The 144,179-nt window shown below is 39.8% G+C and overlaps 4 protein-coding genes across 8 annotated transcripts; 1 reads left to right on the top strand and 3 right to left on the bottom strand.

Annotated features, from left to right (window-relative positions):
* Window positions 1–13,219: 13,219 nt before the first annotated feature.
* Window positions 13,220–28,038, bottom strand: LOC145439463 (uncharacterized). 2 transcript variants are annotated; one of them, XM_080316949.1, is made up of 8 exons: window positions 27,621–28,038; window positions 27,063–27,194; window positions 24,953–25,078; window positions 23,872–23,993; window positions 23,171–23,330; window positions 19,792–19,872; window positions 19,098–19,280; window positions 13,220–15,906 (listed from the first exon to the last, which is right to left on the bottom strand). In XM_080316949.1, the coding sequence occupies exons 2-8, from the start codon at window positions 27,184–27,186 to the stop codon at window positions 15,173–15,175; spliced, it is 1,530 nt and encodes a 509-aa protein (XP_080173075.1). In that variant the 5' UTR covers window positions 27,187–27,194; window positions 27,621–28,038; the 3' UTR covers window positions 13,220–15,172. The 2 variants fall into 2 exon arrangements, with proteins under 2 accessions (XP_080173075.1, XP_080173076.1); XM_080316950.1 differs by having other exon boundaries at window positions 23,177–23,330; window positions 27,621–28,034.
* Window positions 28,039–42,311: 14,273 nt separating this feature from the next.
* LOC145439462 (uncharacterized) lies at window positions 42,312–45,392 on the bottom strand. Its single transcript, XM_080316948.1, has 5 exons — window positions 45,300–45,392; window positions 44,557–44,643; window positions 44,052–44,275; window positions 43,691–43,741; window positions 42,312–42,534 (listed from the first exon to the last, which is right to left on the bottom strand). The coding sequence occupies exons 1-5, from the start codon at window positions 45,389–45,391 to the stop codon at window positions 42,398–42,400; spliced, it is 591 nt and encodes a 196-aa protein (XP_080173074.1). The 5' UTR covers window position 45,392; the 3' UTR covers window positions 42,312–42,397.
* Window positions 45,393–61,736: 16,344 nt separating this feature from the next.
* LOC145439457 (uncharacterized) lies at window positions 61,737–73,770 on the top strand. Its single transcript, XM_080316940.1, has 4 exons — window positions 61,737–62,499; window positions 63,650–63,752; window positions 65,553–65,726; window positions 69,051–73,770. The coding sequence occupies exons 1-4, from the start codon at window positions 62,386–62,388 to the stop codon at window positions 69,200–69,202; spliced, it is 543 nt and encodes a 180-aa protein (XP_080173066.1). The 5' UTR covers window positions 61,737–62,385; the 3' UTR covers window positions 69,203–73,770.
* A 6,934-nt stretch (window positions 73,771–80,704) lies between these two features.
* Window positions 80,705–126,855, bottom strand: LOC145439460 (kelch-like protein 7). 4 transcript variants are annotated; one of them, XM_080316944.1, is made up of 12 exons: window positions 126,493–126,852; window positions 123,703–123,823; window positions 122,842–122,995; window positions 118,404–118,621; window positions 117,264–117,407; window positions 113,676–113,772; window positions 110,029–110,105; window positions 109,777–109,951; window positions 109,465–109,596; window positions 106,677–106,838; window positions 104,339–104,492; window positions 80,705–80,870 (listed from the first exon to the last, which is right to left on the bottom strand). In XM_080316944.1, exons 1-12 carry the CDS (start codon window positions 126,555–126,557, stop codon window positions 80,771–80,773), a joined length of 1,599 nt encoding a protein of 532 aa, XP_080173070.1. In that variant the 5' UTR covers window positions 126,558–126,852; the 3' UTR covers window positions 80,705–80,770. The 4 variants fall into 4 exon arrangements, 3 of the variants coding, with proteins under 3 accessions (XP_080173070.1, XP_080173069.1, XP_080173072.1); XM_080316943.1 differs by lacking the exon at window positions 80,705–80,870 and adding an exon at window positions 101,058–101,821 and having other exon boundaries at window positions 126,493–126,846; XM_080316946.1 differs by lacking the exons at window positions 80,705–80,870; window positions 106,677–106,838 and adding an exon at window positions 101,058–101,821 and having other exon boundaries at window positions 126,493–126,850.
* Between the last annotated feature and the right edge of the window lie 17,324 nt (window positions 126,856–144,179).

Genomic DNA, 144,179 nt, shown 5'->3' with positions numbered 1-144,179 from the left:
CCGGAAAATGCAACGAACTTCTCGAGAACAACGGGAGTGCGATAGTTGTGATTTTTCTACTGCTGTAATTTTAGTGCTTGATTAATCAATTACGCTGAATGCAAAATAATGAAGCTATGTACCTCCAAGAAGCTCTCCGCATACAAAAGTGATACGTTTCTTCATTTTTTTTCGTGTACTAAATTTCGGCTGACTGGTGCGAATGAAATTATTTTTCAAAAAAAAAAGTGCGAATGGAGCTCAAAAATGTTGGAAAGCACTGATATAAAGTGACCTATCTGCCCTATAGGTGGGTATCGATTTACACTTCCATATTAATATTACAAGCTTAGAGAAATCGCACAATCCACATTGGTCTGGTGATATAACCGAATTCGTGGTCTACAACTCGATTCGTGTTATGTAATTCCATGATAACTTAATACTATGAATCGCTATACGAATAAACCGATTAGGTTTTCTGAATGATCTGATCATCCACTCGAGCTCGCGTCCTAAACGTTACAAATCTTACTGAGCGTATGAAAAAAATAATAATAAAATATCTGAGAAGCGATGAATGATCAATAAGTAATATTATAACAACCTGGTTACATCAGTAATAATCTAATCCGACAACCGCTAAATTCCCCCCCCCCCCAAGTAACTCGAAGTTTTGCCGTATATTTACCACTTGTCACGAACGCCAGCTGTCCAGGTCTTAATCCGACTGCTACATCACCGAAAAATAAAATAAAATCTTCTCAAGTCACCGAAAGGTTTGCAATATATTTACCACTACCCCGTCGCAGTCAGCTGTATGAGTTTTAATCCGATGACTATTCACACCCTGGGTAACATTGAACACACACCGCATACCCTAGTAAAAATACATTTTCGTTTTGAAATCGGACAACCACACGCATCAATTTGGTATTTGTGGTTGGCGACACTTTGAAATTGGTTACAACGTATAGTGACGAAAATAAAAACGGACAACCGATTTCAGAGTATACCGGCATTGGTTGCGTTGCGTCACGTCTATATCATTGGTTAACCAGATGAAATAACAATACACTCTCTTGTATATCGAAATGTATGCTTTGGAAATCGACGAATATTGCGTGTCCTGGTGTGTGTGTGTGTCTGTGCCTGTGTCCCGGTTCGTGCTTTAGCTTCCCACATAGTCAATATGTCGAAATTAACAACCTCCGACTTTGGCAACTGCTTGGTACACGGATAATGGTTGAATTTATGCCTCCGTCGTGCTAACAACCCTGGTTACTTGTGAAATTCCTCGCACATGTTTACTATATTGTGTCGTTATTGGGTCATCGACTGGGTAGGGCTCAGTAATAGGCGGATAAGGTGCGAGGTCCTTGACTGAGACGGTCGATTCCACTCCAGATGGATGCCGGATCAAGGCATATTTGGAGTTAGCTTCGAGTAAATCGACTTAGATTCCGAGCGGATCACTTTTGCTTCTCCTTGCGAAGTTCCTCAGCAACACGGAGCCTCCTTGGAGTATCCAATCTGGAACCGATTCCCCCATCATACTTTTCCTACTGAAATTGAAAAATCTGTCGTGCGGACACGAATTAGTAGTAATACCCAGAAGCGAACGGATAGAGTGAAGGGCATCAGGCAACACAGTTTCCCATGAACTTTCGGGCAATTTCCGTGTGGTTTAGAGCATTTTTACTGATTTCCAGAGCGCTTGATTCAAACGCTTACATTGAGAGTTTCCAGTGGGATGGTACGGAGTAGTTTTGCTCGTTGCTATGCCTTTACAGGTAAGAAACGTCGTTACTTCCTTCGATAAGAACGAGTTTGAACGATCGCTGTGAACATATTTGGGCAGACCGAACAAGGAAAACAAATCAGTGAGACAATTAACAACCGTAGCTGAAGTCATATCTCGGCATGGATAGGCAAATGGAAATCTGCTGTATTCGTCAATAATTACGAGCAGATACCTTCGAGGTCCTTCAACAGGGCCTTGAAATCAATACTTATTCTCCCCCGCGGTCTTGTCGATTTGATGAGACGGTGATGGACATTGGATTTATAAAATCGCGATTTGATTTCTGAGCATATTCTGCAGTTAGCGCAGATCTTTCTGACTTCGTCTACAGAGAAAGGCAAGTTTTTTGCTCTAATAAAATGGTTTAACCGTCGTACTCCGGGATGAGCAAGAGCTTCGTGCACCTGATGGAGAGACAAGCGAGAATTTGGCAACGAGCAGCAGACACGAGAAAATGTATCCGGAACAACATTCTCAGTGCCCGAGCGATGAATGATTTCATACTTGAAGGCGCTCAATTCGAGTTTCCAGACCGACAACTTAGCATTTCTGATTTTACTAGCGTGAGTTTTGCTTAATATGAACGGCAACGCTTTTTGATCGGTAACGTCGCGCTTGTTTGCCCACATCAGTATACGCGTAAATGGAGGTGTGTGACATTGCATGCAATGTGTTGGTATACAAACATCGATCCACAGACATTATCATAGCCGGTAGTTTTGATGTAGATCGAATGTCATCACACCCGATAACAAACGTTGTCGCCGGTAGCCGTTGGTATACTATTACGAGTGTGAAAAGGATTTACACGTCCTGTGCAGAGTATCGCGATAGTGAACATATTTTTCGCGTGATGAAACAAGATCGCTGTTTAAATTTTAATGCATTTCGATTACCGAGTTGCTGTACAATAGGGATGACTCTACATTAGACCGTACTGTGTACTTCGATTAAAACCACAAGACCACATGTAAATCTATTCGCACAGCTCGATGATGTTGATATAGTGTTACTTGAATTAATATTACCTATTTACACAACATAAAATAACAATTCATGTCGTAGTAAGTAAGTTTCTAGAACTCGTGCTTGATGAAAACGAATGGCGACAAGTAGGTTTTTGTGTTTGAGTGAAAAATAATTATTTAGAGTAGTGACATTTTGCGGTCAACGAATACAAATCGATCATGATATTACAATATACGTCTTCGTCAACATAACGACTTGGTGTAGAAATACTTTCACGTTTTTTGAATAACTGGATTCTCGAGACTTGTTACTTGTACGACGTACCATTGGTGACTATAACGGCCATTTTGTATGATAGGATGTTTTAGTTGTATTGTTGTGAGGACAACCATGTGATGACTCAGCACTTTTCGTTAGCAAAGTAGATTGATTTGTGTGTAAGATGTAAGCACCGTAACTAGAAAACATATGTACTCTGTTGTTGGAGTAGCTGATTTATTGCTATGACATGGACATATCCTGAAGCCTTGCTTTGTTGTCTTACGAAAGATGAGGCGACCTCGGTGTCGTAAATTGTGTTAACTAAATCGGATGGATACCACAATTGTGCTGGACTTACACATGGTATTCGCATACTGTACACATACAAACTTTTGTGTAAACAACTCTGGTGTTTCTGTTAATACTAGTTCTGTGTTGAACTACTTGATTATTAAGATACGTGACCAACCATTCAGACAATAAAGTTCTTGAGGTATCGAAACATTTTGAAAGCGTAGTCGACCATTCTCTAGTATCGAGTGACGTCGAATATTTTTGTGACGTAAATATTTTTCATATGCCTTTGGTAAGAAATGAGTTATGCAGGATAATCATACACAACCTACAAAAGTAAAACTTGTTGCGTTTGATTGTATACTTTATATCGATGTCTTTGTGATGTTGAAAGACGGCTGTGTTTACATTTGAATATAGTAAGCGAAGTAACTCAAGTAATAAATTTTACTCGTTTGAAAATACCGAACAATGGATAACAGTATCAATATGAGCGGTAATTATTTTTCGTGATATACAACCAATCTTCCAAGCATAACTTTACCAAAAATCGTCGTGTCATAGTCGGCTGTTACGAATTCGAAACAAATGTACTTCGATTATCACGTCAAAGGGGATTGAGATCAACGCAGTATTTCGGAGGTGAATGTGTATCGTTTGGTATGTTCAGCAATCACTAAATGACAAAAAATATCGAACTGTGCATACAACTCGGTTAGGTAAACGATACAGTTACAAATCGGATGTAAGCTTGATTTTCAGATGACAGCATGATGATGTTAAGCTCAATCTCTCCATTGTGTTTATTGCAAAGTATTTGACACAGACAAAATATTGAACGAAGGCCCACCACTTGGGTTCATTACAAGGTGAGTGAAAATTGTTTTCTGTTGGCCAGGTATGATTTGCATTTAGAAAAAACGATCTACGCCGATTAAGTGACGCTGTTTAATATCCGATGAGTGAGGGAAATTTCCTTGTGGTTTGATTTAGCGGGTTAATTACCAGCGATTCAATCACATACAAGTAAGATCTTTTACGGGATGAGTATTGTGACAACATATACTTTGACGAATGACCATGTGGGGAAATTTCCGATTTCTTTGGTCGTGAGCGTTCTACAAATATTTCTGGCGTACATTTAGGAAGCAACCTACAATATTCTTTTGTTATGGTAATGACTTTCGCAAGTTTGGTTTTATGATTACAATTACTTATTCAAATGATAATTTATGATCACTAACAACAATATAAACACATTTTGTAGATTTCAGTGTAGCGCCTATTGCGATTTTGTTAATGCTATGAGTTTTGTGTATTACTCAAGTCTAGTAGAATAGGATGTATCCAGTAAAGATACTCCAAATTGTTTTTGTGTTGATGAAAGTCTTGAAGTGTAAATCTGTAGACTTCACAACGCCTTAGAGAGTGTGAACGGAATTATGTATTGATCGCACGCTTCAAACGGTACTCGATACCCAAAGTGATATTTTCACACTCTGTAAGTTGTGTATGTTTCAATGCGCTGTCACAAATCCCGACAATAAATCGTATCAATTGCTGGATTCAATAGTAACGACGTGTCATTGTAATATACTGACTCTACACTTAGTCGTTTCAATTATCCGTTGTGAATCGGGATAATAAAGCATTTTGTATCGGATGTATGAATACTGGAATAATTACATCTTTAGCGCTGTTTATCGCAAACGATAGATTTTAATAATTGTACTGATTGTTGAATGTAATAATACCGATATTGTCGTTTCATCTTTAGTCTTGGTTACTGGAAATATTTTCTGATATCCGCGATACGCAGAGTGATTTTTACCAAGGTGGAGTAATTTTCCTATCAAGAACATTTCAGACACACATAGTTTTACAGCTTAATATGTTAATAACATTGGTACTGAAAAGTTTGTTGCTGTCATAACATTTACCACAACGCCGGGTCTAATTAACGCAAATAATTTAATAATCAAGTCATGATCAACTATTACATATGTCAAATCAATGTGTCAATCCTTATGTTCACAGCATGATAACTTTCAATGTAACACCGGCGTTTGATCGTAAGAAATGAATTCTTAACTACATTGGTCAGGCATTCAAATATCATATACTCAAAACATATGTTAATCCCAAGTCACCGACACCGAGAAGTAATTACTTTTGTCTTACAAAATATACCACATAGTAATTACTTTATCTTGCGGAATAGTAACGACTTTTACAGTTGAATAAAATACGATTCGGCGGTATATGACTACAACCGAACTTGCTATGAATTTTGGGTTGTGGTGATTACTCGCGTAGTCTTGTCTACTTTTCATAAGGATACTTTTTGTTTTGGTTGGGTAAGTTACAAACGGATTGACTTGACAAGGCTTTTTGTATTTTACTCTTTTGAGTATGGGAAGATGTTGAAATGTTGAGTTGTCATAGTGATAGTATTTCTGAAACTCTATTTTACAAACGGAAACGGAGTCGTGAATAGAGTTGTCAGTTTCAAGGATTGTTTCAAAGTATAACCTTGAAATGTGACTGGGTGAAAGTTGGTAGTCATGTTTGTCAAACCTATTTCAATTCACGCAATGTCAAAGTCCAAATATTTCATTCTGGATTATCTGGATTTAGCTTTAGTACATCCCACGAATGGATTCCGACGCCGCGCTATAACATTTTTGATGATAAGAACTCGAGGATTTTCATGATAGAGTTGACGAGTGATAAGATGCGTGTTTTTGTTAAGAGTTTGATTTCATGTTGACAAAGACAATAACTGTATAATGCACATACTTGTGATTCTTGATTTTTATACAACTAGTTGGTATTGATTCTATAGGCGAGAAACAGCGGCGCGGAATGTGTGAATAATTCGATGGGGCTGAAAGTCGGTGTCGGTGATATTCAGGTTACGTACGATTCAAAAGATCACGAAAAGATTTCTCAAAATAATTAGAATTGTACCGAATTAACACATTCAGATACGAATCAACTTGGTTTGTGTAGTAAGTTTCATTTCAAGTTGACAAATTGACACATTACTTGTATATTCACATGATTCTTATCATACAACTAAAGTCAACCACGTTCCGAAGTGTCCAAACATATAGCAAGCACCAGAAAGTGTCAAATTGTTGGTTTTCGAATCACCGTCTGCGACGGCTCTGTGACAAACTAATTACCGAAATATTACCTTGTGAGCGATCGGTATGTCTTTAACACCAAGTCACTAAAATGGTTATGTCCGAGACATTATCTTGTTAGCGATCGCGGGATTTGCAATCTATTTTACACTTTTTGAAGTGTTAATTTACGAGCGTGGTTATTTGCTGGTTGCTTTTTGTGTCATTGCTGAATACTGAATACTCCTGAATGTGATAGTGCTGACTGGATTAGTGTAATAATCGATACGATAGTGCGCGCTGCGTAATCCTCACATCAGGTCGCGTTTCCGAAAACGGGTGTATTTAGTGGGTCGCAAATATCAAAACGCGGTTGCGAACATCTGTTTTTCAAAATCGCACAATGCACTGCGGTTTAGTGAATTTCCTGTTTAGTGATACTCGTGACTATTTACTTGATACATATTCAACACCGTGTGAGAGATGTCTATATCCGAAAGTACGATTCACGACCGCACCCATAAGAAACAATGTCACATCACCAGAGATCCGTAAGAATCCATGACAGACACATTATCGTCGTTAGCATGTCACCGCACGTGTACCTAAAAACATTAGCATGCCACCTCCCGGTTTTCACGTTAGCATGCCGCCGCCGCCTATACCCGAAAGTACGAATCATCGCCGCATCCATAAGACGCAATAGCCGCATGCCGCCCCGCCATAAGACATAAGAGCCGCTTGCGACCCCCGCCATAAGAAATAAGAACCGTCGCCATAAGAAATAAGTGCCGTCGCCATAAGAAATAAGTGCCGCTCGTCACCCCGGGTTTCGTGTTAGCATCAATAGCCGCTCGCCACCCCCGCCATAAGACGCAATAGCCGCATGCGACCGCACCCATAAGAACACATGGCGAGTCACCACAGATCCCGTAAGAATACATGACAGGCGAATCACCGCCACCGCCTATACCTGAAATTACGACTTGACACCGGTTGAGCGATTCATATACCGAAAAGGGTTACCGGTCGAGAGATGGCTATACTAGCACCGGTTGAGCGATCCCTATACCGAAAAGGGTCACCGGTCGAGAGATGGCTATACTAGCACCGGTTGAGTGATGCATATACCGAAAAGGGTCACCGGTTCAAGACGAGTTTTCACGGCACCGGTCGAGTGATCCCTATACTCATAAGGCACCGGTCGGGTGGAAGGGGGGTCTGAAAGGGTCACCGGTTCAGGACGAGTTTTCACGGCACGTCATCACCGCAGCCTATACCCGAAAGGGTACCATCATCACCGCATCCATAAGAACACATGGCCCCTCACCGCCGAGAGGGGGGGTCTAAAGGGTCACCGGTTCAAGACGAGTTTCCTGGCACCTCACCGCCGCACCCATAAGAGCCCCTGCCAGGTCACGAGCGATCTACTATACTACTGTTATACTCTGAAGAAAACTTGCGCAAAGCTATGGACGCCGTGCAAGGCGGCGCGGCGTTGAAGACAACGGCAATATAATACGGGATACCTTCTAGAACGCTCCGTTGACATACGAATAAATAAGTATCCAACCCGGGTTCTTTTTCACTGGGGAGGTTTAAACCAGACATAAAATCTTCAATATGAAATTGAAATACTATCGAAGATCAAGGACATGGAAAAGGCCCTATTTGGCTTAACTACGAAGGACGTACGCCGTCTGGCTTATGACTTTACCACAAAGATGGGAATGAAACATCGGTTCAATGACGACGGTAAAATGGCTGGCAAATACTGGCTACGTGGTTTCTTATCACGTCATCAAGAATTATCAATTCGAAAGCCGGAAGCTACCAGTATAGCACGGGCAGTGGGATTTAATAAGCCTCAAGTGGAAAAGTTTTACACGGCTTATCGGGGCGTTTTAAACTCACACTGTTACGTGCCAACTCGTATTTGGTATTTGGAATATGGACGAAACCGGAATTACCAATGTCCAAAATCCTGACATCATCATTGCGACAAAAGGTGCACGGGAAGTTGGGAAAATGACGAGCGGGGAAAGAGGGAAAACTGTCACGATAATTTGCGCAACGAATACGGCGGGAGCATACATACCACCTATGATTATATTTCCAAGAAAACGAATGGCGGACGGGCTAATGAGAAATGCAACCATTGGATCAATTGGCCACTGCACTGCAAACGGCTGGACCGATGAAGGAAGTTTCTTAGTTTGGCTAAAACATTTCGTTTCAATTGCAAAACCCACAATTGATGAAAAACATTTGATCATCTTGGATGGTCACCATAGCCATAAAACCCTTGCTGCAATCGACTATGCCCGTTCGAACGGAATCGAACTTTTGACGTTATCACCTCACTGCAACCACAAAATGCAACGACTCGATGAAACGTTTTTTAAATCTTTAAAATCTGGTTATAAGTCATTGGTGGACAATGGGATGGTAACAAATCCAGGAAAGAGGGTCCAATTTTTCGATATGGCCGAGATTTTTGCTGTTGCTTACAACAGATGTGCTACGGTAGAGAAATACGTCAATGGCTTCAGGGTCTGTGGACTTCGAAGACTTCATCGCGTCCGAAATGACCGATGAGCCAGACCCACATGCCGGAAATGCTGACAACTGCCAAGATAATTCCTCCACTACCGACCCAAGTATAGTTGAAGTGGGATGAACCACCAATAACACGGATTGTGAGGTAGTTAAATCAACTCCCATGGCTTCAACTTCAAAAAATTCAGAGGCAAGGGAAGCTATAGACGAGTTATGTACGCTGGTTAAATCAGCCACAAAACGAAAAAGATCCAGGAAAGCAGAAAACTCAGAAGTGCTTACGTAATCACCTTATAAAAACGCTCTGCAAAAAAAATCACCGAAGCCGGTTATAAAGAGATCAAAAAAGAAGAAGGTGCCTAAGGATAAATGTCCACCCAAAAACAAAAGAGATGACGAAGAATGGCCTTGCTTGTTTGCGTTGAGCCGTTCCGTAATAGTAGGCTCGGAGAAAAATGGATTCAGTGTCTGATTTGCCATTTATGGGCACATCAAGAATGTACGCTTGGAGATCGCCATTTCATTTGTCAAAATTGTGATTCTGAGGACGACGGCGACCTTTCTGACTGACTTCAGCACAATATTTGCCTTGGCACGTCTGATTTTAGATTTTCGTTCATTAGCTTGTTTTTTGTTCATTGCATGTTTGGGTTGCAACATTTGTACAGGATCCGATTTATAGTGGGCTAGTAAGCATGTATAATTGTATACGAATGAAAAAGAAATCCTTTAACAGAGTATCAGTGGGTAAATTGTAAGACCTAGTAGGGAAAAACGCCTTCGTGTGTATGTTGACGAACATGGATGAATCATGATTTTACTGCTGATAAACGATACATAAGCTTTCCATACTTTCATATTGGATAATGTACGACATCTCGCGTTGATACTATGAAATTTAGACCAACTCGAATAGCACGGAGGATTTTATGAAGTTTCTCCCTTAGGGTAGAGTGGGGCAACCACTCTACCCTATGTCGAACGTGTCGCTGATGTAGCAACGTCCACGTGGTATCGACTGTACCACGCCCATGGCTGAAATCGGTGAGATAAAATATGGCGCTTTTAAGGCCAAAAGAAAATCATGTTCACGAAACAGTCTCGTGTGCAATGGACCCTGTAAAACGGAAGACAGAAGCAAAAGTAACACGGTTAAACTCCAGAGCGGGTAGAGCGAACACACCACTAACGCAGGGATGATGTATACAGATTCTATCACAACTAAAAATCCTGAGCCTGCACTGATGCAGTCAAATGCAAGTCAAAAAACAATCCATTGCCAAGATCGAACATCAGTACACTGGCGAAGTGATAGTTTATATATCAGAAACGGAAAATGAACACGTTACCTTGCTTGTTGAAGAGTTTTGCGTTTCGCAAGATGGCAATACGTTAGAGTATGTGCTGTTGATATATCCGAACGATCGTTTATCAAAGACACCATATAGTAAAATGCGGAATATGTCTCTGTGAAGTATAACTCAAAAAGTAGCTGTCCAATATTAGGTTGTAAGTAGGGCTGGGCACAATGATTCGAGTACTCGAATCTGAATCGAGTATTAATTTTAATGATTCGAGTCGAGTAGTAAAAGTCGATTTTTTCGAGTACTGAAATTATACGTTCCTCGCCACTGAAAGGTCATTCGTCAACGAGAATTATAATTCCGATACTAATTTCCACTGTGGATGCCTTGAAACCTTGATTTGACGTATCGCAGCATACGAAACATATAGTACAAGCTACTAACGTTACAGAAAATAACACATTTCCAAAATTATGATCATCCCCCAACATTGTTACAAAGCGCAAAGAAGTCCATATGGTTGAAAAATACCGGAGTATCTGTAATGGGACGGAATATAGGCATCGTATTCTTTGTGGTAGCATAAAAAGTGCTCAGTTGATCTTTGACATATGACATTCTGTTATGACGTCATAATGACTGATACTCGAATACTCGACTCGAAGCATATTACGAGATTCAGAATCGAATCACTCAGGTACTCGATTTTGCCCAGCCCTAGTTGTAAGCTGTCTGGTACTTAACTGAGAGACTGTCCTCGTTCACTGTCGTGGTAGTTCTTCGTTCGGTTATATTGTTCATACGCAGTTTATTCAAACATTTGCAATTATGTTTACATGAATATCGTCTCGAGTCAGCTAAACATGCGCTTATAAAAACGCGAGATCATTGCAATAAGAAGTCATATTCGTATCCGAATATGGGCGTGAAATAGGCTTACAAAATGTTTTGTGTTACAATATAGGCTACTCCCGCACTTGCATATATTGGGGGTCGCCTCTGTAGGCCTATAGCAATGGGCCAATTTGGCAAGGACAGGAGTAGGCCCTATTTGGCGTTTTAGACATAGCAATATCTATCTACAGTTTCGGTGACCATGCCTCAGTCATTTTGTGCAAATGTTTCATCGCCGACGATCTCGCATCGAGCGCACAAGCGAAGTCGCATGTTGGACGACACGTTATCTCCAAATTACGAGTATAGTTGGACTCAATTCTGGAAATTATAAAAGGAGTGGTTCCAATACTAAATGCAAGAAAGGTGACGATAAATCATGCTAACTAAGAACAATTTCCAGCTAAATAAATCTGCTACGGAATATTGTACTTCATGGTCATATACTAGGCTTACCATATTTTGGAAATGTAAAAAGAGGACACTTTTTCAGAAATTTCAGACTTGCAAAACCGGAGAAGAATTCTCAAAAACCGGTGGATTTTTTCCACTTGGTGATCGGTTGACTAAAAAAAAAATACCCGCCGGAGCGTCACTTCTGTGCTAATTTGCGGCATATCACTCGCAATTTGCTCTAAATCTTACCCAAATTTTCAAAAAAGAGGACAAAAGGGCGTCCTCCGAGGACACTTTCAAAAAAGTCAAAAAAGAGGACAAATCCTCTTAAAAGAGGACGTATGGTAAGCCTATCATATACGAAGATCTGCGATGAATGTGTCGCAGGCCTCTGGTTACGCCATTAGGGCAAGTTTTTGTTGCATTTACTTTTGACGAAAGTTGCATTAAAAGACCACAATTTGCTCCACTTACTAAAAAAATAAGAAAAAAAAGGTCAACTTACCGGTTCCACTCCCGAAATGCAGTTTTCCATCCGCATTCTCTAATGATTGACTGAAAAAAGGTCAACTTCCCAGCCCATCCGCATTTTCTAATGATTGACTGAAAAAAGGTCAACTTCCCAGTTCCACTCCCGAAATGCATTTTCCATCCGCATTCTCTATTGATTAACTAAAATAAGGTCAACTTTACGGCTCAGCTTCCGAAATACCTGTAAGAGCGTTACTTCAGTGCTGATTTACGGTATTTCAGTCGAACTTGGCCGTGTATTTCACCAAAATCAAAAACACTTTCATGAAAAATCGAAAAAGTTGCATGAAATGGACAAAAGTTGCACTATCAGATTCCTTCAAGCAGCTTAAAACAACATTCTACATATCTTACGAGTATTTAGGAAGCTGTAAAAAAAAGTTGCAAAAACTTCCCCTAGCCATCATCGAATTTGGCGGTCAAGGTCAGGCTAAGCAAGTTTTGGTTGGACTTGCAATGCTACCTGGTGTGTTATATCTAATTTGGAGAACTACCTCTCAGGCCACACAAAACCTTCTTGGCCTGCGGGGCACGGTTTGACCGCCCCTGATCTGTATCGTTACTAATTAACTCCGACTCCGGTCATTACTTTTTCCACGAATCCAACTCCTGCCACTACAGTTTTCACGACTCCGACTCCATCAAGCGAAAATTACCCAAACTCCGACTCCACAGTCCTGGTCTTGCAAAAAGGATGGAGCGAAAGTGACCCCAGCACTATCCATGTAAGCAGAGATGAAACAATGGCATTAGGTTGAGGGGATGCCAGAAAGAGCTACTTCGTAGATTCGAAATGCTCGAATTTGCATTGTACATTGTGTGTCTTGAGCTGGTATAAAAATAATATAATCACCGATTATGCCACACTGAGAATTTTGATTCCTTGATTTTTACCACATTTTGTCACAGCACCCTCTGATCAGGTTGAGAACTTTTGGACTACGTCATGGGACAATGATTAAATGAAAACAAACTATAAAGTATTCAATTGACCAGGGAAAAAGTAATATGCACCTGGAAGTAGTAAAACTTGAAACTTTCTGCGCATTACCTCACCTGACACACAGCTGCGTTCCTCGAACTTTCATCTCAACAGTGTATGCAGTAGGTATCAACATTAGTATTGAAATTTGTACAAAAAAAAACACAATGGAGTCTCAAATCTTCAATGGAACGCACATAACGTATATGTTTAGAAAATTAACCAATTAGAGAAGCATTTGTGCGAAGTTCTGGTCAAATTGATACGCAAGCTAGTCAAAGAAATTTCATTGGACAATCTTACCGCATGATTATCTGGACGTGAGCAGCAGAATGATTATATGAGTAATGTAACAGGATGTTAGTGATGTACTGTTTTTTAATAAAATAGAAATTATTCACAGAAAAGAGCAAGAATTGTAGGCAAATTATTTGACCTAATTTTCTAGCAAACTGCATATATCACGGGGCTGAAAGCATAAACATAAAATAATCTGAACCTACAGAAAGTGCTTGAAGAGATAAAACAACCCACGGCTGCAAGCGACATCACATGACGTTTCTCAATATTAATGGACAATATACATACGAGCAAACAAGTATATGGTGTTCATTAGAATGCACTACTGTCACGACAGGATATCCTAATCCATGACCCATTGAATCTTGACAAAAAGAGAAATTGAAGACTCTTGGGATTAGTGAAGACTATTTAGTTTTAATTTTCTAACTTGCGAGAAGAATTTGTGTATATAAATTGTATTTGTGTGTATAATATACCCTAAAATAAACGGACCTATACAGATCAATCCAGCAGTAGCTGTAAACACTATCGAGAAGGTGTGTCAAATTCCATCTTCATCACTTAACAAATCAAAATAAACAGCCATCGTAAAAGCGCAGATAAACTCATCAAACAGTGAGTGGTAACCCATCTTTTAAGTTCAAAAATATGACCGCTTACTCTTTCAATGGCACCATATTTGACACTTCCGATTTAAATTGGATTCTGGCGCCTTTTATAGCAATTTCATCATTTCAAAACACCAAGACTAGGATGAAATGGAAAGCTAGGAAAGTGCCGAGACGAGTTGGATTTGTCTTTCAACCGAACACCCAGCAGCATACACCAGGGATGCAATACTTCTGACATGAAACACATTTGGCAACATTGGCATCTTATACTGCAAGAACTTGAGGTTATAAAATTGCAACCATTGGAAAGCATCATACAAAACATGATTACACTGTAAAATGCTAAGGACACCAAAAACACTACAGGTTCAGTGTCGTCAGGCTTCTCAGTTATGTAGCGAATATTACGGTGACTTACACAACGTTTAAAGTTTAAAGCTTTGGAAGTAACTGTAATGAGTCTTGTACAGTACCAGGCGCGTGGCCAGCCAAGAGAAAAGGAGTGAGAGGTGAAACAAACAAAAAAAAAGGGGGGGGGGAGAGGAGAGCTATTTTGAAAACAGGATATGTCCAAATGGCAATGCCACAAGGATCAGATAATCTAGCTTGTGCTAACGTCTCTATACCCATAAACATACACCGTTAAGGCATTTTAAAATATTGATTTGGATCGATTTTTATTAATTCAGTACGAATACGTGAATAATGACAGATTGATTTAGATAGTCATCTAACTCAAAAAGCAGGGGTAGTGAATCTAAATCACTAACAAATCTGTGTGTACTATTGGTGACTCATTGTGGGGGCATGAGCTAGCACGTCGAATGGTTAGGGTCGTTAAAACATCGTACAACAACTGCGTGAAGAAATAATATGAACAATATGCGGGTACATTCAAACATAGGGATTGGCAGATTACTCTCTCCAGGAGAACAACAAGGGATTTTAAAAGGGGAGCAGGGAAAGGGGGTAGAGGGTTCTCCGATTCGACCCCCCTGTCTACGCCACTGGTAAGTACGTCACTCAACTTGGGTTTCAAGGCTGTCATGATAGGAAGAAAGTTACTCCAACGAAACGATAATTTTCATTGAGACAATTCGTAAGGTCAGATAACGCCACGAACTAAAGTGGTGGCAAAAGCACGAGACAAAATTAAATCATACGCTAGCATTATTATCTTGGGCTGTCATGCTGGTATAAACTAAATTGATGTTATTGAGCGAAATGGAGGTATCTTGAACGTTCAAGTCCAACGATATCGATACTGACGGTGATCGGTTCAAGTCATTATTCATCAGCATAGAACTGCGCTCGGAGACTGGACCACTGTCATCATTGACGCTTTGTTGGAGCATAATAGCCTTAATGAATTCGCTACATTCCTTTAAAATATCTTCGCGCCGCGTATAATTTTGGCCCAAAATGTGTTTCAAAGCGATTTCCAGCTGTTCCGGCACAGAATAATGAGTGCAATACAACATTTTGTCTTTGTGCTGAATGGTGTCACCTGTGTGTAGAAGAATAATCTTTTTTCTCAAATCGGCAAAGCTGGATTGCGTGGCTTTCAATTCTGATATTTGTAATGCCACGTTGACTGCTGAACTTTTATTTGCGTTAGTATTCTTTCCGACGATGTCTGCGAGTTGGCTTGTCTTTGAAACAACAATTAGTGTGGCTACGTCCGCGTCTGCCATATTAGTTCCAGTCCACGACGTGACCCCGACCTTAGAAATCTCAGTTTGCTTTTGTATGTTGGCGATGATGTCGATTTTGCCAGCGCATAATTTCTGTATCGTTTCCAACAAGCGACCGTGGAGCTTGACTGAATCGGCGTCTTCATCACACAAATATAAGACGCGTTTGACGGGAACCGACGTCATGTGTTGCTTCTCTGAAAAGTGATAACGAGGGTGAAACTGGCGGAAAATGCAAGCCCTATTTGCGACACAAAGATAACTAGATAACTCATCACTATATAGTGATCTATATAGATAACTCCAGTTGTCTATAAGTCAATCTCACTTTTATAGTTTTGATTTTATAGTTTTGACTCGAGTCAAGTTGAGTAATTTTCAATTCACCATCGAGTCAAGTCATCTAGTAAAGAGTCGAGTCTGAGTCATAGTGGTTTGATCGAGTGCAAGTCCTTATGTTTGCTGTTCAGTTTTCAGTTCATTCTAGTTCAACCGACTTTTTCAACTCTGCTCAGGTGATATAGAATGGCTCGCATTCATATCATAGTAATTTTCCTCAGTCCTAACAGTTTCTGGCACTTTTTCGTTTTTTCGAGTATCAGGACTGATAGACCAAATACCAATGATGTGGTTGGTGACTTTACTATTCTTCGAAGTTACAATGAATGTCATGGCCCTCTTAGTCTCAAGTAATCTGACTTGGTTCGAGTCATGCATAATGACTCGAGTACAAAAATTGACTCGAGTCGAGTCATCTTACGCATTTAAAGAAGTGACTCATGCTATGTCGAGTCGAAAAACGAAAAATCACGACTTGAGCCGGACTAGAGTCATTACAACCCTGCTAATTATTAGACAAATTTTTGCAATGATTCTAAACTTTTTTGTCTATGCGGACCCCTTTTGGACCGTCACTGAGCCCCTTCAACACATAGGTTCAAATTTAGCCCGTGCGACCGCCAACAGCTTTGTGCAAATATGAAGTGCAGGCTTGAACTGCAGCTGACGACCCACCCTTTGGGGTGATCACAACATATATGGCCGAAATTCCAAAACATTTTTCATGAAAATATCACACCCCGCCTAGTCATTTCTATCTAACATCTCATGTAGAAGTTATTCTAGAATAGTGATAAAATGGATGTTGTGGTGAAGTTTCAATCAATTAGGAAGAAACTTCAGGATATATATTTCAAACGATTGTTCACTAATTTGCTGAGAGACTGACAACTTCAAATCCAAAATGTTTTGCAAACATTTCCAAGATACCCCCTGATTTTGTCCACAAACCCAAACAAAAAGTCTCAGCGTTATGTTTTTACCAATAGGACATTGGCAATATTGTCGCTGACAAACCAACATTCTTACGCCCATTTTTTGAAATTTTGACTTTGACCATATAATTTGGCAATAAACCGGTTTCGTTTTCACTTTACCTTGAAATTCAAGTTTATACGTCCCCTTCACTAAAAATTCATGCTACAAGGTTGAAACGAAATAGTGACAGAAGAAAAGAATTCAAAAATACGAAAAGTGGTTAAAAGTGGTTTTCCAGCGACGATATGGCTAAACGAGTTTGTACGGTAGCATATTTCATCTCTGGTGATTTTATTGCGTTATTTTGAGCAGTCATGGAGCGAGACTGCCTCGTTTCTTGCCCTAATTTGAAACATCACAAATTAAGACTTGGGTGATCAATAATTTTGAAAATTTTGAGGTTTCGCTGATCCCCGGTTGAGAACCACTGAATCAGAGAGTGAAATGCTGGTAATCTACTTCTAATCTGGTTTGTGAAATGTTTGTGTTTGTATGGTCTAATTTTACTTTGAATCTGATGTACCTAGTTTACCTGAAAATGCTACAGGAGAACTGTAAAGTACGAAACCAGCCAAGGTTGGTGTACAGACATTTGCCATTCTCGTGCTTGTGAGAATAAGTTCTAATTTGATATGAACTGAACTTGGTTTTTGTTGTTCTATACGCAATTTAAGTCTTATTTCAAGTTTTTGAGAATTCGGCAAATTGTAATCTAACCTGGAAAAGCTTTATCTAGCTTTATCTTCAAGTTTTTGAGAATTCAGTAAATTCCAATCTAACCTGGAAAAGCTTTATCTAGCTTTCCGGCTCGGCAGAGAGGTGGTAGGCAACTAAGTACTTCTACTTTTTGGAATATTCAAGTAGAATGTGCAAACTTGTCCAACTTACTCAAGTTGCTACGTTTTTTGACTTCTTCCGATTCTGCTGAAGGGCATTTGGGCAAAACTATACTTACTGTAATTTTCCATGTATAATGCACAAAACTTGACCGATTTTTTGCCCTGGAATAGGGGTGTGTATTATACATGAGCATAACAACACTTGAAAAAAAACTTGAAATCACTTCTTTTTTCATGTTTATTTCCGATCCCGCATCACTTTCAGCCATCGTGCCCAGTAATTCGTACTATCAGTATAACACGCTGCCAATTAACGAGCAGCACAGCACGTGGTCTCCTGCTGAGTTAGTTTGCCGTTTGTACGCGAGCGAAATTAGGTCGCTGAGCACGAGCATTGCTGCACGCGTGCGCGGTAATCCTCGCCAATTCATCACGTCGGCTTTATCAATCGCATAAACAACAGGCCATGTGCCGCATCTCCGACAGACCTGTTGGCCTGAGCAATCGCATCTGTGATAGGCTTTGTGCGCAAGATGTCGCGTCTCTGGCCTGAACTATCGCATCGCCAGGCTCGCAGGCTTTGGATGCTATCTACTATCGTTTAGAGACAATGCCGTTAATTGCATAATGATTAGCGATCGTTATGTCATGATTGCTGAACAGTGTCATCGCAAATCAGACCGACATCGTATAGTAAAACACAACTATTCATGTACTGTGAATACCAGGTGCGTACTATACATGGGTGACACAGGCTTTTTCCCAGGATTTACACGGCATTTTAAGGGTGCGTATTGTACATGGGGGCGCACTATATTGGGAAAATTACGGTAATTACGGTTGGGATTTCACGAGAGAAATTGTCACAAGAACCGAGTGAAATTGTCCCTGTTTCAGGGTAGCTCAACTAAATATATCAGAGAACACACCGGTAGGCCTACCTATTTGCAGAGTTTTTAGTCATGTCGCGTCGTGAGGATACATCGTACATTTTTTAATGTAGCCAACTCCAAATGATGGATGAGTTGACGACTAAAAGTAAGCTCGACCAAATCAAACCAAACTTCGGTATTTTTCACGCCTGCGTTTCCAATTTCTACTAGAATTAGCTTTCTATATATCTACAACATATCTTAGAAATAACTACTTCTACTTGTAATTGGGCGGAAAATTAGGACCCTTATTCTAATTGCGGTGGCATTGCTAGCTACTCTGACGAATAAAGGACAGACCTGAGTAGGTAAGCTTCCGGTGAAGACAGCAGGCAATCCCGGTGATGCCGCAAGCGAAGCAGATCAAACACGCAAGACCCCCGTATGTGAAGATCAGGATGATACTAGGCTCTGTCGAGGACTGTTTCGCATTGGCCTGGGGCCCTGATTCTGTCGAAATCTGCATGGTCGTAACCGGACTCACTGAGAAGTGCAAAAAATAATAGTTAATCGACGGTTTCACCCAGATATTTTTTAAATGACCAGACGACGTTCGTGGGCTTATCCCTACTCGCAATAACAACTCTACTGGTTCTGCCGTTAGATGGCTTTCACACAACTATTTCGACGTTTTTTCCAATTAAACCTCTCTACTCTTTACTTCTTGTTTGGTAGCAGTTTTATCAGGCCTTATTTGTCACAGTATATGGCTCCCATTCGAAGCGCCATCTAATGCATATGACGAGATTATACTTGAGGTTTTGGCATGTTCAGAAAATCACAACTTCTATTTGGCTGTTGAATATAAACTCATACCGTAGTATTAGCCTACTTATAATTAAGTTCAATCCACATATACTTCGAACACGTTCGCAAATGACCAAAGTAAACCAATAAACAAGACACAAAAGTCTGTTAATCTTACCTTCACTACTCATTTCTGTAACAATTCCAGTCGAACTATACTAGAACACGTTACTGAATTATTACTTACTCCAGTACTTTTCCAATTCTTCAAGATCATACCAGGTCAAGTTGAAAAAGTCTTGATCAAATTCGGTACCATCAGATCTGTCTGCAATTAGACAATGCAAAATTGTCTTAATGTAAATTCACGTTATATCAGTTAATTCGATTTTATAATTTTTACATTTTTCAGCATTAAGTAACATGGCCATGAATAAAGTGCTGAGTTTCAAAAGAAAACCAGCCTATCTTGCAAGTACATACGCCTCCGATTATTTTCATACCAAAGTTTTTTATGAGGATAAAGTATTTTAACAATCTATAAGTGTTTGAAAGAAATAGCCAAAAGGTCTGGGCTACTAGTAGGTTCAAATATGGTTAATAAAGAAAAGAGGATGATTGTTGTTCTTGCACTGATACGTGATAGTTAGACCAATTACATTATCATCTAATCAATATCAGGTTGATGATATTCAAAATGCAGTTGATCAATGATCTGGTGACTTGAACCAAACACGACACTTGATCAATCTGTTAAAACTCAGTAGTGAAACTCTACTTTCAGTCATGAATATGTGCCTAAATTATCGCGTGTGATACATTCATGCCATGCTTTGCATCATACATCTGATATCAGGGCTTTGATACAGGGTTTCCGTTACCATTCAAAATTTGTCGCATTCAATAAGAATATGGATTCGCAAGAACATTGGAACATTCAAATTGCATAACGTGCGATTGTGACGGGTTAAATATCACAAGCACGACGTCTTTTGGGCAAGGTTGACATTGTTATGTTTCCGCCTAATATGTTTTATTACATCTATCAATGATAATGCAATTGTGCTCAGGACTGGAATGACTGGTCAGATGGCGTATGGCTCATTGGCCCGAAGAAGGAATATTCATGTTAATTGACTGAAACTGCAGTTTCAATAACATTATCGGGAAATTGCCTGAAGTTTGAATTCCAAACATTCATAATATTCATGTGCATTTAGTTAGATATTATCGATAATATTCTGCAAAATTATATTCAAAATAAGATGCTGGTAAGGGGATAGTTGTGGAACGGATTGAGTTGATTGTTTCCGTGACATATAACTGTTTATAGGAAATGTTGCTATACAAGGTTTTTGAAAGTTCACAATTCCTTTAAGGATTATAAATTATTCCCCCCCAGAAAATTCGTTGCTTGAATTGAAATTTGGTAGTAGGCTATCCAGCATTCAGGCTAATCATTACTTCCACCATTACAAATTTGATATCTGCTTCAAACACAAGATGCAACTACACTACACATGATGTCTTATTCACAAGATCAACGTGAACCTGGCCACTAGGGTTGTCCAAAATTTGGAAAATATTAGAAATACCCCGTGATTGTGTCTCATTCCATAGATTATTGATAAAAAATAACAATGAGCCCAAAAGAAGCTCACGGGAACGCCGTTAAGATTTCGGCCAAAGCGTTTTAAAGTAGCTGCCCAAGAATGGGCGTGCCACCGACCATAGAACGGCGAGAAGACTAGTAATCAAATAACCACGGCTCCTGATTGGCTAATTGGCTATGCTTCAATGATCACCACAGCAACAACTTGCTGATTATGTGCTCAAGGAGTCTGCTACCGGTGGGGATTCTGAAATCGCGTTGTTGGTAGGTTGGCAGATGATGATTTAAGATTAATTCAGGACATGTTAAAGTACGAAGTACATGATGAACAATCAACACACACACATTCACAAAAACTTCTACAGCATGACTGCTTTATTGGAAGGAAACGGCTGTAGCCTACATGCCGTGTTTTCACCGAGGGAAAGCAAAGGCGCTTATGCAAGCGGTAAACGAATTCCCCGTTTGGAAAGGATCCATCATCAGTGAACACAAATATAAAGCTTATCAATGACACGATACCGTAATTTGTGTGATCTTATTAGGCTCAAGCTGTAATATATACGTGATGTTTCGAATGATATTGGAATCGGCTGAATCAGCGGGTTATGCTTGGCACTCATCAGATGCTTACAGTAAATTGAATTCACTTGTAAGTGTTGCTAAAGTCCCTAATGATAACGCACACTCGCATAGGCTATGCCCAATGTGGTATGTCAAAGTCCCTATTGATCCCGCAGAAAATAGGTGTAAAGATAATCACAGACTATACTGCATAGTATCCAGCATAGTTTGGACATGATATCCAGCATTGTGCTTACTTTACACCTCTTTTCTGCAGCATCATTAAGGACTTTGACAACACTTACATGTGAATTCAATTTGCTGTAAGTATAACTGCCAAGCACAACCGGCTGATTCAGTCAATCCCTAGAGCATTCAAAATATCAACTATATACTACAACTTGAGTCCAATAAGCTCACACAAAGTATAGTGTCATGGTCAAGCTTTATATTTGTATTCACTGATGATGGATCCCTTCTGAAACGGGGAATTCGTTCACTACTTGCATAAGCGTCTTTGCTTTCCCTCGATGAAAACACGGCATGTAGGCTACAGCCGTTTCCTTCACAGCAAAGCAGTCATGCTGTAGAAGTTTATGTGAAGCAGCTGTTGATTGTTCATCATGTATTTCGTACCTTAACATGTCCTGAATTAATCTTAAATCATCATCTGCCAACCTACCAACAACGCGATTTCAGAATCCCCACCGGTAGCAGACTCCTTGAGCACATAATCAGCAAGTTGTTGCTGTGGTGATCATTGAAGCATAGCCAATTAGCCAATCAGGAGCCGTGGTTATTTGATTACTAGTCTTCTCGCCGTTCTATGGTCGGTGGCACGCCCATTCTTGGGCAGCTACTTTAAAACGCTTTGGCCGAAATCTTAACGGCTTTCCCGTGAGCTTCTTTTGGGCTCATTGTTATTTTTTATCAATAATCTATGGAATGAGACACAATCACGGGGTATTTTTAAGATTTTCCAAATTTTGGACAACCCTACTGGCCACCGTAAAAATTATTTCATTGAAATCCAAATTTTTCTACTGCAATAGCTCCGCTTCCACTGGTTGGAATTGAACCAAATTTGGCGTGCAGCCTTTAATTAGGTAACCTAACAATTTTATCAAGTAGCCAGTACAATTTGAGAAAGAATCTCTTTTTGAACACCAACCATAAAAATGATCAGTTTATGTGAGTTTACTTAATCGGGCTATCTCTGTGGGAACGTAATTCGAAATCCGGTTGGACTATGTATGGCTTGGCATATTCTGCCTTTATAATTTAAACTAAATTATATGTAGTGAGGCTTTCGAGCTGGAGCTAATTTCTACGCGAGAATTATGGTATTGAGCTTTTGATACTATTTTCCACTATGAAAAGCTGTCATTCTCAATTGATCATATCGCAGTATACAAAACATGAAGTGCAAAGCTAAGTTATGGATTACAACACTCACCAGAGTGTTCTGGTACTACCATCTCGGTCTCGGCCGAATATATATTGTCGCCACTGGAATACAAAGGTAACGAATGAAGCTGCACCAACACGTGATCCTGAGGCTGCAGTCCGGCATCCAGAGTCAGACAGCATTCTTTAAATTCGAAGAGAATCTGTTTCAAGAGAGAACTACCCATCAGACAAACGGTTTTAAACCTGCGGGTAATCTAATCACCCCTCCAGTAATTTGACCTTTTAAGGGGTCAGTAAGATTACTGATCTCTGGTTACTTTCCAGTAAAATACAGTATTTTTCACCTTACTCATCGGAGCATATACTATGTTTAGAATTTTGAAAGCGCATAGGTTTCGTTTCACTTTGTTCTTTTGAATACAATAGCATTCATATCCCAATCAGTTTCTATATCCAATCAATTATTGCCATAATTGGAGCTGATTGTAGAAGGTGTTGGTATTTCAGTGTTAACTTCTTGGATTATGTGATTTTCATACATAGGGTTATTCGAAGCCCAGTGTATCATGAACTTCTCAGTGGTGATGACACTTGAAAGGATAAAACCAACATACCAGGTCTTCAGGGACAGATTAGGTGACAGAAACAGGCAGCAGTGCTTACAAACATGATTTTAGCCACAGTGTGAACGTTATCATAGGTTCAAATGTGTGTAGTAAACAAATCATTTGTGGTACGAACCGTGTGCTGTCGCAGCTGCCTTTCCACTCTTGTAAAGTTTACGGCGCAATTGAAGAAGAATATCGACTGATACAGCAATGTCATTTCAACGTAAAAGCCGTCTACGTCGTTCATGTATTGTGCTGAAAATTACGACACATTTGATATTATTTAGATAGCCTACCAGTTTTCTAAAGTAAGCGTTCCGGTGGAGTGTTGGATATGAATGATACTACAAACAACAGTCCCTATGGTATGCCATTCAAGGCATTATCACTGGCTATGCAATATGCAAAAGACAGCAACATCAACAAAACCAACGAGATAATGCAGTTCATATTTTTCTTTCAATTAGGTTCAGCAATAATAATAGACCTATATTTTGCCAACTGACAATCAACTAACACCAATGCCCATGATAAACAAGTTTGGTGTGATCATGAAAAATCAGTTCTATATTTTTCAAGAAATAGGCTATCATTGAACCAGTATCCTCATGAAACTTGTGCAGTATAGTAATAACAGTTCCTTGTTAAGAAAAAAACCTGCTGTGAAATATGTGTTAGGACATTTACAAGTGTCAGTTTCGTGATCAAGTTGGTTACACAATACAAAATCATTGAACCAAGCTATTCTGCACTGTATAATTTATAGCCCAGTGGCTTTCTTCAAGACATATAGAAACAAAGTACATGTCTAATGGGGATGTATGCACTGTCTAGTCAAGCCATGGGAGTATGGAAGCTGTAAAGTTAAGCTTAAGTTTATGATCTGCTTCAGGGTTACTCCTAATCTGGCTGGTTCCTGGATTGTAATTCCTGCAATATGCAATGCAATAGGCTAATGAAATTTTTAAGCGCTTGTCTGCAAGTAAGGTAAATCCCAAAACTTTTCTGATTATATAAAGCAAAATATTTCACTTATGCTTTTCGCAATAAAACGTCAATATCAGAATTATTGACACAAAAACATTTTCACAGCACCATTCTTCCAGGGTTCCAGCCCATACAGAAAAATAGAGAAGGAACAAGGCTATCGCCCAGTCAGTCCGTATAAATTAAAGAAATAATATGGAACTAAAATAATTCAACCAAAAACTTACTGGAGAGCTCCCATGTGACGACGGGAAGAGTATTTCCGTTGTAGTTGTAGAAATCCAGCCATACACTTCTTGGCCCTGGTGCAGTGCTTTTCGAACCAACAGACCACGGGGTATCACTCCGTTCCACTAAATTATGAAGCATATTGTCATGAAAAATAACAAATCGAAAAGATTTAGGGTCCAAAATTTGAATACGATACGTCAACAAGCAATAAATATTCATCGTGATAATATCATTTTTTCAAAACCTTGGGTGCCTTTACTCGAACACACAGATAAGATGGGAAGAATTCAGTCATGTGGTAGCCTACCAATTTGCACTTTTTTGAAAACGCAATTGTAGCTTTTTCCATACTTGTGCATGTGCTACTCAGCAACTAGCTTTGCAATCAACTTCTTTAACAGTTTTACAAGACCAATAAATCATGATTTTAACACAAAATACAAATATTATATAATAATGATATGAAAATAAACTCGTGAGTCAGATGTGTCTCCAGCCACTGATACCTACCGGCTCACGAAACCTGGGTTTTGTGCGAGCCCTCCAACTCTGGTTAAGAACCACAAGACTAGGTATTCTTAGTGATTTTGTCAGCTATTACATTTTATTAATTGACCAAAATTCATGCAACACACCATGTTAGTGATTGTGACGTAAGCATATAACCCCCAGCATTATAAGTGAAAAAGATTCTGCATCTACAAAAACCTCTCGTGAATCCATTACACAAACAAAACCTCATGGCCTTGTAGGTGATCACACATTATTAAAAGTAGGGTACCGCATGGCCAATCTCAAAACATGGAGTCACTATGAAGATGGTGGGAATGGGAAATTTGATCAGGTTAACCCGATTCGTCTACACGCATCAGTGAGTGTAGTACTGCCTTGAAAGGAGGCAACATCAACCCACTTACCCTCTAACAAGAAGTGCACAGAGAAAAAAGACTTTTGTGTTCACACTTCACTGATGAGTGATGACTAAAATTGCATAAGCAAACTAGAAAATTAAAAAATCATCCATTCTCATATGAGCATAGTATTCAAATAAACAAATGAAAATGAGCAGATCAAGAATCAACAAATACAAATTGCTAATTGCAAACTAATACTCAATCAATTTTTAAGACATTGAAAATCCAGATGGTATCCATAGTAGGCCTGTCCTAAATATTCCTACTCACATAGCCTACATCAAAAGAGCAGAAAGACCAAAATGTGACCAGAAAAACCATAGAACTTGCCCAACATCTCATAACTTGAAAAACCCAATAAAATGCAAATTTTGCACCAACAAGGCATATTTACGGCAAGGGGAAAAATAAATTACTGTACGGTTACGGTAGGCCTGAATCAATTTAAAATCAAGCTTCGAGTGGAGTTGAATATTCAAGGACAATGAATATGATTTCATAGCAGATGCTGATGCTGTGGGTAGGTCCCTACTTCAAATAAATATCATTTCAATAAATAGGCCTATTGTAGCACTGTGCTACATGTTCCAGAAGCTATAATTCAGCCAATCATGGTTGCAAGGTTCCAGAGGTGAAAAGAAATTATTGAAAATAATTATATTTCTTGTTGGTAAAATAGCTCTCAGTGCCAAAAGTGTACAAGTTCATTATTCCAAACAAATCCGCTTTTACTACTCGACTTGAAAGATGACAATTTATATCAGAATAGTTGTGCCCAACCTTACCAAGGACTAGGGCTTGGCAAAATCGAGTACCTGAGTGATTCGATTCTGAATCACGCATCATCACTTTGAATTGAGTATTCGAGTCTCACTCATTATGATGTAATAACAGTATGTAAGATGTCCAGTTCAAATATGTACGTTCTATGCCACCACAAATTATATATTGTCTGTTATCAATCACATTAAAGATTATCTGGTATATTTTCGACCATACCGATTACATTGCACTTTTTGACATGTTGTGGGTTGATCATGACAATTTTGGCATCAATCCGGATAAGACATTCATGTTTGGGATATTGTCAATGTCCAGGAAAAATATTTCCAAAATTTTACGACAATAGCAGCCAAGGGCCTTCCACTTATTCCATACAAATAAATTCAGCACACAGCAAACATTCACTTACATCTCTGACAGTAACATGAAGAATTGCTTTTATTTGCTTCAATACCGCACACAATTTTCTCTTCTTGCAATGATTTAGCTTCAAGTATGAGGAAGGTGATGAGCCCAATATGCAGTGGCAACATTATTGCCTCTAAGAGTAAAACACATATCATGATGTAATATATATTTCTTAATTCCAAGGCGATATATGTGTCAGTATGTCACTAGCAAATTATATGGCGTAGCCTACTTGGATTTGAAGTCTTATACCATAATGCATGATTTAAAATGAGAAATCCATACCAGGATTAATGTGGCGTGAGAGGTGAGAGCTAGGCAAGCATGCAAACGACTGCACCTTTGCAGAATATCATCATGAATGCCTCTCACTCTCATGCGAGCCCAAAGTGGAGTTGGAGGCAACGTCACGCAGAACTTTCAGTTTAATTACTTAATTATTCTATGCAGAAAAGCTCTCATCACGAAGGATTAACTTCAAAAAAATTAACCGAGATTCCATAGAGGATGTGAGCATAAACAAAGGCCGAACACATTACTACATGACTTCATATCTTACCTTAGTCAACCAAGTTACAACACAGCAGCCATACCGTTATTCCATTCCACACCACAGCAATGCCAAACACATTTGCTTATTATAAGATTTGACTGCAATGTTTCAGACTCGCGTAACAAATATCTCGCTGCAAGCAACATAAATCAACCCATATGAAAAGTTAAGTCTACTAATAAAACGATCTAGGCCAATAAATACTTTTATATAGAGTTTTCAGGCTCTATTAGAGGCGCCCTATTAGATGGCACATTGGTACAGAACGTTTCAACATGAAAGTCTCAGCAAACAATAGCCTATATTGATTGATGATGTTATTAAGTTATTACAAAATGCTTTCTGACTGCCACTGTCTGGAACTGAATAATATATAACAGCCGCATAATTACCATATTGTTGATACTCGCTGCTGAAGATAGCAAATGTAAAGCTGTACGTACAGGCATTTCCCAGCACGGGAAATAAAATAACATGAAAATGGCAAAATTTCAATTGTTGGAAGCAGAGAGAGAGAGAGAGAGAGAGATTTAAATGCTTCGTCAACCGGAACAATAACAACAAAAAAATTGACTTGTCATTGTCATCAATCAGGTTTATTAATATTTTCATCGTTTCGAAACATCACAAGACTGCAATACAATGAAAAGATAGGAAGGCGTCGAAACAACTTGAAAGTAGCCTTCAAGATCAGACACCCAACTTTAGGCTTACCATATTTTGAAAATGCAAAAAGAGGACACTTTTTCAGAAATTTGCAAGATACAAAACCGGAGTAGAATTCTCAAAAACCGGTGAATTTTTCCCACTTTGCGGACGGTTGACTAAAAAAAAGGTCATCACTTCCGCTCAGATCTCAAAATACCGTTTTTTACTCTACATTGCCAGGTGGATGACTAAAAAAAAAAAAAAAGGTCATCATTTCTGCTCAGAGCTCAAAATACCGTTTTTCTCTCCGCATTGCCAAATGGATGACTAATGAAAAAAAAAAAAAAAAAGGTCATCTTTTCGCTCAGAGCTAAATTCATCGTTTTTCACTCCGAAATATCCGCCGGACCGTCACTTTTGTGCTAATTTGCGGCATATCAGACCGAAATTTTCAAAAAAGAGGACAAAATCTCAAAAAAGAGGACAAAAGGCCGTCCTCCGAGGACACTTTCAAAAAAGTAAAAAAAGAGGAAAAATCCTCTTAAAAGAGGACGTATGGTAAGCCTACCCAACTTAGCCTAGGGCTTAGGCGAAGTAAATAAGAGGCATGCAAATTGCACACTGAATGAAAAGTAATGCAGAGAATATAAGAGGTGGCATGTGGCGGAGGGTGAGGTTGATGTTATGCAATGGTTCTATCATTATTATTTTCGTCATTTAGCGGCCAAAACTACACCAGATTGAACTGGATTCAACACAAATCCTTTCTAGATATACCAAATAGTATGGTGAAAAGACTTCATGCCATTCCAATACCTTCCTATTCTTTAATATCACCACTATCTGTTGTCGTTTTTAAATGATAAAATACTAATAATATCAACTAGCAGTCTTGGGATCAAGTCACTGCCTTCGAGTCACGAGTCATCTCGATTCATTGCATATTTTGACTCGAGTCAAGTCCAAGTCCCTCGATTTTCGGAGGTGACTCAAGTCAAGTCGAGTCAAGTCAAGTCAATTCACGAGTCAAGTCACAATTCAAGTCAAATTGAATTTTCGAAGTAAGAGTGATGATTGAAAAGTCATAACATTTTACCAGCTGTGTGAAAGACATATTCGTTATTTTATTCAAGATAAATGGCTAATTAATATATTAATCAGCCATTTATCTTGAATCAAATAACGAATATAGGGGGAGATGTGGTACCGATGGATCAAAAATTGCAAAATGGTCCCTGGCCGTCAAATCTTCAGGCGAGAAAAGCAGATATTTCGCTGTCTCAACACTTCGATACAAGTAGAGTTGGGACTTCGGGATCAAATTCCAAATCCCGGGATCGGGATTTCCCGGGATTTTCGCTCCTCAATCCCTGGATTTCCCGGGATTAGCAAAGTATCAAAATGGACATACAAGCCACAAAAACAACATATATTCCTCATAATATTGACGCAAAAACATGCTCCCGTGAATACGAATGAAACCCAGCGATCGAAAGCCACCCGGACAATGAGCTTTTAAATTCATGTACCGCCTGTTTCGTGTAGGAGTTGATTTGTCCAACGTGATCGAAAAACGTCCATCATTCCGTCACATTACCATAAGCTCTTCTTCCACACACTTGCGGATTTTTTGCTGTGCTCGATCACGAAGTCCCGAACCCGTTTGTGACATCTTGGCAAGTCATAGCCGTCAGCCTTGAAGGCCCGACAAATTCGCTCACTTTAGAAAAATTTGTTTAAATCCTAGCCCGTCCCCAGCAGTTAGCTGACTAGGAAGTTCACCGGGCCGAGGATTATGCGATTTATGAAAGGAATCGATCTTTCTTGTCTTCATTTTTTACTGATCTTTCTTTGACGTGCCCGATTTAGTCATGGGTGATTAAATTACTATCATGTGTACGGACCCCAAATGCGTTACCAGTCCCTCCGCGTTATACCAGTGGTTCCCAACCTTTTTCGACTAATCGTCCCCTTATCAAGCTCGACACAAAATTTCACCCCCCATCCCCTATCGCCCCATATTTACGGATCTGAAGAAGAGGACATATAAACGGGAAATTTATTCACCTCAACTTTGATCGCCAAAGAATTGAGTAGATAAAAAGGTAGTTTTTCCGAGTAGGTGCTCGAAAAACCGGTTTCCGCCGTTAAGTGACCATTTTAGTCGTATGCAGAATAAGCCATCTTCACGTGCATTTTCTGGCCGTGATGATTATATATATCTCACTGAACGTCGTAACATTTTCGCCCTCTAATTGCCCCCTTGTTTCTCAAAATCGCCCACTGTGGGGAGATATCGCCCACGTTGGGAACAGCTTTGCTAGACCCTGAAGCTTTCAAAACGTCTTGACACAAGTTGCATTTGGCTTTTTCTGTAGATTTGCGAGACAAAACGTTTTGCCGCACATCTGATTTTTTCTTCGCACTGACATCTTCGAAATTTGCTATTATCCCGACCGGTATTTCACCTCCGCAGCACCGTCTACGATCCGTAGACTACGACGGAAGTGATTGTGCTGTTCATTGATATGTCATAGTTGGTTTTTCATATAATTGGGAATTGTTTTAGACCAGGGGTCACCAACCTGGTGCCCGCGGGCACCAGGTAGCCCGCGAGGACCAGATGAGTGGCCCGCGAGCCTGTTCTAAAAATAGATCGAATAGCAGCATTTGCCATCGTCATATTATCACCAGTGAGCTTTTAAGTATATAAATTGAGTGATTTAGCTATTGTTGTTTAAATCACACTATAACATGTGACATAGAAATGACAATACATATATATAAACACTTAAAATGATGATATCAAATATCCCCAATTACAATTAGTATCATACCAACATGTGGTAGAATAACAAGATATCTAAGACGTAGAATAGGCGATATGACGGCATGCCATCCACGGTCTTCTTGAAAGGGTGGGGGGTTCCGTTATAGTAGCTCGACGTCCCGGACAATGCCAAAGTAGTAAATTACTATCCGGTAGCAAATGGCGGTGACGTACTAGCAGATGCACTATGCCCAATGTGTATTGCATCTTTTGACACAGCTTGTCTCTCTTACACTCAACTTAATTTATAGTACCATATTTCTAACTTTCTGTAATCGATGCTGCTGTCAGGTATAATGAAATCTGTCATGCCTGGATGCTGAACAGTTAGAGATTGAAATTGTACCACTGCAAAATCACCTCCACCTCAAAGCCCACAAGGCTGCAGCAAACTTTTGGTGCCTGTTGACACGGAAAGGTACAGTGGTGAACGCGCAGCAGCTATGAAGGTTGCAAGCGTGTTTGGTTCAACTTATCGTTATCTTTGCGGAAACGACATTCATCAAATAACAAACACAGAACACGCCTCACTAATGCACATCTGGAACACTCACTCAGAGTTGCAGTGTAAGTTACATACCAGAGTACAGCGCACTAGTTGATAGCATGCAATGCCAGGCCTCCCACTGACTGGTTTAGAAACAGATAACACGATGTCCAGTATAACGTATGACGAGATTTATTTCAAAATCTGAGCTTACACTTGTTATATAATTTATATAAACACGGTGCGAAGTAATTCGTGGTTTCTTAAAAAGTCTTACTGGCTAGCTGGTTAAAATGAGATGTTTTGATTTAAAAGAATCTCTTAGAAGTCTTACCGCTATTCGATACCTGCCCAATGCTACGAATATCAAAGCGGAAATTGTGTCTGGCACGGGTAAACGGCGGGAGTAAATAGTAGCCCGTCCCTTCAATCAGTACCCAAAAGTAGCCCTTGGTTGCAAAAAGGTTGGTGACCCCTGTTTTAGACAATCAGCCGAGTTTGTAACACTGCTTTATTTTCCAAAATAAGAGATATTGCGCTACGTAAGCCTTGGTAGATGTTGCTTGCGAATCCCTGGATTTCATTGCGATTAATCCCGGGATCGGGATTGCTTCAAATCCCGGGATCCCGGGATCGGGATTTCCCGGGGTCCCAACGCTAGATACAAGCTCTACCTATCGCAGACATTTACATGAATATCCGCCCAATAGCAACCTAACTAAGAGATCTATCGACTACTCGGGACCTATCATCTGGAATGCATTACCACCACACATCCGTGAATTGCCTTATAATAGCTTCAAAAAAGCCCTACTTGATCACCTCTTGTCGTTACACTAACACTGTTGCCCTACCTCGCCCAGACATTGCTTCATTGATCATTTGCTACCATCGTTTAATTTTTCTTATATTTTATTTTTTTAACTACTGTAACCTTTTTTACAGCCAGACTGCTTAGAGTCAAGTGAACCTGTTTGATGCTGGTGTGATCAGACTAGATGACCTTCACGGTCTTATCGATCATTCCTATCTAATACCGAATACTGTGCAAGCATATTTTCTGTACCACCATCACTGCCGTGTGTTATGTATTTTGGTTGGATGAAAATAAAGACTCTCTCTCTCTTTCAAAAAATATTTATAAACGTTTAAAATTTGCTGCTCGAACGTGTCATCGGTCCCCACCCCGTGGGTCCAAAGGCACACGACCATGGGACCTATGAGACATACGCTCAAAAACTCAAATTTGTTAACTTGTTTTGTTGTGTACTATAAGCTAAGCTACAGCAAGCCAATGAAGAATGTTTCGTCGCGACCTTCAAGAATAAAATATATTATCAACTCCAATGTTGCCATAAAATCATGTTTTGATTTACCCATAAACTTACAAAATTAATGACACATACATTACGGTTACCGTATTTCTGTGATCCAAATTCCGGACACTCTTTAGCGCCCACTAGTGGATTTCAAAATGAGTTATCAGCTTATTGTCTGTCAATATGACGTCACACTAGCAAAGCTTTGCTTATAGACCAGAGATGGCCACGAACCAGGTTCAGCAGTATGTACTGTGTGTTGTTTAACCGGGACCGAAACCACATTTTTTCAGTCTCTTTCCGCCAGAATTAACAATGATTTTAGGCCCACGATAGGGTAATCGATGCAACTTCTGTGGGGCTTGCTATATGCATTTGGTCGTTAAATTTTTTGAATGACTTCTGTCAATAATAACATCCAATGCTCTTCAATTTTTATGGTCGTGACTTCATCTCCAATTTGAAAATGTTCCGTGGCCCAGATCAAAATTTGACGAGCTGATTACTAAAAGAAGTCATCACCCTTAATTGCCAAGATTTACTCACGAGCTATTGTTGGAGTTGATTACGTTCACGATCAACATCTTCGCGAACCCCAGAATAAAGGCAAGCGACCCCCACGTTTGGAACCACTATCTCAGAATAAAGAATTTAAAAGGCCTCAACCATCTCTAGGAATATATCGGACTCCTATAATTGCAATTACAATTAGGCTTATTTCAGTAAATCAAGGTTATTCATATTTTATCGCACTTTTTGCGAGGGTGGTGATAGTCCCATATTAAAAACAATAAATGTGGTAGTAAATCGCGCACAGCGCGAAGAAGAATATCATGTAGCATATATATTCCCAAAAATAATGTTATTAGGCTATATAGATTTACGAAAAAACTATTAGCCTAGGTCAAGCCTTCAAAATTCCGGACCTTTAGGGATATTTTAGATATTCCTCCCGGATGCAAGTTTGAACAGTGAAAATCTGGACATGTCCAGGAAATTCCGGACGTATGGCAACCCTAAAATACAGATTACCCGCATATCGACATTTTGCCTTTCAAATACCTCGTAATAGCGATAAAACACCGCAGGTAACTATGATTTACAGCCTATATATATGTAGGCGAGTTTCTGTTGCTAAGTGATTAGTTGGTCCATTTATTTTGCTTGATGTGGCTATGGTACCATAGGTCCCCACCCCATAAATATTGTAATTGACTTGAAAATAGTCCATTCGAGGATGGTATTGATTCAAAAAATATGGGCCATTATATACCCTGATACAAGCCCTGTACTTCACATCAAAAATTATGGCGGGTTTGTTAGTCTGAAAGGTGATATAGAAAATGCAAATGTCGATCCAAATTTACTTTACACCCTCTAAAACGTAAATCATTCGTCTCAGACCCCATAACTCACGCAGGTCAATTTTATTTTTGCATGTGAGGAAAGATTCTGTCTGCATGTAATTCTAGTCAAATTCACGGAGTGTAGGAATGGGATTATCATGGATAATTTTCAAGTATTTTCGGTCCCAGTGATCCATCGGTACCACATCTCCCCTGCATGCAAAATTGCATTGTACCGCACACGCATACGTAGAACTACTAATACAATACGTGAGTAACTGTATAGTTACATGCTACAGTCTTTTATTATAAATGTTATTATCAGCCAAAATAGAGACTCGAATACGATAAGCCTCGAGAAGTTCAAACAAATTGATATGGTACAATACACTACCCAGCTATGTATCCATGAGAATATAAATACATGACCTATATTCATTCTATTTAAATCATACAAGATGGTTGGTAATGGTGAGCACTGCGTAATGTAAGCACTGAGCCGTCTAAGAAACAGAGATACGTTGCTATTAATCTACTTTCTACTACGGCAACTTAAGCTGTGATCATTTCGTGTGCGGCCAATATATTGGTGATGGAGGACCAGTGAAACGTATATTAAATGAATGACTGGTTGCTCTTAGAAATGTCACCGGCGTATCGCTAACGATCCGAATATACACGTGATACATGGATTTGGTCGACACCGTTTACTTATTGATGACTTGAAGTTGACTCGTAAATTTTGCTCCGAGTCTCGAGTCAATCCGCATTTCTGAATCGCCGAGTCAAGTCAAGTCATACGTAAAAGTTGACTCGAATCTGACTCGAGTCATCCCAACACTGCCAACTAGATCTCATCCTCTCTGATGATTGACAATTAAACGATGTACCAGTTGTATTGTTGCAGTTATTTTGTTGAATAAAATGGAAGTCGCAAAGCGTATAGTCTATAAAGCAGAGGTTCTCGAATATTTATTTGCCCGACCCGAAAATAAATAGTATGGTAAGCACATAAACATTGGATTATAACATTCTAAGCCACGTATTTATGCATGCTCATTATTACACAATTACATAATTCTTAGGAAGAAGGTCGGCCCGCTATTGAGAAACCCAATTATGAGACTGCTTTAAGACAAAAAGCAAAATACTATGGTGTGAGCAAAATTGGTACAAATAGCATCACCATATTTAAGAGTTGTAAAACACAAAAATTGGCTTGTGAGCCTTCGTTAATTTTGATCATCGAGTTTGTCCTTGAAAATCTTGATGTAGCAAAGTTATAGTTGTGCTACCAACATAATATGTATCGGATCGTCAGATACGTATAATAAGAGTCCATGTAGTGAGCAACCGGCGATTTCTGTATCTGCGTATAGAGTCTCAATATTAATGGTCTCTAACACGTGTTACATACACTAATATACGAGGCTATGGCTCAGTGGTCTCGAGTCATCACAAGAAGTAGTTTCTTATGCGAGACGTCACGGAATATCATGGACGAGTGATCTCGGGATATCCGCAGCATGTCCGCATTCAAGTCGAAATACAAGCGATTTCTTCTAAATGAATGTCAACGGATGTCACTGATAAAATATATTAGGATCTTGGTAGCTTTCACAGCTTATTTAGCGTCCACTTGCAACGTAATAATTTTATTTATCACACGAGCTTTCGGAGCTCCGCTCCTTCGTCAGGTGTTAAAGTGAAAATAACGCAAAACGATTCTGAATTCAAACATATACGCATATTGTGACATCACATAGAACATAACTTTCAGGTCCGAAAGTGTGTACCTTATGACGTCATAGACATTAAAATCGGAATTGTTTTTTGAAACGACTACGGCAAGTTGTGGCACTGAAAACGAGGTTTGATAGCGTACAGTGATTAAATGCAATGAGTAGCTATGTCCATTTTCAACATCTTGAGAAAACAAAGTCATGGTCATGTTGATCACGTTGTGCCATACATAAACTCTAAATAGGGCAAAGATATGACCACAAGATAAGGAAAATCCAAAGAATTCATTCTACATTCTTTGGGGAAATCTTAATCTTATGCGACCAACCGATGCGACTATGACGTCACAAAGGTTTCACATGATTCCATGATAAGTTATCAAATTATAATATAGCCTATTTGACAATTAAAGCTTTCGCTTTAATCTAATTTCGCAATATCTCATGTTTGTTGGCATATTCGCAATGGACGAATATCCAACAGGGTATTACCATATCTTGGGAATCTGAAAATTTTTTCAGACTTACAATACTGGAGTAAAATCCGGAAAAATGGTTTGTGGTTGGTAGACAAAAAAGGTCATCTTTTCCGGGTCAACTCCCGTAATACCGACCTTCTATGAGCTTTCCATTGGTTGACTAAAAAATGTCATTTTTCGGGCTCGAGTCCCGAAAACCCAGGAGATCCGATACTTGACCTCTGATTTCATGCATCTCCACCAAAATTTTCCAAAAAAGGGACAATTTCTCAACAAGGAGGCCATTTAGGCATCCTCCGAGGACACTTTCAAAAAAGTAAAAAAGAGGACATTAATTCTTATGACGTATAGGTAATCCTATCTAAAAAACGATTGAGTCTCTCAGCTGTTTCACGAAACACTCGGAGCGGAACGCGGCTTGTTCAGACTCCAGCCACTAGCGTCTATACGTGACAGGCGTCTGTGTATAGTATGGGATTTTTCAGATACGGATATAATCGGTTTGATAGAATCATGTTGGTACATCTGCAGACGAATTGGAAGCTGCGAGAAGACGGTACAGTGGTAGCTCGAGTCAGGATCGTAACTGCCGCACCCCAAACCCCCCTATTAGGGGTGGGGTGATCTCGAAGGGAGCTCAAAATTATTTTGTATTTAGCATAAATTATAGATTTCTTTGAAAATTTATGCCTATTTTGAAAAAGCATTCGCGCCACGCTCAATTTTCCGTTGTGAAATATAGGTTATTGGGTACCACCAAAAAAATACGCATGATTCATAGAAATGGTCATTTCGGCGTCTTATAAAGAGATAAATTAACAAAAGCAAATAACCCAAATTTGATTAACCTGACCGCGAAATTTTGGATTTTGATGACTAAAATATCAGTTCCCACGCATTGGCGAAGCCAGAGGCCAGCCACATTTTTCGTAGATCGTTGTATATGACCAACAACCATGAAGTATAGGCCGATAGTATTTCGCTTATTAGCCGAAATCTTCGATATTTATGAGTCCAAGCGTCGGATAATCTTGTCCTTGCCAAATGAGCTCAGCGGTAAAAAGAGGCGACCAGTAATACATGCCAGAAACATTGTTAACGACCGAATTCATTCATTAACTATAAATAAATGCCGCGCTGAACGCGGCTAGGTACTGGTTGCACACTGGGTCTTCATATCATAATTGTTGCTGATTTTGATGCACATTATTATTGTTTTCACAGTTATACCTAATCCGGTTAACTCCTATCGGAAGACTAAAAAAGGTCATCAACATTCATGTGGCCCGCGCAATGGTTTGTAAATCTCATGATGACCCTTTGGCCGAAAAGGTTAGCCACCCATACCTTATGCTGACCGAAAACAGAAAACTTCGATATTACATATGCCTATGTTTAATTGTCCATAGGCTTCTGAATGGCTGGCGCCGATTGTTCCTGTCCTGTCAATCTGAACCCGCAAGACAAATGCCTACCCGCAAGAAAAATTTAATTGCCATTGAAGATATACCAATTTGAAATCGTGTGCGTCTTTTAGTTAAGTATGTTTGGGCGATTTCAATATCTTTTGACATAACAGACAGGAGGTCACGAAACAACATCATTTATTGAAGTTTTTATACCGCCCGAATATGTATAATTATTAGTTACGGGTTCTAACGTTTCCGAGACACCACCTCCAGCTCTACCGGGAAATCTGATTGCGTTAGCAGGGAGGATAAAAATTGATAGCAACATATATGGAACACATTGACCGATTCCATCATGAACTGTTGAAATTTTTCTCACTTCGCGCGTTTAGGCGAAGTAATGCGCTACACTAAACAGTATACAATAAATGTCGGTAATAAGTTGAGGAAACACGACTAACCTAATAGGGGGGTCAGGGGGACGAAGCAATTTCTTCTCTTGTATTAGCGATAAATAGATGTGGCGGTGGGGTGAGGTGAGGGGGTGTCAATCTCTGGAACCGCTTCCAGAATGTGAATCTGTTTTAAATAGCAATAGCAACCTAACTAAGAGATCTATCGACTACTCGGGACCTATCATCTGGAATGCATTACCATCACATATCCGTGAATTGCCTTATAATAGATTCAAAAAAGCCCTACTTGATCACCTCTTGTCGTTACACTAACACTGTTGCCCTACCTCGCCCAGACATTGCTTCATTGATCATTTGCTACGATTGTTTCATTTTTTTTTCTATTTTCCTTTCCTAACTAAACATTTCTTACAGCCAGACTGTTCTGAGTCAAGTGTACCTGTTTGATGCTGGTGTGATCAGACTAGATGACCTTCATGGTCTTATCGATCATTCCTATCTAATACCGAATACTGTGCACGCATATTTTCTGTACCACCATCACTGCCGTTTGTTATGTATTTTGGTTCGATGAAAAAATAAAGACTCTCTCTCTCTAAGACCACACTATATTTGGGGCAACGTGCAACGCATTCTGTATGCTATCAATAATAATGATTCACGTTATTGGGTTAGTATTGATTTATTTTCATGCAAGAAATCTATACGCTATTAGTGACACTGAAGATTTTTTGTTAAAGAGGAGTATACTTTTTATACTTTCTTCTAACTGCGGGAGGCTGTAAATGTACGTATAAATGCAGCGTACTCTTCAGACTGCAATTTTACTACCTTACAGTCAAAAATCCAAAATGAAACAGCGATGAAAAATTGCCCTTGGAGCCAGCTTTCATATGATACACTTTTTATAGGGTGTTTAACAATTCACAATCTAAATTGTGTAACGCTTGGCAGATTTCAGACCATCGACCAAATTTCGCCTCAATTTAACCTTTCACCATACACCGCATGGCATTTAATACCACATCGGAAGATATCCCATTAGACCAGCTACTCAGAAAACTGAGTGCCAAATCTCAACTGTAATCCAACATCTGTTTACAACAGAGGCCTCAAACTCAAATGTTCTCTCGGGTCAATTTCCTAGTTTTTTTTTTATGACGCCGCGGGTCGCAGCGTCAATAATATGGATATTTAATGTTTATTTTCAAAGTAGGCCTTATTTGACGGGACCTTGCAGACAGGCATTCCACAAACATCGTGGAAATATAATTTACCATTGTACTATTCACGCTTGACACGGAAAAAAATCACATTTTCAAATGGTTGAACAAAATTGTTTTTGTGCCGGGTATAATTTGTTAGAAAAAATGAGTTATAGACATCATGCGAGACTATGCATGATGACATCGTAAAACTGTCGGGTTATAATATTGCAGCTATTGGACCTTTGATGTGATACGATTTTATGAAGAATATTTTAAAATTTACTAAAAATTGATCTGTTATCAGAGCATTTGAGCGATGTAGCCTAATCCTGGTTTTGATATAGTCGTGATCAGTAGACTATTGTTACTGTCACTGCCAAAGTCAAACTAAATCAGCGTCAGATTTTGCCTTCGATTATTATTGGAACATATCAATAACAACTAACATGTAATAATTATTAAGCCACAGCACAAGCATTGCTTCTTAACCCTTTTAGCGATCTCACCCCTTGTGCTTTCAATCAGATTTATCGTAGCCCCTATCCATTTTCAACACAATTTCTGATGGTACCTATATTAAAATGAAGCCCATTCACATAGAATCACGAGTAGCGCGAAGACTATTTCCAGTTGAATAAATTGGCCAAGAAGATATTTCACAGCATATATGCCTAATTCCACAAGGCATCTCGTACCCCCTGATGTGGTATGTGGTGTTTCGTACCTCGCTGGGGTCTACGGAACCTGTTTTTAAGAACCCCGGGAACAGAAACGTCCAATCGCCGAATAATTCATTGGTGTTACATAGCTGTGGAGCGTGCTACTAGCTTACTAGGCACCGATAATAACACGGATAAAGAGAACAAACAACACCCAGCATGTAATCAACTATACGTCACGTGAGTCACAGAATACCAATGGGTGCCATACTGACCTGATTAGATAGCTATATAGTATATACCCTAGCTTAGGCAAAGCAAGCTACGAGCTTATTGATATTACAATTCCCCATGACAGTTTCATAGATTGTTGCGTCCATAGGATTACCAAGTACAAAATTCCGTCGTGGGCCGCACAAAATGTTCTCGCGGGCCACGTGTTTGAGACCTCTGGTTTACACCTTTTCGAATATTACATTGATAAAACTTGTATGCTGCAGACATGTAATCAGCAGAAAATCGCCACTATTCCAAATAATATAATTTTCGACCCCGTAATGCAATTTTCTTCAAATGAAGTTTATTGTGTTCAAAATTAACTCATCTATGCATGTAACAAATTTCAGAAGATTTGGGAATGTGGTGGTGGTTCCAACTTTTGTTGTCCAGGTTTGGAATGGCCCACATCTGACTCGATCTGACTTGAAATTCTTATTGGACAACTTCTACGAACAATTTCCGCATTCGCATAATATGGTGAATGCAGAATTCAAACACAGTTATCGCAACGAATTAGAGTGCTCGTCCCCCCAGTTATTCAAGCCATAATTCTCTTAATTATACTGACGCAATTCAATGATGAAATGAAGCTGCTAGTTATCATAAATATATGTCATGTTTCCTTCCGTATATCTGTCACAGGTAATAGGCATACTTAGCGACATTATAGAATTCTGGTGCTGATACCGTACCATAAGCATTGGGGACGTGGAAAATCGGTTAGTAAATCGCCCCATTCCATTCCATATGAATGGCTGAAGCGCAATTTACATTTGTCGGATAGGTCTAAATCTTTCTGCGACATCTCAAAGACCGAAAATAAACTCCACTTCATCACGACTCAGTTTCCAATCGCTATGCGCTCGCCACGCTATTAAATATCTATCGATGTATCTACCGGTTTTTATCATATCGATCTGAATGCTGAGTGAAATCGATGTAATCAGGCTATACCGTAGTCGGGTGTTCTTTGATGAAGCACACCCACTCGAGACAGGCGATAATAAACACCCCGGAGGGGTGGCCCTACACCCGTTGCGATCCTTCTGCGTTTATGGGTGTATTCTTAAAATTATCACCTGATATTTGCACTTAAACTTATCACCTGATATTTGCTCTTAAAATTATCAAGTGATATTTGCCCTTAAACTTATCATCTGATATTTGCTCTTAAAATTATCACCTGGTATTTTAAGGTGAAATTGCAAAAAGTTACACCCAGAACGTGTATCGACTGCAAATACACCCCTTCACGTGGTTGAAAGGGGTGTTATACCCCGAAACTACACTTATTTCGTTTACAGTGTATATAGTCGAGAACGGCTCAACCATTGCCATATAGGCTCGAATTGTATCACATCAATTTGTAAATGGTTAATGTATTGCATCTTATCAATCCTTTCTCTATTCTCTATTTTGGCTGGTAACTATAAACTGAGGCTATACAATTACTTACGTAGCAGGTCTGCGTATATGTGAGCGATTATGCGCCTTCTATATTCGTTCATCGGTTAAAAATCAATGACCACTAAATCTGAATTTCAGACATCTAGCAAAATGCAATGATGCCTCAAACTTCGGATAGGCAGCTTGACTCGAATTGTGACTTGACTTAACTCGAGTCACTTCCAAAAGTATACTGACTTGACTTGACTTGAGTCACCGTGGAAAATCGATTGACTTGACTTGACTTGACTCGAGTCAAAATGTGCAATGACTCGAAGGTAGTAACTTGATCCCAACACCATCGCTCCATTCATTTGCATTCCCTAACCAGCTGTCAGTTGGTATAACTTCGAAGAGACTTTTTGGGGTACAGAACTTTAATATACCTTTTTAATAATTGACTATAATTTACTATAACTTTACTCTAACACATATTTCGAAGTGTATTTTTAAAGGTCGGCCTATCTTGAGATTCTGAAAATACTGAGAAGATTCATTCCTTTAAGACGGGAATCTTATTCAAAATCCAGGACGTCTCTCAGCTCCTCGATGAATGTGGCGTCATCGTTGACTCGATCAACATCTGTGTCTTCATCCAACCTCTCGAGTATTTGCTCCACGATATCGAGATCATTGCCATTTTCGTCTCCGACTGCGTAGGTATATTCAATGTCATCGAAATTAGGGGAGTTTATTGCTAACATTTCAACATTTCACATCACCACAAGACTGCGATACAAAGAAAAGGTAGGAACTAGGAAGGTGTCGAAACGACTTGGAGTAGTCTCTGAAATCAGACACACACCCGGGCCTAGGCTATGTAAAGAGACATGCACACTGAATGAAAAGGTAATATAATGAAGCATAAAAAGACTAGTGATGAAAATATCTCATCCTTCAACGCACAGCAATACCATTCACTAAGCCAGAAGTTTGTAATCAATTTCCTCGTTGACTAACAACCGGAAAATTGACATACCCGGATATTGGTTGATTCGCGGAAACTTGTCACGAAAACTTCATCGCAAGTGTGGTCGAGTCATCATGAATCATAAAAATACTTGGTCGAATTAACATAGATTTGAACTACCGCAGTGAGAAGAATTCAATGCAGATGACCGTCTCGGTCAGACACTCCATAATATTAATATTTTCACCAAAACACCGTAAGATTGACACGCAATGAAAAGACAGGAAGGTCTCGAGACGACTTGAAAGTCCTTAAAGGGGCAGCAGTCACGCAGAGATCGAACTTTATATCGTCGTCAGCCGATGTTGTGAAGGAAATATGACGTACACGCCAAGGTGGTTTAGATACTGCGTTTAACGGAAGATGTTCAGTCAGGAGATTTATGTCAAAACCGGGCCTAGTCTATTCTATTTTTTTGTGCATAGGGCGTGTACGACATATTTCCTTCATAATATCGGTTGACAACTATAGAAAGTTCGATCTCTGCGTGACTGCTCGAGCGTGAAGTTGCTATCGAAATTTCAATAAATTGCAGCTCCATTACGGTGGCGTTTTGAAGAAATCGGGTGCGGCCAAAATTTTTATTTCGATTTGCCCTTCAATTTGAGACCAAATCATTTTTAGAGTACAGTGGCCCTTTAAAATCAGACACTCGACTGGGCATCTAGAGGTCGTAAAAAGACGCGTGCATGCTGGATGATAATCAAGTAACAGAAGTTAACATAAAAAGGATAAGTGATGGAAATGAATGCGGCGTATTCATTTTGAGAGCTGACGTTCATTTAAAACTTCGACTTGGCTGTGACGCGCTAATCAAGAACCGCGGGCAATTTTTTACCTGGCGCTGGCGGGGTCGGCTCTGTGGTCGTTGCCTTGCTGGTGGTCGATGCTGAATGAAAATCAGAATTGTACAAACTACCAATGCGGCGAGCGTCCGTAAGGATCGTATATTGCAGAAAACAATGCGTTAATATTGCCAAATATATTCCACTCGAAGCATTTCGACTGACTCTCATCAGAAGCGAACGTCAGTAAATGAGGTTAACCAAATTCGAAATAAATAAAGATTTTTGTCGTTGTGGCGTAATAATGACAAGTTCACAGAGTTGGGAACGGCAGTAAACAGCGCAATTCAATTCAATGAAACTTCCTCCACACACTAGGTATTAGTTGCGGAATTTTTGCCGGCTCTTCGTTACCTGGAGGCGCCGGTGTAGGCTCTGTGGTCGATGCTGTTGTTGTGGAGGCCGTGGTCGAAGAAGTGGTAGATGCCGTGGTCGATGCTGTGGTGGATGCTGTGGTCGAGGCGACGGTTGTGGTCGCTACTGTAGAGGAGACCGTGGTCGATCGCGCCGTAGAGGTCGTGGCCGGTGGCAGACTCGTGGTCGAGGTCTTGTTCGGCGATTTGGTCGATTTCCTCGTTCTTAAAATCCGGAAATTTGCACGCATGTTGTGAATACATCACAGGTAATCAAGTGGAAGTAGCGATTTACAAGTTAATTTTGGTGAAGTAAAGTTGAAAACTGTCAAGCAGAGGTAGTCTAATTTCATAGCCGCTTGAGGATCGAAGTAGCAAGTAGGCAAAATCTTCTGGAAGTACTTCGAAAAGTATTAGTAACCACTGACCAGTGACCACCATTAGTCGTAGAGGTCAGGGAACGATCCAACAGAAACGCGAGACTTGTAAAATAATTCTCCACTCACGAGTAGCGTCTCCGGCAATAAGCGATCGTCCTTCTTCTCTGGTGTGTTCGCCAACCGCCGCCCACTGCCCTGCGTCGCACATAACGTCTGAACATACACGCGTGTCGTTATCGTTAGTAAGGCTGGGTGCAGTGATTCTGGCCACAGCATCATCGCAAAGTGCAAATATAGTCGAAAAAACACCAGATGATCTTTATGTCATGAAGAACTGGTTTGATTTCAAAATACATTTTGAACTGTAACAATACGCATATATGCAGTATCACCACCCACACTCTGATGGTGCCAGAATAACAGATACTAGATTACTTGACATCTAATACTCCATTCGGAAACGGCGCCTATAATGCTCCATATTCGGAAACGAATCACTCAGTACCTGACTCTACTAAGGTAAATCTATTTCGAGACTGTAGTTGGTTGACTAAAAAAAGGTAAACTTTCTAGCTTAACTCCCGAAAGACACACCGGGCCGTTATTTGAGTACTTATTTCCTATATCCAACTTGAATTTTGGCTTACATTTAGTAAACATTTTCAAAAAATAAGGCATTTGGGCGTCCGCCGAGGACACTTTCAAAAATATCAAAAAAGAGGACGTATGCAATCCCTAATCCTACCAAACCCTACACTCAATACAGCATATCATTATATTCACGGTCCTATAGTCGCGGCGTCCTGCGGCGTAACTTGTAAGCTGTATAGTTTAGTTTGGAAGAGACGAAAAAAACGATATAAAAGCACCTGCTTCCCGATCTCTTGCGTCCGCGATAATACCTGCTCGAAAGGGAAAGCCCGACGCAAATTGCCAACAGCAAGAATAGTTTTATATTCATCTGATAAAATACGAAAAGAAGACTAGTACAAACTACTGAATGGTAAAAATGCGAATTATAGAACTAGAGCTATAGTCAAAATCAGTAGCTACTGCACCTTCAACCATTTAGGTTGCTATAGTTTGTAAACGTCAACGCAAGAACATATAACGGAATTCTCTATCGCGCAAAGCCTTTTGTGAGCGCGCCGATAGCTTTAAGTTGTCGAAACCAGAAGCGTGGGATGACTGACTTTCCTGTCCCGTCTATACGAGTCTGGAAATGAGGTCCGGATGTTGGCTCAGTTATTCTTCGCGTTTGATTCCTTCCTGGCGTGAGAGGTCACGATCTAATTGAGGAAATAACCGGCTGTCCAGCATAAAGGCAGACATGGACAACTATAGGTCTACATAATTCTAATTTAGAACGGCATCCCGAATGTTTCTACGTGATCTCATTTTAAATATAATATCTCTAGTTTCTAGTTTTACGCAAAATGCTACAGGACAATGTATAGTGCCGAACGAGTCAAGATCGGTTGTACTTTCCCGCCTGTCTTCATACCTCGCCCAGATGTCTATAATTTATCCTCACCAATTTTGCTTCCGCAATAAACACCAAACCTCACATGCCCTTCTATAACAGTGGCTGAGCAAACGATATGCCGGAGACGCGAAATGTGGGGTGTAGCATTTTCCTTGTTCTAAAAAAGGCGTTTTGATCTTATTCTCCCTTCGAAATTGGCAACAAAAATTGGCAACAAAATTGGTCTCCATCTCCAACACCTGGCTGTCCTCGCTCGACCGTGTACCAGTAGTGTACCCCAAGCAAATGGCGGATATTTCATGATGCATGTTGAATGAAACAACCTTGAACTCATAAATGAAGCGAACTCATCGCGCTTCATTGTGAGCGACTTTGGCAGAATGGATTGCTGAAGTCAAATGGACTACGAGCAGAGGTGGTCAGTAACGAAGTACTTCTACTTTTGAAGTAGATTCTGCCTACTCAAACTACTTTTTAAGTAGTTATGATTTTAGACTATTTCTACTTCTACTTGAAAGTTTTCAGTTTTGTAGGCAAAAATAGGCGTAGAATATCTACTTACTTGCTTACTTGTGAACCACCGCTCTTACTTCTACTTGAGTAGAAATTCCGGCGTTACTTCTATTTCGAAGGTTTATTGCTTATAAAGGCCTAGTGCAGTATACAGTGCTGTGCTAGCTCGGTCACAGGCCCTCTTAACACAGATGTAAATGACTATAGTCCTAAGCATGCCTTATTCGCTTTCGTTTTGCAAGAGCATGGGAAAAGCTTAACCCATAGTTCACCTCGGAGCCTTTGGGGCTTCGTCACCCTTTCGGGCAATTCATCGTCTATAACGCGGCCTTCGAGCAATGCGGTAAGTCGACTTGCTCCACATGATCCATTCATGGAAACCTCCCTCGCATACAATAGCTGCGATTTTCCGGAGGTCTGGGACTGTCATGTCCATAGATTTGATCAGTTCATCCGCGCTTCTCACGTCCCAGGATCCTCTCCAGTCCAGCACTATACCGGCGACACGTATCTCCTCCATCTTTGTTCGTGATTTTACCCATTTGTGATTTTTGTCACAATCTCGCTCCATCTTGAATGACGCACAGTCTGTAAATAATAACTTAATGATATCATTGTTAGATCACAGAATTACAGGCGGCCAATGCCAGTAGACATATGGGACGAGCAGCCACTGCATAAAAATGAATTCAACATCAGCAAAGGACTGATGGTTGAAGTGGATAGGCCTATATGGTATCTGGGCCCGTTGGATCAGCTGTTGTTAGTCCGTTATGTGTGATGGAAATTGAAAAGTCCTGATCCTGATGCGATTACAGTTGTCGTCGGTTTTGTGATTGTCGTGAAAATGAGATGTTGCCCAAATCCTATAGTAGTTTGTTAGAGAGTTAACTTTTCCTTGTTTGCGTCAAAGCATCAGATCTGATGATTCGTAGAGGGAGCTTCCTGACAAACGCGATTCGACGTATTTCGTAAACGATATCAATATAATGAGATGATTCCTCGAATTCTCAGTCAGTGGGATACAGCATATCGTCATTGCACACATGGAAATGTGATTGTGCGTGGAACAATGCAATTCGTAATAACTTGTTGCACACGGAACTAAGATAGACATTTGGGTGTGTGGCTCAGTTGAAGTTCGTCACATTATATTGTGAACATATTCCCATCACCGTCTCAATCTTATAGAGCAGTGCTCTTCAACCTTTTACGTCGTGGTAGGCTACACCCTTACAACGCTTACTAAAACTCGTACACCCTTTGACACGGATTCTTTATAGTAAGCCTAATTCATTGGTGTTCTGGTAAACCTTTGCAATTCATGGCCATGTTTCGATTACATATATAGCATAGGGCCGCATCTCAGCCGAGAGTCGTCATGACCAATCTTGACGACATACAGGCTACTCATTACTCATGGTAAATTGGCCACTGTGAACTTCGAAACGTAGAGAGTCCTTGTGGAGTTCTGTGCCATCACTGATTTCTTGAGACATACCTTGCGTATGAAAGTTTCTAATTGTAAAGCAGAACACCGCAGCAGGCTTACTATATATGTATCAAAATAGCGAGTGTAAATGTTAGGAAAAGTGATATGGATATCGTTTGACAGTCGTGACGTACAAGGCAATACTATGGCGAAGTTACATCCAGCGTCTGCAACCAGTCAAAAGGCATACCTCACACAAGGATCATCACCTCCGTGTTCATCGAACCGTAATCTGCAGTCATTCATTAATCTTCTCTCCTGTACATTGAAAAGCAACTTGACGTAAACGGATCCCAAATGACCTCCTTACAATCATAGCAGCAACATCATTCTATATCTTTTTTTCCCAACATGTTTGTCAAACTAGGGTCTTTGCCCAAATATTTGAATCTAGCAAAAATCTCCCAAGTAGACTTGGTCTAATAGAAAATTTCCAGCTTTTCTAAATGAGATTATAATTAGAATGATGGCTATTTTATTCCAAATTAGACTAGAAGTAGAATTAGGCTACACAGATTTTTCCTAATTGTAATATAGCCTAATTATAATTAGCTACACATGTTTTTCCAAATTACATTAGTTTAGACTTTGAACTACTGAATTCCCGAAAACTTGGAAATTTCATGAAGTTTAGTGCATGTCAAATCGGAGTTCATTCTCATAAGCATGAGAGTAGCAAATGACTGCACAGCATTGTTGCATTTTCAGGAAAACTAGAAATTAGATTAGAATTAAAATTAAAACATAGGAGCATTTCACAAATTAGATTAGAATGACTGTAGATTCTCTACTCCAGTATCCCAATATTTAGTGTTCTAAATTATAAATCTAAACCTTCTTTGAATTTCAGTTTTCGGTTTTCTTTTTTTGGCATGACCGATAATCCTTTATGGGTGATAGATATGATGAGTCATATAGTAATCACGAGCACTAATTGACTTGTTTTACGAATTATGGATTTGGAAACGTATCACGTAGCAATTTGAAACGCATACCGTATAATGCGTAATGTGACAATGACAACAAGGAAGATTCGAACTAAACTATATGGAAAGAGTGATTTCTTGTGACTTTCCTACTTTCCCGCATTCCCTTTATTGCCTTTATTTTGAATCTGGATTACACATGCGAGGTAGGCAGCGTAATCGTGACATATTAATGAACAGGCTTCAAATTGAACGAATTTCCAGTTCATATGATACAGCTTATGGTTTTGATCATTTAAAATGCAAGTTTTATGTTTTGGATTCCAAGCAACCTTTCGCGGGTCGCATATATAATAGCTTCGCGGGCCGCACTTTGCCCAGGTCTGCCGTAGATACATCATGTTTAACTCACTGTGCATGTGCAATGATTGCTTACCCCTTATCCTTTCATTGGATCGCAATCTTCTGGTGTGTGGAACTGATAAATATTGCTAATAGAACCGATTGATTCTAAGTTTTCACTAATTCTAATTTCGCAGTACCCAAAGCATTAGCATCAGTCAGCCACCTAGACAAAGCGCTGCTGATTGCAATCGGAAATAGTCTAAACGCCAAACGACATATATGGTAGGCCTACTTCGGATGTGATTTTTATTTGCACGAAAACCCAGGGAAAACAATTTGTAGCATACTAACTTGATAAAGCGTATTAATCATCGATGTGATCTTTCACTATCAGCAAAAACTATTTTTGCAGTAGTGTAATAAAACGCATTGCCGTATTACCAGGCTAATGAATACAATTGTTTTGAAAGACAATAATCAATAATCAGGAGATGATATTTTCATCCGATCAAAACGCACACAATGTACACTGCGATAAGACACCATGCGATGGAATGAACATATAGGAGGATGCAGAACGACACGCAGTTGCGGTCTCTTAAACTAACATCCACCTCAATGTTGCCCAGTTCATTTTCAATGTTGATCTTTATGTCGCGGATCGTTCTAGCTCTTCCCATTAGTTGCGAGTATTTTCTTTCATCGGGTCTTTTTCTCCACCAAATGTCGAGGATGATATGCAGTAATTCAGCAGATATGAGGGAGATATCTCATCATTATTATCAACCAACTGGTCACATGACATACCTCCAACAACCCATTGTTGGTTGGCGCGAGTTCTCTACGGTACATGTCAAGGGCCTATGATGATGCGGATCTGCTAAAATTCGAAAACATTGCCTCAGCATTCGTAATGCACCTTGTAGAAGAATATAGGAGTCGTGAAAAGCAAATATTATAGCGCTTTGCGAAGAAAACAGCCTCAACGTCGTCAAATCTACGTCGGCACGACAAAAGGTACTTTCGGGTATCGATATTATCCGGGGAAATATATTTTGCTGTATTTTACATGTGCGTCAGTTCATTTTCTCTTCATGGTTCCAGATTTCAGCCTTAAAAGTAATTTATTAGCTAATATATATCACCATTGTTTTAACGAGACTACTTGGATTTCGTTGACTCATTACCAACAACTCAGTGTCCAATAAATTTTTCATTAATTAGCAATTTCATTATCTCAGTTCTATCACAACCCAGTATCAAGATGTGAACCCGTGTAAAAGCATCACTGTCCCTTCAGGCATGCCTGGAACACGATATTCGGTCATAACGAAATGTCGAAATTTACCACCGTAAATACTATTAAATAGTATATTCATATTCAAATGAACCCGAACATTTTCGGCTGACACTCGTCAGGGGTAATCGTCGGCAACTAGTAGAGAATTGGAAAGAACATTGTATATCAACAATCGTATCACAAAATATGACGTCACCAGCATATTTTGAGATACGATTGTTGATATACAATGTTCTTTCCAATTCTCTACTAGTTGCTGACGATTACCCCTGACGAGTGTCAGCCGAAAATATTCGGGTTCATTTCAATATGAATATACTATTTAATTGTATATTGAAGTTCTGTACCGTAAATACTATAAATTCAAAAATGGTCGGAATTTCCATTTAAGATTGCACGGCCTTTCTGATCGGAATTGACCCAAATTTGGTGTGTAACGTTTTTTCAGGCAACGTGGCAATTTTATCACTTAGCGAGTGAAATTTGGACAAAAATTATTGAACAACCCTAATGTACACTTGTGCAGAGGCGTACCCATGAGAGGCTGGGATCAGAATTCGAAAGTCCGTCATCCTGAAATGCCGATTTCATCTCCAATATATAGTCGCATCTACATCAGACCATTTGGAATTATAGGAAACTGTTACGTTTCGACCGAACCATACGAAGTTACCTTTTAAAGTGAAACCTCGTATTACAAACTCGCCTTTTTTGGGACGACTTAACTCGACTTTGACTCGAGTCAACTTTATCAGATGACGGGAGTTATTGACACGAGTCACTTTGCAGAAAAGACTCAACCTGGACTTGACTCGGCGTTTCAGGAATTCGATTGACTCGTGACTCGTTGCGACATTTTCGAAGCAATCTCTATATTTAATCAAGTATTCGGTATATACTAAATCGCGTAACCTGTACGTACATAATCTAGACACGTTGATATGACATGTGTGAGCAACCAGTCATTCAACGGTTTTGGCGCTTGGTTTTACTGAGCCTCCGTCGGTAGGTTGCATTTTGCCAATAAATTAACCGCATATGTAATGTAGTGGCGATATAGCGTAGTGGTATAATGAACAGCTACAACACCAATGGGTTGTGGATTCGAGTCCGACCGAGGTCGACTCTAGAAATCCTACCTGAGTGCTGGAGGTATCTCGAGGCTCCTCCGCGCACCGCCTCGTGTAAGCGGTGTCTTGTAAAAGTCTTGAAGTGGGCCGTGCTACAAGTCGGCAGATACGGAATGAAAATGATGAAAATTGGTCTGATGTATATGACCAATTGACCATAGTAGAAGACAAACACCATGAATACTACAGAACAAACAAAAAACAAACCGCAAATGAAATTATTAGAGCTTACATCAGTGATTCTCAAGTTTTGTCACCTCGCGGACCGGTAAAATTTCGAAAAATATTTCGCGGACCGGTGGACTTTCAATCAACCCAAAATAAAGAGTACAACTGTTTCGTTGCAACTATATGGCGCTAGAGAGTGACATTTTGAGGGTTGTGATCGTAATTAATTATGTTCACGATGACATCCATGTGATTCTACGGTAGTGAGTCTGCCGACTCGAGGTAAATTTGCCTTGTCCAGATCCAGATAAACGTGCTACCACCAAGAGTCGTTTACAGTTTTTCGCACCGAAGGCAGTGGATTTAATGGACCACGCTGATTCGCATAATATTATTCTCTTTAACAATATCGAGAGAAGTGTTTCGGAGTCGAACCAAGCATCTTTTCATGCTACCTTGTTTATTTTTCACTACTGCACCAGACTTAGGCTACTCTGGCTACTATGAGTACAATGCGCCGCACTAAAACACCCGATAATAGCTATACCTGGACATCCACAAAATTAGGGGCACCCTCCAAAAAAACGTTGACCTTGGATCACTCACTGGATGGTAAACCAAACGTCTGGGGGTCTCGCCCCCACGACACCACGACCCCACGACCCCACGACCCCACAGTTGGATGGATGTTTTCACCAGGACCTGCGAGCACATTCATTCTACTTAGTGTAAGCAGAGAGTTTTTGTATCCTAATCGCACCAAGCGCGAACATGTTCTATAACTTGTGACTGAATCGGTCAATAATATTGGTAATTGCATATAGAAATTTTTTTCTTTCAGAATTATCAGATTTACCGGTAGAGGTGAGTGAGGTGTCGTCTCTGAAAATTTGGGGCACGTATACTTAATAATTAAACATATTCGAGTGCGCTTGTTGGAATAATTACGTTTTTACTTTGTTGTTTGTCATTATATCGTGACCAAGTCTCTGTTATATAGTGAATAGATATTGAAATCGCCCAAGCGCACTGAACTAAAAGACGCACACAATTCCAAATTGGTATTTCTTCACTCGAAAATAGATTTTCTCTGTGGTATGGCATTTGTCCTGTGCGGTACAGATTGTCAGGACAGCGAGATTTGACGCCAGCCATTTAGGCGACTACGGACAATTAGACATATATATATATCGAAGTTTTCAGTCAACTGTTTTCGGTCAACAAAGGGCAGTCATTTGTGGACAAGGTTTTTTCACTGCCGAATGTTTTGGCACACTTTTCGTCGTGCCATGTTAGCCAAATCTTCATTATGTGTTGCTGCGTCGTGGTGCGGTAATGGCTGATGCTGAAATGCCTATTTCTATAAATCTTGCGTATTTTCTGACGGAGGGGCACCCAATAAGCAAGACATTTAGTGACACTAAATCGCACAAAGCGCGAAAAAAGATTGAAAAAGGTTGGATAAATTTCAACAAATACCTAATTATTTATGTCCATTCACGAAATAATTTTGGGCCCTCTCAAAGGTCGGGCTCGCTCCAATTAGGGGGTTTGAGATGCGGAAATTACGGTATCGCATAAAACGAATTAATTAAAAACGAAAGATCGCGCAAGCTGTACTTGTCGCTCGCATGGCTTGATCTTTAAGTCAAATCGAACATGTCTCCAGACCGAACCGAATGTTACCTCACGAAGTTCTGATTCAGTTTGAAATTTTATGTTTTATTTAATTTGTCAATGGACAAGCCTTCAGGATATTGCATCTTGAAATTTAGGTATAAAATTGTAATATACCTGGTGGACCGGCAGAAAAGACGTCGCGGACCGGCGCCGCTCCGTGGTCCGGTGGTTGAGAACCACTGGTTTACGTTGTCGTGGACTATGAATAGGCCTAATCTATTTATAGCAATGTATTCCCGTTTTATAGCGCCTTAGCGTGTCTCTTGAATGATTTAAGTTGGGCAAGTATAGTATATATTAGGAATGATGCGAACCCCTGAAAGATTGAGGTTTGGGTGAACTCGAGACTTTTCGAATGGTGCAATATGAACACGAATGCGAAAATGAACCTAGGACGTCGCGTTACGTCAAATTGCTAATTACAACGTTATATTTCTATAAAGTAATATAATATTGTACACGATGCCTATCGGCGACTCAGGCCACATCATGCCACAATGCCGAATTACATAATGACTCTTTAAGCATCACTAAATATAAAAATTTGAACAATCATAACTCAACTATCATAATTCCGTAAAATATATATCTTCCATCGCTTTGCCAACAATTTCGACAAGGCTTTGCAAGGGAATATATTGTAACGCCTGATCGGTCTAGGCGCGACCGAACAAAGCATTCTGAAGGTGTTTCATTATAGCTACATACATTGATAATGATGAGAGTGAAAGACCGGTTTCTATAGTTTCATCCAATATTGCCTCATAAACCAGTTTTACAGTAGCCAACACCCAAATAGAACGTATTTGGTTTTTATGATACAATTAACATATCAAATCAAAATGGATCCCATACGCCTGCGAAGTTATTTACATTAGACAACGATACATTCTTCATATCAATTTCATTGCCCTAAAAATTCATTCTTTGAATAAGCACAATTCTCTGACTAATAATACATGTCGTGTATTTCCTTCGGGATATCGTGTGATTGCGGCGAAGCTCATAGCAGATAGTCACTAGATCAGTGGTTATCAAACTTTTTTAGACACTCCCCCTTGATGGTATTGAAAAATGTCGCGCCTCCTTGATCGTCTTATCAAAAAATACTCAAAAGAGCAACCAGAATATTCCCAATGCCAACGCATAGTTTGAAGACTTGGTAAGTTTTGACTGTTGAGAGGAATTGTTAAATATGAAATTCGAACTATTACAGCGTACACGGAGCAACAAATACGAACTGGAAAGATGTTCAGTTGACTGTTATGTCAAAAATAATCATGTTTAATTGTAGTTCGTAGCATATAGATATTTTAGCGATTTCAGTGTCTAGTCCCTTATATAATACCACCACAATGGCTGGGCACAATGATTCGAGTACCCGAATCGGAATCGAATACTAATTCCAATGATTCGAGTGGAGCAATAAAAGACGATTTTTTCGAGTGCGGAAAGTATACGCTCCTAGCCACTGAAAATTAAATTATCGACACATATTATAGTTTCGATACTATTAGCCATTTAGGAAGCGTATAAATATTGATTGGCATTAGCACGGCATACGAAACAGATAACACACAGCTACGAAGGATACTGGAAATAATATATTTTTTAAGTCATGATCGATTTACAGCATTGTGACACATGCAATGAAATCGGTATGGTTGAAAAAAGACCAAAGTATATTCAATGTGATTGGAACAGGCATTATATTTTTTGCCGACGCATAAAAGGTACATATTTCAACTTTGACATCTTGCATTCTGTTCGTTCGTCGTAATGAGTGTTACTCGAATACTAGACTCGACTTGACTCGACTCGAAACATAATACTTGGTTCAGAATCAAATCACTCAGGTACTCGATGTTGCCCAGCCCTAACCACCAGCCGAGCTTATGCTATGCTCACACGTAAATCAAAAAACAATGACAGGGGCCGCATACCATTAAAATTTTGTCACGAGATAAACAATTATTCTCTACGAGTCGCATGTGTTCGGCAAGAGAATAATTCAAATGTGCACTTTTGGGCTGCCATAAAATGCGCTACTTGTGAGTGACCGTTCTACACACTCTTCACAGATGCTTGACAGACATGCAATTACAGCACAAGCCAACAGCTACACGCATTCACCAGCCAACCTCAATTCAGAGACCTCTTATGATCCGTGCAAAGTCCGGTATCAGTCAAAATCTAGCAGAATCTAGAATTGGCAAGGTGCGTGCTGGTTCAGTGTTGAATTTGTTTTCATGCTTCCAGTGTCATACAGAGAGTGGTCCGAAGTCGAAATGCAAAGAATTTCAACCCAAGATGTTATAACCCGGCTATATACGCAGGTGGCCCGGTCCCAAGTCCCGCCATCGTAGATTATTCTGGGCTCCTAGCCCCCTCATTGTCGCTGTTCTTAAGACGACAAAAAGCCCAGTAAAAAGACCCGATAAAGAAAGAAATTTGAAGAACTTTGAAAACTACCGCTTTATACTTTGATGCCGCTGCTCTATGACGTAATCCAAATATAGGGAAATCCCCTGATTAATTATTATCATTTGCGATTTAATCGGTGTGCTCTCTGGGAACAGGCTGATTGCAGTATTTGCTTTTGTGTTTGCAGAACTTTGTCGGGCACTCGCCGATCTTTATAGGCGAAAACAATGCTCACCCGTTCAATGAGACGCGTCACTTGACAGGCGCCGTTAATAAAGATTGAATCGCTTGAACATAGATGTGGTAGTCTGTAGTCGTAGCAAGAAACTTAATGTAGTTCATTTATCGTGTGGCTGCTTTGAACAATATTAAGGTATTTCACAGTTGATCCGACGAACCGGTTTATTGTGGCACTGTTTATTACTGTCAGTTGCCTGTTGCGCCGAAACAATATCAATATTGCGATGGAAAGAAAGGTAGATATCAACAGCAAGGATTATGGATTGGATGTTCTTGCTAAATTCAATAGGTAAATTATATTATTTACCTAAATATCTTGCGCTGCTTCGTCGACGCGACAATTTTGCGAAATAATATTTGGTATTTTTAAATTTTAGAAAACCGCATGCAGAAATTCCAATTTCACAGGAAATCCAATAGATAAAACCTAGAATAGAAAGGAAGGATGATTCCCTAATCCCGATACAATATCATAACCTTTCCCAAACAGCGAGTCAATTTTCTGAAGGGTTGCATTTTATAATTTCATCCACTTATACAATGCCCGTGTAAGTATCGTCACTTGTCTGGACTACTGGTAAGTTTCCGGTCTCCGCAATACATAAATAAAGCCGGTTGTATTTTTGTCACAGCTGCTTCGGTGAAACATTCATATCCAATCCTTGCACAATTGAACTTCAAGAGCGGTACATCGCTCATGCATTACCAGTTAACGGTTTGATTTTTATAGAAGGCCAATAACGAAGCTTTAACTGGTGTGCCGGAGGGTGGTCCAATATAGCAAACTAAATTAAAATCATACTTGACTATTTGAATAAATCCTAATGTAATTGTTCAACAATTGCACGACTTGCTTTAATTTGCAGATCTCCCAGATGGGATAAATCTATTTACTACTTCAGTTTCAGGACAGACGGGAAGTATTGTGATTTTGTTATTAAGACTGGAAAAAAGAGCATACCTGTCCATAGAAGCGTAGTTGCCGCTAGCTCGGAATACTTTGATGCCATGCTAAGTCATGATGTAAGTTGGGAATACTACAAATAGGAACTGTACTTAGGAACGCGAATTTGTTGGATGAAAATCCAATTTACGCTTCTCATTCTACTTTTAGACGTAGGAAACTCGCGAAGGAGTTGTTGAAATCCATGGTGCTGAGGAGAGTTCAATTCAGAAATGTATCGAATTCATGTACACGGGAAAAGCTTCTCTCTCGAATGAAGTGCAGGCAGATCTGCTGCACATTGCCCATATGCTCAGATTACATAGTAAGTAGCCTATTTCAAAATAAACGTAAGTGTAATCGTAGTAGTTTACACTAGCCGATAAGACAGATGACGGTTGCAGAATGATTGAGGTACACTTTAATTAAATCCTAGGGACATAGGAATTCGCCGAGAGAAATGATTGACCGAATGGGCACCGTTGAGACAAAAAGGTCGAGAACCTCTGATTTATAGAATAAAGTGTCAGGAATAGTCATAATATTGTTGCTAACATACTCAGACTTCAAAAAAAAAACGTGGACCACGCATATCAAGCATACATCCCACGGGCCGCATCCGGCTAACCACACGACTTCATCCGGCCCGCGAAGCAATGGGGAAAATGCTTGGGTCTATATTATCCTGCTCATTTCCAATAATATCAGTTATTTTTTCGGTAGTTAGAATTTACTTTCTCGGTAGCTAGAATTTACAATATGGGGTTGGTATATGACTGATTTGTGATTACAGTAATTGAACGTTATTTGAGTATTTAGGTATAGATAGTTATAGATATATTGGAGTTTACTCATATAGGCCTATATGATAACCGAGAAAGTTTTCAACTAGGATTAATATAATACTCCTGACTATAATAGTGTAGCTCAGAGGTCTTAAACACGCGGCCCGCGAAGGCATTTTCTAATTTCAAGTATTCGACAATATATTCAAGTGTCGTATATCTTTTTTAGATTTAAGAACTTAAAGTTCACTCTAAAACTATACCACAAAAACCTGAAATCCAAACAAACTTCACCATCACATCACTTCTAAAATCTACCATGCGATGGAAGATCGCTATTACGTCACATTTCAGGTTCATGATGATAAAACATGACCCGTTGATGATTCGTGACAGAAAATTGTGATTTTGTTTGGTGCGACCTTTCGTCAAATTACTCGACTTTGCATTGAATGGGCGATAAACTAAAAATGACTCGAGTTGAGTAGGGTCAAACGTTCAAATCAGAGAAGGACTTGCGTCTCGGAATAGTGACTTGGTCATGGTCATCCTACGGACGCAACAATCTATGAAACTGTCGTGCAGAATAGTAATTTATCAAAAGCCCGTAGTTTGCGTTGCGTAGGGTATATAGATATCAAATCAGATCTGCATGGAAACCATTGAAATTCTGTGGCCCCGTGACGTTTCTTTGGTTACATCCTGGGTGTTGTTTGTTCTCTTTATCCATGTTATTATCGGTGGCGAGTAAGGTGATTGGTCATTTCTATTCCAGGGGTTCTTAACCAGGGGTCCGTAGCCCTTCGTGGTACGAAGCACCACATCAGGGGCATGAGACGCATTGTGGAAATAGGCCTATATGCTATGGAATATTTTCTGAGCCAATTTATTCAACTGGAATATATTCTTCGCGCTACGCCACGCTTTACGTGGCTGGGCTTTCTGATTTTTATATAGATACCATCAGAAATGGTTTCGAAAATAGACAGGGGGCACGCGAAATCTTATTGAAAGCACAAGGGGTACGATCGCTAAAACGGTACAGAAACATTCAAATTGTTATTGATCTGTTCAAATATTAATCGAAGAAAATCTAACGCTGGTTTAATTTGACTTTGGCAATGACAGCAACAATAACCTATACTTATCACGACTATATCAAACCCCCGATTAGGCAACACCGCTTACATGCTCTGATATCAGATCAATCTTTAGTAAATTCTAAAATATACTACATAAAATTATGGCACGTCGAAGGTCCACTAGTTGCAATATTATAACCCGACAGCTTTTACGATGTCATCATGCGTCTACAACTCATCATTTTAATAAAATGCCCGGCACAAAAACTATATTATTCAAATATTTGAAAATGTGATTTTTTCGTGCCAAGCGTGAATATAGTATAATAGTAAATTACATTTTCACGATGTTTGTGGAATGCCTGTCTGCAAGGAGCCGTCAAATAATGCCTACTAGGATATGATACATTGAACACCCCTATCATTGATGCTGCGGCCCGCGGCGTCATCAAAAATTAGGAAATTGGCCCGCGAGCACATTTGAGTTTGAGACCTCTGGGTAGCTGTATGTTGATATAAAACAGTCTTCATTGTGTAGTGCAGAAATAACAAGTAGAATATCCCAATGGATTATCGCCAAAACCAGAGCCAATTAAAACCCCAAGACCACTTTTACTATGTCTGCCTAAAAACTATGTATTGACCAAGCTCCATCGGGCTACTGTCTCTTCTTGTGTCTCAAATTTCAATTTATGGTCATGGCCCACAGGTTGGGAACGCATGCTATTGCAAGTGATGCTCGCACGAGTCTCGTTATTAGCAACTATAAAAAGTTGTTGAACATGCCATCATGCCGTCTATACTGAAATTTTAAGGAAAAGTAGATAAAGTTCCTACGGTTCGATGCGTTTAGCTGGGTCTAGTATGATCTTAGTCCGTAACTAGCTTAGAGAACGGGACTGAAAATGGAACCTATATGGAAGTGTTTTATTTTCGACTCAACCTGAGCCATTTTGTATCGAATTGACTTGTACTTGAGTCGTTGCGAATACCTCGACCAAGTCACGAGACTCGTAACATTATTTACGAGCAGTATGCTATGAATTGGTGACTTAGGATACGACCTAATAGTTGTGCATGACTAGAACCCGAGATGGAAGAATGAACACTAGGACTTGGTCTGGGACTCGAGCCTCAACATTTTGACTCGAACTCGGTGGTGGATTAAGAACGACTCGAGTTGACTCGAGTCCAACTTGTAAAAACATGATCGACTTGTGTCTCGTAACTTTGTCACTTGGTTACAACCGTGCATCAATCTGCAAGCCGTCGGCAACCCCATTAGTGCGTTATCGTATTGTTCGGTCGAAACGCAAGAGTGCAATACCAATGGGTTAATTGCAAACGAGCTGATAAATATTGGAGATGTTCTATTCATAAGCACTGGAATTTGTAATTAATACTAGTTCATTATTATCATAATATGTAATATCACACGTGTCCATTATATTAGGACTGTACAATGGAATTGCTCTGGTTCTGGAGAATGATCTTGACTGTGAAACATTCTTCACAACGAGGCAGATTGCGAATCTTTACGATTGCGAAAGACTTGTTTCTGTTTGCGATAATTTTGCATTAAACAACTTTCGAGCAATTGCGAAAATGGACGATTTCAAGAAAATTGAAGCAGAATATTTGGAGTTTCTGCTGTCTGCAGACGGATTGGAGGTATAATGCACTATTGTTCTACTTGATAAGCAGGCCACCACAATGCCTAGAGGTGTGGCGAGATAGCGCAGTGGTATAAACCGCGGCTGCAACACCAAGGGATTGCGGGTTCGAGTCCGACCGAGGTCGACTTCAGAATTCCGATCCCTACGTGTTGGAGGTTTACCTAGGCTCCTCCTCATCCACGTAAACAGTGTCTTACAAAAAGCCTATAGGTGGGCCGTGCTATAAGTCGGCAGTTACGGAAAATAATGAAGAATATCGGCCTGGTGTAAATGACCATAATAGTCGACAAACACCATGAAATCCACAAAACAAACAAACCATGCCTAGAATCGTCTAAGTGTTTAATAATTAAATACAGATATATCAACTAAATTGGAGTGTCGCGCCGTATGGAATACTTTTGATCGTTTGCGAGCCAAACCTGTCTTAATGAAATCAACATGTTACGTCAAAATTCAAGTAGAAGTAGAATCGGCTCAAGTAAGTAAGTAAGTAAGTGTAAGTAGTTGTGACGCAGTCATAATACGTTTGCATGGACTGTCAACATCGGTAAGTTAAGGTATGCGGATGATGCCGAGAGTATGATTCATATTGAGGGAGGAATAAATATTCGACAGCGTAAGCATCCGACCGCATCATGGCATGCAAATGATAGATTGGCTATGGAAAACGATTCTAGTCTTTGGTTTACTCGAACACCTCATTTCACCCCGTTACTTGAGTAAGTACTCTAAATAGAGGAAAACTACTTGTGCACTTCGAAAAAGTAAACGTACTTGTTTTAGACCACCTCTGTAGGCCTACTTATGTTGCTTTTCGTTCAGCCTCTTATTAACATATTCTAGAAATTAATTCCAAGCTTGGTGACTGATTGAAAGGCTACTCCAAGTCATTTCAATACATTCCTATCTTTTCAATTTATCGCATTCCTACGGTGTTTGGAATTGAGAGAATTATTAACAAAACAAACCATAGCCAGAACTAAGTGCCATCCAGAGCTTTCATTTATCAGTAGGCCTACTTCCTTATTGTGTTGAAATTTCGTACAGTCTCCAAATCAAAGTTATATGGAAATGATCTGGACGTCGCTGTCCTTTCATTGATCAATCATGATTAGGGCTAGTTTTGGTGACTTTTGCAACTTATTTTTACATCTTCCGGCAGCTTCCTAAATACTCGGAAGATATGTAGAATGCTGTTTTAAGCTGTTTGAAGGTGTCTTATAGTGCAACTTTTTGCAACTTTTGTCCATTTTTTTTCATACAGTTTTTTGCAACATTTTGCCAATTTTTCGATTTTCCCTGAAAGTATTTTCAATTTTGGTAAAATACACGGCCAAATTCGACTGAAATACCATAAATCAGCGCTGAAGTAACGCTCTTACGGGTATTTCGGGAGCTGAGCCGGAAAGTTGACCTTTTTTTAGTCAATCAATAGAGAATGCGGATCGAAAACTGTATTTCGGGAGTGGAACTGGGAAGTTTACCTTTTTTTTAGTCAACCGAGCAAAATGTGGCCTTTTAGTGCAACTTTTGCGTACAAATAAATGCAACTTCTTACTGCAACTTTTGTCAAAAATAAATGCAACTTTCCACGGATTTAACTGCTACAAAAACTTGCCGTAATCATGATTTATCCCTCGTATGGTCTACATTTATGTGCTGAAAGAATAAACTTATATTCAACTTGTAGAAATGACAAACTTATGTTTTAATAATTCATTTACATATTCAGGAGACGGAGCAAACAAAGTGCAAGGCTCTTATGGTCTGGATCAACTATGACTCTTCACGGGCTGAATCCCTATTCAGTATGATGAAACATATTAAACTCCTGAACGTACCGTTATCGTACAGAAGGTTTCTTGCGGATAATGAGGTTTGTTCAGTCTATCTTCATTAAAACTCAGTGAATCGCTATTCGATTGTAGATAGGTATGAGAAACGGCGATCTTTACCATGGACTAGCATACAGTGAGTTCTTATACTGAAAAAATGACAGATATTCTAATTTTTGCCCTCGCTACTCCTATAGACCACCAATGGGCTGTCCTCCAAGACGTTCTCTTTCTAAAAGTTTTGCGTCTCATAACTGATATTGTCTTTGTCCCATACTCGTGACTGATTCCTATGCCTTTTAAGAAGTGTGAAGCAATGCTTCCACAGAGTAGGCCAGTCCAATGTTTCCACTATCCGGCATCTTTCCAATAATGTAGCCTATTCCTCTTTAGAAACGATTTCATAGATGCGCGATTTATTTCACATCGGTCAGTGGCAATATATCGTAATGGTATATAGGTTCTACAGCTGCATCACCAAGGAGTTGCAAGTTCTAGTCCAGCCGTGGTCTTCAGATTTCTTACCCAAGTGTTGAATGTTTATCTAGCTAGGCTCCTCGTCGCCATCCGATCCGCCCGAGCAAATAAAAACCCTAGAAATGGGCCATGCTATACAAGTAGACAAGATCATATTAAAGAATATCGGACTGGTGTGTCCATTACAGTCGAAAAGCACCATGAATACCACAAACAACAAAAGTATGAGTGTCTCGAGAGCTTCAATCAAGGGCTTAAAATAATAAAGAGACCATCAAGAGAAATATTTTTGCGTGGCAAGTGAAATGATCAGGGGGACTATAGGCGCACAAGCCAGTGTAATATTCACGGTGTAACACCAGAATAAATCGAACAAACTTTTAATTCAAAAGATGCTTGACGGAAGATAGTATGTAAGTACGCAGGCACGTATCAGCATGCCTTTCTTCCACTTCTACGCGCTTGTGTGCTTATGTGGCCCCTGTAATGAGCAAGTACTATTGTAGTACGATATCTGCTGACACCGTATATTATTCTGCGCAATGCAAGGAAATATTCGAGTAATAGGAAGTTCAGGATTTCTGTCCTTAATGTTTTACGGCATATAAACCGACTCATAATACACATACAAACGATCTGTGCATATTCATACCACGAGTGCATGGTGTATCAGAGGTGTGGTACAAGAATACTTACATTATCAGTTTTTGACAGGAAGCGGTTTCGAAATCAATCGGATGCCTCAAGTTATTGACGAAATCCATTTTCGATGGGGAGAAGGTGAAGGCATCTGACGCATCTCTTGATACATCCTTTGGTATGTATACTCCCAACCAGAGGGCCATGGCCAGTGGTCGGCCACAGGGAAAATTGTGGAATTAACAGAAGTTTAGTTATCTTTGTTATGTTTTTTCGCTCAAATATATAAACATATTATCGAATTATAGAAACTTTCCTCCCCCTAATGTTCATCAAATGCAATCTAACAGTTTTTCAACAAGTGAAAATGGAAATGGAAATGCGAACCAAATTTTTGTAATTCGTAGTTATCAAGAGCTTCTTTACATTTGCATTTATTTTACTTTTCCACACCTTATAGGTATCATCCTTTTCGCTGACGCCTTACCAATTATATTTCCTTTGCCTCATTCAGCTCCGAGTCTTTTTCTGATTACATTTTATTGACTGTCTTGTAGCCTGTCGCTGTTAGTCGTGGCTAGTCGCTCAAACGTTTGGTTGTTAATAGTCGCTTAAAAAAAATTCTTTGTTTGTGGTTTTCAGTACTCATGATTAGGAATAGTTCGAATACGTTCAAGTTTTTTTAATTAAAGGGTATTCTACGTATCATGAATGAGATATGAATTGCTTGAGATTGTTGCTAATTCGTCACTGGGGTTGTCAAAGAACACCCCTCTACCGAATCTATAACAAGTTTAACAGTAATTGTAATTGTAATTTCAAGTAATTACATGTTTAACAGTAATTGTAATTGTCATTTGTTATTTTTAGCATTGAGTAATTGTAATTGTAATTGAATTGAATTAATGTAATTGATCCAACTCTGGTGAGGACACAGATAAAATATATATGATATTAAGAATAGGATGGAAATTTGAATCTGTGAGCAATGATCTGCTCATAGATTTTCGGATTCTACTCCAGGACACACAATGCTGATATCATCATAACCATGTTAGCTTCAAATATGTTTCTACCACATATAAGTAGAATATAAATAGTTCTATGCATACAGAGTACGAATCTATCAGAAACACAATCGGTTTGCCCATATGCAGCACTAAGAGTAATAAACCTGCTGCAGTGGCCATGCAGTCGAAAATTAGACTCGTGATCCAAGTTGTATCTCCAGTTCTGACTTTATGTGATGTTTATCACTTGAAACCTCCCAAAAGGCGTAGGCTTTGAGGTCAGGTTATCGCGCCAGCTAAATGTGAAAATACCAAGTTGATAATTGATAATGATTATTAAGGCGGAATATGTTAAGAAAAAGGTTAATCAAGTCTGCAGTAATTAGACTTTCCGTACCCGCGGGCCGAAGTTTGCTCATCCCTGATCGAAGCGATTTCATTAATTTAAGCAAAATTATAAAATGGAAGTAAAAGTAGAGTTGACTACGGAATGGAAGATTTTCTGTGAACCAAAACATAATTCTGCAGTTTTCAGTGACATTAGCTGTGACTCAGGTAAAAGATATATTGGATTATAAAACATCAAGCATACTCATGATTATTAATTTCACTAGAGAGAAATGTAAGATTACGTATCACGTTCGATTAGTTACCGATGCTTGCCCAGTTAAAAACAATTACATTCGCAATATATTTTCAACTTTTCTGACCTGCCTACAATGTTCATACCATAAATCTTCTTAAGAGATTGCTGTATTGAGTCATTCAACTATGATAATGCAAAGACTGAATGTTGAGAGCGGAAATTGGACTGAGATGCAGGTATAAATAGATCATTGAAGTCGATATATACAAGCCTATTATACGAGAAAAATATTATTTGATACTTACTGCTATCCGGAAAGTAGTAAACTTACCAAGAGGTTATTGTCAACTTTAGATTGGTGTTAAAGGTATTGTATTTCTAGGATCTACAAGAGGATATGAGAAATCTCTTACTACAATTGTGATTTTGGACGACTACTTGTATGCATTTCTATTCAAACGAATCAATTATCGCATAAAATACCGGGAATGTCATGCAAAATGGGAAGCCATCGCTGCTCGAAGAGGAAATTGGGGACTAGCAGTTGCTCTAAATGGTGAGTTCTGGCAGCAATCCTGCATTACAACATCTGCGGCAGCAGCACAGCAACACATCGTATTGAGTTTACAATCATGCTCATATTGGGCGTCATTAACTTTGTTCTCAGAACATATGTCGCAAGTCAGTAGTTACATGTCTTAATAATGTTAAGGAAGTAGCCTACACTCTACAGTCCCTGCGTGCACCTTTCTGGCTAAACTTCAAACTATAAGGAAAGATGAAACACTCGACTAATGTAATAGGTTATCAAGAAACATCAGTACTGTGCTGTTGAATTTCACAGATGTTTTCTCCACTAACCGGGTCTATTACACAATACTTTTACCGTCAACATCGCCCATCATAATTATAATCAGCGATTCTATTATTTTCATCAGCTCAAGACACATAAAATGTACTTTACGATACACAAGACACAATACGATTTAGCGATAACATAGAAAGATGTCTAAATAAACAACTAGGTTACAGTCTATCAATATAAATCGCCCTCGGCCTGCTGGTTATATTAGTATTATTGTCCGATCTCGATCTTTCGTCGTCTGTCTTTCTTCAAAACGCAATACTGTACAGTACGGCTCTTCAAAAATGACTTTTTTTCTCAAATCGTACTGGCTACTTGATAAAATTGTTAGGTCACCTAATTTAAGCCTACACACAAAATTTGGTTCAATTCCAGCCAGTAACCGCTTTGCTACAGGAGAAGAAAGTTTCTATTTATTATATAAATATAAATAATAAAAAAATTGATTCCAACCAGTGGAAGCGGGGTTATTGCCGTCGAAAAAATTGGATTTGAATAAAATAGTATTTACGGTGACCGATTCTTTGTTTATTTATTAAAGTTGTGCTCACCGTAAATACTATTTTATTCAAATCCAAATTTTTCAACGGCAATAACTCCGCTTCCCCTGGTTGGAATGGAACTAAATTTGGCGAGCATCGTTTCTATAGACAGCCTAACACTTTCAGGCGGTGAACAGAAAATTTTCAAATTTTTCAATATTTATATTTATATAATAAATAGAAACTTTCTTCTCCTGTAGCAAAGCGGTTACTGGCTGGAATTGAACCAAATTTTGTGTGTAGGCTTAAATTAGGTAACCTAACAATTTTATCAAGTAGCCAGTACGATTTGAGAAAAAAAAGTCATTTTTGAAGAGCCCTACTGTACAGCAAAGGTCCAAAGCACAATCACTCCAGCCGATGGCGGTGGACTAACCAACTGCGCCAACACATCCGTGTAATGCTACTACATGCTCTCATAGTAGCCTATTCCCGCTAGGGTTGTATTTAAAACAAATGATTGCTGAAATACTTTGTTTAAAACAGTGGTTCTTAACCTTTTTTCTTCCAGCGCCCCCTTTCAAAAATTATCGTGCTCCAGCGCCCCCCCCCAACTTCATATTTTAAGGAATGTAATAAAGACAATGAGTAAGAGGGAGGGCCGTAACAGCACTTCATTAACCCCCCTAAAAACGATTGCCTTGCGCACCCATAGCGTGATAAACCGAACTTCTAAGGGCTTCGCCCCCACGAACCCCATATCGTGATTTGATGGTCAGCAAAGTTTGTGTGGCCTGGTCGCCCTAAGTACCAAACTTTTCCATAATGCATGAATGGATAGGTGATAATTACATATATAAGTCGCTATATAAACTTTTTATCCTCTCAGCCCACGTAATCAGATTTACCAGTAGCACTGAGTGAGCTGTTGTATAGGAAAATACAGGGCACGTAATTAATAATTAAACATATTCGGGCGTGCCCGCAGGTACAATTATTCGTTACCAGGGCCGTAACAGCCCCCCCCAAACAAAAAACGTTGGTCCTGGGCCCACATCGGGTGATAAACCAAACTTCCGTGGGACTTCACTCACAGACCCCCACTTGGCTGTCCGCTATTTGCTGATAGCCTATTAGGTATCTACATTGCGTGTCCATTTACTGAGGCAGCTATTCTCGCCTATTCGCGCGAAGTGCGAAAAATTTCACTAATTATTGATTGAATTGGTCAATATCATCGGGAATTGCATGTAAATTGAGATCAATTTTAATCCTCTCTCTGCTCACGTAAACACATTTACCGGTAGAGCTAAGTGAGGTGCAATGTTCCCTCCAAGCTGCGCACGCGCGCAGTGCTGACACGGTCTCTGCACACAGAAAATCTACGTTGCGCACAACAAATCCGGAGTTATTACCTTATTTTAGTCGTTACGCACTGTTGTCCAAGGGTCAGCGCAGTGAGTTGTTGAGTGTGCGCAGACTCATCAAAACTTAAAGCGAACATTGTGAGGTTTCTTGGAAACTGTAGGGCCCGTTACTCATAATTAAACATATTCGGGCGGGCGAACCCGTTGGTATGACTTCGTTGCATGATGTTATTTCGTGACCCCCTGTCTGCAATATCAAAAAATATAGAATTGCTCAACGGGGATATCGTCCAACAGGAATATACCTGTCGCCCAATCGTACTAAACTAAAAGACGCAAACGATTTCAGATTGATATTTCCTTACTGACATATAATTTTTACCTGCCAGATGGAATTCGTCTTCTGGGGTTCTGATTGCCAAGACAGGAACATTCGGTGTCAGTCATTTAGGCGTTCATGGACAATTAAACCTATATGTATTTTGAAGGCTATATGTAACGACGTTTTCGGTGTTAATTTGCTCTGAATAGTCATTAAGGATATGTCCTATCACCACATCATCTACTGCGAAGCCATTTTTCTCCAGCGCCCCCCATACCGCCCCCCTGAGCCCAGCGCCCCCCATATCGCCCCCTGAGCGTTTCCGCCCCCCTTCAAGTTCACCAGCGCCCCCTGGGGGGCGCTGGTGGCAAGGTTAAGAACCACTGGTTTAAAAAATGTTTAAACAGTGTTTTAGGCACAGGCTTTTTAATTTTTTTTAGTTGCAGAATTATGCCATAATTGTGTAAATACCGTCCTAAAACATGTTGTATGAGCAATGAGCATACGCACAATTACCACCCGAAATAGCCGACGTATAAGATATGAGATGGTTGGAACCCGCCAAATAGCCAGTTCAACAGCTATAGTACGTAGATATTTCGTTAAAGGAGCAATATCTACCCTATATTTTCAATTGTCAATGTCAATTGACTATGACGTCACAATTTATTATTCGCGAAGGCATGACCTTAAAAAAACAATAAAAAGCATGTTTTAAACAAGGGCCTTGTTTTAAACATGTTTGTTTTAAATTGATTTTTATTTTAAATGCAACTCTAGTTTCCGCAGTTATTGAACTATTCACAATCCAATTTATGCAATTTTATGTTCCTGTTTCCCACAGATTGCATCTACGTTAACGACTATCATCGATGTTGTAGGCAAATTGAGCGGTATAATCCATCTGCAGATTCATGGAATTTCATTACGAAGACGAGACATGCTCTCTCAAACTCCGTGACGGCGGTCGCTAAAGGTATGCTCCATTGCAGTTAATTGCATACCGGTATAATTTTGTCTGCCGTCGAAAAACCTCATGCGATAAACGTGGTCCACGAATATCTTTTATAATACGTTTATACTCATGCTCTGCTCATGTTGGCGATGAACCCGACGGCCGAGACAGGTATTTAGTAGTAAGTAAACACATTATTGCTATCTCGTCCAGTAATTCCTAACCGCGGTTGTCAGAGCCGCATGCGGCTCCAAGGTAGCCTTCTTGAGTTCTTGCGGCTCTGATTGACCTCTAAATATGCCACAAAATATAATAGACGACAGTTGTTGTTTGTTTCTCTGAATAGGTACAGTCAATTTCTGCATATGAATGCTAAAATGAGGGATATTAGTTACGTGTAAAGCCGTCCGAGGCCGCTTCTGAAAACCAGAGAAAGAGAATTCTTGCATACTATCCTCAAACGCATGGATGAATACCCGTCGGACAATGATACATCTCAAGTTCTGCTGGTCAATTCAATTTATTGCAATAATTTTCATCATTTCAATCCACCACAAGAATTCGATGCAATAAAAGATAGGAAGATGCCGAAACGACTTGGAGTAGTCTTCGAAACCAGACACCCACCTGGTCATGGACCTTGGTCTATGTGAAGAGTAAAGTTAGACATAATTTTACTAACTTAAAGATAACGGCTTATAGTCAAGTATAAATTGCAATAAATTCAATATTACTTTTCAATTACCGGTAGCTGGATGGTAAAATCGAGACGCAGGCAAGCTACCTCTAAATTTTCGTGATAAGTCGCCTACGTGTTTTCCTGCGGCCCCATCCAAACTATGATGTTTGAAATGCGGCTCCGACATCCAAAAAGGTTTGGAACCACTGATCTGGTCTATCATTGAAAAAATTGACCAGAGAGAAAGGGAGGGTTTATTTACAAAATAAGGAATCATACATATAATCACCAGACCGTGTAGTTCGTAATGTGCAAATGGCAACAAACTGAGTTTGGTTTATAACGTATACCAGGCGCGGTAACTTCTCCGGCCGGCCTGCCGGATATGGGATATGAGTGATGCTTATAACTAATTAAGGTCTTGTGTGCCCCCAACTACAACGCAATCAAATTCGGGTAATGCATATTAATAAAATTTCTCTGTAAATAGAAAATCTCTAATTAGTTTTCATGTGTTTATGCCTGTATTTGTCTTAGGCCAATTCAACTTTGCAGTTTGGATGGTGCCGTTCAAACTCGTTTTTTTTTGTCATTGATATAATACTAATTACACGATCTGGTTTAATTTATACGGGCAATGATTTTAGACCACGCATTAACATAAAAACACGCGTTAATTCTCTAAATTCCAACCTACTTTTTGCGAGCCGATAAACTTCGGTTGTCGGTCCGGATTTCCGAAGTATCGCAAATATGATCGGGTTGACATGGGCACGATATATGTGTGTCTCACAAGGGATACATCAATTAAGGATGGAGCTATGAGGTTATCCTACGCCATTTGCACCATGATTACTTTTATGCAGTTCTGAATGACCACGCACACCTCGTCTTTGTAGTAGGGAGGGCAAGCTCGAAGGGGACCCAATTTTTTTCGTAAATCAACAGTTTGCTGTAAATTTATGAAACGTGAAAGCATTCTTCCTGCTATACTCGTTTTATTGTCACTTGATTTATTGATGTTATATGGATTATTCGGTATGTACCTCCACCGCCTCTCAAATATATATAATATAAGAATAAAAATAACAGGATTAGCATAAATGACTCTCATTGTGTCTTAATTATGATAGAACAGTATTGGGACCGTCGAGATACTTTTAGTAAGGACGTGCAATTGTGAAGCCTTCTCGTGCGAAACCATTAGAAACCATCATTGCGCTGCCGTCAATTTCCGCCAATAAAATATTTCTGCCAACATGCAACTCCTTAGGCTGTAGTGGGCTGCGAAAAAGATATGTGGCGATTATACATTCAGCGCCGCTTCTTGGCTGCAACCCTCATCGATATTGATATTTCCAGATCCCGAAATGGTCGGGCACGATCGTCTTATCCCCCGCAGTGTGAGCCCACAAAGACTTCGTAAAGAAATGAGAATTTGGAATTACGTGCGTGTGACGGTCTCGTAACAATATTTTTTCAGTATCGCAATCTTTCTTTGAGGTGGAAAATTAACCTGGTTCAACAACGGCATAAATACCAATTAATTAATGGCGTGATCCCGGACTTGGTATGTCGCTGAAAGAAGGGCTCCTCGTCATGTGATATGCAAAATCGGTGTCATCCAAATCCTAGACGTTGGTTGTGCTATAAGTCGACATGCACTGAATAACAATGACGGATATCGGCTTGGTGTAAATGACCATTGTAGTCGACAAGCGCAAGAATACTACCAACAAAAAAGGCATACGCACTTGCGGGGATGAAAATTGCAGTGCGGACGTAGTGCGTGGTGTAGATGAGTGCGGATGAAAATCGTGCAAATTTTTCACTTTTTCTGACGAAGAATAATTCAAATAACCTCGATAGGAAATTCAAGTGCAGTTGCTTCGTAACTTTTGTTGCAACGCAGTTGTATAAACTTGTTTGATGACTCGCCCCTAAGCGTAGCTTTTGCAATTACTTTTCGTGGCTCCAGCCGTGGTGAATCAATATTTTCACACTATTATCATTACGTAATCAATAGTCTGGATCGGAAACATGTGCAGTGACAGCCATACATCGAATCAGCTCGTCTGAGCGAAGTTCTGTTAATTAACCCCAACTTTATCACGATTGTTCGGTGTCATTTGAAAGCAATGTGAATTAGCTATTTGCTATAGGCTCTGTTATACTGGTCAGACTTGCCTAATCGAAGTTTATTCAAAAGTTTCCATATAGCTTTCATATATACCTTGTACCAGATATGTTGTCTGAGTGACGAGACAGTCCGGACACGCCCCATATATACTCTAGACATGATGTCCGAGATGCTACTAGCGAGTCAGAAAATGAAAAAATCAGAAATAGAAACAGAACACAATTTGGACTTTTATCTTGAGGTGGCGAACTCTCATGTGCCCACTATCCTTGATCGGTTTGAAGCTTTTTCTCCAAGTCATCAGGCAGAAGCATCAAACAAAGATGTTAGTTTTGAATCGCTCCAACGAACCGAAGCCTCTGGGACTTTTGCGTCGTACTCGACTTCTGCCTGCAAGCATTTTACACTCGCGAAAAATACGCTGTGTTTTGGATTAGAATTTTTATAAAGACCAGGCCATACAAGCACTAAAAGTTCTTGTTCAAAATTCAAGACTTATTTGATCGAAAAAGGCTTTAGTGTACTATAGTTGAAATCAAAACGAAGGAAAGGGTTGTCGGCTTTTTAGCTCAACCGAACTTGGAAGTTCATGGCAGTTCAATAACACGGTGTATAAACATTTCACACCGCGACCCAACTCTGACTTTTTGTGTCATGTCGCAACCCAAACCTCAGAATGCAGTTGCAATATTAGTATGCTACGTTTTACGAGCGTGTGTGACATGGATAACAAGCAGACAAGAATTTTACTCGGCGCAGCCCTATAAAACATGTCTGACGCACGAGATGTAAAATTGGGTGCATCATTTTTCTCTGCGAGCTGAATTTGTGCTGTATGTGATCTACTGTCTACTCGGATTGCAAAGACTGGACTAGTCGGTGCCGACTATTTCGACGACCGGGCATATCAATATCGAACGTAACCAGTGACGATCAGTTGTGGCGAAGGTTACATCACCGCCGATCTTTTTGACACCGCACTTTTCCCAGCCATATGCCGATCAAGCTTCAGGTCTCTCTCGTGTCTCGGTTCGGAAGGAGTTGTCCTAGTAATATATGTGCCTCATAGCCCCGCACTCGCTCGCGCTGCACAGCCCTACAGTAAACACATCCCAACGGTGACATTCATTGTCCGCCGACCATTACACCCGCTTTCCGAACAAACTTTTGTTCACGCGATAATGATATTGCGCAAATATGAATTTATTACGGCTGGAGCGAAACAAAGTTATTGTAAAAGCTATCACTATATATAGGATTGCATTTAAACCAAACGGTGTTGTATGATCCTACCGACAACTACCAACCGATATATCCGACGTATATCGATATGGGATGGTTAGAACTCTCAAAATAGTCGACTCAACAATAATTGTACAGATATTTCGTCAATGGAGCTCAAATGTCGATGTCAATCAATTGAATATTCGTGACGTCATGGCTTGACAAAAACATAAAAAACAATATAGTCATGTTTTAAATGAGGGCCTTGTTTTATACATGTTTGTTTTAAATCGATTTCTGTTTTAAATGCAACCCTAAATATATACAGGGCCGTAACAGCACTTCGTCAGCTCCCAAAAAAACGTTGGTCTTGAGCCCCCCATATGGTGATAAACCTATATGTATTTAGGCGCCTATGGACAATTAAACCTATATATATTTTGTATATATAACGAAGTTTTCGGTCAGCATAAGGGCAGTCCTTATCGGTCAAGGTTTTCTTGCTGTCGATCATTCTGGCACACTTCTTGGAGTCGCATGCTACATGGCCTAAAACAGTGGTTCCCAACGTGGGCGATATCGCCCCCCAGTGGGCGATATGTCGGTCCAGGGGGGCGATAATAGCCAAGGGGGCGATAGGGGGGCGAAAACGGACGAAGGGGGCGATAGGGGGGGCGATGGCGCGTTGAAATGGTTATATTGGCATTACCGTAACTGCCACACCCAAGCCCCCAATTGAGATGGGGGGCCCGAGCTCGAAGGGGGTCCACATTTTTTCCTGAATTAACAATAATTATAAAGTGTTATTTTGGAAATCTAGCAAACTTTTTCAAAAAAATTTCGCGCTGCGCGCCATTTCGTGGTCACATATTTCTTGCTTATTGGATATCCTTCCTCCAAAAAATTGCTAGGTATATTTTGGCAGACTGCACCGATTTCTTTTGTCATACGAGTTAACATAAGCGAATACGCGGTTCGTTAAATCTACTTTTCGACACTCCTCAATTGAGTATGCTTTCGAAACCTATCATTTCTACTGCCACTTATGATAATTTCGACACGTTTCGTAAATATCTATTACTTCTAGTAGTAAATGACGGTAATCTAAGGCGTTAATTCTACTTCTACTTGACTAGAAACGCTTACAACTTTGACCTCCTCTGCTCAGCACATACTCTTCCACCAAGACAAAATATGCATGAGGTATAGAAATGGTCATCTCGGCGTCAGCCATTATCACACCATGACGCACCAAGACAAATGAATGTTCCAGGCCATGTAACATGCGACTCCGAGAATTGTGCCAGAACGAGAAAACCTTGGCGAAAAAGGACCGCCTTTATGCTGACCGACTTCGATATATATACGACATACATATATATCTAATTGTCCGCAGGCGCCTAAATGGCTGGCGCCAAATGTTCCTGTCCTGTCCAATCAGAACCCCATGAAAAATGCCATATCGCAGAGAAAAATTAATTGCCAGTGCAAAAAGACCAATTTGAAATCGTATGCGTCTTTTAGTTTAGTACGTATGGGCGATTTGAATATCTTTTGACATAGCAGACAGGCCACGAAATGTACATTTTCCAAAACATCTCACTCAACTTCACCGGTAAATCTGAATACATGAGCAGAGAGAGGATAAAAAATTACCAGCAATATATATGCAATTCCCGATCATATTGACCGATTCAATCATAAATGATAGAAATTTTTCGCGCTTAGCGCCAAGTCATACGACTCGAGTCTCAGGTGGCGAAGACCAAAATTTCATTGTAATCTCGAAGAATAGCAAAGTGACCACACTGTTGGTATTTCGCCTATTGGTAATGGTACTTGAAAATGCGACAAGAAACTGTTAAAAGTGAGAAAAATTAGTATATTTTAGATGCAGACCATTCGATATCACCGAACAGAGTCATAAAAGCAGTTTTAACAAGACTTTAACTCGAAACTGAGCATTCTATACGCAATGACTTGGATACGGACTCGAGTCGCAACAACATGACTCTAACTCGACTCGCTGATCGCTGACTTGAACTCGGACTTGACACGATGGTGCATTAAAAATGACTCGACTTGACTCGAGTCAAAACTATAAAAGTGAGATTGACTTTGTACTTGGAACCTTGTGACTTGGTCACAACTAGGGGTGGGGTGAACTTCTGAAACCTCGTAACAAAAGTATAGGACAGATATTATATGACCAAGAATGGTTCGAAAGTGCATCCTGATCAGAACCAATTTTGTGTCGTTAGCATTAAAATGTTGGTTAGTTGGCGTCGACACCAACTGTTGCAGCCAAGACAGTTTCAAACTGCAGATTGACAGCGCTGTTTCTAGTGCGTCTTTACACATATCAATCTGATTGTGTATATTTTTGTAGGGCACAGCCGCCAAAAATCGATGCATATAATCCAAAAACCAAAGCTCTGACGAAAGTGATCAACATGGACGGAAGACCGATGAACAATTTTGCATCCGCTCTCGCCCCTATCTAACAAAATTAGCGGCAGACAGAGCAGATGTGTTGTGGTATCCATCTGCCTAAACCTGAATATTAATTGAATATGTACCTTTCTCTGGCGTTTGTTGCGGACATTTCGAATTTGTTTAATTGCATGAAAATGTGAAAGATGTCATTGAGCATCGTCTCAGTCTCGCATGAGTATAGTATTCTAACATCGCAATCTGTAATCTAGTGTCATACAGAGAGGACACGAGCAAATTTCACGGCTCACTGCGATTGGAGTACGTCATTCTTTCCAATTGACGAAATGCAATTTACGACACTATTTGGACTGGCTTGCTGAGCGCGAAATTTTAAGGATTTACATTAATCGAAAGCTACCGCGGAACTGATTACGAAATTTTAAGTTTTCTTTTGCTCGTGACCACGGAATTCCCCAAAATAAGTCTCGAATTATATATTGTCACGGAGTTTTGCATTGTGACGCAGAAATGCCCTCTGCAATATGCCGTAACTGCCATCCTCTTTACGAACCCGCGAAATTTGGGAAACCGGAGACTAAACCAAGGTTAATCATTGTTCGCGGGATGGTCCGTGTGGCTATTCTGACCTGTGCTGAGCAGTGAGATAATACAAAAGAAGAATATGCGTCGAAAATAGGGACAGATCTTATAAACAAGGACCAATTAGTCATATATTTGTTCGTTTCAACCCACGATCTATTCTATTGCATATACGAGATTTGGTTCAAATTTAATGAGCACTCAATAAATGAACACAAAATACACTATTGTAGGCGTCTCAACGTCATAATCCTCCCTGGTTCGCTTACGTGAATAATTTGATCACCCGTGCCAACAGATTACAGTAGCCTATAGCAGTGGTTCTCAGCCGCCGGTGCGCGGATCGGTGCCGGTCCGCGACGACATTCCCGCCGGTCCGCCAGACATATTGCAATTTTATACCTTAGTTTCAAGATACAATGTTGAAGGCTTGTCCATTGGTAAAATAAATAAAACATCAAATTCTAAACTTATTCAGAACGTCGTGAGGTAAGATTAGGGCTAGAAACATGTTCGATTTGACTTGAAGTTGAAGACATGTCTTTTAACGGCATGCGAGCGACAAGTACAAAACATATACGAGCTGACTCATCGTTAAACAGCGCAGTTTGCGCGATCATTCGTTGCCGATTCATTCGTTTTGTACAGGACCATCCCAAACCGCCCAATTGGAGAGGGTCGAACTTAAAAGGGGCCCAAAATTATTTTGCAAATTAACATATATCATAGCGTATTTGAAAAAAAACTTTTTCCAACTTTTTCAATTTCTTTTCGCACTTTGCGGGATTTAGCGTCACTAAATGTCTTGCTTAATAGGTGACCTTCTCTGTGATTTATAGAAATAGGCATTTCGGAGTCAGCCATTCCCGTGCCACGGCGTAATAACACGTAATGAAGTTTTAGCTAACACGGGACTCAGAAATGTGTGTCGAAAACTCGCCAGCGTGAAAACCGATTCAGTTATGAACGAGCGAAAATTTTCGCTATTTGCGTGATTAAGCTACGTAGACCAGGGTTGACCAACCTGCGACCGTGGACACGTAATTCAGTTAGTATGTGTTGGCGGCCATCAACATGCAATTTGAATTTACGAATTAACTCCTGGTCTCTCGAGAGATTTTAATTAATCTTGAACCGCGCGATTCAACGTGACATCATTTTCTTTTTAAATGTAGTAGCGTCCTTTGCAATCAGATCACTATAGAGGCGAACAGCAGAGGAAAATGATGCGCCTCATATAAAAATACCAGCTCGGAATCGTGTTCTCCTCCCTATACTGACAATCCTGATGGGAGGTAAAAAATGTAAGCATGTAACAAAGTGACTAAAAACAATTGGCCCAGACGAAAATGCATTATCATTTATAACTTGCCCTAAATTTTCGAAAACACTTTCTCCATCAACTCTACCGGCGAATCAGATCACATATATTGAGAAAGGATAAATGTTTGATCAGTAATATGCAAAACTACGAATATTAATGACAAAATTCATCAGCGAATCTGAAAATGTTTTCACACTTCGCGCGACTGTCGACAATCCCATGGCATGACCACTGACCACTCGGCATTTCGGTGCGTAGAGTAAGCCTATGTCATTAAAGAGATTAGTACTGAGTGTACCGGAAATACACATAGACAGTTTAACATGGGTATATGGCGTCCCGCAGCTAGTTCATTATGACTACGCCCTGGAATGCGGCCGTAGGCTTCATGGGCAGTCGCAATGCGGCTTTGAATGGCAATAAGGTTGACCACCCCTGACATAGGCTCTCTGCTTACACTGAGTAGAAGGAATGTGCTCACAAGTACAGGTAAAACCAGCCACCCAACTGTGGGATCTGGGGGCGAAGCCTCCAGAAGTTTGACTCATCGCCCTGTGGCGGCCCAAGGCCAACGTTTTTTGGGGTTGGCAGACGAAGTGCTTTTTCGGCCTGGATTAGCGGATGGCCGGTATAGCTGGTGTAAGGTGTCTTAGTGCAGCGCATTTTATTCGTAGTTGCCAGAGTAGCCTGCGTCTGGTGATAGTGAGCAATGAGCAAGGTAGCACGACAAGGTGCTTGGTTCGACTCCGAAACGCGTCTTCTCTCGATATTGTCAAAGAGAAGAATATTATTAGAGTTGGCTTGGTACGACCTTCGGCGCGAAAGACTGTAAACGACTCTCGGCGGTAGCACGTTTTTCTGGACAGGGCAATTATACCTCGACTCAGCAGACTCATGCAGATAATAATTTATTACGATCAAAACCTTCTAAAAGTCACTCTCTAGCACCATATAATTGCAAAAAACGGTTGCATATTTACATTTTGGCTTCATTTCAATTTTCGAAAGTTCACCGGTCCGCAAGACATTTTTTGAAATTTTACCGGTCCGTGAGGTGAAAAAGGTTGAGAACCACTGGTCACTGGTCAGTGCCGCCGTAATGTCGAATCCTTACAATGTTCACCGAGGATGCATAGTGACACTTATTATGAGTTTACAGCCTGGGTCAACAATGTCGGCAGCTCGCGAGTAGGGCTGGGCTCGTATTTACATTTTGGCTTCATTTCAATTTTCGAAAGTTCACCGGTCCGCAAGACATTTTTTGAAATTTTACCGGTCCGTGAGGTGAAAAAGGTTGAGAACCACTGGTCACTGGTCAGTGCCGCCGTAATGTCGAATCCTTACAAGGTTCACCGAGGATGCATAGTGACACTTAATATGAGTTTACAGCGTGGGTCAACAATGTCGGCAGCTCGCGAGTAGGGCTGGGCACAATGATTCGAGTACTCGAATCTGAATCGAGTATTAATTGTAATGATTCGAGTCGAGTAGTAAAAGATGAGTTTTTCGAGTACTGAAATTATGCGCTCCTCATATCTAAAAGTTAATTTACTATCGAGAATTATAGTTTTGGTACCATTTTCCACTGAGGAAGCCTTGAAACCTTGATTGGCCGTGTCGCAGCTAACGAGACATAGTACAAAGCTACGAACGTTGCTGGAAATAACACATTTTAAAAGTCATCATCATCCCACAACATTGTCAACAAGAGCAATGAAATCTGTATCGTCGAAAAAATACCAAAGTATCTTTAATGTGACGGATAACAGGCATTATATTCTTTGTGGTGGGATAAAAGGTACATTTTTAAACTTTGACATATTATATTCTGTTGTGACGTCATAATGAGTGATACTCGAATACTCGACTCGAAGCGTTTTACGTGATTCAGAATCGAATCACTCAGGTACTCGGTTTTGCCCAGCCCTACTCGCGAGTACAAATGAGTCGCGCGCTGTTGCAGTAGAAAGTATTCCAACGAGATATTTGAAATCGAATAGAAGGATTTTTATAAACAGCAGTTGAACATGGGGTAGTCTACCTCAAGGAACATAAGAATGCAGTTTTCGATCGCTGAAATACTCGTCTTCGCCCACGTAGAGCCTTGACGGGAATCTAGTTAATATACTCGTTTCTCGACGCGAAGATTGGCGCCGCGGCACGAAGTGCGGCACCGCAACTGAGTTCGGAAACGCTGGTGTGATTCCCGGTGAGTGCGAGTAATCTGTTCTCGGTAAGGGGTGGAAACGATGGTCAGTGCTCCGAATGTTTAAGCCAGTGGTTCTCAACCGGTGTGCTGCGTCACATTACAGTACCATTTAGGTCTGTCAATGGTGTCGCGATATATTTCTTCGAAATTTTGAAATTATACGCAAAGTAATTCTAGTCCATAGCGAGCGATCAATAATAATCTAAATCGGACTCGATGTGAAGTTTGTACGTTTGACGAATCATAATTGCTGTCATGCAGGCAATCAATATCGCCCGCTAATTCGCCTTACCCGACTTACCGCGTGGCGGCTGCAACACAAATGGGATGCGGGTTCGAGTCCGACCGAGGTCGACTTCAGAATTCCTATACCTAAGTGTTGGAGGTTTATCCAGGCTCCTTTTCGCCACCTCATCCGCATAAGCGGTGTCTTACAAAAGGCCTAGAAGTGAGCCGTGCTATAAGTCGGCAGTTACGGAATAAAATGAAGAATATCAGCCTGGTGTAAATGACCATAGTAGTCGACAAACTCCATGAACACCACAATCAAACCCGACTCACCGAACGATTTGAAGGCGGAATTAGGTTTTCACAATGCGTTGATTAATCGCAGAGAAGAGCAGGCATGGCCTGAGTCACGATTCCATTTTCAAATCCTTATTTTCATTTACTACCTAACAGGGCACAGTTCGTTGTACCGCAAAATAAATACGGCAATATTTTACTAAAGAAATACAAATACAACAAAAAGTATCTTGATCATCACTTTTATTTTATACAATGTGCTGTGCACGCGCGATACCTGACAACGCTTTTCCGCGACTAAGGAATCGATATTGGGGCTAGCAAGACAGGTTACTAGCTGAAAGACTATCTCGCAATGCTTGATCTTGTGGGGAAGCCCTAAGTCATTTTCGTACCACGTTAAATCAATAATTCTATATTGTATGTTACAATGTTATATTCATAATTCAGTTAGATAAGAGCTAGAACAGATTCACAAGTGTTCACTGTTCATCAATATCCCGTCCATGGTGATCACTTTCGCCAAGACGTCAGTTTTTGGATCATATGCCTCGATCGTCAGCGGCTGCGCACTGCAAAGAAATGAAATCGAATTGCTGTTTGCAAAATAGTTTCTTTATGTTCGGGACGTAGCTGTTATAGATTTTATAAGGCCTCACACGGTTTAAAACAGGGGTCACCAACACGTGGCCCGCGAAGTCATATTTTGCGGCACACGACCTGATTTTAGATTTGGGAAGAACGCCTAGTAAAGTATACTAAAGCTGAAGCTGAAATTGATTTCAATTTGGAATTAGGGATGGTGTGAACCTCTGAAAGGTTCAGGTTCGTGTGAACGCGAACGTGAACCGCATGACGTCACGTGACGTCATATTGCTAATTCCAACACTAATTCTGTGAAGTGATAGCCTATATTAATGTGTACACGATACCTAGCGACGACTCAGACCACATAATGCCGCAATGCTGAAGTATATATTGACGTTTTAAACGTCGCCAAATGTATCATTCGAGGCAATCAAATGATATCATAATCCCATAATAAGATCAATATCTTCCGTCGCTTGGCCGACAATTTCGAAGAGGAGTTGCAAGGACTATAAGCTTGCGCCTTAACGGTCCATGCCAGACCGGACAATGTATTCGGCGTCTGAGTATTGCTACGCTGATATTGAGCAAAGTGTAAAACGAGCAAACTTTTGTAACAATAAAGCAAGTAAAATTTTGTAGATTGTCAAGGTGCATGCTAGTTTAGTTTTGATCTTTCATGCTGCCAGCGCCATGCATAGAGTGGTCTGCAGTTGTAATACAATAACTTTCAACCAAAGATGCTATAATGAAGCGAGAATTGTAATATAAGAAAAAGGTTCACAGTGCAGAACCTATCAAGGTTCGTTTGTGAACGCGAACTTCTAAATTTCCGAGGTTCACACACTGAACGCGAACGTGAATCTCACGTCCGCACCATCCCTATTTTAAAGTACTGTTTCTGTTGTTCAAAGTAATCTGTTCCCCTTTGTCTAACACCACTATTCCTATCTAGCTGATTTGGCTTCGTCGATAATAATAGCATTCAATGGACGAAGCATTAGCTGATATGAATGGGTTTGGTCATATTGCCTTGACTTGCAATGGCCCAGACTCGTGGTTCTTAACTTGGACTCCAGCGACCCCAAGGGTGCGAGTTGGATTTCGAAGTGGCCGGTATGAGGGTTGCTGAAGAAAAATGGCGTCGCAGTAGATGGCGTAGTAGGGGCATATGATTATATAGTAATAAAACAGTTCTCTATATATCCCGTGGAAACTATGCATAGTTCTCATTGCAAATTAAAATTAGCGCGAAATATTTTTGCAACGTTTGCAACATGTTCTCATGAATGCAGTGGTTTATTATAATTCATGTAAACTTGCTCGGGGTTTGCGCAGACGAAATGCCCCTATACAGGCTAACTATACCGTTGGAATCACTTGTAAATTGCCAGGCAGAGATGCCAGTGCACAACAATTAGTGACAATTCAGTGTCTTGATCTTTCGTGGTGTGGCAGTGTTGGGATGACTCGAGTCAAAATGTGCAATGACTTGAGATGACTTGTGACTCGAAGGTAGTGACTTGATGCCAACACTGTGGTGTGGAGCTACCGTTCACGCGTAACTCACACAGTTTTTGTAAATTTCTTATGACTACCGTTCAGGACGTAACTGATACAGCTTTATTCCGTCGTAAGGCTACCGTTCAGACGTACCTCATACAGCTTTCAATCATTGATTTGGAAACGTATCACGTAACAATTTGAAACACACACCGTATAATGCGTAATGTGACAATGGCAACAAAGAAGGTTTGAACTAAATTGTATGGAGAGAATGATTTCTTATGACTTTAATTGCTACTCACATTTACGCATGCCTGGTACAGGCGTCGTAATCGTGGCATATTAACGAACAGGCTTAAAAGTAAACGAATTTCCTGTTCAGTTGATAAAGCCTATGGTTTTAGTCCAGTGGTTCTCAACCGGGCTTGATGTTCATTTGACAAATCAAAATTGATGTTATGCCCCTCGAATTCGCTTTACCGGACATATCGCGTGCCTATAAGGCTGAATTCAGTTTTGCACAATACGTTGATTGATCGCAGAGAAGAGCAGACGTGGCGGCGCCGGTTTGACAAGCCAGTTTTCTAATCCTCATTGTCTCCCCAATTACCAGCGAGAAATGAACTCATTTGGAATTGACGTTCGCGTTTACAAATTCTAATTACAGACATGGCAATCCACATTGCGATTGTTAGGTATCGTGTCGGCACTCCCGTTAAAATATAGGCTTGTAGCACAACGTTGTGTTACTGTCGACAAATGTGAGAATTGAGAAGTAAGGTAGATCAAATTATTTCAGTCATCAAACCTCGTCGCTACTGAGGTTATAATCTTGATTTGTTGGAAGTATAATTGAACTGCAGGTGACTGCCAGTAGAACTATTGAGGTATGACTCCTCGCGCGTGCTACACGATCTTCGTGGAAATGCATTGTATAGCCTGGTATAGCCTACACCTCTACGCCTCCGTATTCATTAGCGGGGATCGTGCTTGAACTCTTCGACCCAATGCGGCAGTGGGAAGATTTTTTGTCAATCAAATCTTATGAAATAGCATCTAACGGCAGCCCGCAGTTTATGTGAAGTCGTATATCAAAATGACCACTTTTAGTTTCGTCTGAGTACGCCCTGTTTGTTGTATTCAAAAAGGAACGATATATCCCGACCAGAGGAAAACGACAACTTTCTATCACGGCCTGTAAGCTATATGAGGGACGCTTTACCTACAAAAAGTTTACTTATATAAATATTAATATGGGAAAGTTTAAAGGAAGTACAGAAACATTTTGGATTGACTGCAGAGGTAGTCACATTAGTCAGCGTTACTACCGGGTGCTAATAAGTATTCTGGTAGTTTGCAGATACCGTAAGCAATGTTCCCTCTAAGCTGCGCACGTGCGCAAATGTGCAGTGTTTTCATGGTCTCTGCGCACAGAAAATCTAAGTTGCGCACAAAAAATCCGAAGTGATGACCTTTTTTTAGTCGTTACGCACTGTTTTCCAAGGGTCTGCACAGTGAGTTGGTGAGTGTGCGCAGACCCGTCTAAAATTAGAGGGAACATTGACCGTAAGGCAAAAAAGTTCAGAACCGCTGTGATGGTGTGCCGCTAACTTTTTTTCATTTCCGACGGGTGCCGCGAGGTCAAAAAGGTTGAGAACCACTGTTTTAGTCATTCAAAAACCAAGTATTATGTTTTGAATTCCAAGCAACCTTTCGCGGGCTGCACAGAATAGCTTCGCGGGCCGCATTTGGCCCGCGGGCCGCACTTTTTCCGGGTCTGCCATAGAACCCTACAACAACAACATTGAATGTTGAAGACCTGCGCGAACCTATTTAGATAGCTTTTAGTACTACGTAGTGTTGGGATGACTCGACTCATGCATGACTTGACTCGAGTCAGACTCAAATCCACTCTTTCGTATGACTCGACTTGACTCGAGTCACTTTGCGAAAATGACTTGACTCGACTTGGCGCTCTAGAAATGTGGATTGACTCGTGACTCGGAGCAAAATTTACGAGTCAATTTCATGTATTCAAGTAAACGGAGTCAATTAAATCACCATATATCTTATGTACGTTCAGATTTTTTGCGATATGCCGGTGTCACTTGTGAGAGCAAACAGCCAATCACTGATTGCACCTGCCACTGATCATCCGTTGTTATATCATAGTTTATTTGACCGCAAACGAAATGGTTGCTGCTTACGTTGTGTTCGTAGTAGTAGTTTATTTTGTTAGCAACGTATCTTTGTTTCTCGGACAGCACAGTGCTTAAATTGCGCGGTGGTCACATTTACCGACCCTATTGTATAATTTAAATCGAACGAATATAGTTTATGCGTCTCTATTCTCACGGATTCCGTCTCACTGTCGAGCAGGTTCTTCTCTACGGAATAGAGGCACTCACGCTGACAGAGAAGCTGGCTAAGACGCTCAACGCTAACTACGACGCACTCCTCCGCTATGCACTCGGCATTCACCATCCGGAGCATATATCCACGAATGCATTGCGAGAACTCACAGGAACGGTCCCATGCCGTCTACTGGCAGCTGAACGACGCTTCCGCCTAATCGGCCATCTAGTGCGGCATCAAGACGAGCAACCAGCCGCCGCCATCATCAATCACATTCCCACGGAGCCATGGCGCAGAGGTGGCTGGAATCGGAAAACATGGCGCTCGACAATAGAGACTGACCTAGCGCAACGCGTGCTGTCGCTTGAAGACGCCCACGACCACCTACGTTGGAGACGCTTAATACGAACCATTTTCTTGAAATGGGAAAATGACTCGACTCGACTCGAGTAAATATTTGGATTGACTCGACTTGTACTCGAGTCATTACGCATGACTCGACCCAAGTCATTGACTCGGCTTATTTTATATGACTTGAAGATGAAGAAATTTGCGAATCGTAATGGTTAGATCAACGCATCTGACGAATTCTGCCGACATCGCTATTTGTCACCACTGCTTTCGTTGCACTCGTCTGATATCAGATATGCCGCCGTAGAAACAACAGACAATGGTATATAGTAGCAATGAATTGTACTAAATCATCCAGTGATTAAGAGGTAATAGATCCTCCGCAATCAAAGTGCTCAAGACTATACAAACAAGCAATCGAGACGAAGTTCAATTAGAGCCAATGAAATGACTCAGATGACTCAGTACTTGGAAAAGACTGATAAGCTCATGTGTATATTTGAAGGTGATGATTCTTTGCATTTTTGGGTGACTAGAAAGAATGTTCCAATGTTCTTCAGTGTGGTTCAAGAATGCTGGTCAATTCCTGCATCTAGTGCACCAGTGGAACGTGTATTCAGTAGATGTAGATTTACTCTAAGTCCATGCCGCTTTAACATATCTGAGGATCTCCCTTCCCCTTTAGTATTTTTGAACTGTAACTCATTGATTTGATCTGCTGTCTGTGAAAAGTGAAAACACACAATACTCTCCGTTCATTCGACGTTTTGTTTGGTATGTGCATTGTGCACGTGAGTAATAATGACTGGCTAATGTTGTGTGATGTTTGTATAATAGGGCCGTTCAAAAATAACTTCTTTTTTATTCTACTGGGTGGCTACTTGATAAAATTATTATGTTGCATAAAAAGAACACTGAATCTGGCTTAACTTTGAAAAATAGAATCAATGATATGAGAGGAGAAAATTTCCGATTTGAAAATAAATGGAGCATTTTTAGTGAGAAATTCTTTCATATAATATAATTACATACTTATAGTAAGCCACTCTAATAACTACGCTTCTTCTAGTTAGAATTTGCTATGAATCATATTTTTACACAATCCAACAATATCACGAGGTAGCCGATAAAATTCGAGAATCTCTATTTGTAATTAATCCAAAATTTTCTCTCATAGCATTGCTTTCTACAGGTTGGAATTGAGCCAAATTTAAGTTCTTCTAAGCCAGTGCTTTTCAACCTGTGTGACGGTTCGCACTAGTGCGAACGAAAAAAATTGCAGTGCGAATGACGGAGTTGGTGCGAATGGTGCGAACGAAAAATCCTGATGAGTGCGAATGAAAAATAATTGTTCATTTTTCTGACGTGGAATATTTCAAATAAATCTAATATAGGAAATTCAAGAGCAGTGTAGCTTTTGTAGTTGCGACGCAATTGTAACTTGTTTAACTTACGACGCACGACTAATCATAGGTCTCAAAAACCGTAGTGAATTAATATTTTTGCACTATAATTATTACGTACCCAAACGCCTAGTTTGGAAGCTAGTTTAGTGGCAGACATACAGTAGGCCTATATAAGCCCGTCTGAGCCTGTGACAGGCTGAAAAAATCACATTAAACTAAATTTTTGCTTTCTTTCGCTAAGCTGTAATAGCTGTTCGATTAGCGCGAGGCAGGAGGATAGAATACCATCATTACCGATTCACATTTGCAAGTTACTGTAACGCAAATTTCAACCCCTTCATGGGTTATTGAAGTATGGACCGCAAGGGTATAAGTTTGAGTCGTTATGGTGCCAAAGCTATCTGTTAATATGTATATGTAATATTTGATGAAATTATTGCAAAAAATCCTGCGATAGTTTATACATATCCAAGGTCACTGTGTTCAGTCTGTTGGGTGCTGTATAGCCAATAAGCGAGACACGCAGAAAGATGACTTGATCATGAGAATCTGCCGACCTTTTGTTTAAATTCGTGATAAGATTTGTCCGGAAGGTTTTTCTGGAAAACATGGACAAAGACCGTTGGTATGAACTGTAGAGTAGGGTGTGCAATGAGGGGGTTCCGGCATATGAGACTTATTCAATACGAGGACAACCCGTTCTGCGTCGGGGCACATGAAGACGTAAAGTTGTGTTCATCAAACCGCTCATAAAATACGGGGCCAAAAACATAAGCGGCGACAAAACCGTCTCCAAAATGACCGATGCTGGAAGGCCAAACCTTTCGATATGGTCATGCTCCGTTGTCGACACGGAATAGTCCCGTTCTTGCAATCTGAGCAGACAGTAGTACAAATGCGACACGCAGAGGAATTTAATGATCCTAGTTTGAAATCGCGTGCGTCAAACATGTTTTGAGTGCTGTGATAGGTAGCATTGTGGTGTGCGCGTTCTGTATGTCATACTTTACATCCCCGCAAAATCGTAGCATGCTACTATAATATTAAAAATGAATTCCTTTTCATGGGTGAGGCTCGGGTTGCGAGATGCCACAAAAACTCATATTTTGGTGGCAGTCTGAAAAGCTGCTTAAGGTTATTAAACTGTTATGAATTCTCAAGTTAGATTGAGCTAAGGAGCCGAACACACAGCTTCGTGAGTTTACTCGCTCATATATACTTGCGCGGAACAGATTTCAAGACCTCGCCTTCCAAGCACTAGTAGACGTTCTTGTACAAAACCCAACAACTTGTTTGGTTTTAGTTAAGTATGGTTGAAATCAAATCGAGCGAAAAAAGTTGCCATTTTAATGAGACAATTGAAAGCTTAAGCTACATAGTAGCCAATTTGTTGCACATCCGAACAAAATGTTGTTAAATATCTTCATATTTTTGTATAACAATATTCGGTTAGTGCGAATGAAATTTATTTTACAGAAAAAGTGCGAATGGAGCTCAAAAAGGTTGAAAAGCACTGTTCTAGGCAATCTAACAATTTCAAGACGTTGTCTCCTTTTTGTGATTTTGTTCTCTTTTTTGAGATATTTTGGTAAATGTAGGGCAAATTCGACTAAGATGCAGAACATCAGCACTGAAGTAACACTCCGGCGGCTATTTCGTGAGCTGAGCAGGAAAGTTGACCTTTTTTTAGTCAACTACCTGATAATGTGAAAAAAACTGTACCTCTACATCTACATAAACATGCATGTGTTGATTCTCTATCAGCTGGCATCTAGACGTGAATTCGTTGGTTATCTATAAGCTATTTGTGAGCTGTCGTCGATGCGCTCGTAATAAAAACTGAATGCTTGTTTTTGTGATGTATCAGACTGACAAGACAGATATTTGTTTTAAAGTTCTACGATTAGTTAAGTTATCATTAGGGCAAGTTTGTGATGCGGTTAAATCCGTGGAAAGTTTCATTTATTTTTGACAAAGGTTGCTGTAAAAAGTTGCATTTATTTTTTAACAAAAGTTACACCAAAAGACCACATTTTGCTCGGTTGACTAAAAAAAAGGTCAACCTCCTAGGTCCACTCCAGAAATACAGTTAAATACAGTTTTCCATCCGCATTCTCTATTGATTGACTGAAAAAAATGTCAACTTTCCAGCTCAGCTCCCGAAATAACCGTAAGAGCGTTACTTCAGTACTGATTTGCGATATTTCATTCGAATTTGGCCGTGGATTTCACCAAAATCAAAAATACTTTCCTGGAAAATCGAAAAAGTTGCAAAATGTTGCAAAAAGTTGCATGAAAAAAAAATGGACAAAAGTTGCAAAAAGTTGCACTATAAGATTCCTTTAAGCCCTAGTCCCCTGGCGGCCTGTAGCATCGGTAAATGAGGCAGGAACTATCCGTTATCTGCCTAAATATACATGTGCAAAGACTCTGCTAGGGACAAAATAAGCATGTTTGGCAAGCAAGGAATTCGATATCACCAAAGCAGGATTAAAAACATAAGTTGAACATGACTTCAATGCTGTGACTTGGACTCGGACTCGAGTCATAACACTATGACTCGGACTTGACCGTTTAAACGGTGACTTGGACTCGGACTCGACTCGGTGATGAATTGAAAATGACTCTACTAGACTCGAGTCAAAACCCCAAAAGTAAGATTGACTCGTGACTGGGAAGCATGTAACTTGGTTACAACCCTGGATACAACGCCTTTTGTATTTATATCCAACTTTATATTATTTGATTGAAAATAAATGACCGATTAATCCATCTTTCACCCAGCAAAATGGAATGACTTTGTATCGTCATCGCTCATACTTCACGAATTCAATTTGACTAGAATCGTCACTTGACTTGACTCGAGTCACCTTTAAAAATTAGTGACTCTACTTGAGTCGACTCACCTCAGAAAATCGATTAACTTCACTCGAGTCAAAATCTTCAATGACTCGAAATGACTTGTGACTCGAAGGTAGTGAGTTGATCCCAACACTGGTACTCTGCATCTAAATCAGTAACCATAATGTCATGAAAAGTCAATTTGCATTTATGTCTTGACCACGCTAACCGCAAAAATTCTTCAAAGTTGATTAATGAATTCGGCGAATAGCAGTGCTACTTGCATATATTGCGGTAGCCTCTATATAATGTTGGGATCATTTGGCAAGGACAGGAGTATTCAGCACTTGGACGTATAAATATCTACACTTTCGGCTAAGGCGCTTACAAGTAATGTTCCCTCCCGCAAATGTGCAGTGCTCTAACGGTCTCTGCGCACAAAAAATCCTGGCTTCGTCAGTACGTCAGCACTGATATTTTAGTCATCAACACCCGAAATTACGCGGTCACGCAAATGAAATTGTTGGTCAGCGAATTCACAATAAATTACATTGGTAATAATTTTTAGGAGATATAACTAATTTCAAGAATTTCGCGGGCCACTCGGAACCTTCTCGCTGGTCACGGCTCGGCTGGTCTGTTATACGGCGACAAAAGTGTTTACAGAATATAGATACATCGCTCTGCAATTGTGTGTGCATAATTGGTTGATTGGTGAGTAAAGTCATATCACCTATGACTGTTATAGAAGACGATTGTCACGGTCATTACTGGAAATATTAGCGAGTATGAATGTTAGGCATTGTACCATTGGTTTATAGATAACTAGTTATCTGTAGTTTGCTCAGGTGTGCTAAATCAACCGTTCTTTTAAATGCTGAGGAATGCGATGATTGACTTGGTAGATCATCAAACTTTATTATCTCTGCCATAAGACTCGGTGCACTGTTAATCAGGCACTAACCCAAATAGACTTGCAATGATAAATTACATAACATTCTGTCGAATAACATTACATCGTATCACATTTGATTATTTGAACCATGATATTGAATTGGTTATTCGGTTGAATAATGATTGACAAAAATTTATTGATACCGTACTTCAGGGGTGGCCAACCTTTTCGGCCGAAAGGCCAAATGAGATTTCCGAACCATTGCGCGGGCTACTTGAACGTTGATGTCCTTTTTTAGTCGTCCGATAGGAGCGAACCGGATTATAGGTAACGGTAAACAAGGACTCATATTACCACATATCAAAATCGATAACAATTTTGTCATGAAAACTCTGTGTATAGAAACATGTCGTAGTCACGACATGCGCGAAATTTTTCAAAGTCAATGAAAGAATTAGGTCAATAAATAATGTTTTGCATATATTGTGGGTAGTCGCTGTATACCGCTGGGATCATTTGGCCGGACATGATTAATCAACGCTTGGACATATCAATATCGAAGAGTTCGGTGAAAGTGCGTCTATCACTTTGTGCAAAGGTTTCATCGCCGACGATCTTTTCGCGAATGCAGACGCCAAGTCGCGTGTCGGACGACACGTTCTCGCATAATTGCCAACAGAGCTAATATCAATTTCGTAAATTAAACGTATTTTTAAGTTTCAGGAGGAGGCACCAATACTAAAAGCGAGAAATCGATTCGCAATAAATCGAGCGCAGCGCTAAAACAATATCAAGACAAATAAATCTGTTACGAGATACTCTACTTTATGGTCATATACGAAGATCTACGAAAATAACTCCTGGCTACGCCAATACGTCGGGCCACGGGTTGGCCGGCTGCCGTACTTGAATGAATACCAATCAAGCCTTAAGAAATGTAATATCTCTGTAGTACATGGACCATGTCAAGTATGCACATGCACATGGAAATCATACCCTACATCGACATCCGCCTTTCTGATTAGGGAAGTGGCGCAGCGCCTCCATGACACCATGAATGTAAGATTTTTCGGTCAGAGCCCCACCATGGATCCTTACAAGCTCCTTAAAAAGCGATATCACGAACATTACTGATACTATTTACAAATCACAATAGTATTCATAGTCAGTGTAAATCCTCAGCGGTTCTCAAAGTGGGAGGTGTGAAAGCATCAGAGGGCAGGCGCGATGCCCATTGAGATATTCGATGCTTCTTGACCTTGAAATGAGTTTCACTCAGTCGGTCTCATGCCAATGTAACATAACAATCGCACACGCTGCGCACACACGGCAGTCCTGCTGTAGACTCGATAGTTCAGGCTGGTAACGTAGTGTCTAAATAGCCATAACACCCTTCATGCCGCCAATCAATGTGTTAAGGTCGCTAATATTCTGGCTGCTCGTTTTAATGTTTTTGATATGACGATAAAGGGGTGGTTGCAGAAATTTTAGCTATCGTCAAGTTGGCGTGTCAAAAAAGTTTGACAACCACGGAGCTAGCTCAACATTTACATGGGGTGTAAGGTAGGCTACTGAACACATATAGATAGGTTCGAAGGTAAACAATAAACATAAATGTTGCTCACTATATATGATATTGTACAACACGAGCTCGTTAAAAGCCTCCTTCCCACATTTTCAACACGGCTGTAACTGCTCCACACACGGGTAGTAGCGACCTTTCTCATGATGGATTTCACAGATCGGCCAATTGTATCAGAAGTTTTCGGGGTAGTGGCCGCAGTGGAACTGATACATAAACTTGGCAATATCTAGTTTCCACATATCTTCTATGTTTAAGACACCGCATCTTTTCAGCAGTGATTTGTTGGGCACACATCCTGTTCCATTGGGGCCCTGAATATTATACGGAGGACCTGATGTCGTTGTTATGCAGCGTCTTCAGTGCACTTTTACTGGCAGCCCCCCAATAGATGATGTCATAGTGTAAATTCAATAGGAATAGTGATTTAAAGAGCATCAGTAGGACCGAGACTGCCATGCAGTCTCTGAGAATGTGTGAGCAATCTGAGCATCCCAACCATCTTGATATCTATCTTTCATTTATTTGATTTCTAGGAGAAACCTGCCACCTCGTTCCTCACACATATTTCGCAGCATATTTCACCCTGAGTCGATAAGCGCAAAGCTTAGCCAAAAGCTGGCGATTTGCGGCGCCCGGCGTTCATCTTGATCTCCCAGCGTCATACAAAAGTAGGCTACTGCTAGTACGTGCGCACTTGGTGTCATTTCACATATTTAGCTTCATGTTCAACGTGTTCTCGTAACATATGCATTATGACGTTACGTGACGTGATGGGGTTCACGTTCGCGTTTACACATAACCTTTCAAAAAGGTTTACGTTCACACGAATCTGAACCTTTACGAGGTTCGCACCATCCCTACTAATTTTGCGTTCATCTCGGCGGGAGATCGCATCGCGTTACATTGTGCACACCGCACAGACGGATCTCGCTAATCGGTATCACGCTTCTCGCCAATACGCCGCGCCAACACTGACAATGCGACTTATTGAATTGCGGCGTCAGAATGGACATTTCAAAGGTCTAGGTTTCGCGTATCAAAAGGAGGCGAATCGACCTCAGAAACCCCCTTGGCTACGCGTCTGAATAGTGTAACATGCTGCTTAGCCATGTAAATAGTCGAGATCAATCAATAGCACACCTATTCAATTCCCAGGTCGGTGGAGTTATCGTAATGTTGTTATCATATGATTGTTACATCCCTTTGCTTCAGGTATCTGAGTTTATCAGCAAGTCTTTCATGCTCAAATGTCACCATTGTTTCAATTCCTTACGATCATGTGTCAACATGCTCCTCTGTAAACAACTAAACATACTCAAGTTTGAAACTACTGTTTCGTAGTCCAGTATCTAACTTTCATATCTAGCAGCACATACATGGCGTGTCCTAATCTGGAAAAGTGGTCCCTAACTTTTGTAATCGTTGGAGCCTGTTTTAGCTGACCACCACTGAAGCTTTCTGATAAAAAGACATCTAGTATATTTTTTGTTTTTGAAGAAATAGTATTGACATTTCTATTTAGAGCAGAGTTGGATCAATTACATCATTTCAGTTCAATTACAATTACAATTACAATTACTTTCATGCATGTTTCAATTACGTTACAATCACAATTACTCCATGCTAAAAATATCAAATTACAATTATAATTACAATTACTCCTTGCATGCTTCAATTACATTACAATAACAATTACAATTGCTGCAAGTAATCAAGTACTCATGTTTCATTCATGATACGCAAATACCCGTTAATTATTAAAAAGAAAAAACGTTTTCGAACTATTCCAGTATGCAGTATGTCGTTGAAAAAAGTATTATAATATATGCACGTGTTGGATTTGCGTATATAGTATATAATTAAAGAAATAATATTATTTTTATCGAGGGACGTAGGAATTAGGATGAGGAGTAAAAACAAAACCGTGCTTTGTCAGATAAGACGTTATATAATATCCAGTGGTCTGGTTAGTTAGCCAGACGAAGTAACGATGCAGCATCGTGATCTGAAATCGCATTGTAGATTGCCAACCGACGGATAGATGCGCAAGGTGTGAGTCACGGATGAATGCACCGACAAACGTACTGCAGAGCCGGCTAAAAGCAGCATAACTTTGCAGTCCTAGAGCTGGCGATCCAAGCGTCCAAATTTGATGCATCTGGTCTTTATCGTAAGCTATTGATGCACAAATTAAAATCTCGTTAGGACAATGTAATTGCTCCAAAATAGCCGTTTAAGGCCGACTGTTCTGAAAAGTGAGAGCGCCGCAGCAGCATGATCACAACAATGACCAATTACGCCCAGCGATTGTTCAGAACAATGCCGATTCCCAGACTTTCACGACTACTTTGGGATGGTATCACTTCCTGGAAATATACTTTTATTGCGGAATCAGTGCGACACTAGCTTTCAATTATACATATCATACACATACATATCAAATTTCGACGCTTGGATCGCCAGCTATGGTACTATCAATTTTGCTGCTTTTAGCCGGCTCAGCAGTTCGCTTCTCGGCGTATTCAATCTTGAGTCACGTGTTGCGAATCCATCCGTTGGTTAGTAATCTAATAATTGTATACAATGGCAGCCGAGGCCAGCATAGCGGTAAAAATAAAAAAACTTCGCCCCCAAAGGGCGCAGTCAAGGCTTCCGCGAATGGATCCACCAAATTCCTCGTCGACACTTAAAGACAGGGGTCGGCAACCTTTTGCTAGTCGCGGGCCAAATTTCGGGTGTACAATCTTTGGCGGGCCGGATTGTTTCTTAGTACTATATTTTACGCTCACTTCGGTATATTAACCTACATTGCTGCAATCTCAATCATACCAATCCGAAGTCACATGTATTTGCACTTCAACGACACAGAATAATTGTGACAATTGACGCAGCTTGCTTTGAAAATAGACGTCCGAAATACGTGATCTTGGCTTGCTCTTCGTGAATTTCATTGTTCACATGCGTACGTGCTTCCAAAAATCGATGCAATTTCTTTTGCATTGCTGGTCAAGCAAGGATAAAGACCAATTTCAAGAACGTACTCTTTGTCAAAGTCATGCAGCGATATTCTCTTTGTATAAAATTTGTCATTCAATTACACTGCATCGCATTTCAAAAAGGCCCATTTGAAATTTTCAGGCAATGGTATTGGCGTCCACATTAAACAGAGTACTGAATAGTCAGAATTCATTTTGTAGAGAAGGAATGTCGGAAAAGAGGGTGAATATTCAGTAGTTAAATTTCGTATCACAGTTACAAATGTAGTGTTGGTATAAATTTCGTATCACAGTTACAAATGTAGTGTTGGTACTAGGTTTTCTCTCCTCCAGTATTGGAAAGTGAGCATAATTTTCTTTGTACTGTTGACATTTCCAGAGTCACAGATTTGTTTTGAATGCGCCTCAACATCTCATGTATGTAGTTGTTCTCCCCCTGAAGTTGCAAGTTCAATTTGTTCAGATGTGACGTTAACACCCATTTTCGATTACAAGATTATGAGTCGGCGATATTTGTATTTTCGAGGAAAGTTGCTATTTCATTTCTCAGTTCATACACTCGTGTAAGTATAGCTGCTCTACTCAATGAGCGAACATGACAGATATAGGCCTACATGACATCGCTATATTGATTCTCTGCTTCTAGTAATATCTGGCGTAACTGATTCAGTTGATGAGACAAAAATCATATTAACAGTTTTCACCATTGTGGCTAAAACACTATTCAGGTTTTTTGTCTGGGCACACAATGCCTTCTGGAAAGTCAAACTATAGACAGGCTAACTAACATACGGAGGCTAGTTATCTAAAATTGAATAGTTTGAAATTCTGTCATTGCGTCTGAGATTCTCCAAGCGTTTTTGAAGCAAAGGAAGAACACGTTTATTGTCACACCCCGTTAGAGTGATTAACCTTTAAAAAAGCATGGAACACCTTCGGTTGCGAGATACACCCGATTGATAAGCAGTTAACCACTGATCCAGTCTAGTCTATCTCCATTCCATCTCCTACTTCAACCACCTTCGTTTTATGGCGTAACAATAGAGTAATACGATGTATAGGCTACTAGTATATCGTAGCAATGCCGCATTTTTTTCATGCAGCGCTGCACTGCAGATTGAAACTCATTATGAAGCGGCGGGCCGTATTCTTGTGATAACTAATTATTATGTCGCGGGCCGGACGATTTCGCTTGGCGGGCCGGATCCGGCCCGCGGGCCGTAGGTTGCCGACCCTTGCTTAAAGAGAATGCATTATAAGTCAATTATTTTATGTTGTGCTTGTCAGGTCTCAATAGCAATTTAATGTATTTGAAATTGTAACTGAGCAAAATTTTTGTCAATTTTACAATTACAATTACAATTACACAAAATAAAAATGCTTCAATTACAATTACATTACAATTACATTGAAAAATCGACAATTGGAAAATCGAGTCAGACTCGTGTCAACTTTTTCGTATGACTTGACTTGACTCAAGTCACTTTGGAAAAATGACTTGACTTGACTTGACTCGGAGCTTCAAAAATGTGCATTGACTCGTGACTCGGAGCAAAATTTTACGAGTCAATTTCAAGTCATCAAGTAAACGGTGTCGAATAAATCCCTGTATCTTGTGTATGTTCGGATTGTTCGAGATACGCCGGTGTCACTCGTGAGAGCAGCAACCAATCATACAATGATTGCACGTTACACTGATCCTCCATTGTGAGATCACAAATAAATTGACCGCAAACTAAACGATCACAGCTTACGCTGTCGTAGTAGTAATAGAAGATCAATCGAAATATCAATGTGTCTCTGTTTCTTTGACGGCTAAACGCTTAGGCCTACGTTGCGCAGTGATCACATTTACCAACCTTCTTGTATGATTTAAATCGAACAAATATAGTTTGTGCGTTTATATTCTCACGGATGTGTAGATGGGTATTGGGTAGTGTAGGCGATTGTATCATATCAATTTGTTTCAACTTCTCGAAGCTTCGTATTAGGTCCTATATATTGGTTGATAATAACTGACTGTAGCATGGAGCTGTACAGTTACTCACGCGTATTTTATTAGCAGTTCTACGTGTACGTGAGGGATACAACGTCTTTTTGCATTTATAGTTAACTAGATATTCGTTATTTGATTCGAGATAAATGATCAATTAATATGTCTTTCACACAGCTAGCAAAATGTAATGACTTTGAATCATCACTCATACTTCAAAAATTCAATTTGACTTGAATTGTGACTTGACTCGTGACTTGACTTGACTTGACTCGACTTGACTCGAGTCACCTCCAAAAAATGAGTGACTTGACTTGACTCGAGTCACTTTTGAAAATCGATTGACTTGACTTGACTCGAGTCAAAATCTGCAATGACTCGAGATGACTCGTGACTCGAAGGCAGTGACTTGATCCCAACACTGGCAACAAGTATAGTCAGCTATGGCTTATAGCAGGGGTCGGCAACCTTTTGCTAGTCGCGGGCCAAATTTCGGGTGTACAATCTTTGGCGGGCCGGATTGTTTCTTAGTACTATATTTTACGCTCACTTCGGTATATTAACCTACATTGCTGCAATCTCAATCATACCAATCCGAAGTCACATGTATTTGCACTTCAACGACACAGAATAATTGTGACAATTGACGCAGCTTGCTTTGAAAATAGACGTCCGAAATACGTGATCTTGGCTTGCTCTTCGTGAATTTCATTGTTCACATGCGTACGTGCTTCCAAAAATCGATGCAATTTCTTTTGCATTGCTGGTCAAGCAAGGATAAAGACCAATTTCAAGAACGTACTCTTTGTCAAAGTCATGCAGCGATATTCTCTTTGTATAAAATTTGTCATTCAATTACACTGCATCGCATTTCAAAAAGGCCCATTTGAAATTTTCAGGCAATGGTATTGGCGTCCACATTAAACAGAGTACTGAATAGTCAGAATTCATTTTGTAGAGAAGGAATGTCGGAAAAGAGGGTGAATATTCAGTAGTTAAATTTCGTATCACAGTTACAAATGTAGTGTTGGTATAAATTTCGTATCACAGTTACAAATGTAGTGTTGGTACTAGGTTTTCTCTCCTCCAGTATTGGAAAGTGAGCATAATTTTCTTTGTACTGTTGACATTTCCAGAGTCACAGATTTGTTTTGAATGCGCCTCAACATCTCATGTATGTAGTTGTTCTCCCCCTGAAGTTGCAAGTTCAATTTGTTCAGATGTGACGTTAACACCCATTTTCGATTACAAGATTATGAGTCGGCGATATTTGTATTTTCGAGGAAAGTTGCTATTTCATTTCTCAGTTCATACACTCGTGTAAGTATAGCTGCTCTACTCAATGAGCGAACATGACAGATATAGGCCTACATGACATCGCTATATTGATTCTCTGCTTCTAGTAATATCTGGCGTAACTGATTCAGTTGATGAGACAAAAATCATATTAACAGTTTTCACCATTGTGGCTAAAACACTATTCAGGTTTTTTGTCTGGGCACACAATGCCTTCTGGAAAGTCAAACTATAGACAGGCTAACTAACATACGGAGGCTAGTTATCTAAAATTGAATAGTTTGAAATTCTGTCATTGCGTCTGAGATTCTCCAAGCGTTTTTGAAGCAAAGGAAGAACACGTTTATTGTCACACCCCGTTAGAGTGATTAACCTTTAAAAAAGCATGGAACACCTTCGGTTGCGAGATACACCCGATTGATAAGCAGTTAACCACTGATCCAGTCTAGTCTATCTCCATTCCATCTCCTACTTCAACCACCTTCGTTTTATGGCGTAACAATAGAGTAATACGATGTATAGGCTACTAGTATATCGTAGCAATGCCGCATTTTTTTCATGCAGCGCTGCACTGCAGATTGAAACTCATTATGAAGCGGCGGGCCGTATTCTTGTGATAACTAATTATTATGTCGCGGGCCGGACGATTTCGCTTGGCGGGCCGGATCCGGCCCGCGGGCCGTAGGTTGCCGACCCTTGGCTTATAGGGTCTAAGCCTCAGGCCCTCAAGTGTCTCATTAGAAGGATAACTCTTTTCCATCATTTTGATTTCAACTATAGTGCACTAAGGGCCTTCTCGGCCAAATAAGTTGTTGCGTTTTGTATACAAGAACGTTGACCCGAGCCTAACACATACAAAAGAATGCATTTGTTATAATATAGTAGAATGCTACGATTTTACCGGAATGTATGACATTCAGATAGCGCACACCAAGACAGCTCTACGAAACATGTCTGACGCAAGCGATTTCAAATTGGTGTGAATTAAATTCCACTGTGCGTCGCATTTGTACCACTGTCTACTCAGACTGCAGTTGGGACTATTCAGTGCCGACTGCCGACCATATCGACAACGCAGCATATCCATATCGAACGGTTTTGCCAACCAACAACGGTCATTTTCAGCCAAGGTCTTCTCGGCGCTGATCTTTCTGGCACTGCAGTTTAGCAGTGTTGATTTGGCCACCACTTTACGTCTTCTAGTTCCCCGACGCAGAAGGGGCTGGCCTCGAAATGAGTGTGTCTCATAGGCTCGAAATCGCTCGTTGCACACCCCTACACTCATATTAAAGGTCTACGACGCTGTTTTCCAGTTAAACCAGTCGGAAAAATCTTATCATGAATTCAAACCAATTTGCTTAATACAAAAATCGGCGCATTTTCATGATGAAGCCACATATTCTGCGTGTTTTGCATATTGGTCATAGTACCCGCAACGGTGACCTTGGATATGTAAAAATTATCAACAAGACTTTTTGCAGTAAATTCAACCAATAAAACATACATATTAACATATCAGTCTCGTACCGTGGCGACCCAATAGTTTAGGCTACCCTTTGCGATTCATACCGAACCCGTACAGGGGTAAAAATTTGCGTTACAGTAACTTGAGAATGTGAGTCTGTAATGTTGGTATTTATAGCGTGAGTATGTAATGTTCGTATTTATTTACTACTATCCTCGTGCCTCGCGCTAATCGAACTGTTACTACGAAAATATGATGCTTGTTCAATGTTCAGCGAAAGAAAGCAGAAAGTCGATTTCACGTCGTACTTCCAGCGTGTCATGGGTCACACGTGCTGATACACTGCATGTCTGCGACTACACCCGCTTTTTGAACCAGGATTTTGAGGGACAAAGCTATTGTCAAAGCTATGATTAGTGCATGTGTCGTAAGTCTAACAAGTTTTAGAATTGCGTCGAAAGTACAGAAGTTAGGGAACCCTTGCATTTGAATTTCCTATTAGGCTTATTTCAGGGATATATTTAACTCCCTGGTTTATTTTTATTATTCAACGTCAGAAAAAGTAACAATTATTTACGATCATCTTGCGCATCCATCGGAATTTTCATCCGCACCATTCGCACCACGTTTGTCGTCCGCACTGAAATACTTTTCATTCGCACAAGTTCGTACCATCATACAGGCTCAGAAGCACTGTTCTAGTTAATTTGGGTTCATTTCGACCACCATGTGAAAGTTTAAAACCAAGTGAAATATTGCTTGTTATCCGGACATACAATTATTGAAGTATATGACATCTTTATTATGTGCAGTATTTTATTCACGTATACTTATCGCACAAAGAGTTAACACAGTATCCGATACAGCTTCTCCGCATTGATCTTCATATCAGGGTACACGGCACTAGGGTAAGCAAAAAATTAATCGCTGTTCGGTAGCAAAACTATTATTCGGCTGCCACGATACGGTCGAATGCTTATGCTGTCGAAAATCTATACCTCCTGGAACGCAGCAATATGGATCAAGCTCTTTGCGCCGCGAGTAAAACTCCATTTCCAGCTTTTGACAGTCCATGTGAACATAATATCACTGATTTTACAAATATTTACTTACTTGAGTAGATTTAAAGCCTGCCGATTCCAGTTGAAGTAGTTTTTATTTGCTTATAAAAGCAATACTTCAACTCGAACTAAAGTAGATATTTGCGTCGCTTCTAATTGGCTAGCTATCTTGACTACTCTTACCACCGCTGACCATTACTAAATACCACAATAATTGCCGAATGAAAATAAATGATATAGTCATGTGACTATAGTTTTACCTGCCTGTCAACAGTGATTAGGTGACTCCTTGATCAGTTACGACGAGCAGGTTAAGCCAGGGATCGAAGCACGAAAAAAACTGGACAACATGGCGATAAAACTACTTGGACATCTCCTTTGATTCACAAAAATACCCTTCCAATAAAAATATGATATGATCTTTTGCTCCCAAATCTTGTATTTCATCATAGAAACATCGTTTATCTTAGCGAAAAATATTTCAACCAAGTAACATATTTTCTGTGCAGAACGACGAAAACATCATAACAGTGATTCTTAACCAGCGTGCCATGGACCACTAGTAATTTTGTGAGCAAATTCCAGTGGTTCCCTGCAGGTCATGATTTGATGCCATACGCCTGCCTTAGCCATCCTTGGTTGTTGTAAATTAGGCCGATCAGTATTTGAATTCGATTTTGTGCACCAGTAATATACAGTTATGTATTAACTATGTAGTGTAGATGGATGTGAATTGTGGTATATATTTTTTTTGTGACTAGGCTTAAATTTGGGTTCCGTGAAGGCTTGCAGATTAGCGTACATGTTCCGCAGGTTAGTAAAGGTTAAGAACCACTGTACTAGAAACAGGGGATATGACAATCATACTAGGAGGGTATAGAGTACCAAGTACCAAGTCAGATTGCAGGTCCGAGTCGACGTTCAATGAAATCTTCAGCATCTTCGGAGAATCAGACAAATTCGAAATGTTCGTAACAAAGGCCAGAGAAAGGCAAATTTTTATTCAATATTTGGCTTAATATAATTTGTTACCACGGTATATCTGCATTCTATGCGGTATTCGAATATTGCTAAATAAAAGCTAAAACGGATTCACAATTGCGCATCATTATCCCTTCCATGGTGATCACTTTCTTCAAGGATTTTGTTTTTGGATTATATGCCTCGATCGTCGGCGGCTGCGCACTGAAAAAATACAAAATCTGACTGTTGCGCGCAATGAACAATAAAAATTGAGTGATTGATCTGCAGTTTGAAGCTGATTTCTATGCAGCACTTGACTTCGCAGCCAATAGTCCGGCATTTGTCGCGTGCGACGGAACATTGGTTCTCCACCCGGATGCACTTTCGAATGTGCCTGTGTTGTGTGACCACTCATTTATAACCTGTCCTATAATTTTGCATCAGAGACGGAGAGAACCCAGTGTTCACGTTCGCAACTGGACCATAAGTTGCTTGACGTTTCCGTATATAGTAGAAGGCAATTTGTAATGGAATTGTGAAACAATTCGACATATCTCGGGCATGTAAAAGATCAAATCACGTCGATTTTAAAACTCATTGTTTACTAATAATTTAGGACGAGATTGAATTCTGTTTTGTTCAATGCGTGGGTAATTGGTATGATGAAGATGTCAGCTGCTTCACCAAAAGAACCAAAACTTTCGTGTTCAAATTTTCAGAATTGTCGAGATTCATAAAGTATACTTACATAAAGTAACATCGGGTTGATCTACCATTCCTCTATACCAGAGGTCTCAAACTCCAATGTGCTCGCGGGCCAGTTTTCCAGTTATGACGACGCCACGGGCCGCAGCATTTATAGGGGTATTCTATGTCTTTATAAGTAGGCCTTATTTCATGGGAATGAATTGTCCTATTAAAAGTGAGCAGATGCAGCAGACTGGTAGTAAACACACATCGTCAAAATGTGATTTACTCTTGTATCAATTTAGGCCTGGCGCTGGCACGAAAAATCATCACATTTATACCTATTTGAATAGAACTGTTGTTGTACTTGATATATATTAATTATAAGAGCTTGATGATATTAATTATAAGATATTAACACCATATGGGTGGTCAAATGTAGGATGCCATCATAAAATCTATCAGGTTATAATTTGCAGCTACTATGAATATTTTGAATTTAACAGACTGATAATAGAGTCTGATCTGATATCAAAACATTTTATGTTAAGCATTGTAATTCCAATCCAGGATTCGGGTATACTTCTGATAAGTAGGCCTATGCTATTTATTAATCGCATGTCCAAATATCTTCAAATATTATAAATATATTAATTAATGTGTCCTAGTGATTGAAATGTCGGAACGCCGAGCTGCCCATTGTTGATACATCATTGGAGCGTATACCACTACCTTTCAGTGACCTTATATAAGAACATGGTTTAGCGAGCAAAAATGCATAACGAACAGATTGCCAATGGTTGCCATAACTACTTGCTTAGATAGCGAAATACCAAGCTGCGACCTTCTGATCAATTACTGTTCCCCTGATGCGCGATTATAGTTGTGTTGGGTCCATGGTTCTAACAAATTCAAGGCATTCCGAGTCACTCCGAGTCCACTCGAGTCATTTTCATTTTACCATCGAGTTAGCTTAAGTCTGAGTAATTCTACGAAAGCTCGCGTCCGAGTCCAACTCACAAATTTCAGTCATGAATCGTCTAAGGGTCAGGTTTTGTCATCATGAATTGGAAATGTGACGAAATAGTGAATCCTCCACTACATGGTAGCGTTTGCATTTGACTTGATAGTGAAGTTGGATGAATAGTTTCAGGCTTTCGTAGCAATTTAAGAGGGAATTTTCACTTTATATTCTGAAAAGATATATGTGACTCTTGTATAGTGTCAAAAGAATAAAAATCTAAAATGTCGTCGCGGGCCGCACAAAATGCTTTGTTTGAGACCTCTGCTCTATACTGACTGTTGTTGTCAGCAACGAAGTACTTGTACTTTCGGAGTACTCAATTAGACCTACATATTCTCGCTTGTACTACTTAGTCTTGTGACTACTTAACGGAACTACTTCCACTTCTACTAAAGCTGTTTTGGGCAAACTTCTTACTTTTCCATACTTAGGATTGTGATAGTTCGAAAGTAGTATTGCATGCAGTTCATACGTATGACCACGCGCATTTAACCAGTGACGTGAACACTTTGGTTATGCAACTTGTATGTGATTAAAATGTATTGGTCACAACTCTGCATATTATGTACCTCTCAAATAAATTATCCCGTGGCTATGCAAAGCGTAGCATTATAGCATAGGTTCACTCACACCGCAGGGGCAATCAACCTCTGGCTCGCTAACATTTGTCTACGTTCTTGTGCAATCCGGTTATCGATATAATTTATTATGTTGCTAACTGCAGCTTACTGCTGCACACGTCTCTGAGACAGATCACTACATGTTATGAAAGTGACTCCTTAATTGATAGCAAAATTACAAAATATAATCATAGCCGCCATGACTTTAGACGAGTATATCATGTTGCTACATTTCACCGCTTCAACAGGAAGGAACGGTGCGGTCGTGCGGTCAAGGTCGACTGCAGAATCCAATCATGTGATTAAGATTTCTGTATAGGTTTCTCGTCGCCTTTATGAATGGGAACGGGCTGATATGATTGTCATATAGTGGCCTCAATGTGTTCTAGGTGATTAAAAATGCCATACCTGTCTCCTCCAACCAGATAAATTATTCCGTCTAGAGAGTGAGACAAGAAATTTTGACGAGCAAAGTTCGGTAATGTCACCAACTCCGCTGTATTTGAACATGGTCGAAATATTTCTAGATTTGATGCCGGTGTACCATTGGGATTTTGTCCACCTGCAAATATTTAACAAATTGTCGCCAAATTCAACGCTCTAGCTCAAGGGTGGCCAGCCTTTTTCACTAATCACTGTCGCATTTTGATTAATCATGTAGCCTACGGCCGCATTCCAGGGCATAGCCGTACTGATTTAGCTGGACGCCAAATATAAATGACAAACCGTATTTGTCCAGTTCTGGCGAAAATCCAGACTAATCTTTTTATATCATATCGTCTCACCATACGCACCTAAATCGCGATTCGCCACGTAATGGAAGTGGTTATAATCGCGCAAGGCACCAAGAAAGTTCAGATTTACGGATAAGTTTCGTTAATATATTAGTAGTTCCATATATTACTTTCAAGCATTTATACTTTCTCAGCCCTTGTAATAAGATTCGCCGGCATAGTTGATGGAGGGGATGTCTTCGAAAATTTAGGGCAAGTTATAAATTATGATGCTTTCTTGGGTGGACCAATTGTTATAAGTCACTTTGTTGCGTGCTGTTATTTCTTGACGTCCGAACAGGATTGTCGGTGCAGAGCAAATATATTGGAATCTCCCAAAGGTAAACAAAACAAATCTTTTTCGTGGGGAGCACACGATTCCGAGTTTGTATATTTGTATGGGGCACATCATTTCCTCTCCTGTTCGCATCTGTAGTGTGGGGCACGGATTGCAAATGGCGCTACTATAATGCAATCGAAATATGAAGTCGCATTGAATCAAGATTAATGAAAATCACTAATAATTCAGGAGTCAGATTCGTAAATTCAATTTGCATGTCGACGGCCGCCAACACATACTAATTGAATTACGCGTCAATGGCTGCAGGTTGGCTACCCTGCTCTAGTTCTATTTATCAACTAATGGCGACCAGGTAGATGATAAATTTCTATATCATAGCTATCCATGGATAGAATCCATTCATCAGAATAAGTAAGACATATCACTTGATACCATTTTGTCGATCTCGGCTGACACCAAGGAAAGAGAAAGTCAAACTTGTCCACAAACATGACAACAAACAAATCAGCATAAGTCTACTGAAATATAGGCTACATATAGAGATTTTAAAGTCGTGTAAGAGCTATTCCAAGCAGAATTAGAAAACGAAGACTCGAAACTTCCACCGAGAAGTAGCTACAAAATTAGTTAGTGACTTGTTTCCTATAATTTCGATAATCAATTGAAGTTGAAAGAAACATCATTGAGAATGCGAGAAATTGCTTCAAATCGATGTACTTAACTAACTATGTTCATCGGTCTTGATACCGAGACGATTATTCAATGCGAAGTAAATCTAGCAAAACCTACTTACTATTCATTTGAACAGTTGAATAAAAGTACATTCATATTAAAGTGAACCCGAATATTTTCGGCTACCGATTGTCAGGGGTGATCGTCAGCAACTAGTAGGGAATTGGAAAGAACATCGTAAATCAACAATCGTATCTCAAAATATGACGTCACCAGCATTAAATTTCGAATAAGAGAGCGTTCAATGTAGTATTTTTAAATGGTACACGAACTCTTTTTGTTGACACAGCATTGGCTGGGATATTTTGATGAAAGTTGGCTCCAAGGCACACAAATGAAAGTGTGAACGACCCCTTTCGATGACGCGAATTCTGTCTTCTTGATAATTTTTCGCACAAGCGGGATTATCCAACAGATTCTTGCCAATACCAGAATTTATGGCCTAAGGTTGCTCCCTATAAAGCTTGAGGGGATGAGTCAAAAGTGAGCTTTTCACTGAGAGTAATACGCGTGTTCTAATAAATCTAGTGAAATGCATCAACAATCGAAAAAGTCATTCGGCTCTGAAAACTGTTCAAGTAGTAATGAAAGTATAGCTTAAACAAAATAACTTGTTCACGTGCTTTAAGTAGAGTGGGCAAGCAGGGCATAGACTACCTGATTGCTTTGAAAAAGCAGAGGTTAAACATTGGAGGTGGATAGAATTCCGTAGTATGTGACAAACTATTTATATTGCAAATTTGGCGAAGGTATTCCCTCCGATAAACGCATATGTTTCCCATCTTAAAATACTTGATCCATACGTATCATAAGTAAACGTGTGACGGCGTATTTTTTACAAGGGAATGAGTAATTTTCATAATCATGAATCAATGACATATCATTTTTAGCAAATTGGAAAAGTTGTAGTCAGAAGTTATAAATTTGCGATTTCTCCTACCCAAAATGTAAATGACATCGTCAAGTGTAACTGCAGACGCAGAATATCTCGGTTGCCCCAGGTTCCCAACGTCCGACCAAGTTGAAGAATTTGGATCAAACTCCTGAACCTGAGCTGATACGGTGTTGTTTTTAAGCCGGCCGCCAAATAAGTAGAGAGACCCTAAAATACAATTATAATAATGGGGATAGTTAACAACCAATGCTACACATTTATCATTGCTTCATGACAATTGATACACATACTTTAGAATCTTTAGATTGATAGATGATGCTAGTAATGTGTTATTTCATTATCTGTCTCCAAACACGTTGTGGTCGAGTACAGTTGAAGAATGAGATCATTGAGTAAAAAGACAGTCTACATATCCCAGAGACACTTAGGGTTGCATTTGAAAGCAAACATTATTTTTTTTTGAAAAACACCCGTTTAGAACATGTGTTAAGCACTGTTTGAAACGAGCGACTTCAAAAACATTTCAACGGATTTGATTATTAAAAGACTGTTGAAGCCAGCGGTCACAAACTCAACTTGTGTCGTGAGTGGGATTCAAACCTTTTGATCGGTTACTGGCCAGCCAAGTCAAATGATTGCATAATGTTAACCCCCAAATTCATATACTTTTTTCCTGAGAGTATACATTCTACACTACATTATATTACAGATGAACACCGTTATTCACAAATAACGGAATTGGCATAAATTTGATGAAAATGCGACACGGCCGCCGGATGGTTCTTGCCAATTGACATTTGACATTTGTTGCTTGAGGGATTATTTACGTGAAAATATTTCTTGAAATCTCAACTTTTGTTAAGATGTGCCGGATAATATTGGTCCAAGATTTTCCCCCCTTTACTCAGAATGACTTCGCGGGCCGTATGTTTGTGACCCATGGTCCAAACCATGTGGTTCCCAAATTCGGCGCCAGCGCCCCCTGTATGCGTTAGCAACCGCAAATGCCGCTGACAAAAATGGTCTGTTATGAACAGTTCAAATCGGTGTCGGAAATCCATTAATATATATCTAAATCTGTGGACTAAGAACAGATATATGAATATGAGTTCACGACGTTAGGTTTGTTACAAGCGACATTTAATCTGAAATCGTCGCCCATGCAAACAGAATTCTCAGTCGACGAGGCTAATTGTACACACATTTATAACCGCCTGTACAACGAGTGTGATAAATTGTTAAGAACCTAATGCACCACAATGAAAAACAATGACAGTTAAAGGGAAATTGGGTTGCATGATTTTATTCCTTGATTTGTGTCTGTCCCAAGATATTTACCTTGTTTTAACTTTGACATAACGTGTAGCGTGGTGCCTATGGTTTGTAGTAACCTTGAAAAGCCATAATCGCCAAAATTTACGTCTTCTTGTAGGTGTTAGGAGGTAGGGGGCGTTTGGTAGCTGGATTAGTATACAAGGGGAATTTGTGTTAAAACCAACTTTTTAAAGACTTCAGTCTTCAGACTTCAGTCCAGTCCACGTGCGGCAGGGGTTCTAAATATTTTGAACGCGGACCAAAAATTTGCAGTAATATTGATAAACAAGATGCGCATGAAGTGTCAAAATGTTTAATTTATCACAGAGTCGTATCATATCATTAAACGAGCCACGGAAAAAAAGTAATATTTTCCCGACTCAGGCTGCCAAGCCGTAACTGGAATTTCATCCTCATGCAAGGATATAGAAGTGGGATGCTTTCCCGGTTATATTTTTACATGAGTTACTACATTCAGTATTCCAGCCTCAAGGCAGGGAAATATAAAATTTACAAACATAATTATCTAATAAAATTCAAACAATCTTTACAGGTAGGCCTAAATGCTTATTACAAGACGTACAATGTTTATTTTATCAGTAAGGCAATTTTTTATTGCAATCGCGAGAAATTTGCACTTAATTTTATTAAAAGTAAAAAGTTGCATTTATGATTTGTTTCAATTATTATGGTATGAGATACTTGAAAGGATTTGTTGTATTACCTGACAGTTTAAGATTTGCAGGGTGTCTGCTTGTTCCGTTTATTTCCTCGATATTCAATCTATCGATCATGCATGCAGATTTATGTTCTTTTGGTTTGAAACTTACATGATAGCATTTCGTTCTCAGCTTTTTTTCCCATTTCACGAACGGTCTGGCGAGACTGCCGAAAATTACATTTTTAGTCGGTACACAGCAAGAAAATACCGCAATGCGTAAATAATTTTACCAAAGAAGCCAAACAGCAGAGCGATAATCCACGCTACCCTTCCCTAGACAAGGCAAATACCATATAATTTTAGGCCTTATCGCTTGGGCGTCCGTGAAATTGGAAATTAACCCAAATTTAAATGCCAGGGAATTGATCAGTCAATTTACAAATACTTTTTGCGCGGTGCTGCTTGGCTGGGGTAGTTCAACTTCTAGCTTGCAAGCCATTGCGTCATAGATAACATCGAGGCTAATCCACAACATAGCTCGTTCTTCTGCATATCAAAGAGAATACAACCATCCTAGGAATAGTTTTATAGCATTTTTTTTAAACCGCCCTTTACATTTTGCGCAATATTTAAAAAATGTTCCAGTAAAAATTTGCATGAAGAGTAGAAATAGTTGCAAAAAGTTTGCAAGATAAAATTCTTACAAATAGCTTAAAACGCCATACTACATAAATTCTGAGTATCTAAGAAGCTGCCAGCTGCTGTAAAAAAGTTGCAAAAATTGCAAAAAATATCCCTATTTGCCAGGTATTTCGACAGCAGACAAATTATACCATCTTAACATTATAGAATATATACCTTTAGCGACAGCCATCGCTGAGTATGCAACAACATGTCTGCTGTTGGTAATGAAACTCCATGAGTTTTCAGATGGACTATATCGCTCAATTCGGTTGCTAAACTGATCATGATCGGTAACGTAGATGTCATCTGCGAGAAACAAAGGATATTAAATTGGATAACACTTGATTTATGACTGGTATTACAGGAGTTAATACGCCAAGCACAGTAGCATTAAACGAGGCAAAATCATAGCGTGTGGGACAGTTTCTGTGCATCACTGCACTGAATTGGAATTGTGCTGCTGTCTCGGATGTTTTCGAATTTTACCCTTCAAAGCAACTGCGAGTCCCCATGGCCCACTTCGAACGGCGATAGCTTCCCATTTTGCGTGACATTCCTTGTATCTTATGCGATAATTGTTTCGATCAGATACAAACGCATACAAATAGTCGTCCAGAATCAAAACTGCAGTAACAGAGTTTCTCATCTTCTCATGCAAATCCTAGAAAATGAATACATTTATTTAACAATGGAATGTTGCTATCGAATAATAATGTTGGTGTATATAGAGGATCGCACCTGCATCTCTGTCCAATTGCCGTTCTCAACATCTAAACTTCGCATTTTCATAGAGGTGTGATCGAATACAACAATCCCTGAATATGTTTATACCATGAATATTATCGACGCGTTACATATTCCATATTTCTAACACTGCGGTGCGAGGTATCTATAGGCAAGACGGCGGTTTGAACAAATATATTACATCGGTTACCCAAATGAGAGCAACAAAGTGACAACATAGAGCAGGGGTGGGGAACTTTTTTTGACAAAAGAGCCATATTTCCACCCAAATTTCCAATTGTAATTCCTAAAGAGCCATGCATCGATGTCAGCTATTACGTGACAATCGAGGATCCGGGCGTAATATTTGAACATCCGACACAGTGAAAAACGACAATTGAGCATATGACACTTTAGCCTTAACTACACAATTCTGGAACTTTGTATGAGCCACATAATTCTTTCCGTTAAGCCATAATTATTAATTTTTTTTTAAATTTAAGGCAATTAAGATGTGCATTGTGCAATTGTGCATGCATCCTTAGCAAAACCAACAATCGTAGACAACAGTAAACGTGCGAATTAACGTCATATTTATCAGTAACACGGCTCTACGTGGCAAGCTCAAGGGTAGTCAATGTCATACCTCAATGGCTCTACGGACAGTAATCCGCTGTTTAATCAGTTGCTCCAAGCCATGAAATAACTTCAGTAAACCGATATCATTTGGTCACTAATTCCTCGGCGATAACATAACGTTGAGCTACTAGCCTACATTTTAACGTTATTGCGAGCAAGTTACCGAACAATCTGGATTTTAGAAGACTATATTTGTTAGTTGAACTTGTAATTAGGAATGTCGATTCCATGCAAGGCTAGCAATTAGGGAGAGCATTTCACGTCGATGATCAGGAACAGAAGGCGGGCTTGAAAACTGCATTGTCATTTAGGCGTCGCCATAGGCGTCTCCGAATAATCAACCCATCGTGAAATCCAAGATTTCAAGCAATGCGATGTCGCGTACAGCGATTCATATCCAGAAAAAAGTGGATGTGTTTACACCATTATAGAAAAAAAAATCTACTATAATGGAATGGTAAATGAGCGATTAACAGCCCGTCGTCATAAAAATTTACAAAGAAATTCAGCAATATTGATAAATAAGATGCGAATTAAATGGAGAATTAGAAATTTATCAAAGAGCTATAATCGTCCAAAGAGCCATATATGGCTCACGATCAATAGGTTCCCTGCCCGTGACATTGAGAATAAGTTTTATAATGAAAAGAAAATGTTGTTGCTTCACAACTTCAGAGAAATATCGTGTTTGAAAGGCTACCGCGGCGGGGGAAAAGTATGAAAACTACAATTCTTGTTGATAGTATAACTATTCGTGGAAATTAACCGTTTTTATCTTTGGTAACACTCTTGAACAGTCATAAAATCAAGAATCCAACTTCCCTATAGATTACTGGTGTACAAACTGTTCTTCAACAGAATTACAATTCATATTTATTGCAAATCACTGTGACGTCTGCTACGCCCTTTCAGACTCCAGTTCCGAAATGTGAAGCTTCACTTGGAAAATGAATTTTGCTCCGGCCATTTCATTAACTCCAATCCACATTTCTAAAACGCCCAGTCAAGTCAAATCAAGTCAATTCTGCAAAGTCAAGTCAAGTCATACGTCATCCCAACACTGCAAACCATTTGTATGAGCCGAGTGTGTGTTGGGAACCCCCGGAGTTCCAGGAAACACTGGTTAAGAACAAATAGGCTTAACGTTAGGGTATGTTACATCACATCCGTCATAATTCAGGTAGAAAAGGAGGCATAGGTGCAGCGTAAAATGAAATTGGATTTCAGAGTTCATGAAGCCAAAACAGTTGCAACAACGGATCAGCTACTTTTTGACGGTAAGGCATTGATGAGCCGCAAGTAATTTCGTTGGGAGCCGCTCTTGACAAACTATTCTGTATCTATCTAGTCCTGCTTAAAATCCGTTTATAAGCACCAATGCTGACTCATATCAAAGCCATCTTCAAACATATATATTAGGGATGGTGTGAACGTGAGGTTCACGTTCGCGTTCTGTGTGTCAACCTCGGAAATTTAGAGGTTCGCGTTCACAACAGAACCTTGGTAGGTTCTGCACTGTGAACCTTTTTGATATATTACAATTTTCCCTTCATTTTGGCATCTTTGGTTCGAATTTATTGCATTTCAACTACGGGCCACTCTATGCATGGCGCTGGCAGCATAAAAAATCAACGCAAAACGAGCATGCACCTTGACAATCTCAAAAATTTTACTTGTTTCGTTACAAAAGTTTACTCGAAATATCCAGCTTTCCGTTTGTGAATTTTAGTGACGCTCTGCTGCTGTGAGCTTGACCCGCAATCACACAACATCACGAGCGAAACATAACATAACATGACATCGTTGGGTTATAATTTTTATCTGTACACACAATGTACAATGCGATAAGACACAATGCGATGTCATGAACAGATAGGAGGATGTCGAACGACACGCATCAGTAGCCATCCTTTACTCTAACATCCACCTCGACCTAGAGTGCCCGATGCCACAGTTCTATTCGATGTTGATCTTTTTTGAAGCCGCGGCTCTTTCTACTAGTTCTTCCCATTCCTTGTAAGTGCTCTCTTTCGCCGGGTCTTTTACTAGGCCTTTTTGTCGCCGTAACCAACGGCATCGGAGGGGGAAGAGGAGCCCAGGTAAACCTCCGACGGGAATCGAACCCGGTCCGTCAGATTGGTGGGCGCTTATCGTAACCACTACGCTACTCCCCCGCCTACACTACATGTAGTCAGCGAATGATGTATATTCAACCAATCAATGAGATTGATATAGTTTTTTGATGTAACAAATCTAGCAGGTGTACGAGGTCAATCTTGGCTTCATATGTTTACTGCATCATTAAAACCAAATCCGTGCGATTGAGGTGCTGGCTACAGCTGTATAACTTTTGGTGTAGCCTAATATCGGTAGCAAGTATAGAAACCAGTTTTACACTCTGCTCAATATCAATGTGGCAATACTCAGACGCCAAATACATTGTCCGGTCTGGCCAAGATCGCTAAGGCGTAAGCTTATATTCCCTGGCAAGTCCTCGTCGAAATTGTTGGCAAAGCGACGGATGATATTGATTTTATGGAAGTATTTTATCATTTGTTTGCCTCAGTTGATACATCTACGGACGTTTAAAACGCCGATATGTACTTAAGCATTGTGGCATTATGTGGCTCGAGTCGTCGCTAGGCTATCACTTCATTGAAAGATAGGTTTGGAATTAGCAATATGACGTCACGTGACGTCATGAGGTTCGCGTTCACACAGAACCTTTCAAAAAGGTTCGCGTTCACACGAACCTGAATCTTTCAGAGGTTCACACCATCCCTAAATATATATATATTCATAAACACTGAGAATTTTGCAGGTAAGGAGGTCCAATTTTACATCAGTAAGAATATCCATTTTCACCAGAGAATTGCAATCTGTGACGGACCAAGCTTTTTAAGGTGGTAGCCTAAGTGAACAGCATACGCTTTTCATAAAAAAATGGATTGGCAACTTTAACTTTTATTTATTTATTTCTGTTGACACGGGGCTCGGAATCCCAGATCTATACATAGACCTACCAGGATCAAGGGAAGCATCTGATGCCTTCACCTTCTCTCCGTCAAGAATCGATTTCATCAATAACTTGAGGCATTCATTTGATTCGTAAACCGCAGCCTGTGAAAAACGTATGATATCATTTGTTTCGATAAATCTTACGACTTATTGGTCCATGGAGTTCTCCAGGTATATTCATTAATAGTAAACATATCAACGCACAGAGTGGGCTACTAATACACTGTCCAGATTTCCTAATATAAAATGTTGACAGTGAGTCCGAGGAAATTACAACCCAAGTAATTAATCTGGTTCATTGAAGGAAAATGCTGAAATGATACCATAAATTTCTTTTCGACGAATCGGGTGAAAAACGGATAATGATATTGATACTGCCAAAAGAATTCCTTGCATAATGATTGTGATTGAATAGCAAAATAAAACCTCCCAATGCAAAATTTAGGAAATATTCTCGATCTGGATTACTCTTTAGTGATTGCATGTAACGATAGCTAAGAAAACATGCTGCCTGGGAACTGCTTCACCAAACTCCTACGATTCATGATGTCGTACTTTGCTTGACTATCAGTAACTGCTGATAAACACGTTACCTGTCGCCACGTGGTTGGATTTCGGTTCTTATGCTAAAGGCAACTCCTTCTCATCAATGGTGACCTGGCCGTGTGCGATTTGTGATTGCATTTGGAATAGTTTAAACCGTAAGCGCCCAACCAGGCTATGTTAAGTATCCTATGTCACGCAAGCATTGTAATTAATGTAGACAGTAACGTGCGGTCAGACCAATTAGTGGATTTGAACATACCAGATCAAATGTGGATTAGTGGCGATATGAGATAGTGGTTCATTCCACAGCTATAGGATCAATGGGTTGCGCATTATAGTCCGATCGAAGACGAATTAGTACCGAAGTGTTGGAGGCTTATCTATTCTACTCTTCGCAATCTGATCGGCACAAGCAGCCTGGTATAAAATAACCATTACCCAATGCAGTCGGAACAGAATGAATACCACCACAAACAAACCAAACACAACAAACTAGTCAGATGCGCGCTTTCGCAGATACTTTTGTTATTATCAGCGTCGTGTGTAATTCTTATTAGCCTGATAGCCATTTGGTCCTGAATCGTCTCTCAATGTATGCCCCTTATCACAGCGTAGTATAACTCGTTACTCCACGGTATGTGAAGTGCGCGGCGTTGGATGACGTAAATACGGCATAAGTTGTCAAATATTGATACAGCACCAGATATTCGGTGTAACGCAGGGGTGTCAAACTCAACTGACGTCGTGAGACGGATTCAATACTTCAGATCGCTCGCGGGCCGCACCAAAATTCCTCAATCCCAAAATACTTCAAATTCCATACTCTAATTTTTCATTTGAATACTTCATTACCAAGCCTATAGTATATTACAATATTTTATAGTTCAAAGGGGTTCTGTTCTAGCTGCACCTTTATTCACAAACAGGGGAATTGGCGATAATATGATGATTGGGCGGCTGAATACAGTTATAAATCGATGATAGAAGTTGGCATATTTCTATGCTTCCTTCGTTTTAGTGATGTATTGCCATCAACCCTGCGTATGCGTTGTGAGGAATGCAAAAGCTTTAAATGTAAACGCGGACGGTGGAATTTGCTTCATATTGTTATATCGCGATTCGTGTTTCTCTCGAGGCTGAAGATCATCTCTATGTATTATATTTTCCATGTGACCTGCATATAAGGGTTTTGCATTGACGTTTTCGCTTCTGTGAATAATTAGTTTTTAGTCAGTGAAATGAATGCACACTTTTTTGCCTTCTCGGAATTGGGTGTCAATGTCCGCGACCTGCTCCTAATGGTGAGTAGAAACCGCAATAACGCAGTCGGGCTGCTATAATGTGGCCTATTAAAATACTCGACATGAGAAGGACTATTTAAGTATTTTATATTAAAAATCTTATGATTTGTTAAAAATGTACTGGATAATACACGCATTTTTCAATCTACTCAGAATTGCCTCGCGGGCCGGATGAAATCACTTGGCGGGCCGGATGTTTGACACCCATGGTGTAAAACATTCTGATTTTATTCCATTCATTCGACTGTTAAACTTCTTCATTCCAATTCATTTATCGCCACCGGAAGAACTGGTAACGGGCGCAGAAATAACGAATTCCAAACTATTAGGCATTTAATAGAAAACGGAATGAAGTATATATTAACATTGAATTAAACCCGAATATTCTCGGCAAACATGCGGCTCACCAAGCGAAATCGTCCGGTCCGCGACATTAATTAGTTATCGGGAGAATGCTGCCCGCCGTTTCTTATCGACTTCCAAACTGCGGGCTTGGCACTGTTTGGAAATAGTGTAGCATTTCTACAATATAAACACTCTGTTGTTGCGCCATAAAACTGTGTCGAAGGCGGTAGACTCGTATCTCGTACCAAATAATTACGAGATTGTCCTAAATATAATCTCGTAGACAAGACCAGTGCTCTAGATCCGGGTGTATCGTACACCCGAAAGTGTGACACAATTTTTAAAGGGTGTACCACTATACCATATATCGCATTACATTAGGCCGATGACTAGCTATTCCAATAAATAGGCAAAATAATATACTCTCATTTTTAACAAAACTGCGACTGTGAGAATGTCAAATGGACACAGAAAATTATGCTCAAATTATGCTCACTTTCCTATACTGGAAGAGAGCAAAACTAGTAGCAACACTTCATTCTTACTGTGATACGAAATTTAGTTACTGAATTTTCCTCACATTTTTCGACATTCATTCTCTACAAAATTAACTCCATACAATTTACAAGACAATTTCAAATATAACTTATTGAAACGCAATGCAATGACGAATGGAAGGGAAAATTTCATACAAACGGCGTATCGATGCTTGCTTGCATGAGTTAGAGAAAATGGTATTTACTCCAGCTTGACTAGCAATGTAAAATATATAGCAATTATGTAACTATGTTTGGGGGCACGAATAGGCTACATGTCAACAAATGTTTTCAACAATGATATTCATGATGAGAAAGCTAAGATTACGCATTTCCGACGCCCATTTATAAAATGTTCTGTTTGTTGCTTCATCTGACTTGTTACCAGATGTTAAAAACGTTCACAAAGCAAGCAGCTTCAAGTGTCACCGCATTAACGCGATATGTTGAGGTGTGACTACAATTATTTTGCTCTTTTTGTGATTGGTATGATTGAGATTACAGCAATGTAGCGTAATATACTAGAGAGAGTGTGAATTATAGTAGAAATGAAAATTCCGACCCGCTAAAGACGTGTACACTCGATGTTTGGCCCGTGACTATAGCTAAAGGTTGCAGACTCCTGGCCTATGCGTTGAGTTTTAATTCCACGAAAAAAGTATACATTCAGATTGATCAACAATCCAACATACATGGAGTAACACTACGGAAAAGCTTGAAATAAATTAAAAATTAGAATATGTGTCGTCGCTTCGGTACAAGAACTCGCTATATGACAGTTTAAATACTAATGAGCACATTCTATCATACCATTTACATCCCAGTAGAGATGCACTCAGTTTTAATGAAGGTAAAATGAACTAACCTCACTATCCACAAGAAAACGTCTGTAAGATAACGGCACGTTCATAAATTCTATATGTTTCATCATACTGAACAGTGATGCAGCTCTTGAAGAGTCGTAATTGATCCAGACCATGAGAGCCTTGCATTTTGCACGGTCGCTTTCCTGAATTTAGATAAGACCAATTTGATCATAAGCTATAGAGTCATTTTACACGATCGTTATAAGTGTAATATTCGAGTACAATAAAATGGAGAGTATTGGCGCGATAAACAACGTTTGATAAATTCTGACTACCACCAAATAATGGTCGTTTACTGGACAAGGAAGTCGCAATAATTTTTATACCACTTTGACTCGGACTCCCAAGCCCCCAACTTCATCAAATTTCAATATTGACTATAATTGAGTTTTGCATAATATAATATAAAAGCTCAGGATTCAAGTGCATACTTTTTGTTACATGAATTGACGGCCCATTTCTCATTTAGGGATCACCACATTCTGGCGTAGTAAACTTATAGCAAGGGAACTCTTATTAACACCCCACGCCCTAATGATGTGATTGTGACGTCACCGAAACGTCGATGGCTACTAATTGATTTGATTGATTGACTTTTTAATCCTCGCCATTACTCTGAATCCACTCTACGTTCGGTGGTATGAATAAATGCGAATTTGCCTGTGTGAAATCAGTGTTTTCCAACTGCAATAAAGTTTCCGTTGCTCACAGTACGCCTATAACCAGTAATAAATCAAACCTAATTAGCGAGAAGGCATCAACCAATGACGTCGATCTGTTGAAAACGACATTAACTGGGTAAAGATCATCGAAGTCATTTCGCTTTATATCAATGATCTTTCGTTAGTTTATCCGCTGCAGTAAATTTATAATTTAGCATTCATTTATTACATGGCATCGACGGAAAATTACTCGTGATACTTTTGGCACAGAATGCACTCGCAACTTAGCCGGAAAATATACGGATGTAGATCAATGGTAGCTCATATCTGCGAAAATGCAGCCGCATTGGGCCGCATGCGGCTCGTGAGAACTGAGTTGGTCAGACATGCATTATATTATGAAAGTATGTTCGACCGTTCTCAGCCTGGTTATTGGAAATGTCCAAGTGTACTAAATAGCACTATGTTTTATAATACCTTCAGTCCATCTGCAGACAGCAAAAAATCCAAATACTTTGCTTCAATTTTCTTGAAGTCGTCCATTTTTGCGATTGCTCGAAAGTTCTTCAATGCAAAGTTATCGCAAACAGAAACAAGTCTGGAGCAATCGTAAAGATTTGCAATTTGCCTAGTTGTGAAAAATGTTTCACAGTCAAGTTCATTCTCCAGAAACAGGGCGATTCCATTGTACAGTCCTATAATAGAATGTATAATTGTGTAGAATTCTGGATGATATGCTCAGTGACGTTCGGCGAGGTTCATGTTTGATAAGGCAATGACTCCTTTGGAGTCGGATTTGCAAATCTATAAGGTTGAAAGGTTAACTGATTCATTTGACGACTTGTTTCTTATCACATTAGCTGAATACAAACCGTATCCACAATTGTAAGTAGGAATGGAACGTATATTGCAGGTACAATGAGGTACATACATGCATACATTTGCTCTGCAATACACTGTCTCAACTGCGCAAACCTTACTACACCGCCAGTTCGTGATGTCGGTAGCTGACAGCAGACTTGGACAACTAGATTATTCTAGTTGTCTAATTTCACTAAATTAGAACGAAATGCCAGTAACCTAATTCTAATCTAATTTGTGAAATGTTTCTATGCTCTAATTCTAATTCTAATCTATTTTGTGAAATGTCCCTGCGGTCTAGTTCTAATTCTAATCTAATTTGTTAAATGTTTTTGTGCTTTAATTTTAGTTCTAATCTAATTTATTGTTTTCCTGAAAATGCATCTTTGTCTGCGGCATTTTGCAGCAAGAATGTCCCTCTCGCGCAGGGAAATCTAGTGACAAGCCGCCATCGCATTACTTAAACCGTCCGTACAATCATAGTAGGCATTGTGATTAGAAAAAGCCATGCTGGCATAGTAGCTTGTAGTCTGCGAACAACATTCTAGTTGCGATCACGTTTTTAAAACTTTACGTTAGTACAACGCCGTGCTCACTTGCACGGGCAATGGGCACGGTTACCGCAAAAGAAGTAAATTTAATAAAGAAGTACAAATACAAGAAATATTATGATCATAAACCTCATTTTATTTTGAACTATGAGCTGCGCACGATACCCGATCACGTTTTTCAGCGACTGATGAATCGATATTGGTACTAGCCAGACATTTTACTAGCTGAAAGAATATTTTATCCTAATGATCTTGTGGGAAAGCCCTAAGCCATTTTCTAAGCGTCTCGGTCTTGGCGGTGCCTGGGTCATTGCACGTCAAGGCAATATGCTTATTGATATCAGCTGACTCTCCATCGATGGAATGCTGTTGCCATCGCTGAAGCCGTTTCAGTTGGTGAGGAATAGTGTTGTTGGGCACAGGTGAATAGTTTATTTTGAAACTGAAATCAATTTCAGCATTTCAAAATTCTTTACTTCGCGTTCTTCCAAAATCACAAATCAGATCGCCGACCACATGTGGCCCGCGTGTTGGTGACCCCTGGTCTAGAACAAAACTAGCCAAGCGGGGTGTACAGATGTTAACCATTCTTATGCTTATGGGAATGCACTGTCATTTGATATGAACTGAACTTTATTTTTGCTGTACCGGTAGTTCCAAGTTTATGCGAATTCCGTAATTATAATTATAATCTAAATTGTAAAAAGCTGTGCAGCTCTAATTCTAATTTTAATCTAATTTGGAAAACATTGTGTATAGCTCTAATTCTAATTATAATCTAATTTAGAACAAACTGTGTATAGCTCTAATTCTAATTCTAATCTGATTTGGAAAAGCTGAAAATTTTCTAGTTGTCCAAGGCTGGCTGACAGCCATTGTCGGAACATTTGCCAACAAGCGGTGAGCAAATTAGTTTGTGCCTCATCTTGTATTGTTTCCCTGTGATGTGATAGTACGTAAGAAAGTCACATTTCGAACTCCTTGATAATTTTCATGGGATTTGTTGCTCTAACACAGTTGTTCTTAAAGTATGGGTCGCGACCCAAACATAGGTCGCGAAGGGTATAATTTTGGGTCGCGACGGTACCAGAGCGGTTCTTTAATATGTATGCAATATTATTTGAGGCCATTGCAACAACAAAATATGTTCGCTTTTCGCGCGATTTACTGTAGTTGGTTTGAGCATATCAGTGGTCACTGAGTTTGGTACCACGACCAATAAGCGAGACACGCGGAGAAGTCGCCACCACAACATGACTTGATCATGAAAATGTGCCGACCTTTGTATTAAACAAATTGGTTTGAATTCATGATAAGATTTTTTCAACATTGGTTTCTCTGGAAAACACCGTCGGGGACCTGGGATGCTTTAGTGTAGAGTTGTACAACGAGCGGTTGCCGGTTTATGAAGCCAAAACCCGTCCACGCTTGGACACATGAATATATGGCGTTGGGCCAACATACGGCTGGGCAAAGTGCGGTGCCAAAAAGTTCGGTGGCGATAATTGACCGTGGCTGGGTGGCCAAACCCTTCGTTATTGATATAATTGGTCGGCACCCAAATGCATTCATTTTGGTGTGTGTTGCTTGGGTCGCGAGATACCACAAAAAGTCAGATTTGGGTCGCGGCCTAAAAAGTATAAGAACCACTGCGTCTAACATGATCAATATATATGCAAAAGCAGAGCGACAATAGCATTCCAATAATATCAGGTATCACATATATTATGAGCTATTTATGGTGAATTACGATATCACAAATGACGCTTGGCTAGTCTGTGCCTTCTCCTTTCGCCCTATAGCTGTAAACAATAAATTTTCAAGTGGCGTAATTTTGGGTTTAAAATGTTCAGAATCAGTCATAAGATCGGTACAAAATACCAATTATGATCATTAAAGGTTTTTATGATTTGCTTTGAAATTTCTGTACGGCCTTGGCCGCATGTCCTGATATTAATGATTTCGCATTTACTATGCAAATTGCATTGCTTAGTTCAAAGCCGTTTCATTTTTCCCAAACTTGCCACTGACTATGACTGGATGACACTTTTGATTCAGCTTTCAAAACTTATCGGACACTAAGCGCCTTATATACTTTTTCTTCCAATGTTCATATTTTCAATTAGATTGAAAATTTGAAAAACCTTTACTTTTGTCAATAAATGAGAGCATTTACTATTTATACGTGATTCTAATATCAGTGTAAATATATATGTTAGAGCAGTTGTTCTTTAGCTTTTTTCCTTCAGAGCCCCTTTCGAAAAGTGCTATGGTCTAGCGCCTTGCCATATTTTAAGGACGGTAATAAAACAGAGGTAGGAGTTCGAAGTGCGGTCTGTCTTTTCGCGTTGAGAGTTCACAATTGGAAATAGCTTGAATCGCACCCGAAGAGCACTCGACTAATTAAGGCTATATTAATTGTTTGTGCAATATTCGGGATCAAATAAAGACTGTTATAACAACCATCGGGCACGGGCTCAAACTGTCTGATCGATTTACTTTCACATACAGGATTTCCAAACAAATAAACCGATATTATATAACGTTCATGTGAGGTTGCAGGTCACAACACTAAACAGTATCATAATAGTGTCCTATATGGTGTGTACAAAAGTAAATCTCACGGCTCACTACGATTGATCTACGTCTCACTTTCCATTTGGCTAAAGGCAATTTGACGGTAATTTTTGACCGGCTTGCCGAACATTATATTTGATAAAACGGGTATCAATCGAAATCTGACGCTGTACTGATTACGAAAATATAAATTTTATTCCGCTCATTGCTCTGGAACCCCAAGAGTTAGCCTCGATTTTTTGTTTTAAGGATTGGCATTGTGACGCAACACTGCGTCCTGTCTAAATGAGACCGCAGCTCAGCAGGAATTGACAGGCTACGCGGCGAGAGTGATCAGCTGGCGTCGCAGCAATAGCCAATGAACATGAACTTCGAATGCAATCGCGACGCAGAGAAACGTTGCGCTGTTGATACTTTTCATAGGCGCTTCGGCAGAAGCGAGCCCATATTACTAGCCTTTCCTTGACTGGTAAGGGTAGGAGTAGGGTTGCATTTGAAACAAAAATCAATTTAAAACAAACATGTTTAAAACAAGGTCCTTGTTGAAAATATGTTTCCATGATTTTTCAGGCCATGCGGCCACGAATATTCAATTGTGACGTCATAGTGAATTGACATTGAGAATTGAGAATATAGGGTCAGCTAAATATAGCTCCTTTGACGAAATATCAGTACTATTGTTGTTGAACCTACTATTTTGACGGCTCCGACCATCCCATATGGATATACGTCGGCATTATCGGGTGGTAATTGTCCGTAGGCTCATACAACATGTTTTTGGAAAGTATTTACACAATTATGCAATAATTTTATAACTTGAAAAAAAAACAATTTCGTTTTTTTTTAAAGGCATTTGTTTAAAACACTGTTAAACGATGTAAAGCTAGAAATTGGAGTACCGGTACAATAATTCTGAAATTACTTACTGTGTAATCTGAGCATATGAGCAACGTGCAGCAGATCTGCTTGCCTTTCATCAGAAACAGAAGCCTCTCCCGTGTACATGAATTCGATACATTTTTGAATGGAACTGTCATCAGCATCACGGATTTCAACAACTCCTTGACGACTTTCTTTAGTCTAAGACAGGTGTGGGCAAACTTAGCTCGTGGGCCGCATTCGACATTGGAATCCATTCGCAGGCCGCACTATATAAAATTAGGATACTAAGCCAATATTCAATACTGGTATTCGACTATATAATGACTGACTGACGACATGGAAATAATATACATGTATTTGTAGGCTATATTTAAAACAAATCAAACATTGATTTGATGATAAAGTACATGCGTCAGAAACAATGAGAATAATATATGTAAGCTGGTGTCGTCCTGATTGTCAAAATCAGGGATGAAAGTCGGCAGAACGAGTCACAGAGCTAGATGTAAATTTGAGTCCGTGAAAAGCGATCTGCTCACAGATATGCTGATTGTAGCAGAGGATTTAGCGTAGTTGTGACGATAAGCCCGGGATCGATTCCGCGTCGGGGGTTTATCTGGGCAACTCTTCCCTCGCGTCGCTGTTCTTACGACGACAAAAAAAACAGAAAAAGACCCGATGAAAGAACGCACTCTCAAGAAATGAAAGGAGCAAGAAGGAGCCGCGGAATCGAGATTAACATAGAAAAAGGTCTGTGACGTCGGGCAATAGGTCGAGGTGGATGCCAGTTTAGGAGACCTCGACTGGTCGTTCGGCATCCTCCTATCTGTTCTTTATATCGCATTGTGTCATTGTGTTAAAAATATATAGTCGTCACATCACTATTTGTATTATTTTCAACTTGCATCATGACTTAGCATTCCATCGAAGTATTCCGAGCTGGCGGCAATTACGCATCTATGAACAGGTATGCTCTTTTTTCCAGTCTTAATGATAAAATCACAATACTTGCTTTCTTTCCTGAACCTGAAAGAGAAAGTAAATTAACCCTATTTTGTAGGGTAGCAAATTTATGCTAGTTACAATACAATTTCTATATAAACCAGTATGATCCGTACCAATTTGATACAAAGTAATGAATCTGCATGCAAATTTTGTGCGTCTCAAAGTTTAATGCATTAAAATGGAAGAATCGTAAATTCATGATTTGGACTTACAAATTAGGAGGGCTGGTTCGAATGATTAGGATTTGACATGAATGAACTCAAATGACAGATCAAGAATATAAATTCAATACACAATATCATTTTGGTAATTTATTCTCGCTGCACAATACACGCTCACAAACTACCAATATAGGAAGTGCGACTTGGGTGGTCATCAGTTAGATTATTTTAGGCATTGATTATTAGCTTCAATAGAGTTGAGATTGAAGTGTTGATCGTTTTCTTTTATTTCAGTATTTGGTTTCTGAAATTTTTGGGCTTCGAGCAACCGCCTTCAAAACTTGAGGATGTCCCTGAACAAAAAAATTAGGCCGAGAACCCTCGCTGTGGCAAATCCCTCAAACTCTATCGGATAGGGTGCCACTTATTGCCAGTTTAAACTGTAAGTTCTAAGGTATGTGGTACTAAATCAGCCATTGAACACTGTCTCACTTAAATCAGATTCCCAATCACCTGTGGTTTTTGCGGATTGGGCATATTATCTTTGAGCAGACTTGGTAATCTACTTCCCTCTTTCTACGCGTCGCATAGCCAAAATTTGGTTGTAGATTAATTTTGATTCACGAAATGCTATATTTCGTCACTTTCAAGTAATTATTGTCAAGTATTAAACTATTGATTTCCAAACAGAGTGTAGCTAACTACAGATTCTCAGGTGCGTCGCTAATCTTGGGTATTCCCATTAACGACTTGCTCTCAATGGAAAAAACATATCTGTTTGATGTATATCCAGGGCCGTAATGACTGCTCCCCAAACACCCCAAGAATTATGAAGTTTCGGCGAACATGCGACCTAGCGAAGTGTGTTACCATTTGAAATCTTGGTCAAAAATTACAACTGCATGTTGGTGGATAGCATAAATAGCCTACATATATATGGTCCATAGGCACCTATGTGGGCGGCGTGCATATTCCTGTGCTTACTAATTCAGTCATCATTAATTGCTATATATTCAAATACCAATATTACAGGCAAAGTTCAATCCTGAATATGAGGGTACATGAGTCCCCTAAAACTCCAAAACGTGTTTTTTTTTTCGGAAATGTCGCCCGATGCGACGGAGTGGTGGGCTCCAAGACCGATTTTATTTGGGGGGAAGGTGACGAAGTACTGTTTCTGCCTGTGTATATCCACAGAACTAGTCGAATCAGGAGCTTCCTATGTTACAATGCATGTGAAGCCATATTACTCAGGCTTACGATACGTCCTCTAGGAGGATTTGTCCTCCATTTTCAAGAAATCGAAAATGTACACCGAGAACGTACAAATGTCCTCGATTTTGGCAGTTCATCCTCTTCTACAGCTTTGCCAGTCATGCCATTGAACAGGGGCAACTAAAAGACGCCATACATTACGCGAAATCTGATTCCGACGGCAGTGAAGTCAAGGTTGACTATGAAAAGGTCAACCATAACCGATTCTACATTTAAGTGGGTCTCACGGGTGTCGAGTTGGAAAATCCCCTTTATTTATTTTTTCAGTCAACACAATAGTATTTCTCGTAAAAGTTTTCAAATTATCCATTTTCTCGTCCGCTATTATAACTTTTGTAACTTGTAAAAAGTGGGCTCTTTTTCGGATGGTAAAGTAGGATAACCCTACTAATACTATCGTTGGCGATTTCTCGACGTGACCATGAAAATGCTCTGCTTTTCGGGATACACCGAAATACATTAACAAGTTGTTACAGAAGATTCAAAACATCACGGCTCGATTGGTTACTCAATCGAAAAATCCAGTCGGCGGTGCTCGACTCTTATAATATAGTTTTCGTGTTGTTGGTTGAGGTTTTCGCTATAGAAATACTCAACGTATAGGCGGTGTGTGATCCGTAACGAGTATACTCGGAAAGCACCACTATGAAGGGTCATTGAATCTATGTGTATATAATTGGAAATTATGCGTATAACTGCGAATGGTTTTGCGCGCCATGCCATTTCAGTTTGGCTAATTATTTTCTATATAGACACGTCGGCGTAGCTATTAGCGACTTCAGAAGAGTCGACGATGAAACGAGCCTAGGCTGAGTACGTCTATCAGCTATTTCGATAATGACAATGACATATGCCAACAAATTAAATTTAAGGAAGTCAATATGGTCGGACGCAAACCACAGTTGTAAAATTCTGCTTTGGAGCATAAAGCACAGGCCACGGCAGAGGCAGTGACGATACTTATATTCATTCATTGTGTGAGTGGAACAGATGATAAAACGTAACACAACAATAAACTAAGCTATTTTTATGGAAAAGTTGAGATTAGTGTTACATTCTATAATATTTCAATAATCATGATCATTGATCCAATAGATTTGATATATATAGAAATGCGTATATAGTATTGGAATTTCAGAATACCGCTATTCATAATATAAATTATCAGTTTATATCTACAATTTTGCTTAATTCTCGCGTTCGTAGTAATAAATGTAGCACCACAAGATATGGTGATAAGGAAGAATGTCATACCTGTTGAATGTTGCGAGAACATCCAATCCATAATCCTTTCTGTTTATATCTACCTTCCTTTCCATCGCAATAGTAATATAGACTTAGAGTGCTCACTGCTCAAGATTGACAACTGACAACAAGAAATGGTCCCACCAGAATCTCGTTAGTCGATACAGCTGTTTGGTACATCAATTTCAATTTATGAAGCAGCCATGACATTATTAAAATACACTGGGTGCTCCGCAACGGCTGAAAATTACCACATCTATATTAAAGCGATTCTTTCTTTAATACAGGAATGATTCAAACTCCGTCTGTCGTGGAAGGATTGCGGACTATGGTTTTGACTAGAATGTATACATTTGCGATCGCCGAGCGCACTGCCAACGTCTGCAAACATAAACAGCAAATAGTGAAACCAGATTGTTGCTGAGGAACACGCTGTTGAAGTCGTAAATGATTAAGAGATTTTCATAGAACGAGATGATCTCATAGATTAGGACTATCAAACAATAGAGATTGTAGACGGTGTTTATATGTTCAATTGTCCATCCGCGTCATAGATTGTAACTTTTGATGTTTTGTACGATTAATTTCATTAACTTATTAGGATTTCACCATTCAAATTCACTGTATAATATCGACGAAACATGAACAGTTGAACACGCTCATAAATTGTCTGTATATGTGTATTATATGTATGTGAATAGTTGTGCGAATAATTTGCCTTGAAACTGGACACGTTCAACTATTTCCAGTTTTTGGCTATTGGTCTCCACACTACACCGAGTCAAGTCAAGTCAAAGGGACTTGAGTCAAGTCAAGTGATACGAAAAGGTGACTCGAGTCAAGTCATGACTCGAGTCATACCAACACTGCATCACGGGCTGGTTTCAAACCTTCGTATTGCTCGCGGGCCCCACCCTTTGCAGTTTACTTGAATATTTGTAGATAATAGTGAATTACAATTGTATCACGGATCATATGGGTTTTATTCTAACAAGTAGCAACTCGGCTGGTTATAATGTGGCCTATGACCAGAGTTCTACTTTTTTGAAGTACTCAAGTAGTTTTCCTCTACATCTGGTACTTACTCAAGTAGATCTTTTACTCGTTACTTCTACTTCGTAATATTTTGTGAACTACTTACGTACTTTTCGCCATTTTCAGTTTGTCAAGTAGAAGTAGTTTAATCCCCCAATAAGAAAGATAGCCTAAGGAATTTCGGGCCTGTTTTCACGTAGTACCAACATTTAATTTTCATAAGAGTCATGTACTACCCATGATTTTCGTTGCGCTTCGCGCACAGTAGATATGGAGTGCGAAATATGTTTTAACGAAAGTATCGCTGAACCGGGTCGCGTGGTTCCGTTCCCACCGCATTGTCACCTATATAAAATATTTCATCACAGTAAGTATGACCCCCCATAACGTTTGAAACTACCGTTTCGCCATCTTACTATTACTTATTATACCTAGCAGCTCATGACGTGCATGTTCAAATCTGAAAAAGTGGAACTTGACTTTTTTTAACGTTAGACTTGTTTTAGCAGACCGCCGTTGAAACTTTCTGGACAAAAGACATTAAATATATTTTCCGCTTTTTAGAAGTAGTATTTGTATTTATCTTCCACTTACGCACATTATACGTTGAGTTCTAATTACAGTTTCAGTTCTTTTGTCTGGGGAACATACCTGTTGAAGCATAAAAGCAAGTGTCATATTGCCTTATATTTTCCGAAAATAACGCTATACACTATATGGCATTTTTACGATCTGCCATATTTTTAATTAAAGTATACTCCATTACCATCCATAGTAATCGCGCAAAGTGTTAAAGCCGTATCCGACACAACTTCTCCGAATTGCTCATCGACTGAACTTGGGGCCTTGTAATATGGGAGAATGCGCCATGCCATGATATTCTCTAAAACAGGGTGTTCGAGTAAACAAAGGATTAGTATCGCATTTCCAATTTCCATATCAATACTATCATTTACACCCCATGATGGAGATGACTGCTTATTCTGTCAAAAATTGACACCTCCTGCGATGCATAAATATCAATCAAGCTCTCTACACCTTCCGCATATCTCCATTTGGAGCTTTAGACAGATCATGCGAACGAATTACGATCGCTTTCACAACTACTTACTTACTTGAGTAGATTTAAAGTCAGTCAATTCTACTTCAGCTTCAAGTAGTTTTAGGCTCCTTATGTAAGAAGTACTTCTACTCGTACTTGCGTAGATTTTTTCTTCGCTACTTCCACCTCTACTTGAGGAGCCTTCTTGACTACTTTGACCCCCTCTGTCTATGACCATACTCGATATTTGCATTCTTGAGCTGTTATTTAACGGAAAATTTACACCTCCTTGGGGTGCAGTAATATACGAATCAAGCTCTCTGCGCCGCGAGCATATCTCAATTCGCAGCTATTGACAGACGATGCGAACGCACTCTGACTTCTACTTCAAGTTGTTTTCAATTGCTTTTAAAAGCATTACTTCTTCTCTTACTCGACTGGATACTTGCGTCGCTACTTTTACTTCTACTTGACTAGATAGCCTGACTACTACCATACACCGCTGACCATTACTCATTACTACAAAAATTGTCGAATTAAAATAAACGATATAGTCACATGACTATAGTTTTACAGGCATATCGACAGTGATTAGGTGACTCCTGGATCCACCAGGGATCGTAGCACGAGAAAAATGGAAAACATTGCGTGACATAACGACTTCAGGCACGAATTACAGAAATAACCCTTCCTGTAGAAATAAAATATGATATTTTGCTCCCAAATCTTGTATTGAAAGAAACGTCGTTGATCATAGCCAAATATATTTCAACTATAAGTAACATATTTTCTGTGCAGAATGTCAAAACCATCAGAACAGTGGTTCTTAACCGATGTGCTATGGAGCACTAGTGGTTCTGTGAGCAAATTCTAGCGGTTCCCTAGAGATCAAGATTTACAGTGATACGCTGGCCTTATAGCCATTATTGGTGCTGGAAATTAGTCCCGATCATTGTTCGAATTGTGACAGTTGTGGTGGTACGTCGTGCGCGGTGGCGTATGCGAGGGAGGTTAAGGTTCGAAACCGAGACCGCGTCCACCGGAAACTTCAATTCTATCTCCAATATGTATAACCTAATTTATAATTAAGCAATAGGTATCACGCTGTTGCGTTCCGACCAAACCGTACGATGATACTTTCCAGTAGGAAGACTCACGTTTCTGAAATGGTATCTGAAAGGGAACAAAACGCTGATTTGCAATAAATATATATTATAATGTTTACATTTGTATGAAAATTATATATTTATAGTTTTAACAGTGTTGATGCACAGTTGGTTTTGTGCACCAGTAATAATATATAGTTATGTATTTACTGTGTAGTTAGATGTGAATTGTGGTACATTTTTGTTTTTATGAAGCGGCAAAAATTTGGGGTTCCGTTACATATTGGCGTGAGTATTCCGCAGGTTGGCAAAGGTTAAGAACCACTGTACTAGAAACAGGAGATATGACATAAATACTTGGAGGGCATAGAGGGAAGCGAGTGGCGCAGTTGGTTACGCACTGAGCCACGACACCAATGGAAGTGGGTTCGAATCCCTGTTCTGACCACCTCCTATGTGTCGGAGGTTTCTCTGGGCTTCTCGACCAAGACGGGGACGCGTGGGTGCGAGAGAGTCTGACCTGATCTGAATGAGCGACAGATTGAAGAGGTCGCCCCAAGATTACCAAAAACCAAGTAATATAAACATTACAAAAATTACGGTCGTAGTGATCATAGCCTGGAAAAGGCGAGAAGCACCACTGTAAAATGTCAATAATAATAGGATCTGAGGGGACGTTCAAAAAATGTTCAACATTTTCGAAGAATCAGACAATTTCGAAACGTTCGTAACAAGCGCAAGAAAAAACGCCAAATTTGATTCAATATTCGGCCTAATCCAAATTGTTACCACGGTATATCTGTCTGGTATGCTGTATGCGAATTTTATTACGTAAAAGGTAGAACGGATTCACAATTGCACTTCGATGGTGATCAGTTTCGTCAAGGAATTTGTTTTTCGATCGTCGGCGCCTCTACACTAAAAAATACAAAATCTGGTTGTTGCGCGCAAAGACCATAAAAATATATTGATGGGGCTGCACTCTGCAGTTTGAAACTTATTCCGGTGCAGCACTTGACGTCGCGGCCAATAATCCAGCATTTCCCGTGAGCGACGCAAAATTGGCTATCCCCCGAATGTACTTTCGACTGTGCCTTGGTCATTTACTAACTTCCCTATGATTTTGCATTAGATATGGAGAGGACCCAATGTCCACGTTCGTGTTTAAGCAGCCAAACCATAATGTTCTTGGCGTTTCCGAAAATAGTAGAATGAAATGTTTTTGGAAATGTGAAACAATTCGATAGATCGCAGGAAAAGAAGATTAACGCATATCGATTCCAAAATCTCATCGTTTACTAATAATTGAGTACAAAATTGCAATCATTTGTAGGCTACTTTATGCATGGAAAATTGGTATGAGGTAGATGTCGACTGCATCATAAAAGCAGAACAGAGCTAGAACATTCGTGTTCAAATTTTCGCCAAACAATTGGACTTGAAAACTATTTTCAAAGCACGTCATTGGACATGCCATTATTCCGACAGCATTTCCCCTCCGCATCACACTTTTTCTCTAAGCTCACGATGTTAATTGCTCAGTAACACTGGTAACAGCCGTATCCTACGAAGACAGTTATTGCGTAGGTCATTGTTATGCCGTAGTTGGTTTTGATATAACACAATAAGAGAGAATGACGCTATTCAGCTTTGGCATCTGATTTCTAGAAATCCCGGGATTTCATTAGGACTTATCTCGGGATCGGGATCATAAAAATAGCCTGAGATCCCAGGATCCGGGATTCGATATTTCCCGGGGTTCCAACACTACTGCAGATCCCGTTCCTATGTGATTAGGATTTCTGGATAGGTTCCTTATCACCATTATGATGTGGAACGGGCTGTTATAGACGCCATATAGTAGCCTCGCATGGTTCAGATAATTAAAAATGGCATACCTGTCTCCTCCAACCAGATAAATTATTCCGCCTAGCTAGAGAGTGAGATAAGAAGTATTGACGAGCCAAGGTCGGTAATGTCATCAGCTCTGCTGTATTCGAACTTGGTCGAAAGATTTCGAGATTTGATGCTGGTGTACCACTTGAATTTTGTCCCCCTAAAAAAATTTACCAACTGTCTCCAAATTTAACCCTCTAGTCTAGCTCTATCTGTCAAATCAAGGTGACCAGGCAGATGATAAACATAAAAATGACAGCTATACAATGAATATTATCCACTTATCAGAAATAGTACCGCAATACCTACCACTTGTAACTACAATTTATCTCAGCTGACGTCAACCTGCTCAAGGACAGAGAAAGTCAGACTAGTCAACAATTTTACTCAAAACGTGGTAGTAAATCCGCAGAAATCTAGAGACATATAGACATATAGAGATTGTAAAGTCTTATCCAAGCTATTCCCGTACAATTTAAAAAACGGAAGTCTCGTAACTTCCATCGTCAAGTAGCTACAAAAATATTTAGTCACGTTGCTTCCTAGAATTCGGATTGTCAATTGAAAGTGCAAAAAATATAATTGAGAATGAGAGAAATTGCTTCGAATCGGTGTACTGGACTAACTATGTCCGCAGGTCTTGATACCCTGACGATTATTATTCGATGCTCAGTAAATCTATCGCAAAACCTACCATTCATTTGAACAATTGCCAAATGAAAATAAGTTAATTGGCTATGAAATCTGTTGAAGTAGTAATGAAAGTACCTAAACACAAAATACCTTGTTTAATTAGTCCAAGTAGAGTTGATATACCTCATTGCTTTGAAAAAGCAGAGATTAGACACTGGAGTTTAATAGAATTCCGTAGTATGTGACAAACTATTTCTAATGCAGATTCGGCAAAGCTAGAGGCTATTTCATATTTGTTACAGCCGAAAAGGATTCCCTCAGGTGTGCGTACCTATATATGTTTGCCAACTGAAATGCCTGATACAGATTAATATAATGAACCATGCGACGGCGTATTTTTATTACATTATAATGAGTATATTTTGGAAGCAGTGCTCAATGAGATATCACGTTTAGTAAATTGAAATAGTTATAGTCAAAAGTTACAAAATTGAATGCGATGTCTCCTACCGAAAACATAAATGTCATCGTTAAGTGTAACTGCAGACGGAGAATGCCTCGGTCGCTTCAAGTTCCCAACATCTGACCAAGTTGAAGATTTCGGATCGAACATATGAACCAGCGCTGATATTGTGCCGTTTGCTTGTATGCCACCAAATATGTAGAAAAAGTCTAAAATACATTTTATGAATGTTATTAAGACCATTGCATTACTTGCAATATAGCAAGTATTCGATGATATATTCAAATGTCATATATCCTTTTTAGATTTAAAAACTTGAAGTTCATTCTAAAACTACTACAAAAACCTGCAATCTCAGCAAGCTTCACCATCAAATCCATTTTAAAAGCTACCATGCGGTAGAAGATCAGCTATTACGTCACCTTTCTAGTACTAGATGATGAAACATGACCCGTTGATGATTCGTGACAAAAAATTGAGATTAGGTTTGGTGCGATTTTTTGTAAAATGACTCGATTTCGCATTGACTGGGTGATTAAATATAAATGACTGGAGTTGAGTCGGGTCAAACGTTAAAATCAATGAAGGTCTTGCGACTCGGAACGTTGACTTGGTAATCCTACGGACGCAACAACCATTAAACTGTCGTGGGGAATAGTAATATATCAAAATGTGTTAGCTTATGTTGCGTATAGAGTATATAGCTATCGAAGCACCCCCGCGGGGTACGAGATGAAGTATGGAATTAGGCCTGTATGCTGTAGAGTATTTTCTCGGACAATTTATTCAACTGGGAAATATTTTTCGTGCTACGCGCGTTTTTATGTGATTGGGATTTCCGATTTTAATATAAGCGTTTACCGTCAGAAATTGTGCTGAAAATGGACGGGGGTATGAGAAATCTTATTGAAGGCACACGAGGTACGATGGTTAAAAAGGTTAAGAAACAATGCTGTTATTATGGCACAATTAGTACTATATTCAAGTTGTTATTGATCTGTTCCAATAATAACCTATTCGAAGGCAAATCTAACGCTGATTTAATTTGACTTTGGCAATGACAGTAACAATAACCTAATTACCCTGACCATATCAGAAACCCGGATTACGATACACCGCTTGAATGCTCTGATATCAGTCAATCGTCAGTAACCATTTAAAAAAATTATGCCCGGCACGAAAACAATTTTATTCAAATATATTGAAAATATGCCAGTCTGCAAGGTCCCGTCAAATAAGCAATAGATGTGATAAATTTCTGACCAATGAGAATATCGAAATCTCTGTGTCCCTCCAAGGGATCCATTTGGTCACTTTGTTGTGACTGCCCTTTTTGTTCTCATTCCGGCGAACGATAGAAATGGCGTCCCGTATAGTTTGAGATATGGAATTAGAACCATGACGATTATTTTCATGATATGAACGTTCTTAGGGATTGTTGTATTTGATCATGCCGCTATGAAAATTCGACGTCTGGATATTGAGAACGGCAATTGGACTGAGATGCAGGTATGATCATGATCATTGAAGTCTAAATAGCCCTGGTTCTCAACCTTTTATAACAACAAATAACGCCGGGGTCTACTAGAAATTTTTTAATTGTCTCCCATAAAATCAATACAAATTTACGCAAAACAACACGATATTGGCCAGGGCCGTGGTTCCCAATCTTCTCTCCAATTCTCTACTAGTTGCTGACGATTACCCCTGACGAGCGTCAGCCGAAAATATTCGGGTTCCTTTCAATATGAATATACTATTCAATTGTATATTGAAGTTCTGTACCTGAAGAAGCACTTTACTTTCACATGTTCCCATTTTTATCCAAAACTACTTACTTTTACAATTAGAATTTTGTACTGAAGGTGTTTTGCACTACTCAAGTGATTTTGATTTCAGACTACTTCTATTCCTACTCAACAGTTTCTACCCAACTCTGGTCGTCGTCATTAGTCAAATTATACCTCAGGCAACGCATTGAAGTTTGCCATCAATTATTCTGTGGAACTGTGGTGCGATGCATAAATCGGCCTAGTTCAAGTTGATACAAAAAATGAAAGTAAACAAGTACAAAGTCACTTTCATACGATAGGCTTCGTTGTTCTGATAGCAGACCTTAGTAGCGTCCATTCCCTAGACCAGCGGTTCTCAACCTTTTTGGACATGCGCCCCCCTTGGCGATGGCAAAAAAATGTTCGCTCCCCTTGGCGATGGTAAAAAAATTGCCACTCCCTGACCCCCCTGCACTTATCGCCATGTCATAAAGAGCATATCATCTAATACAGTGGTGGGCAACCTTTTTGCTAATCACGGCCACATTTCGATTACTTGTGTAGCCTAGTCGCATTCCAGGGTATAGCCGTAATGAACTAACTGGACGCAAAATACCTATAGTAATCTGTCTATATCCATTCACGGTGAACTCCGGATTATTCTACTTTTCACAACGGCCTATTCTACGCACCGAAATCGCGAGTGGCAATGATTGCATATTTCCAGATTCACGAATGAATTCCGTAATTAATAGTAGCAGTATCACATATTACTATCAAATATTTATCCTTTCTCAACCCATGTGATCAGATTCACCGGTAGACTTTATGAAGGGATTGCCTTCGAAAATTTAGGGCAAGTTATAAATGATAATGCATCTTAGGGTGGGCCAATTGTTATTAGTCACTTTGTTACAAGCTGTCTTTACGTGACACCCCATCAGGATTATCGAATGTATCGGTTGTGGAAATAATGAAAATATATTGAAATCACCCAAATGTACCATAAACAAATTTCTTTCGTGAGAGCGCACGATTCCGATTCCGGCTCAGATTGCGAAGGGCGCTACTATATTAAAATCGAAAAATGCCATAATGCTGAATTGCGCGGAGCGTGAAGAAAATTTCATGATAAAATAAAATCTCTTAATAATTCGGGAAGAAATTCGTAATTTCAATTTGCCTGTCGATGGCTGCCAATACATACTAATGGAATTAGGTGTCGACATCCGCACAAATTCCCTTTTACGGCCGCAGGTTGCCCGTCCCTTATCTAATAGTATACATATGGTATATCTTACGCCAAGTTTGAATCCGCATTCCAGTTGAACAGGGCATCAATTTAGTTCAAGGTAGGTTGGACTGACTCTAATCCTAATGCTGGTAGTGACTACAGAGAGCACGGCGTCGTATTGTACTGCCGTGCTAAATTTGATGAGTTTGGGAATTGGATTAAATGGTGTTAATTTAGAATAGCCTAATTGAGGGCGAAACAGGCCAACCTATATTGCATCTAAGTTAGGGATGGTGTGAACCTCTGAAAGGTTCAGGTTCGTGTGAACGCGAACCTTTTTGAAAGGTTCTGTGTGAACACGAACGTGAACCTCATGACGTCACGTGACGTCATATCGCTAATTCCAAGCCTATCTTTCAATGAAGTGATAGCCTGTATTAATGTACACGATACCTAGTGACGACCCGGGCCACATCGAACTCCATGTTGGCGTTTTAAACATCGCTACTAAACGTATGAACTAGGGCAATCAAAGGATATAATACTCCTTTCAAATCAATATCTTCCGTCACTTTGCCAACAATTTCAACGAGGACTTACCAGGGAATATAGGCCAGACCGGACAATGTATTCGGCGTCTGAGTATCGCTACATTGATATTGAGCAGAGTGTAAAGCGGGTTTCTACTTTCTATACTTGCTACCAATATTACCCCATTTATAAGTTATGCAGCAGTAGCCAACATCTCAATCGCAAGGATTTCGTTTTAATGATGCAGTAAACTGAGTAAAGATATGAAGTCAAGATTGACCCCGTACGCCAGCTAGATTTTTTGCATGAGAAAACGATATCAATCTCATTGATTGATTGAATAAGCATCATTCGCTGACAACGTATTTCGCTCGTGATGTTGTGTGATTGCGGGTCAAACTCATAGCAGAGAGTCACTAAATATTCACAAACAGAAAGCTGGATATTTCGAGCAAACTTTTGTAACAAAGCAAGTAAAACTTTTGAGAGGTGTCAAGGTGCATGCTCGTTTAGTGTTAATTTTTATTGCTGCCAGCGCCATGCATAGAGTGGCCCGCAGTTGAAATGCAATAAATATGAACCAAAGATGTTATAATGAAGTGAAAATTGTAATATATGAAAAAGGTTCACAGTGCAGAACCTACCAAGGTTCTGTTGTGAACGAGAACCTCTAAATTTCCGAGGTTCACACACAGAACGTGAACTTGAACCTCACGTTCACACCATCCCTAATCTAAGTCTGTCTTAAGTAGTGCAGTTCGCCAGCTATTACCAACAGCTACCCAGCGCCCGAGCTTTAGGCTACTGCCAAAGCTATGAAGTAATGAATGACTTACACGTGGTAATTGCTCTAAACTTCAAAGAAAATCAAAAAGTTGCTCAAATGACGTTGAAATCAGCCTATACTCTGTTGAGCGCGACCGCTGGAGTTTGAATTTGGCGAGCTTTCTTGAATACGAAATAAGATTCATCTTCAACAATCGTCTTCTCAGAATGGTCGTGAAACACATGTTTAATCAGAATTCATACAGACTTTGTAAATTTCTCGCGCCCCCCCTGAGAGCCTCCCACGTCCCCCACGGGGGAAGCGCCCCCCCGGTTGAGAACCACTGCCCTAGACTATTTAACGTCAACTTGATAACGAATAAGACTTCAGTAACAAGTGAACGTTAAATCGCGTGTGGAAGCTACCAAAGTCTTACGTTTTCATACGATAGAAATTTAGAATCCTGTCCTAATCCGGAATCGTCACCAGGAAAAAATAGTAGTCCCGATCCAATCCTGTTTCGGAAAAACTTTCCAGATTCCTGTTCGGTTAGATTTAAAAAAATCTGATCCCGTACATCTCTAGTTTATAAACTGGACATTACGTCGCTAGTCGCTACCCTTTATCGGTTGGATTCATAGCAAGAACACACACACACACACACACACGCACACCCTTACGTAGCAAGCTTAGTCAGTCTTGTATTGTGCGATTCTTGAACGAGTCGGGATAGATAACGGCGAAGTAAAGACTTTGCAATATGTGTCTGTTGGCTTTCGTCTCATTCACATCGCGAGCAATAATGTTGTGAAAAATCAATGTGCACGCCGATGATCTCCGTCGCCTGAAGCGCAAAGTTCCTTAACGTTAATCTATAAATTTTGTTTAACATATCGGTGCTTCGATATTTGACGATAGTTTTCTGATCTTGCCTCGACCAAAGTGATCAGATTTAACGGTAGAGCTGAGGGAGTTGGTGGTGTCCTAAATTTAGGGCTAATAATTACACATCTTACGCCATGTTTAGATTGTTCACGGGGCACGGCCAAGACTATCCATGAGGTTTTCATAGTTTTAAGCGACACATTCTTAATATTTACTGTTGTTCTTGTTATTGTTATTGTTGTTGTTTTTATTGTTGTTTCATGAACTAAGGCAGTGCGTTTTTTGAAAATTATCCGCACTTTTCTTTTAGTAAAAATTTTATATGCAAAACCGAAAATTAATAGGCCAACACAAAACGGAAGTAAAAGGACTTAACATTACTTTCTTCAAATATCCAACAAAAGGCTAGCTATTTATCACTGGTATTTGTAGGCCAGTTAGGCACAACGTCTTGCACTAAAGCTTTTCCTCGTTTTAACGGCAATTCGTGCACCTATGCTAATTTAGGCGAAACAAGTTGCGGGGTTTCGTAAATTGTGCTTGGATTGCCAGGTCTTTTTAAGAACTATCTAGACCTCCTATTCAAAGCGCAGCGTATTTTCCATGACTGTGTAATGTCTACCTAATGAAATTGCTGTTACGAGTGTGCCGCGAAAGTTTCGGAGGTTCCGGTTCAGGGAAGGCCTTTAAAACGCCCGGAGAAAAAAACAAGAAAATAAATCATCTTTACGTCTTTTTTCAAAGGTCGCAGGTCAAAGGTCGCCATCGTACCTCGTGTGAATCTGTTGTCATTTCATTGTTACGTATGGCGTGCGCCATTTTGGTGCCTAAAGCTGCAGAGATCTGATGGGGTTCTATTAAAATTGACTTTGTGGATGATTAAGAAAAATGTTCGGGGTATCAGAGGATTTACTCAGATATCTGAAGATTATTGGTTACACTACTGGGTCAAAGACTACCAATGTTTTCCAGATGAAACCCCGATTTTCAGTGCTGACATAATTGTATCATCGGTCCATTTGCATCCAGTAGCTTGCCCTTCTCTTTTCAAAGCCTGAGTCTGATCCTCGTTAACAAACCTTCGTATCCTCCTCCATCTGTTCCGTGTTATTGGAGCTTACATTAAACTACCAAAACGATCATCAATTGTACAATTCCGCTATTAATCACATTTGGGTATGTTGCATCGTTCACATTGTGTATTCGAATCGCCAAAAATGCTACAATTAATTTCACAAGGATTTCGCATTACCAGCGATTTCAACGGCGCCATTTCTTCATCCTTGAATTTGATTGCGCTGAATTCCGCGGCCCACAAGACCTTAACAGGTGAATTTTTATTTTTTATTTTATTGAACAATTTTTGGCGCTTATCGCCGATAAGGTCATTTGCGCTCGATCATGAATATTGTCCTTTACTTGGTCTTGGTACGATTTTTGCGGACGACTTCTGGTCATCTGCAAATGCATGGAATTTTATAACAAACAGCGCACATGCTCTTGCATACTCAGCGATGGCTGTTGCCAAAGATAGATTGAAATTAATGTTATGATGGTATAATTTGCCTGCTGTCTAATCTAAATAAGCATTTGACTACGTGTAGTTACTCTTTTTCTGAAGTGAATATTTGAATTTTATCACATATTTCTGTGGGTATTTTATATTTTCTTACCTTATCTAAGGATTGGTGAATTTCATAACTCATGGTATATTATATCCGGACAAGCATCGCAATTCTATGCCTTACAGAAAAAGAAATTCCAGTTCAGCTTGGCTGTATGTATTCCAGGGTTCGGGAAACTATGTCTCTTTTTATTTTATTATTGTCAAGTTATCCCCTGATTCGTATCTCATTTTCAGAAAGCCTATTGATGCAAAATTTGGGCGTATGCGCTAAAAAGTTAATGAACCCATGCCCTACATAATTTTAAAAAGTCGTTTGTCTAAAATACATTCTTAACATATATTTTGACATAATTTCTATTTTACATACAACCCGAGCTGTCTCTGGTCTCAAATGTGCAGTCGGGCCAATTTCCTAGTTTTTGATGACGCTACGGGCCGCAGCATCAATGATAGGGGTAAACAATGTATAATTTATTAATTTCCAAGTAGGCCTTATTTGACGGGACCTGCAGACTGGCATATTTTCAATATATTTGAATAGAATTGTGTTTGTGCCGGGCATTATTTGTTAAAATGGTTACTGAAGATTGACAGATATCAGAGCATTTACGCGGTGTATCCTAATCCGAATTTCTGATATGATATGGTAATTAGGCTTTTGTTACTGTCATTGCCAAATTCAAATTAAATGAGCGTTAGATTTGCCTTCGAATATTATTGGAACAGATCAATAACAACTTGAATATAGTAAAAATTGTGCCATAATAACAGCATTGTTTCTTAACCTTTTTAACCATCGTACCTCGTGTGCTTTCAATAAGATTTCTCATACCCCCGTCCATTTTCAGCACAATTTCTGATGGTAAACGCTTATATTAAAATCAGCATCCCAGTCACATGAAAGCGCGCGTAGCGCGAAAAATATTTTCCAGTTGAAAAATTGCCGCGGAAAATATTCCACAGCATACAGGCCTAATTCCACACTTCATCTCGTACCCCCGCGGGGGTGCTTCGTATCCTAAAGGGATCTGCGGGCGCCTGTATGGTTAAGATCCCCTGGAACTGAAATGTCCAATCGCCGAAGAATCCATTGTTGTTACAGCTGCGGAGCGCACTATCTTACTCGCCACCGATAATAACATGGATAATGAGAACAAACATCAACCATGATATAACCAACTATGCGTCACAGGGGCCACCAAAAGCCAATGGTCTTCATACCGGTCTGCTTGGATAGCTATATACCCTACGCAACATAAGCAACGACCTTTTGATATATTACTATTCCCCATGACAGTGTAATAGATTGTTGCGTCCGTAGAATTACCAAGTCAACGTTCCGAGTCGCAAGACCTTCATTGATTTTAACGTTTGACCCGACTCAACCTATTTTTATTTTGCAATTATTGAAATGAATGGTAGGTTTTGCTATAGATTTACGGCGCATCGAATAATAATCGTCTCGTTATCAAGACCTGCGAACATAGTTAGTCTAGGGTTGCCATACGTCCGGAATTTCCCGGACATGTCCGGGATTTCACTGTTCAAACGGCGTCCGGGAGGAATTTCTAAAATATGCCTAAATGTCCGGAATTTTGAAGGTTTAAAATAGGAACAAAATGTTTTCATAAATCAACAAAAACGATATTATTTCCGGGCATATTTATGCCACTTGAAATTTTTCTTCGCGCTGCGCGCGATTTAGTGTCGCATTCGTTGATCAACCACCCTCGCAAAACATACAATCGAAAATGATTAAAAATAGCCATCGATTACTGAAATGAGTCTAATCGTAGTCGCAATTATAGGAGAACGGTATATTACTGGAGTTGGTGAAGGCCATTTTGATGCTTAAGTTAAGCTATTGGCTCTCTGGGGGCCGTTTGTCTTTATTCTGGGGTACGTACGCGAAGATGTTGAACGTTATCAGCTTCCAAAATCGACCTTGAGTAAGTCTGGGCCAAGGTGCTGACCGTTTTGCAGTAATCAGGTTATCAAATTCTGAGCTGGACTACAAATCAGTTTCAAATTAGAAATGGAGTCGCGACCATGCGAGGTTGAAAACCACCGGATGTGCAACCTGTTGGTGCGGCTCATAAATAGTCTTATCCGTGTGACATGACATGACTTTACGAATATAATTGAATTCCCTGTATTTTCAAAGTCATCATCCTCCACCAGCTCTCCGCTAACTATGATCATGTGGGCGGAAAAAGGATCAAAATTTTACACTAATACAATATACATGGAAGAAGTAATATTATAGACAGATTTCATTCACGAAATTTAACGACCAGATGCATATAGAAACTAGATGTTGCATCGATTACCCAGTGGCGGGCTCAAGATCAGTGTTTGTTTGGACGGGCGGGTACTGAAAAAATGTATTTCGATCCTATGGTTAGAACACACAGCCACATACATGCACTGAACTAACATTATAGCGGCTCCTGATCCGGATCGTGACCACCTACGGTCTATAGCAGGGGTGGGCAAGCTTTTGAGCTCGCGGGCCGCATTCAACATCTGAATCCATTCGCGGGCCGCACTTTATAAAATTGGGATTATAAACCAAAACGCAATATTGGTATTTGATTATATAGTGAGGATATGGAGATAGTATATGTGCTTATTTGAAACAAACCAAACATTCCTTTGATGATATCGTACACGCGTCAGAAAGATAGTCGCGAGATTTCACAGGCTGGCAGACCTCAATAACCAATTTGTCAAAACTATAGAGATGAAAGTCGATTATCCCGATTGAAATTGAAATTTAAATCTGTGAGCAACGATCTGTTCATAGATTTATTGATTCCACTTTTGCCTAAATTCCAGGACACACAATGCTGACAGCATCATAACCATGTTTGCTTCAAACACGCAGGTGTAGATAAAACAATAATGCCCCAATTATACGCATACACAGAACGAATCTACCTCTAAGACTCGAGCGAATCGTTTTTTATAAGCACATTCCTGAAATAATTGAAACAGGAGTAGCCAATCTGAAATCTCACTCGCGATCCGAATTATGTCAATCTCGTTTAGGATTTCTGTGATGCTTAGCAGTTGAAACCTTTTAAACTGTGTGGTCCTTGAGATCGGGCTGCCGCGCAGCAAAATTAAACATAAAAAATAATATAGGAAGTATTAGCCTTAGAACAATGGTTCTCAAACTTTTTAAGACGCCCCCCCCCCTTATGATGGTGAAAGATTTCGCGCACCCCTCATCGTCATATCACAAAACGCAACCAGGATGCTAGCAAACCTAACGGATAGTTTGATGACATGGAAGGTTACGACTGTGGGTGAGAGATTTTACAATGTGAAATTCATACTAAATACAGAGCAATAACTATGAATTGGATGTAAATCGCGCGTATCGCGAAAAATTTTTCAGTTGAGCTTAGCTTCACGCCCCCTTCAGATGCTTTCACACCCTCAAGGGGGTGCCCCCAGTTTGAGAACCACTGAGTTGTCATGGTGAAATATACTAAAAAGTTTAATCAAGTCCCTTCATTATTTCGATTTTTAGTACGCATTTTATAGATATTTTTAAAAAGTTTCTTTAGACTTTGGCGGGCCGCGCAGAACGGTGTTGCGGGCTGCATGCGTCCCCCGGGCCGTAGTTTGCCCACCCCTGGTCTAAAGGCAAAGCTTTGCTAGTATGACGTCATACTGACAGACAATGTGTCGTTCCTCATTTTAAAATCCGCTGGTGGGCGCTGACGAGTGTCCGGAATTGGCTCCACAAAAATATGGCAACCCTAAGTTAGTCAAGCACACCGATTTGAAGCCTTTTCTCTCATTCTCAATGATATTTCTTGCACCTTCAATTGACAATCCGAATTCTAGGAAGCAACGTGAGTAAATACTTTTGTAGCTACTTGACGGTGGAAGTTACGGGACTTCCGTTTTCAAATTGTACGGGAATAGCTTGGATAAGACTTTACAATCTCTTTATGTCTGTGTCTATGTCTGTCTATATGTCTGTGGATTTCTGCGGATTTACTACCGCGTTTTGAGTAAATTGTTGACTAGTCTGACTTTCTCTGCCCTTTAGTAGGTTGACGTCAGCTGAGATAAATTGCAGTTACAAGTGGTAGGTTGTTCTTTATTATTATTTGATTGGCGATTATAACGCGAATGGTTTTGTTCGCCATATCCAAAAAAGCATTTCTCATCAAGGATGAACATTACATTACAATATTTAAACTCAAATGTATGGCTTCGTAGCGGGAACAAATTCCACAACGTATGTAAAAATATGCGCGTGAGTCAACAAGTTCGTTACGGTGCGTGGGTGGTAGGTATATCGCGGTACTATTTCTGATGAGTGGATAATATTCATTGGGTAGCTGTGATTTTTATGTTTATCATCTGCCTGGTCACCTTGATTTGATGGATAGAACTAGACTAGAGGGTTAAATTTGGAGACAGTTGGTGGATTTTTGTAGGGGGACAAAATTCAAGTGGTACACCAGCATCAAATCTCAAAATCTTTCGACCAAGTTCGAATACAGCAGATCTGATGACATTACTGACCTTTTCTCGTCAAAATTTCTTATCTCACTTTCTAGGCGGAATAATTTATCTGATTGGAGGAGACAGGTATACCATTTTTAATTATCTGAACCATGCGAGGCAACAATATGGCGTCTAAAACAGTCCATTCCACATCATAATGGTGATAAGGAACCTAT

The sequence above is a fragment of the Botryllus schlosseri genome, chromosome 5 (assembly GCF_051294905.1).
Source record: "Botryllus schlosseri isolate E-star chromosome 5, Bs_hap1, whole genome shotgun sequence".
Classification (NCBI taxonomy): domain Eukaryota; kingdom Metazoa; phylum Chordata; class Ascidiacea; order Stolidobranchia; family Styelidae; genus Botryllus; species Botryllus schlosseri.
Note: the sequence above shows the minus strand (reverse complement) of the source record. Positions and strands in the feature narration are given on the sequence as shown.

Bases quoted from the DNA above. Each gene is read 5' to 3' on its own strand.
- LOC145439457 (XM_080316940.1), top strand. From the start codon at position 62,386: ATGGTCTGGATCAACTATGACTCTTCACGGGCTGAATCCCTATTCAGT. The intron at 62,500-63,649 runs GTTTGTTCAGTC...AGTTTTTGACAG, and splicing joins GGTTTCTTGCGGATAATGAG to GAAGCGGTTTCGAAATCAAT. The intron at 65,727-69,050 runs GTGAGTTCTGGC...TGTTTCCCACAG, and splicing joins ACTAGCAGTTGCTCTAAATG to ATTGCATCTACGTTAACGAC.
- LOC145439462 (XM_080316948.1), bottom strand. From the start codon at position 45,391: ATGAATATAAAACTATTCTTGCTGTTGGCAATTTGCGTCGGGCTTTCC. The intron at 44,276-44,556 runs GTGAGTGGAGAA...CCGGATTTTAAG, and splicing joins TATTGCCGGAGACGCTACTC to AACGAGGAAATCGACCAAAT. The intron at 43,742-44,051 runs GTAACGAAGAGC...ATTTTCATTCAG, and splicing joins GCCTACACCGGCGCCTCCAG to CATCGACCACCAGCAAGGCA.
- LOC145439460 (XM_080316943.1), bottom strand. From the start codon at position 126,557: ATGGAAAGGAAGGTAGATATAAACAGAAAGGATTATGGATTGGATGTT. The intron at 117,408-118,403 runs GTATTATAAAAC...ATCTAAATTCAG, and splicing joins TGTCTGCAGATGGACTGAAG to GAAAGCGACCGTGCAAAATG. The intron at 106,839-109,464 runs GTATATATTCTA...ATTGTATTTTAG, and splicing joins AGCGATGGCTGTCGCTAAAG to GGTCTCTCTACTTATTTGGC.
- LOC145439463 (XM_080316949.1), bottom strand. From the start codon at position 27,186: ATGTTGCCACTGCATATTGGGCTCATCACCTTCCTCATACTTGAAGCT. The intron at 25,079-27,062 runs GTAAGTGAATGT...TTCATAATTTAG, and splicing joins TTCATGTTACTGTCAGAGAT to TGGAACGGAGTGATACCCCG. The intron at 19,873-23,170 runs GTTGTAATCCAT...GTCTAATTGCAG, and splicing joins ACCAGAACACTCTGGTGAGT to ACAGATCTGATGGTACCGAA.